Source organism: Mangifera indica, chromosome 15 (genome assembly GCF_011075055.1).
Source record: "Mangifera indica cultivar Alphonso chromosome 15, CATAS_Mindica_2.1, whole genome shotgun sequence".
NCBI classification, from domain to species: domain Eukaryota; kingdom Viridiplantae; phylum Streptophyta; class Magnoliopsida; order Sapindales; family Anacardiaceae; genus Mangifera; species Mangifera indica.
The window spans coordinates 12,856,705-12,978,600 of NC_058151.1; the positions used below are offsets into that span (position 1 = coordinate 12,856,705).

At 33.6% G+C, this 121,896-nt stretch overlaps 15 protein-coding genes and 2 pseudogenes across 16 annotated transcripts; 7 read left to right on the forward strand and 10 right to left on the reverse strand.

The window, feature by feature from the left end:
* Positions 1-5,870: 5,870 nt before the first annotated feature.
* LOC123197698 lies at positions 5,871-8,926 on the reverse strand (annotated as a pseudogene).
* Positions 8,927-13,857: 4,931 nt separating this feature from the next.
* Positions 13,858-16,327, reverse strand: LOC123198276 (UDP-glycosyltransferase 83A1-like). The gene is made up of 2 exons (XM_044612951.1): positions 15,831-16,327; positions 13,858-15,022 (listed from the first exon to the last, which is right to left on the reverse strand). The coding sequence occupies exons 1-2, from the start codon at positions 16,306-16,308 to the stop codon at positions 14,139-14,141; spliced, it is 1,362 nt and encodes a 453-aa protein (XP_044468886.1). The 5' UTR covers positions 16,309-16,327; the 3' UTR covers positions 13,858-14,138.
* A 9,180-nt stretch (positions 16,328-25,507) lies between these two features.
* On the reverse strand, positions 25,508-27,758 carry LOC123198327 (UDP-glycosyltransferase 83A1-like). The gene is made up of 2 exons (XM_044613012.1): positions 27,281-27,758; positions 25,508-26,472 (listed from the first exon to the last, which is right to left on the reverse strand). The coding sequence occupies exons 1-2, from the start codon at positions 27,756-27,758 to the stop codon at positions 25,589-25,591; spliced, it is 1,362 nt and encodes a 453-aa protein (XP_044468947.1). The 3' UTR covers positions 25,508-25,588.
* Positions 27,759-37,107: 9,349 nt separating this feature from the next.
* Positions 37,108-39,296, reverse strand: LOC123198294 (UDP-glycosyltransferase 83A1-like). Its single transcript, XM_044612982.1, has 2 exons — positions 38,819-39,296; positions 37,108-38,003 (listed from the first exon to the last, which is right to left on the reverse strand). Exons 1-2 carry the CDS (start codon positions 39,294-39,296, stop codon positions 37,120-37,122), a joined length of 1,362 nt encoding a protein of 453 aa, XP_044468917.1. The 3' UTR covers positions 37,108-37,119.
* A 5,688-nt stretch (positions 39,297-44,984) lies between these two features.
* On the reverse strand, positions 44,985-46,772 carry LOC123198295 (UDP-glycosyltransferase 83A1-like). The gene is made up of 2 exons (XM_044612983.1): positions 46,289-46,772; positions 44,985-45,868 (listed from the first exon to the last, which is right to left on the reverse strand). Exons 1-2 carry the CDS (start codon positions 46,764-46,766, stop codon positions 44,985-44,987), a joined length of 1,362 nt encoding a protein of 453 aa, XP_044468918.1. The 5' UTR covers positions 46,767-46,772.
* Positions 46,773-58,957: 12,185 nt separating this feature from the next.
* On the reverse strand, positions 58,958-61,205 carry LOC123197516 (annotated as a pseudogene).
* Positions 61,206-62,590: 1,385 nt separating this feature from the next.
* On the reverse strand, positions 62,591-64,681 carry LOC123197567 (UDP-glycosyltransferase 83A1-like). Its single transcript, XM_044611886.1, has 2 exons — positions 64,174-64,681; positions 62,591-63,693 (listed from the first exon to the last, which is right to left on the reverse strand). Exon 2 carries the CDS (start codon positions 63,668-63,670, stop codon positions 63,008-63,010), a length of 663 nt encoding a protein of 220 aa, XP_044467821.1. The 5' UTR covers positions 63,671-63,693; positions 64,174-64,681; the 3' UTR covers positions 62,591-63,007.
* Positions 64,682-68,063: 3,382 nt separating this feature from the next.
* On the reverse strand, positions 68,064-75,865 carry LOC123197214 (UDP-glycosyltransferase 83A1-like). Of its 2 annotated transcripts, XM_044611398.1 has the most exons (3): positions 75,354-75,865; positions 74,664-75,026; positions 68,064-68,879 (listed from the first exon to the last, which is right to left on the reverse strand). In XM_044611398.1, exons 1-3 carry the CDS (start codon positions 75,844-75,846, stop codon positions 68,344-68,346), a joined length of 1,392 nt encoding a protein of 463 aa, XP_044467333.1. In that variant the 5' UTR covers positions 75,847-75,865; the 3' UTR covers positions 68,064-68,343. The 2 variants fall into 2 exon arrangements, with proteins under 2 accessions (XP_044467333.1, XP_044467332.1); XM_044611397.1 differs by lacking the exons at positions 74,664-75,026; positions 75,354-75,865 and adding an exon at positions 69,631-70,211 and having other exon boundaries at positions 68,064-69,242.
* A 3,173-nt stretch (positions 75,866-79,038) lies between these two features.
* On the reverse strand, positions 79,039-80,557 carry LOC123197145 (UDP-glycosyltransferase 83A1-like). Its single transcript, XM_044611304.1, has 2 exons — positions 80,077-80,557; positions 79,039-79,969 (listed from the first exon to the last, which is right to left on the reverse strand). The coding sequence occupies exons 1-2, from the start codon at positions 80,555-80,557 to the stop codon at positions 79,086-79,088; spliced, it is 1,365 nt and encodes a 454-aa protein (XP_044467239.1). The 3' UTR covers positions 79,039-79,085.
* Positions 80,558-80,903: 346 nt separating this feature from the next.
* On the reverse strand, positions 80,904-81,964 carry LOC123197517 (UDP-glycosyltransferase 83A1-like). Its single transcript, XM_044611835.1, has 3 exons — positions 81,844-81,964; positions 81,647-81,752; positions 80,904-81,300 (listed from the first exon to the last, which is right to left on the reverse strand). Exons 1-3 carry the CDS (start codon positions 81,962-81,964, stop codon positions 80,904-80,906), a joined length of 624 nt encoding a protein of 207 aa, XP_044467770.1.
* A 7,293-nt stretch (positions 81,965-89,257) lies between these two features.
* Positions 89,258-90,697, forward strand: LOC123197518 (phenolic glucoside malonyltransferase 1-like). Its single transcript, XM_044611836.1, has 2 exons — positions 89,258-89,339; positions 89,688-90,697. Exons 1-2 carry the CDS (start codon positions 89,258-89,260, stop codon positions 90,695-90,697), a joined length of 1,092 nt encoding a protein of 363 aa, XP_044467771.1.
* Positions 90,698-94,157: 3,460 nt separating this feature from the next.
* On the forward strand, positions 94,158-95,563 carry LOC123197519 (phenolic glucoside malonyltransferase 1-like). Its single transcript, XM_044611837.1, has one exon. It carries the CDS (start codon positions 94,158-94,160, stop codon positions 95,553-95,555), a length of 1,398 nt encoding a protein of 465 aa, XP_044467772.1. The 3' UTR covers positions 95,556-95,563.
* A 2,364-nt stretch (positions 95,564-97,927) lies between these two features.
* Positions 97,928-99,445, forward strand: LOC123197520 (phenolic glucoside malonyltransferase 1-like). Its single transcript, XM_044611838.1, has one exon. The coding sequence runs from the start codon at positions 98,014-98,016 to the stop codon at positions 99,394-99,396; it is 1,383 nt and encodes a 460-aa protein (XP_044467773.1). The 5' UTR covers positions 97,928-98,013; the 3' UTR covers positions 99,397-99,445.
* A 182-nt stretch (positions 99,446-99,627) lies between these two features.
* Positions 99,628-103,721, forward strand: LOC123197521 (probable isoprenylcysteine alpha-carbonyl methylesterase ICMEL2). Its single transcript, XM_044611839.1, has 7 exons — positions 99,628-99,760; positions 101,155-101,224; positions 101,665-101,745; positions 102,512-102,586; positions 102,857-102,958; positions 103,045-103,182; positions 103,637-103,721. Exons 1-7 carry the CDS (start codon positions 99,700-99,702, stop codon positions 103,719-103,721), a joined length of 612 nt encoding a protein of 203 aa, XP_044467774.1. The 5' UTR covers positions 99,628-99,699.
* A 792-nt stretch (positions 103,722-104,513) lies between these two features.
* On the forward strand, positions 104,514-106,395 carry LOC123197522 (protein GAMETE EXPRESSED 3-like). Its single transcript, XM_044611840.1, has 5 exons — positions 104,514-104,696; positions 104,952-105,281; positions 105,435-105,681; positions 105,899-106,183; positions 106,286-106,395. Exons 1-5 carry the CDS (start codon positions 104,514-104,516, stop codon positions 106,393-106,395), a joined length of 1,155 nt encoding a protein of 384 aa, XP_044467775.1.
* A 3,213-nt stretch (positions 106,396-109,608) lies between these two features.
* LOC123197524 (phenolic glucoside malonyltransferase 1-like) lies at positions 109,609-111,000 on the forward strand. Its single transcript, XM_044611841.1, has one exon. The coding sequence runs from the start codon at positions 109,609-109,611 to the stop codon at positions 110,998-111,000; it is 1,392 nt and encodes a 463-aa protein (XP_044467776.1).
* Positions 111,001-118,967: 7,967 nt separating this feature from the next.
* Positions 118,968-120,592, forward strand: LOC123197797 (phenolic glucoside malonyltransferase 1-like). The gene has a single exon (XM_044612202.1). It carries the CDS (start codon positions 119,121-119,123, stop codon positions 120,510-120,512), a length of 1,392 nt encoding a protein of 463 aa, XP_044468137.1. The 5' UTR covers positions 118,968-119,120; the 3' UTR covers positions 120,513-120,592.
* Positions 120,593-121,896: the final 1,304 nt, after the last annotated feature.

Genomic DNA, 121,896 nt, shown 5'->3' on the forward strand with positions numbered 1-121,896 from the left:
ATTGTTCAATCATTGTTTCAATGAAACCATTAGGCTAATCTTTCTTTGTTAAGGTCCCAACATGTGTGCTTAATTGGAGGTTTATACATGTTTTAGAAACTTAATTATCTCTCTTTATGCGCTAAACTCTGTAATTTATACGGGGGACCATGAATGCTGCCATTTTGTAAAGTGGCATGGCATGCTTTATCGACAACTACAAAAGGGTTTGCAGCTGAAACTTTCACATGGGGTTGATGAATGCACGCCTAGTACAAAGATATTTTCATGTGATCAATATACAAAAGCATTCGTTAAATAATATATGATTGTGTATTCAAATGATATGTCATTATATGATTGAATAATTTTAAATCAAAATAAAATAACACATAATCACATGAAAATATATTATTTAAATATCTAATTAGATATTCAAAATTATATGTATATAATACTTCTTTTTGTTAAACGTGTAACACATACAAAATGCCACAAATTAAGACTAATGAGACAACGTGAAGAATTTGACTTAAAAGAGTTTGGAATAAAACATCCTGCCAAACACATTAAATAATGGAAGTGGCGTAACTATCTAGATATCAATTGTGATATGATATAGAAGGGTGTCTAAATACAAACCATATAGAGGAGAAGCTAAACTGATCCATCAGCAGCTAAATGATCTTCACATGGAGGAGAAGATTTGAAAGGCAGTACAATAAAGAAATTATCAATTTGGGATAAGTTCCCTTCATGCGGTTGAAAAATTGTGGCCTAGACTCCAAGAGCACTGTCATGTTGACGTGTCTTTAATAGCAACAGAAAACACTGAGAAGTTGCCTTATAGTTGAGGGACCAAAACACGTAATTTTCTTTAAAACATCCACCCAGTTTTACTATTAAAAGAGGACCACACAGCTTTTCCTTCAGAGAGATATGCATGGAGCAAGTTGTAGTGTTGAAGGTAAAGGATGACAACTGCAATGGAATATTTATTGGTTCTTTTGTAACATTTGGAAAGTGAATAGAGACGTATGAGAGTTTAATTCTTCATATAATATATATTTTTTTGAAAGGGTCTAGAAAATCCAACATGGATTTCACTTCTTTCAATCATAGGGATCTTACTCATGTGGATCCCAGTTTCAAAACCCTACAAAGCTTACCTCTGAAATTTGGTTTTATGACATAGCTATCTTATTAAAGAAGCACATAATCCAACCACTAATGGTAGGATAACAAGTAGAATGAAGCTAAAAATAGTTGATCTTAAGTCTATGATGGTGGAAATTAATTGATTTCAGCCAAATTGAGTAAAATTTGAAAATGAGTTCTTTGTTTTATTTTAATTTAGAATTTATAAACTTTTTCTTTTAACAAAGAAACTTTACTTGAGTCATATCTTTACTTTAGAAATGAATCGATAACATCAAATAGATAAACTATATTAGATAAATCAAGAATTTAATTTTAGGTAGATTTTAAACGTATTTTGTCATACTTGCACATCCTTCTTCTTTACTACTCAAACTTTCAGATCGAGGCAGAATTTATGAGCTTTACTTTGCCAGATCAAAACAATGCAATATTCCTTACCCTTGAAACCAACAAAAGTAAATGGTATTCTCATCGATCCATTTTGTATAATTAAATATAATTTCTATATTGAAAATTAGCTCGCCCGATCTCCTGTAGTAACAAGAGCACAAAGAAAGATTTTATTTTTGGATGTTTTGGGGTACCAAAATCCAAGCTATCAGAAAATGATATATGCCTAAAATATAATATAGAAAATACAACATACAGCCAACTGATGAGAGGATACACGACACATATAACAAAATAGAAAATGATTTTTCAAAGACTGGTTAATATTCGAAAGGATAATTGGGCTATCTGCAGAAGAAAAAATATTATTTCTCTCCGTATATTTTTTTCTCAGAGAATTTCTTGCTTTTTCTCTGCAGAAGCATACAAAGTCATCATATTAATTTCTTGAAATCATTTTCATCTTGAGAAAAGGTAAATTAACACTAGAAAGCCTAACTGTAGTTAGCAGTGTACGTAGCACAAGTTGTTTCTGAAAGGAAGAGGGATTATTAATCATAAAAGTATACTGGAAGCTGGCCTTCTTGTGTTTTAACTTTTAACTGATGCTTCTTCAAAAGCTTCTTAGTCCCTACTTATGTCACAGAGAGAGAGAGAGAGAGAGAGAGAGAGAGAGAGAGAGAGAGAGAGAGAGAGAGAGAAGCACCGTCCTGGTTGTTTTGCTGGGAGAAAGAGATGGGAGAGAAGCTTTTAGGGTTTTGCAGACTCTCTTTTTCTTCTTTCTAAAGTCTAAATTAACAAATAGTAGCAGTGATGGTGGGCATCTCAAGAGTGAGCAGTAGAAAAGTTTCACACACCATTCAGATCGCTGATCCAAAGCAAGGACTCCATTATTGCCAACTAAATGGTCCCCAGATTCCAGACACAAGTCTTCTTCATTCATCTAAAGTTATGAAATGTGTTTTATCATCGATATTGAAACAAAAGCATTCAAATGTTGATTATAATAAGGAAATTGAAACAAAAAAAGCATTAAAATGTTTTGCATATCTCTGTAAGAGATCGGTCCAACCCTTCGAACTGAATCATCTAATCTAGTTTCAGCCTGAAATTCACGACTCCATTGCCCATGACAGACTTGTGCAGTTCAAGATAATATTGACCAAAGGGTGAGACTTGTGCCATATCAACAGAGCTTGAAGCCACAGTCCTATTAATTGCTCTTACTTTCAAGGTCTTGATATGCTGAAAACAGAAGGAAAATTGATTACTAAGAACTAATAAATGGAGTGGAATGTTCCCAATTCTTCATCGAATTAAATATATTTATATTCAAATTGACATAGGCTTACTATCACTGGTCTTCCCCATGATTGGATCGAGAAAAAAAATGAATTTACAAAAGCTTCTAACAAATTTCAAAATGAAGGAGTTTCAAAATTAAGTTTAACTTAAATAATGTAAAAGTTATATAATTTGGTTCATAATACTCCGAGCTATAGTAATACAGGCCGATCTTTACAAATTTACTGCATGCCTAACGAGAAAACACTGTTTCTTACTACAAATGCTATATTGTGGAACCAATTTTCACTGTTTCAATTTGAAACCTTTGCTTGAGTTATCTTCTCTCTGAGTCTCCCGAGGTATTGGAAGAGTTCACAGATAAGAAATTATTTAAAAGTTCATAGCAGAGAAAGCTACTCAATATTCGTGAAGGAAGATGTAAAGGAAAAGACAGAGAGTACAACAAAACTAGCTGTATTTATGTTTATTGGTTGATGTATATATGAATATGGTTTGATTCTTTCATGGCAGAGAGGATATGCAGCTTTCCTATCTCTTCCATCTTTCCATTATTCACTGTAAAACATTAATTAATTGGTTTAATTAGCTCTGATCCTGACTTGCTAGATTTTTTACCATTTCATGTTTCTAGGGTTCTTTCTATCCTTTTTCAAAGGCTAATAAAAGACACAACAGCAATAACAGAAGCAATATCAATCCGTAGAAGTAAAGAGAAATCAATAAAATTAATATTAAAAATAAAGCTGTGCCTCTCATAACGTATCAGACAAAAAGAAATTAAAGATCATAACTCTATCATTATAATAAGTAAACGAAAATCAACATGAGAAATGGGTTTCCTCTCTTCTACTCATCAATCATCACCAGCATAGAAGAGAGCTCCTTCTTCTGTCTCCCTCTGCCATAAATTAGAGATAATGACGATGACAATGACTATAATAAGGATGATAGCGATGGTAAGCTGCAAAATTTTAGCCTGTTCATTGATACTACATGCAATTAGAGATAATAATTTTGATCTGAATTAGGATCTCCAATCTTTTTCGACTCTAACGGAGAGAGGATTCCTTAAAAGAAATAGAGACGGGGACAAAAAATATCCCCACAATTAGGGATAAGCCAGAGATAATGATACATGTGTACCCTCCCCACTCTCATTCCCGTCCCTATCCTCATCCATTTATACTAATATATTTATTTAAAATACTAACATATCTTTATAATTTTAGATTATTTATGTTTTTAAATTTATTTATATTTTTGTTGTGTATATTAATGTGATTAATATATAATATTTGTGATATTTGAAATAGTGGATTGATTTTAATTTTAGTCAATTTTATTATTTAATATATTTATGTTGTGTTTAGAGGATACAAAGAGAAGATTTTTCTTCGTGAAGACGGAGATAGGGACAAAGAAAAGATAAGGAGAGGGTTTTTCTTTGCAAGAAGGGAACGAGGAATATTTGTCATTCCCATAACGGAGATGAAGATTGATATCCCTTGCGGGAACAGAGATGAGGATTGAGATCCCTTCCTTGCCCTTCCCCGTTGCCTTTCCTATATGCAATTAATTTTGTCAAGAATTACCACAAAAAAATTTGTTTCAGGAATCCCAATATTAGAGACTGTTCTAACTTCTAACCTTCTTCATGCAATAAACTGAGAACTTCAAAATAATTAAGAGCCATATGCATGGAAACTAGATATAAAATATTGTATATATGATTAAAAGCAACCCATCGTTCTTCTCTTTCCTTTTGGGAAAAAATTAAAGCATGCCATGATTTCTCGTATATATAATTGCACAGAGAATAAAGTAAATCACATGCATTTTCTTGCTACTTTTCTGTAAGATCAAGTCGTTCTCTGAGCTGAGAATACAGTAAACTAACACAGGAAGGGGCAGACATAAGAAAGTGCATTTGCACGCTTTAGTGCCTAAACTGTGCGGAATTTGGAAAAGTTGTTGAGTTTTTTCGATGGGTTGAATTTATTTATCAATGTAACTCACTGCTCGATTAATTTCATATGCCTTTTATTTTTACTGTTCCAATTCATCCTGGATTGTTAATTGCGCACTGTACTTTATCAAGTGATCAACAATTATTGATTGCCAAGTTCAATTGGCAGGTCTATAAACAAAAAAGGAAAATAAAATGTGATGTTATATAAGCTATTGAAATAATTTACATTGTTCTTGCTTAGGAGAATATTGAATCCCCAATGTCACCAGCTTTGGGATATGCCCTCTGACCTTCGCATAATCTTTTATTTATAAGATTAGAAGTAATATCACTATTTTATATGTTACATTTAAATTTAATTTCAAATTTAAATTATTTTTCATTTCATATAGAAGTGAGATAATAACAGGATAAGTTATTGATTGCCTATAAACACAGAATAAGAGAGTATTGCAATCCGTTATGTTGCTGCCTTTAGGGGGGGAACTTTTACCTGCAGGCCAGGTTGATTTAAGTGTAAGAGATATGTTTGATTGTTGTCTTTGTAGCTTGTCCTTTCAGAGTGGCTTATTGCCATTTGGATGTGGTTACACGAGTATTGCTAAAAGAAACTTTTATTGTATGAGAAATGTTATATATATGTATTTTTGATATATAATTTAGACATACATATGATGTGTTATTATATGATTGAGTGTTATCATATTTTTAATTTAAAATTATTTAATTATATGATAACACATCATTTGTGTATTTAACTAACGTATTAAAAATATGTATATATAACTTTATTTTTATAGTGTACTGAGTTAATTTGAATCTGATTCTATGTATAACAATGTTTATGCCCATCTATTTTATAAATATTCAGATGGTCTCACTATTAATTCATTCTTAAAAGTAAGGTGGGCTTAGGTGGTAGTTAAGTCTTATGCTCAGGGAGGAGTTAGTAGGAGATCATGCAAGTTGGTTCTTGAGTTAGTATGTACGTTAAATTTTATAGATTTTACATATGTGACTCTTGAAGCCATGCTTGACCAAGCATACTAAGAACTCAGGTAAATAATTCACATGGCCCCTGTGGAAGCAAAGGTACTGGAAGAAAATGATACGATGTTCATAGTGCCTCGCAATGCAAAAGATTACTACAATTGGAAAAAAAAAAACAAAATAAGGACTTCTAATATATGATAAAAGAGAAATACAGGATGAAACTAAAACCCTGATTGTAATGGTAGAAGTCGGCAATGTGTTTTACTTTCCTTCAAAAAGATCCATTATGATCAGCTGTGTCTTGTGGCAAGTTCCTATGCCTTGATCCATTCAATGAAATTGTTGAAACACTTGTTCGATTGACCTCCTTCTTTAACAGTTTCTATGGCAGTTTCCTTGAGTGCCAAAGCTCTTGCTTTAAATTTTCCATCACCAGTTACTTGATCTATCTTACTTTTAATTTCTTCTCGTGTTATGATACCACTTTCGTCTCTTTTAAACCTCAATCCCACCTTCCAAATATCACAAACGTAGCTCTCATTAATGAACTGGTCACAAAAGTATGGCCAGCACAAGAAAGGAAGCCCATTGCTTACTCCTTCCATGGTGGAATTCCAACCACAATGGCTCATGAAACAGGCAAGGGAAGGTTGACTTAGAACCTTCTGTTGAGGTGCCCAACCAACCATTTTTCCACGATTGGCTACCCTTTTTGTAAAGCCTTCTGGGTAGGTTTCATTTGCATCGTCAGTAATGTCTGGCCTCACAACCCATAAGAATGGCTTGTTTGCAAGTTCAAGCCCCAACGCTAGCTCTTGGAATTGGATCTTGTCTAAAACGGTGAAGCTGCCAAATGCAACATAAATGACTGAGTTAGGCTGCTGCTGATCAAGCCATTTCAGGCAAGCTAAGTCTTCTTTCCAGAAGTATCCTGTTGAATTCCCTTGTCTGTTGCTTGCCAAAAGAGGTCCAATTGGAAGCATATTTGGAACCAAGTTGAATGCTACAGGTTCAAAATCATAGGTTGAGTTGCCGATTACGGTATCTGCTACTTTCATAGCTTCTGTGTTCTTGCATATGTAGTCAAAAATTGTCTTTTGGGCTAGGTCGCCTCTAACATTGTACCAAATAAAATTTGTGCTGTCGATTTCAGGTATATCGTGTGCCATTTGAATAATTTGTTCCTTGATTGGTGTTCCTAGAAACAATTTGTACACAATAATTAAAGACATGGATCACAAATGAAACAAACACTTGAGTTAGGGGTGCATGTTAGGATTTCTTAATTTTAGGGATTAGAATCCTACTTTAATTTACCGTAATTATAGCATGAGTATTATATTTTCTATTGTTATTTACCAAGTAATACAAATCCTAGTTGACAAAGTATTAGAAACTACATATGTGCAATACCTTTTGACTATTTTTCTCAAGCAATAGAACATAATTCTAAACCTTGGGCCGATTTGGAGGTAATCTCCTCGAAGTGATCGCACCTCTATCTTGCTTCTTAGGGGTTTTATCATTTGGTATCAGAACCACCATCACATCTTTTAGTTGTAATTGTGTGACGCATGTGGTGACAGTGATATTACAGTGTTTGCCTAGGCGAGCAAGGAACTAGTACAGAACTAGCTTGCATGAGTGCCAGAGCTATAAAGTATGGTGTTATATTAGAATTTCAAGTGTAAGGTGTGAGACTTGGATTCTACATTAAAAAGTATGAACTTTTGATATAAGGTTTATATAGTTTTGGCCTTTGGGCACTTCAATCCTAATAACTAGCTTTTGAGGTATATAAATCTTGTGAGAATTACATCTAAAAAACTATCAAGATTAGAGAGTTTAAAACTATATAAACCCTATATTGGAAACTCATACTTTTTAAGGTGAGATCCAGTACTTATACTTTTTAATATGAAATCCAAATCTCATATTATGCACTTGAGATCTTAACAGTTGGTTTGAATCGATCTCACTCCAAGTAAATACTAGCTTGAGTTTGGTTTAAAACTAACATGGTTAGCTCTAGATGAGTTCAACTCAGGTGATCAACAATGAGTTTGTCGAATAAACTTTTGGAAAGTTATTCCAAAAGAAGAAGATCGGTCATTGGAGAAGAAAAAGATGGGCCGTCGGAGATAAATAAGAAGAATAATCATTGAAGAATATAAAAAGTCACCAAACAAGATAAATCTATCAACAGTTTTTGATGACTTCATCTAGTCGAGCTAGATTGACTCAATTTTGAGCTGAGGCTACCCTTGCTCAAACTCAGATTATGCAATTTAAATATGAACCAGCTCAAATTATACCTAACCCTTAATTTAGCAGTATAAGGAAACATTTCATCATACGCTTGACTCAACAAACAGTAATATTAATTATAATGATATAAAAGAATAGAACAATACTATACATACTTATTTTGAGTATATATGAGTATACACTTATTTGTATTATCATGTGATTGAAAGTTACTTTATTTTTAATTCAAAATTATTCAATCATATGAACATACATATAAAATGTATACTTATTTATATATTCAAAGTAGGTGCGTATAACTTTATTAAAAAGAAGAATCTTGCTGAGGGAGAGACAAAAGAGTCCAAATGAGTGAGAGTGTGTTACCATCAGTGTCCATGATTCCATCCTCAATCAACTTCGGAATACTGTAAAAAGAGGCAAGAGTAGCGGCTGATGCAGGCCAAAAGGCAGCCCACTTAATTTTCATCTTCTCCGCAACTTCGAGAGCAAATCCAATAAACCCATCAGCAATCACACAAACAAGCTTTTCTTCTTCTATTCTGTTTATATCTTCTATGAGCTCTTCCAGCTTACCAGACATCACCTTAGGCATCACTATGCATAACTTCCCTAAATCATTTCTATCATCACCAGGTTCCATTCCACAGGAACCGACACCAGATGGATTCCATTCCCTAAAAATTTTCCTGTAAAGCGTTGATGACCCGGTTGTGAGTCTGTTCTGTGTTGACAAATGTAACTCTGAAGCCACGGTTAACTAAGCATAGTGAAAGCTCCAGCAAAGGAATTACATGGCCTTGTGCTGGACAAGGAATTGCCAGAATATGTGGAGGACTCATTTTAGTTTTCTGTTTTGTATGTTCCTGTGAACAAACTTTGTCTTTTTTTATAGGCCAAAGGACTTTTTCCTACCCAAAATATCCTATAATATTAAGATTTCACCTTCTAACTATGAAAATCTCAAATACCCACCTATAGGAGATTAAGTCTGTTAGTTTCAAAAGTAAAATCGTTATTTTATCTATAATATTAAAAATAAATTAAAATTTAATCTTTCCACCCCCTCCCCCCCAACCAAGATTCTAAAAACTAAAAGTTTGCCCTTTAGACCAAGTTTTAAAAGATGACATTTCTCCTTAGGATTTAGTTTTCAATCCCCGGCGTTAAATTTGATGTCATCTCCCCAACAAAGCTCCCCCGACTTATCACCATGCTTTGAAGGTTTCTCTCCCCTCCTCTGGAACGTTAATTGATGCAAATCTGGTATAGAAAGACAAAGAACTTCATCTTCCCAGATGAAGACGAGGTCTTCATCTTCGTCTGGAAAGATAAAGAGCTTTGTCTCTTTCTAGACCAGAGTTATGTCGGTTGATATTTTAGATGAGGGGAGAGAGATCGTTAGAGCATGGTGATGCGTCAAGGAAGCTTTGTCACCGGTGATGACGCCTATTGGATGCCGAGGATTGAAAACTAAACCCTAGGGTGGGGAAATGCTATTTTTTAAAACTTGACATATGGGGGAAATGATTAGTTTTTAGGGTTTAAAGGGGAAAAAGAGATGAAAGATGTGATGGAGGTTAAAGTTTTGTTAATTTTAACTAGTTATAAATGGATAAATGAGATTTTTAAAATTATGGGATAAAAACTTGTCATTAAAGGATATTTTGGGTGGAAAATAGTCCTTTGGCCTTTTTTATAATGATAGGTGAGGTGTTCCAATGACTTTTTTGTTTTTGTTTAAAGTAATGTATATATAGATAACAAACAATAGAATGTACAAGTGAGGTTTGGGGAACAAGCTAAACTCACCATATGTAACGGCAAGATAGCAGCAGCAAGCAGGAACTAACACTTTGGTCCCTGGTTCAAGTCCAAGAAGATTAATACACCGAAGGTTTAGATGAAATGACAAATTACAATTTCCCAGGACTCAATTTTCCACGGCCTCCAGTTCAGTATTTGCTTGTCTCTTGGACTTCATAAACTAAACTAAACACTATTATTAGAGATAGAGATGCCGATTTGCGGGGCATGCAGTCACCTGGAACATCTCCATCAATCTGGAGGTGATTCCTAATCCCTATAGTTTAATATGATCGTCAATTAAATCTCCTTACATTTTATATATAAAATTATCTTTATTGTGACAATCCAAGCAGAAACCAACAAGAAATAACAACTAAATACTGTTAAAGAGGGATTAAAAGGGAGAAGTCTCCAATGATGTTCAGCTACTATAAACTTTCAAGGGTAGATTATAAATTTATAATATCTTGTGTTGATATTGACACGAAGGTTTGAATCTTGGTTCACAATTAATGCTTCTTGTCACGATTAATGCTTCTAGTTAAGAGTCACAATTAATTCTGCCGGCATGAAGAGGATGTGTGAAGAGAATTCTGTTTGTCTTTGATCCGATATTTCAATATGTGGCTACAGACTGTTTTGCATTATGATTAGGTTTAGATATTTTTTATAAATAAAAAATCTTGAATCGTCATGCGGAGTGATATCCCTCTGCAAATTTTATATCGGTAAAATAAAATAGAGATATTGACTTTATCTATGTTTTTTATATTGATTATAAATGTTAAAGATTAAAATAATTAAATAATATATGAGTTTTTTAAGTTGTTAAACTATATTTTTAATTATAAAATTTAAAAATAAAATTATAATAACCTGTATGTTTAAACTGAATAATATCCTGATAATAGTAATATTATATAGATATACTTTTGAGTATATAAATGATGTTTGAATATATGATGATGTGTCATCATATAATTGAGTGATATTTTATTTTTATTTAAAAATAATCTAATTAGATAATGATATATTATCACATTAAATGTGTAACACATAACATTGATTGTTGAATAAAATATAATATATTAGTAATTACAGATCAAATATATAATCTATTTTCAAATTCACAAAATGTAGAAGACAACAAAAACTAAATACTTAATTGTATATTCAAAATAGGCCAAAACACTTATTTCCAGCCAAAGTTTATTCTTTCCCAGTTTTCACCTTTTATTTTGCAAAATCTCGTACATCCAACCATGAGCGATTAAATTTGTCAGTTTTAAAGATAAAATCATCATTTAACTAATAATAAAAAACTAAAATTTTATATTATTTTCTCCCCTAAACCCTAAAATGATATTATTTTATGTAAAATAACATTATCTTGTATTTTATAAAACGACGTTATTTTATTATTTATCAAAGAAAAAATTAAAAATATGATAATGTAAAATGCAAATGTTTAATAAGTGTTTAATCTAACAAGTATATAAAATACGCGTTTTATATGTTTTAAGTTTAAAAACACGACTTAACATGTTTAAAAAAGCAAAATATAGAAAATGTATATAATACATGTATAATACACAAATTTACTAATCAGGGCAATGACTAATAGCGTTACGGGTCAAAATGTTAATGAGTTTTGAATTGGTTGAATTTATGTAGATTGAGGCATTTGGGGATTTGTAAATATTTTCACGACAACATGACATTTTCTTAAACATTTGTATCATAAGACACTAAAGTAATAGCTAGAGATGAGGTGTGACCTTTCACCATTGTTTTGAAACTTGGATTGGCTGATTTGGTCGGGACTCGGTGTCATGCCAATCCTGGTAGAGTTTTAGTAGTAAAGTCATTTAATTGTTTTAAACTAGGTGAACCATGTCGCGGTTCATCTACGAGTCCAATCCCCGATCCAATGGATCAATATGGCATTTGAAAACCTTTTTAGAATTGTTGGGACATGTTTGAATTAAATAATTACATAGATAAAAGTTTGCTCCATCTTTTATTTAAAAAATTCATCAGTCTGATAACTAAATCAACTAATCAAATTAGGTTTCACTTAAACTACTTTTAGGTTTGGTCAATACCTACTCTGTGTTTCAAAAGATTGTCTTTAACCTTAGTTAATAAATTCAAGTTTTATTAGTGTGTTATACACGTTTGTCATATTTTATTATTTTAAACAGATTTGATAAAACATATAAAACACATATTTATATGTTTGCTTTATTAAACTTGTATTAAATGTCCATAATATACGTTGTCATATTTTTTAATTTTTCTTTGAAAAAAGATAAAACAACATTGTTTTATAAGATATAAAATGATGTTGTTTTACATAAAGTATATGAAATTCAACCCAAATAGTGACAAGTTGCGATCATTTTCTTTCAAAATGGAAAATCCCTTACAATCTCTTTTTTTCTCTCACAATCAACTCATCATTTTACCATTCAATTTATTGATACTTGAAAATAATAGTTCACATCACTACCCAATCAAGGTAAGAAACTTCTTACCTTATCAAAGTTATATCATAATAGTTTGGCATGGTAGATTGTAGTAAAGAAAATTTGAACTTATTAGATTGATAGTGTTATAATAAATCTTTTTTTTAATCTCTATTATTTGATACTAAAGCCCAATCTTAATTCATATATGGAAAATTATAGGCCTAAATAATCAAAGTTTTATAGCATAATCACTAAGACTTGAACTTCTTTTCAGTTAGAGCAAATGATGTTGGACAAAAAAAAGATTTTAGAGATATAATGTAATTTCTTTAGAAAATTTTTATTTAGTGTTTATGTTTTTTTCATTAAATTATATTTACTTATGAAGTGTGTTTTACTTATTTAAATTTTTGAGCATGATATCTACATGATTTAAATTTGACTTGGCTGTAAATGGTAAATGGGAGACATAAATCATATATTATTGTTAAATCTCTTCTATGTAAAGTAAGAAAATTAACTATTATGATTTATTAATTAACTATGTTATGTGTTTGAGAGACTATAATTGAATATTAACTATGTATTATGTTTATGAGTATTTAGACTATAATTTGAATATCTAGTGATCACAATTGATAAGACAACGTGAAGAATTTGACTTAAAAGAGTTTGGAATGAAACATTCTGCCAAACACATTAAATAATGGAAGGATGTGATATGATATAGAAGGATGTCTAAATACAAACCATATAAAGGAGAAGCTAAACTGATCCATCAGCAGCTAAATGATCTTCCCATGGAGGAGAAGATTTGAAAGGCAGTACAATAAAGAAATTATCAATTTGGGATAAGTTCCCTTCATGCGGTTGAAAAATTGTGGCCTAGACTCCAAGAGCACTGTCATGTTGATGTGTGTTTGATAGCAACAGAAAACACTGAGAAGTTGTCAAAGATATATCTTTATCATTTGTTAAATATATAAATTAAAAAATACAATAACATATAATACAAACATTTAATAGGGGGTTAATACAACAAACATATAATATATGTATTTTATACGTTTTAGATTTTAAATTAGTACTATACAATAAACGTGTATAATACACTAATAAAAAGGGAATTTACTAATTAGGGTTATGAGTTTAAGTGGTAAGACTGTACCCGGTATATATATGAGCTGATTGCCCATGACGGCAGTACTGAAAACAACTCAATTTATTTAATTTTAATATTATTTTTCCACTTAAATGGTTAATTATTTATTTAAGAATGATTTATACCAGCTTCTGCATGGTAAATCGATCAGTTATGATCACAGAAAATAATTCGTTTAGGCTGCCTAAATTACAATCTAAACTGTAACTTCTTTTTCATCTCTTCAACTTGCAAAATCCAGATTTTAGTTTGGAGGCTTAAATTCTCAACAATCTGGTGGGGTGGTGGTTGGCTGGCTAGATGGCTGAGGGCTGGTGGCTGTGAAGTGCGTTTGGTCCTTCAGGTAGACTGTTAATGGGATTGAAATATAGACAAAGTAATGATATACATTAAATCATATAGATTTTACAAATGTGACTCTTGTAGCCATGCTTGACCAAGCATACTAAGAACTCAAGTAAATAAATCACATGGCCCTGTGGAGGCAATGGCACAGCAAGAAAATGAGGAGGGCTTATTTTTTTCTGTTCAGTTTGTTGCAGTGATGCAGCCAGCTCTAGCTGTAGTTATTATAGTTTTATTTTCCTTAAAAATGATTCATTATGATCACTTTTCTTGTGGCAAGTTCCTATGCCTTGATCCATTCAATGAAATTGTTGAAACATTTGTTCGATTGACCTCCTTCTTTAACAGTTTCTATGGCACTTTCCTTGAGTGCCGAAGCTCTTGCTTTAAAATTTTCATCACCAACCACTTGATAAATCTTACTTTTAATTTCTTCTCGTGTTATGATACCATTTTCATCTCTTTTAAACCTCAATCCCACCTTCCAAATATCACAAATGTAGCTCTCATTAATGAACTGGTCAGCAAAGTATGGCCAGCACAAGAAAGGAAGCCCATTGCTTAAACCTTCCATGGTGGAATTCCAACCACAATGGCTAAAGAAGCAGGCAATGGAAGGGTGACTCAGAACCTTCTGTTGCGGTGCCCAACCCACCATTTTCCCTTGGTTAGCTACCCTTTCTTGAAACCCTTCTGGGAAGGCTTCATTGGCGTCATCAGTAATGTCTGGCCTCACAACCCATAAGAACGGCTTGTTTGCGAGTTCAAGCCCCAACGCCAGCTCTTGGAATTGGATCTTGTCTAAAACGGTGAAGCTGCCAAATGCAACATAAATGACTGAGCTAGGCTGCTGTTGATCAAGCCAATTCAAGCAAGCCAAGTCTTCTTGCCAGAAGTATCCTGTTGAATTCCCTTGTCGGCTACTCGCCAAAAGAGGTCCTATTGGAAGCATATTTGGAACCAAGCTGAATGCTTCAGGTTCAAAATCATAGGTTGAATTGCCGATAAGGGTATCTGCTACTTTCACAGCTTCTGTGTTCTTGCATATGAAGTCAAAAAGTGTTTTCTGGGCTAAGCCGCCCCCGACATTGTACCAAATAAAGTTTGTGCTGTCGATTTCAGGTATATTGTGTGCAAGTTGAATCATTTGTTTCTTGACTGGTGTTCCTAGAAGCAATCAAACATATCAGTTAGGGGTGTGGATGTTATGATTTCTTAATTTTAGAGATTTGAATCCTAATTAGATTTATTCAAGTGATCAAATCTCTTCCTTCTTAGTTCTCTTTTCAATTTTCCCAATTTTTGCCCAAAGGCTAGCAAAGGAGTTATTGGACAATCATCTCACTACACCTCAAAAGTTATTGAGATTAGAAAACTCAAAACTATATAAACTCTACATTAGATATACATACTTTTCAAAGTAGGATATATAACACATACTTCTCAATGTGGGTTCAAATACTACATAATGCACTTAGGATGCAAACAATAGATTTGAATTGATCCTAGTCCAAACAAGGACTAGTTTAGGCTTGATTTAAATCTAAAATGGTCAGCTCTAAATGAGTTTGACCTACTTGATCAATGATGAGTTTGTCGAATAAACTTTTGAAAAATTGTGGGAGAAGAAGAAGGGTCATTAGTGATAAAAAAGGAAAAATAAATCATTAAAGAATATCAAAAGTTGTTTAACAAGATAAATCTATTAACATTTTTTTTGATAATTCGATCAGGTTGAACTAGCTTAACTTAATCTTGAGCCAGAGCTATCCCTGCTTAGATCCGTATTATTCAGTTAGAACTAAACCGGCTTAGATTGCGCCCAACCCTTATTTGGACGGTAAGAGAAAACATTTCATCACAGGTTTAGGCTCAACAAACACTAACATATAGTAATAGTAATAGTAATGATACGAAAGAATAATCTTTCTGAAAGAGATAGACAAAATAATCCAAACGAGTGAGAGTGTGTTACCATCAGTGTCCATGATTCCATCCTCAATCAACTTCGGAATACTGTAAAAGGAGGCAAGAGCAGCGGCTGATGCGGGCCAAAAGGCAGCCTTCTTAATTTTCATCTTCTCCGCAACTTCGAGAGCAAATCCAGTACTCCCATCAGCAATCACGCAAACAAGCTTTTCTTCTTCTATTCTGTTTATATCTTCTATGAGCTCTTCCAGCTTACCAGGCATCACCTGAGGCATTACTGCACATAACTTCCCTAAATCATTTCTATCATCATCAGGTTCCATTCCATCAGGAACCGACACCAGATGGATTCCATCCCCCGAAGAATTTTCCTGTAAAGCGTTGATGACCCGGTTGTGAGTATGATCTGTGTTGACGAATGTGACACTGAAGCCATGATTAACTAAGCATAGGGAAAGCTCCAGCAAGGGAATTACATGGCCTTGTGCCGGAAAAGGAATCGCCAGAATATGTGGAGGACTCATTTTAGTTTTCTGTTTTGTATGTTCCTGTGAACAAACTTTGTCTTTTTTTATAGGCCAAAGGACTTATGCCTACCAAAATATCCTCTACTATTAAGATTTCACCTTTTAACTATGAAAATTTTAAACACCCACCTATGAGAGGTTAAGTTTATTAGTTTTAAAGGTAAAATCGTTATATTATCTACAATATTAAAAATAAATTAAAATTTAATCTCTCCCCCACCCCCCCCCCCCCCCAACCAAGATTCTAAAAACTAAAAGTTTACCCTCTAGGCTAAATTTTAAAAAATGATATTTTCCCTTAGAATTTAGTTTTCAATCCCCTACGTCAAATTTGATGCCATCTCCCACAACAAAGCTTCCTCGACTTATCACCATGCTTCAACGGTCTCTCTCTCCTCCTTTGGAACGTCAATTGATGTAAATCTGGTCTAGAAAGACAAAGAGTTTCATTTTCCCAAATGAAGACGAGGTCTTCATCTTCGTCTGGAAAGATAAAGAGTTTTTTCTCTTTCTAGACCATATTTGTGTCGGTTGACATTCCAAAGGAGGGGAGAGAGATCGTCGGAGCATGGTGATACGTCAGGGAAGCTTTGTCACTGGTGATGGCGCCGATTGGATGCTGATGATTGAAAACTAAACCCTAGGGTGGGGGAATGCTATTTTTTAAAACTTGATATATGGGAAAAATGATTAGTTTTTAGGGTTTAGAAGGGGAAAAGAGATAAAAGATGTGATGGAGGTTAAAATTTTGTTAATTTTAACTATTTATAAATGGATAAATGAAAATTTTAAAATTATGGGATAAAAACTTGTGATTAAAAGATATTCTGCGTGGAACATAGTCCTTTGGCCTTTTTTATAATGATAGGTGAGGTGTTCCCATGGCTTTTTTGTTTTTTTTTTTAAAGTAATGTATATATTAGATAACAAACAATAATGTACAAGTGAGGCTTCGGGGAACAAGCTAAACTCACCCTATGTAACGGCAGAATAGCAGTAGCAAGCAAGAACTAACACTTTGGGCCCGGGTTCAAGTCCAAGAAGATTAATGCACCGAAGGTTTAGATGAAATGACAAATTACAATTTCCCAGGACTCATTTTTCCATGGCCTCCAGTTCAGTATTTGCTTGTCTCTTGGACTTCATAAACTTAACTAAACAGTATTATTAGAGATAGAGATGCCGATTTGCAGGGCATGCAGTCGCCTGGAACATCTCCATCAGTCTGGAGGTGATTCCTAATCCCTATAGTTTAATATGATCGTCAATTAAATCTTCTCACATTTTATATATAGAATTTGTTGCAGATGGTGGATTTTTCCACCCCATATTGTTGACTTTGCCTAAAAGGCAATGGGAATGTATTAATGGCTTTAGAAACTTAGCTTGGAAGAAACTATTTTTACTGGTTGGAGGGGCGGCAATTCTCCTATAAATACCCCCCCTTCTCTTCATGTAACATATATACAATTCTTTCTTTCTTTCTGCTTCTTCTTGTTTTTTTATTCCTTCTGCCGTGCTTTGGCTTAATAATTTTATTTGGCAAGTTAATTACTTTATTATTTTTATAACACGTTATCAGCACGATCAGCTCAGGTATATTATATCTTTATATTATGTCGTTATGCTGCTTAAATATTATAAATACGGATATCCCAGTTGTGATGTCTCAGTTGAATTTTAATTTATGTTATATTTCTGCTTAATTTTTCTTTACAATTATACAATATTTGCAACCTGAAGTTTGTAAAATTATAAATCTAGACCTGAAGTCCTGCATATTATTTGTAACATGAAGTTTACAAAATTATGAATTTAGACCTGAAGTCTAAAATATCATAAATCTGGACCCGAAGTTCTGAATCCTATTTGTAACTTGAAGTTTACAAAATTATGAATCTGGACCTACAGTCCTGAATATCATGAATCTGGATCTGAAATCTTGAATATCATTCGTAACCCGAAGTTTATGAAATTATAAATTTGTGACCTGAAGTCATAAATATTATTTGTAACCTGAAGCTTACAAAACCAAAAATCTGGACCAGAAGTCCTGATATTATTTAAATATTTATTTTTATTGTATTCCATTTATTTGAATATTTATTTATTCGCATATTTATTTATTTGAATCTTTATTTTTATCCAATTTACAACTTGAAGTTTGTAAAATCGTGAGAAAATCATATGTATGGGCCCGAAGTCCCGAATTTTACAATTTACAACTTGAAGTTTGTAAAATCAAGAGAATACATATATATGGGCCAGAAGTCCCAAGTTTCATCAAAGTCTTTATTTTAGAATAATAATATCACCTTTGCAACCTGAAGTTTGCATAAAGTGTGAAAAATATGGACTTGAAGTTCAAAACATAATCAGAATACGTATTATAATATTCTGAATACTAATTACAAAACCAGAAGTTTTATAGATATGGGATAATATATGGACCTGAAGCTTCCAAAATTAATTCCAATATTTCTCTTACAAGATCAACTATTTTGTATATATGAGATAATATTTGAACCTGAAGTTTCAAATATTAACTCATATATATTGTCTACAAAACCAGAAGTTTTGTAAATATGATAATAATTGAACCCGAAGTTCTTAAAATTAGATGGGTAATATTAAATGGGCTTTTTGCATGAGTCTCCACCTAGAATTTGTAATTCTTGAAAAACTAACTAAATAAAATATCCCAAAAGGACAAATACAAGACTATTATCTTTTGGCATCATATCCCTGAAGGATTGCAAGTCGAAATATGAATACAATGACTCTATATTTAGCATAAATTTGTAATATTCAGAATCTTTTCCTGAATGTGGAAGATAAAATATTTCCCACATTTTATTTTTGCTCCTGTAGTAACAATATCAGAAAAGAAATTCTGAATTAATATTTTTTCGTTATACATCGTTCCCTGAAGTGAATGCAACTACCAAAAATAGTTATTATGAGTATGAAATGCCCAAAAATTTTATAATTAAATCCATCATATATATTTATTTTGGAATCATGCATATTATTTTATATTTTATTGTTATGTTCTCTTCCTTTCAATATTTTGTGTACGTTATAACTAACGTAATTTAAATGAAAGGAAATAGACTCCAAAATTGAAGCGTTGACTTCAAAAGCTGATGTGGGAGACATGTGTTTGGTGGACAGTGCAACAACGCACACAATTCTCAAGGAAAAGAAATTTTTCTTATCTTTAGCATTAATTGAAGCTAAAGTAACTACCATATCAAGATCAATTGATTTGATAGAAGGCTCCGAAAGAGCCACAAATATGTTAAACAATGAGACCAAATTAAGCATCAATGATGCATTATATTCAAGTAGATCAAGAAGAAATCTACTAAGTTTTAAAGATATAAGAAAAAATGGTTATCATCTTGAAACTATGAGTGAAAATGGTGCAGAATTCATCTGTATAACTAGTAATGTCTCCGAAAGAAGGCTTATACTAGAAAAGTTGTTTGCTTTATCATCTGGATTGTATTATACACTCATAAAGGCAATTGAAACCTATGCAGTATCGAACCAGAAGTTCGTTGATCCAAAAGCATTTATACTTTGGCATGATCGTTTAGGCCACCCAGGATCTGCAATGATGCGTAGGATTATTGAAAATTCACATGGACATACATTACATAATCATAAAATTTTATTGTCCAGTGAACAATTCTGCACCGCCTGTTCTCAAGTAAATTAGTAATAAGACAATTCCTCTTCAAAATTAGAGGTGAATCCCCATCGTTCTTGTAAAGGATTCAAGGGGATATATGTGGACTCATTCACCCACCAAGTGGGTCATTTCGTTATTTTATGGTCTTAATTGATGCATCTGGACGATGGTCTCATGTTTGTTTATTGCTTACTCGAAATGTTGCATTTGCTAAATTGTTAGCACAAATTATTAAATTAAAGGCACATTTCGCAGATTATTCGATCAAGTCAATACGGCTAGATAATGCTGGTGAATTTACATTCAAAATATTTGATGATTATTGCATGTCTATGGGGATTGAGGTTGAACATCCAGTCCCACATGTCCACACACAGAATGAATTAGCCGAGTCTCTTATCAAACAACTCCAGGTAATTGCACGTACTTTATTATTAAAAAGTCAATTACCTACTTCTATATGGAGACATGTTATATTACATGCTGCAGCGTTAATTCGCTTGCGACCTTCTTTTTATCATCAATATTCTCCTCTACAATTGGTTTTTGGTTACCAACCTAATGTATCTCATTTGAGAATATTTGGTTGTGTTGTATATGTCCCTATTGCGTCCCCTCAACACACAAAAATGAGACTCCAATGTCGTTTGGGAATATATGTTGGATATAATTCACCATCAATTATTAGGTATCTGGAACCATTAACAGGTGATCTTTTTACTGCATGATTTACAGATTGTTACTTTGATGAGACAACTTTTCCGTCTTTAGGGGAAAAGAAAATGCCTCCTGAAGTTAAGCATGAACTTACTTGGTATGTATCTACCATGTCTCATTTGGATCCTCGTACATCCCAAAGTGAAACTGAAGTGTAAATGATAGTGCGATTACAAATTATTGCCAACCAAATGCCTGATGCATTTGCTGATACGGCAAAAGTGACAAGATCACATGTTCCAGTTGCTAATGCACCAGCAAGAATCAATGTGACTACTGAATAGTCCATTCGAGCCGTGACTGATCCATCTACCTCACGCCAGAAGCATGGTAGACCTGTTGGATCAAAGGACACTGTTCCTCGAAAAAGAAAGGCAAATAATCAAACAAACATTCCTCTAGAAGAGGTTATGGTCCCTGAAGAGACACAAGTCCCTGAAGTGACACAAACCCCTAAAGTGGTATAAAATCCTGAAGAACAGGAAAATGAGAATATTGAAATATCTTTAAATTATGTTTATACACAAGAAATGTGGAATCGTGAAACAATTATAATTGATGATATATTCTCATTGCAGTAGCTACTGAAATTCTGAATGATGATGATTTTGAACCATGTACTGTGGCTGAGTGCAAACAAAGACTTGATTGGCCTAAATGGGAAGAAGCAATTCAAGCAGAATTAGCTTCTCTAGTAAAACATCAAGTGTTTGGGCCTGTAGTTCCAACACCTCAAGACGTACAACCCGTTAGATATAAATGGGTATTTGTGAGAAAAAGAAATGAGAAAAATGAAATGAGAAAAATGAAATTGCTAGATATAAAGCCAGGCTTGTAGCCTAAGGCTTTTCCCAAAGACCCGGTATAGACTTTGATGAAACATATGCACCTGTAATGGATATAATCACATTCAGATATTTAATCAGTTTAACAGTCTCTGAAAGACTGGATATGCGTCTAATGGACGTAGTTACTGCTTATTTATATGAAAATTTGGACACTGAAATTTACATGAAACTCCTTTAAGGATACAAATTGCTTGAAGCAAAAAGAGTCAATTCAAGAGGCATGTAGTCAATTACATTACAACGATCATTATATGGATTAAAACAATCTGGACGTATGTGGTACAATCGCCTCAGTGAATATTTGAAAAAATAGGGCTATGTGAATGACCCTATATGCCTATGTGTCTTTATCAAAAGGTCAGAATCGGGATTTGCTATTGTAGCAGTTTATGTTGATGACATGAATTTAATTGAGACTCCTGAAAAGCTCTCAAAAACTACTGAATATCTGAAAAAAGAATTTGAAATGAAGGATTTAGGGAAAACAAAATATTGTCTCGGCCTGCAGATTGAGCACAATTTAAATGGAATACTTATCCATCAATTAGCGTATATTGAAAAATTATTAAAACGCTTTAATATGGATAAGGCTTATCCTTTGAGCACCCCAATAGTTGTTTGGTCTCTTGATCCAAAAAAGGACCCATTTCATCCTAAAGAAGAAGATGAAAAGATACTTGGTCCTAAAGTACCATATCTTAATGTCATTGGAGCCTTATTATATTTGGCCTAATGCACAAGACCGGATATATCCTTTGCAGTTAATTTATTGGCCTGATTTAGCTCTACACCAACCCGTCGTCACTAGAACGAAATCAAACATATACTTCGTTACCTTTGTGGAACTAGAGATTTGAGATTATTATATTCTGTCAAATCCCCTAAAAATCCTAGTTTGGTTGGATATGCAGATGCTGGTTATCTTTCTGACCCCCATAAGATCCGTTCACAAACGTGATATGTTTTCACTTATAATGGCACAACTATATCATGACGCTCCACCAAGCAGACCTTGGTTGCAACTTCTTCAAATCATTCAGAAATTTTAGCTCTCCATGAAGCCAACTGAGAATGTATATGGTTACGGTCTGTCATCCATCATATTCAGAATGCATGTAGTCTTCCTTCTACAACAGACACTCCTTCCATAATATATGAAGACAATGCAACATGTATAACCCAAATTAGAGGTGGGTACATCAAATGAGACAGAACCAAACATATCTCACCAAAGTTCTTTTACACTCATGAGCTCCAACAGAGTAAAAAGATTGATGTCAAGCAAATTAGATCCAGTGAGAATCTTGCAGATTTGTTCACTAAGACACTACCGACATCAACATTTGAGAAGTTAGTGTATAACATCGGTATGTGGTAGCTCAACAAGCAACCAAGTTAATCCTACTACAAAGAGGGGGAGCGTTCATCAGGGGGAGTATTCATCAAACAAAATTTTGAAGTTTATCAAATATTGGACAAAATGTGCACTGTACTCTTTTTTCCTTCATTAGGTTTTGTCCCACTGAATTTTCCTAGTAAGGTTTTTAATGAGGCAGTTTAAGCACGTCCAACACCAACTTACAGAACATTTAATAATCATGTTCCTTTGCTTTGGTTTTTATCCTACTGAGTTTTTTCTTAACAAAGTTAATATAATTATCTGTAAGTGGTGGAAATCCAAAAAGGAGTGTTGCAGATGGTAGATTTTTTCACCCCATATTGTTGACTTTGGCTAAAAGGCAATGGGAATGCATTAATGGCTTTAAAAACTTAGCTTGAAAGAAACTATTTTTATTGGTTGGAGGGGCGGCAATTCTCCTATAAATAACATATATACAATTCTTTCTTTCTTTCTTTCTTTCTGCTTCTTCTTGTTTCTTTATTCCTTCTGCCGTGCTTTGGCTTAATAATTTTATTTGGCAAGTCAATTACTTTATTATTTTTATAACAAAATTATCTTTATTGTGACAATCCAGGCAGAAACCAACAAGAAATGACAATTAAATACTGTTAAAGAGGGATAAAAGAGAGAAGTCTCCAATGATGTTCAGGTACTGTAAACTTTCAAGGGTAGATTATAAATTTATAATATCCTGTGTTGACATTGACACGAAGATTTGAATCTTGGTTCACAATTAATGCTTCTTGTCACAATTGGTGTGAAGAGGATGTGTGAAGAGAATTATGTTTGTCTTCGATACGATATTTCAATATGTGGCTACAGACTGTTTTGCATTAATGATTAGGTTTAGATATTTTTTCTAAAAGAAAAAAATCTTGAATCGCCATGTGGAGTGACATTTCTCTGCAAATTTTATATCGGTAAAATAAGACTGAGATATTGACTTTATATGTGAATTTTATATTGATTATAAATGTTGAAGATTAAAATAATTAAATAATATATAAGAGTTTTTTAAGTTGTTAAACTATGTTTTTAATTGTAAAATTTAAAAAAAAAATATAATAAATTATATGTTTAAAGTGAATAATATTCTGACAATAACAATATTATATAGATATATTTTTGAATATATAAATAATATTTGAATATATAAAAAATGTGTTATCATATGATTGAGTGATATTTTATTTTTATTTAAGAATGATCTAATTAGACAGTGACATATTATCACATTAAATGTGTAACATATAACATTGACTCTTGAATAAAATATAATATATTAGTAATTACAGATAAAATATATACTTTATTTTCAAATTCACAAAATGTAGAAGATAACAAAAACTAAATACTCAATTGTATATTCAAAATAGGCTAAAACACTTATTCCCACCTAAAGTTTATTCTTTCCAAGTTTTTATTTTGCAAAATCTCATATACCTGATCATGAACGGTTAAATTTGTTAGTTTTAAAGATAAAATCATTATTTAACTAATAATAAAAAAACTAAAATTTTATATCATTTTTTTCTCTATACCCTAAAATGATGTTATTTTATATAAAATGACGTTATCTTGTATTTTATAATATGATGTTATTTTATTATTTATCAAAGAAAAAATACGGTAATATAAAACGCAAATGTTTACTAATCAGGGCAATGACTGAGGTTTTATTTTATTTGAAAAAAAAAACATGGCAATTTAAATAATACTATATTTCTAATGCTAGATATTGAATATAATTATTATTTTCATAGTTATACATTTTTGGGACAAATGAAGCAAGTCCAGGGTAAAGGTTATCATTTCTATGCTAGGCCCAATATAATTAAAATTAATATATTCAAACCCAAATATATTATGTAGTATCATTAATGGTGTTACCGGGTCAAAATGTTAATGAGTTTTGAATTGGCTGAATTTATGTAGATTGAGGCATTTGGGGATTTGTAAATATTTTCACGACAACATGACATTTTCTTAAACATTTGTATCATAAGACACTAAAGTAATAGCTAGAGATGAGGTGTGACCTTTCACCATGGTTTTGAAACTTGGATTGGCTGATTTGGTCGGGACTCGGTGCCATGCCAATCGTGGTAGAGTTTTAGAAGTAGTAAAGTCATTTAATTGTTTTAAACTAGGTGAACCATGTCGCGGTTCATTTAATCATAAAATAGCACATCATTATATCAATTGTGTACTTAAAAATATGTATATATAGCATTGCTTGTTGAATAAATTATAATATATTAGTAATTACATATTAAATAATTAAATGCATACCTTATCTTCAAATTTACAAAATGTAGAAGATGACAAAAACTATGTACTTAATTGTATATTCAAAAGTGTGTAAATACAATATTGTTTGTTAAATAAAATAAAATATAATATAATAATAATTCCAGATTAAATAATTAAAAACATACCTTATTTTCAAATTCACAAAATGTTGAAAATGACAAGATATCAATTTAAAGTAATTCAATAAAGAAATAAAGTTGTAATGGCTAAGGTTTTATTTTATAATAAAACTATTTGGATATACTTTTAAGTATATAATTAGACATACAAATGATATAACCCTTGTCTTGTGGCAAGTTCCTATGCCTTGATCCATTCAATGAAATTGTTGAAACATTTGTTCGATTGACCTCCTTCTTTAACAGTTTCTATGGCAGTTTCCTTGAGTGCCAAAGCTCTTGCTTTAAATTTTTCATCGCCAACCACTTGATCTATCTTACTTTTAATTTCTTCTCGTGTTATGATACCACTTTCATCTCTTTTAAACCTCAGTCCCACCTTCCAAATATCACAAATGTAGCTCTCATTAATGAACTGGTCAGCAAAGTATGGCCAGCACAAGAAAGGAAGCCCATTACTTAAACCTTCCATGGTGGAATTCCAACCACAATGGCTAAAGAAGCAGGCAATGGAAGGGTGACTCAGAACCTTCTGTTGAGGTGCCCAACCCACCATTTTCCCTTGGTTATCTACCCTTTCTTGAAACCCTTCTGGGAAGGCTTCATTGGCGTCATCAGTAATGTCTGGCCTCACAACCCATAAGAACGGCTTGTTTGCGAGTTCAAGCCCCAACGCCAGCTCTTGGAATTGGATCTTGTCTAAAACGGTGAAGCTGCCAAATGCAACATAAATGACTGAGCTAGGCTGCTGTTGATCAAGCCAATTCAAGCAAGCCAAGTCTTCTTGCCAGAAGTATCCTGTTGAATTCCCTTGTCGGCTACTCGCCAAAAGAGGTCCTATTGGAAGCATATTTGGAACCAAGCTGAATGCTTCAGGTTCAAAATCATAGGTTGAATTGCCGATAAGGGTATCTGCTACTTTCACAGCTTCTGTGTTCTTGCATATGAAGTCAAAAAGTGTTTTCTGGGCTAAGCCGCCCCCGACATTGTACCAAATAAAGTTTGTGCTGTCGATTTCAGGTATATTGTGTGCAAGTTGAATCATTTGTTTCTTGACTGGTGTTCCTAGAAACAATCAAACATATCAGTTAGGGGTGTGGATGTTATGATTTCTTAATTTTAGAGATTTGAATCCTAATTAGATTTATTCAAGTGATCAAATCTCTTCCTTCTTAGTTCTCTTTTCAATTTTCCCAATTTTTGCCCAAAGGCTAGCAAAGGAGTTATTGGACAATCATCTCACTACACCTCAAAAGTTATTGAGATTAGAAAACTCAAAACTATATAAACTCTACATTAGATATACATACTTTTCAAGGTAGGATATATAACACATACTTCTCAATGTGGGTTCAAATACTACATAATGCACTTAGGATGCAAACAATAGATTTGAATTGATCCTAGTCCAAACAAGGACTAGTTTAGGCTTGATTTAAATCTAAAATGGTCAGCTCTAAATGAGTTTGACCTGCTTGATCAATGATGAGTTTGTCGAATAAACTTTTGAAAAATTGTGGGAGAAGAAAAAGGGTCGTTAGTGATAAAAAAGGAAAAAAAAATCATTAAAGAATATCAAAAGTTGTTTAACAAGATAAATCTATTAACATTTTTTTTGATAATTCGATCAGGTTGAACTAGCTTAACTTAATCTTGAGCCAGAGCTATCCCTGCTTAGATCCATATTATTCAGTTAGAACTAAACCGGCTTAGATTGCGCCCAACCCTTATTTGGACGGTAAGAGAAAACATTTCATCACAGATTTAGGCTCAACAAACACTAACATATAGTAATAGTAATAGTAATGATACGAAAGAATAATCTTTCTGAAAGAGATAGACAAAATAATCCAAACGAGTGAGAGTGTGTTACCATCAGTGTCCATGATTCCATCCTCAATCAACTTCGGAATACTGTAAAAGGAGGCAAGAGCAGCGGCTGATGCGGGCCAAAAGGCAGCCTTCTTAATTTTCATCTTCTCCGCAACTTCGAGAGCAAATCCAGTACTCCCATCAGCAATCACGCAAACAAGCTTTTCTTCTTCTATTCTGTTTATATCTTCTATGAGCTCTTCCAGCTTACCAGGCATCACCTGAGGCATTACTGCACATAACTTCCCTAAATCATTTCTATCATCATCAGGTTCCATTCCATCAGGAACCGACACCAGATGGATTCCATCCCCCAAAGAATTTTCCTGTAAAGCGTTGATGACCCGGTTGTGAGTATGATCTGTGTTGACGAATGTGACACTGAAGCCATGATTAACTAAGCATAGGGAAAGCTCCAGCAAGGGAATTACATGGCCTTGTGCCGGAAAAGGAATCGCCAGAATATGTGGACGACTCATTTTAGTTTTCTGTTTTGTATGTTCCTGTGAACAAACTTTGTCTTTTTTTATAGGCCAAAGGATTTATGCCTACCAAAATATCCTCTACTATTAAGATTTCACCTTTTAACTATGAAAATCTTAAACACCCATCTATGAGAGGTTAAGTCTATTAGTTTTAAAGGTAAAATCGTTATATTATCTACAATATTAAAAATAAATTAAAATTTAATCTCTCCCCCCCCCCCCCCCCCCCCCAACCAAGATTCTAAAAACTAAAAGTTTACCCTCTAGGCTAAATTTTAAAAAATGATATTTCCCCTTAGAATTTAGTTTTCAATCCCCTACGTCAAATTTGATGCCATCTCCCACAACAAAGCTTCCTCGACTTATCACCATGTTTCAACGGTCTCTCTCTCCTCCTTTGGAACGTCAATTGATGTAAATCTGGTCTAGAAAGACAAAGAGCTTCATTTTCCCAAATGAAGATGAGGTCTTCATCTTCGTCTGGAAAGATAAAGAGTTTTTTCTCTTTCTAGACCATATTTGTGTCGGTTGACATTCCAAAGGAGAGGAGAGAGATCGTCGGAGCATGGTGATACGTCAGGGAAGCTTTGTCACTAGTGATTGCGCCGATTGGATGCTGATGATTGAAAACTAAACCCTAGGGTGGGGGAATGCTATTTTTTAAAACTTGATATATGGGAAAAATGATTAGTTTTTAGGGTTTAGAAGGGGAAAAGAGATAAAAGATGTGATGGAGGTTAAAATTTTGTTAATTTTAACTATTTATAAATGGATAAATGAAAATTTTAAAATTATGGGATAAAAACTTGTGATTAAAAGATATTCTGGGTGGAACATAGTCCTTTGGCCTTTTTTATAATGATAGGTGAGGTGTTCCCATGGCTTTTTTGTTTTTTTTTTTAAAGTAATGTATATATTAGATAACAAACAATAATGTACAAGTGAGGTTTCGGGGAACAAGCTAAACTCACCCTATGTAACGGCAGAATAGCAGTAGCAAGCAAGAACTAACACTTTGGGCCCGGGTTCAAGTCCAAGAAGATTAATACACCGAAGGTTTAGATGAAATGACAAATTACAATTTCCCAGGACTCATTTTTCCATGGCCTCCAGTTCAGTATTTGCTTGTCTCTTGGACTTCATAAACTTAACTAAACAGTATTATTAGAGATAGAGATGCCGATTTGCAGGGCATGCAGTCGCCTGGAACATCTCCATCAATCTGGAGGTGATTCCTAATCCCTATAGTTTAATATGATCGTCAATTAAATCTTCTCACATTTTATATATAAAATTTGTTGCAGATGGTGGATGGATTTTTCCACCCCATATGGTTGACTTTGGCTAAAAGGCAATGGGAATGTATTAATGGCTTTAGAAACTTAGTTTGGAAGAAACTATTTTTACTGGTTGGAGGGGCGGCAATTCTCCTATAAATACCCCCCCTTCTCTTCATGTAACATATATACAATTCTTTCTTTCTTTCTGCTTCTTCTTGTTTCTTTATTCCTTCTGCCGTGCTTTGGCTTAACAATTTTATTTGGCAAATCAATTACTTTATTATTTTTATAACACGTTATCAGTATGATCAGCTCAGGTATATTATATCTTTATTTTATGTCGTTATGCTGCTTAAATATTATAAATACGGATATTCCAGTTGTGATGTCTCAGTTGAATTTTAATTTATGTTATATTTCTGCTTAATTTTTCTTTATAATTATACAATATTTGCAACCCGAAGTTTGCAAAATTATAAATCTAGACCTGAAGTCCTGCATATTATTTGTAACATGAAGTTTACAAAATTATGAATTTAAACCTGAAGTCTAAAATATCATAAATCTGGACCCGAAGTTCTGAATCCTATTTGTAACTTGAAGTTTACAAAATTATGAATCTGGACCTACAGTCCTGAATATCATGAATCTGGATCTGAAATCTTGAATATCATTCGTAACCCGAAGTTTACGAAATTATAAATTTGTGACCTGAAGTCATAAATATTATTTGTAACCTGAAGCTTACAAAACCAAGAATCTGGACCAGAAGTCCTGATATTATTTAAATATTTATTTTTATTGTATTCCATTTATTTGAATATTTATTTATTCGCATATTTATTTATTTGAATATTTATTTTTATCCAATTTACAACTTGAAGTTTGTAAAATCGTGAGAAAATCATATGTATGGGCCCGAAGTCCCGAATTTTACAATTTACAACTTGAAGTTTGTAAAATCGTGAGAAAATCATATGTATGGGCCCGAAGTCCCGAATTTTACAATTTACAACTTGAAGTTTGTAAAATCAAGAGAATACATATATATGGGCCAGAAGTCCCAAGTTTCATCAAAGTCTTTATTTTAGAATAATAATATCACCTTTGCAACCTGAAGTTTGCATAAAGTGTGAAAAATATGGACTTGAAGTTCAAAACATAATCAGAATACGTATTATAATATTCTGAATACTAATTACAAAACCAGAAGTTTTGTAGATATGGGATAATATATGGACCTGAAGCTTCCAAAATTAATTCCAATATTTCTCTTACAAGATCAACTATTTTGTATATATGAGATAATATTTGAATATGAAGTTTCAAATATTAACTCATATATATTGTCTATAAAACCAGAAGTTTTGTAAATATGATAATAATTGAACCCGAAGTTCTTAAAATTAGATGGATAATATTAAATGGGCTTTTTGCATGAGTCTCCACCTAGAATTTGTAAGTCTTGAAAAACTAACTAAATAAAATATCCCAAAAGGACAAATACAAGACTATTATCTTTTGGCATCATATCCCTGAAGGATTGCAAGTCGAAATATGAATACAATGACTCTATATTTAGCATAAATTTGTAATATTCAGAATCTTTTCCTGAATGTGGAAGATAAAATATTCCCCACATTTTATTTTTGCTCCTATAGTAACAATATCAGAAAAGAAATTCTGAATTAATATTTTTTCGTTATACATCGTTCCCTGAAGTGAACGCAACTACCAAAAACAGTTATTATGAGTATGAAATGCCCAAAAATTTTATAATTAAATCCATCATATATATTTATTTTGGAATCATGCATATTATTTTATATTTTATTGTCATGTTCTCTTCCTTTCAATATTTTGTGTACGTTATAACTAACGTAATTTAAATGAAAGGAAATGGACTCCAAAATTGAAGCGTTGACTTCAAAAGCTGATGTGGGAGACATGTGTTTGGTGGACAGTGCAACAACGCACACAATTCTCAAGGAAAAATTTTTTTTCTTATCTTTAGCATTAATTGAAGCTAAAGTAACTACCATATCAAAATCAATTGATTTGATAGAAGGCTCCGAAAGAGCCACAAATATGTTAAACAATGGGACCAAATTAAGCATCAATGATGCATTATATTCAAGTAGATCAAGAAGAAATCTACTAAGTTTTAAAGATATAAGAAAAAATGGTTATCATCTTGAAACTATGAGTGAAAATAGTGCAGAATTCATCTGTATAACTAGTAATGCCTCCGAAAGAAGGCTTATACTAGAAAAGTTGTTTGCTTTATCATCTGAATTATATTATACACTCATAAAGGCAATTGAAACCTATGCAGTATCGAACCAGAAGTTCGTTGATCCAAAAGCATTTATACTTTGGCATGATCGTTTAGGCCACCCAGGATCTGCAATGATGCGTAGGATTATTGAAAATTCACATGGACATACATTACATAATCATAAAATTTTATTGTCCAGTGAACAATTCTGCACCGCCTGTTCTCAAGTAAATTAGTAATAAGACCATTCCCCTCCAAAATTGGAGGTGAATCCCCATCGTTCTTGTAAAGGATTCAAAGGGATATATGTGGACCCATTCACCCACCAAGTGGGTCATTTCGTTATTTTATGGTCTTAATTGATGCATCTGGATGATGGTCTCATGTTTGTTTATTGCCTACTCGAAATGTTGCATTTGCTAAATTGTTAGCACAAATTATTAAATTAAAGGCACATTTCGTAGATTATTCGATCAAGTCAATATGGCTAGATAATGCTGGTGAATTTACATTCAAAATATTTGATGATTATTGCATGTCTATGGGGATTGAGGTTGAACATCCAGTCCCACATGTCCACACACAGAATGAATTAGCTGAGTCTCTTATCAAACAACTCCAGGTAATTGCACGTACTTTATTATTAAAAAGTCAATTACCTACTTCTATATGGAGACATGCTATATTACATGCTGCAGCATTAATTCGCTTGCGACCTTCTTTTTATCATCAATATTCTCCTCTACAATTGGTTTTTGGTTACCAACCTAATGTATCTCATTTGAGAATATTTGGTTGTGTTGTATATGTCCCTATTGCGTCCCCTCAACGCACAGAAATGAGACTTCAACGTCGTTTGAGAATATATGTTGGATATAATTCACCATCAATTATCAGGTATCTGGAACCATTAACAGGTGATCTTTTTACTGCACGATTTACAAATTGTCACTTTGATGAGACAACTTTCCCGTCTTTAGGGGAAAAGAAAATGCCTCCTGAAGTTAGGCATAAACTTACTTGGTATGTATCTACCATGTCTCATTTGGATCCTCGCACATCCCAAAGTGAAACTGAAGTGTAAAAGATAGTGCAATTACAAATTATTGCCAACCAAATGACTGATGCATTTGCTGATACGGCAAAAGTGACAAGATCACATGTTCCAGTTGCTAATGCACCAGCAAAAATCAATGTGACTGCTGAATAGTCCATTCGAGCAGTGACTGATCCATCTACCTCACGCCAGAAGCATGGTAGACCTGTTGGATCAAAGGACACTGTTCCTCGAAAAAGAAAGGCAAATAATCAAACAAACATTCCTCTAGAAGAGGTTATGGTCCCTGAAGAGACACAAGTCCCTGAAGTGACACAAACCCCTAAAGTGGTATAAAATCCTGAAGAACAGGAAAATGAGAATATTGAAATATCTTTAAATTATGTTTATACACAAGAAATGTGGAATCGTGAAACAATTATAATTGATGATATATTCTCATTGCAGTAGCTACTGAAATTCTGAATGATGATGATTTTGAACCACGTACTGTGGCTGAGTGCAAACAAAGACTTGATTGGCCTAAATGGGAAGAAGCAATTCAAGCAGAATTAGCTTCTCTAGCAAAACATCAAGTGTTTGGGCCTGTAGTTCCAACACCTCAAGACGTACAACCCGTTAGATATAAATGGGTATTTGTGAGAAAAAGAAATAAGAAAAATGAAATTGCTAGATATAAAGCTAGGCTTGTAGCCCAAGGCTTTTCCCAAAGACCCGGTATAGACTTTGATGAAACATATGCACTTATAATGGATATAATCACATTCAGATATTTAATCAGTTTAACAGTCTCTAAAAGACTGGATATGCGTCTAATGGACGTAGTTACTGCTTATTTATATGGAAATTTGGACACTGAAATTTACATGAAACTCCCTGAAGGATACAAATTGCTTGAAGCAAAAAGAGTCAATTCAAGAGGCATGTACTCAATTACATTACAACGATCATTATATGGATTAAAACAATCTGGACGTATATGGTACAATCGCCTCAGTGAATATTTGAAAAAATAGGGCTATGTGAATGACCCTATATGCCTATGTGTCTTTATCAAAAGGTCAGAATCGAGATTTGTTATTGTAGCAGTTTATGTTGATGACATGAATTTAATTGAGACTCCTGAAAAGCTCTCAAAAACTGCTGAATATCTGAAAAAAGAATTTGAAATGAAGGATTTAGGGAAAACAAAATATTGTCTCGGCCTGCAGATTGAGCACAATTTAAATGGAATACTTATCCATCAATCAGCGTATATTGAAAAATTATTAAAACGCTTTAATATGGATAATGCTTATCCTTTGAGCACCCCAATAGTTGTTTGGTCTCTTGATCCAAAAAAGGACCCATTTTATCCTAAAGAAGAAGATGAAAAGATACTTGGTCCTGAAGTACCATATCTTAATGTCATTGGAGCCTTATTATATTTGGCCCAATGCACAAGACCGGATATATCCTTTGCAGTTAATTTATTGGCCTGATTTAGCTCTACACCAACCCGTTGTCACTAGAACAAAATCAAACATATACTTCATTACCTTTGTGGAACTAGAGATTTGAGATTATTATATTCTGTCAAATCCCCTAAAAATCCTAGTTTGGTTGGATATGCAGATGCTGGTTATCTTTCTGACCCCCATAAGATCCGTTCATAAACGTGATATGTTTTCACTTATAATGGCACAACTATATCATGATGCTCCACCAAGCAGACCTTGGTTGCAACTTCTTCAAATTATTCAGAAATTTTAGCTCTCCATGAAGCCAACCGAGAATGTATATGGTTACGGTCTGTCATCCATCATATTCAGAATGCATGCAGTCTTCCTTCTACAACAGACACTCCTTCCATAATATATGAAGACAATGCAACATGTATAACCCAAATTAGAGGTGGGTACATCAAATGAGACAGAACCAAACATATCTCACCAAAGTTCTTTTACACTCATGAGCTCCAACAAAGTAAAAAGATTGATGTCAAGCTCCAACAGAGTAAAAAGATTGATGTCATGCAAATCAGATCCAGTGAGAATCTTGCAGATTTGTTCACTAAGACACTACCGACATCAACATTTGAAAAGTTAGTGTATAACATCGGTATGCAGTAGCTCAACAAGCAACCAAGTTAATCCTACTACAAAGAGGGGGAGCGTTCATCAGGGGGAGTATTCATCAAACAAAATTTTGAAGTTTATCAAATATTGGACAAAATGTGCACTGTACTCTTTTTTCCTTCATTAGGTTTTGTCCCACTGAGTTTTTCTAGTAAGGTTTTTAATGAGGCAGTTTAAGCACGTCCAACGCCAACTTACAGAACATTTAATAATCATGTTCCTTTGCTTTGGTTTTTATCCTACTGAGTTTTTTCTTAACAAAGTTAATATAATTATCTGTAAGTGGTGGAAATCCAAAAAGGAGTGTTGCAGATGGTGGATTTTTCCACCCCATATTGTTGACTTTGGCTAAAAGGCAATGGGAATGCATTAATGGCTTTAAAAACTTAGCTTGAAAGAAACTATTTTTATTGGTTGGAGGGGCGGCAATTCTCCTATAAATAACATATATACAATTCTTTCTTTCTTTCCGCTTCTTCTTGTTTCTTTATTCCTTCTGCCGTGCTTTGGCTTAATAATTTTATTTGGCAAGTCAATTACTTTATTATTTTTATAACAAAATTATCTTTATTGTGACAATCCAGGCAGAAACCAACAAGAAATGACAATTAAATACTGTTAAAGAGGGATAAAAGAGAGAAGTCTCCAATGATGTTCAGGTACTGTAAACTTTCAAGGGTAGATTATAAATTTATAATATCCTGTGTTGACATTGACACGAAGATTTGAATCTTGGTTCACAATTAATGCTTCTTGTCACAATTGGTGTGAAGAGGATGTGTGAAGAGAATTATGTTTGTCTTCGATACGATATTTCAATATGTGGCTACAGACTGTTTTGCATTAATGATTAGGTTTAGATATTTTTTCTAAAGCAAAAAATCTTGAATCGCCATGTGGAGTGACATTTCTCTGCAAATTTTATATCGGTAAAATAAGATTGAGATATTGACTTTATATGTGAATTTTATATTGATTATAAATGTTAAAGATTAAAATAATTAAATAATATATAAGAGTTTTTTAAGTTGTTAAACTATGTTTTTAATTGTAAAATTTAAAAAAAAATTATAATAAATTATATGTTTAAAGTGAATAATATTCTGATAATAACAATATTATATAGATATATTTTTGAATATATAAATAATATTTGAATATATAGATAATGTGTCATCATATGATTGAGTGATATTTTATTTTTATTTAAGAATGATCTAATTAGACAGTGACATATTATCACATTAAATGTGTAACATATAACATTGACTCTTGAATAAAATAAAATATATTAGTAATTACGGATCAAATATATACTTTATTTTCAAATTCACAAAATGTAGAAGATAACAAAAACTAAATACTCAATTGTATATTCAAAATAGGCTAAAACACTTATTCCCACCTAAAGTTTATTCTTTCCAAGTTTTTATTTTGCAAAATCTCATATACCTGATCATGAATGGTTAAATTTGTTAGTTTTAAAGATAAAATCATTATTTAACTAATAATAAAAAAACTAAAATTTTATATCATTTTTTTCTCTATACCCTAAAATGATGTTATTTTATATAAAATGACGTTATCTTGTATTTTATAATATGATGTTATTTTATTATTTATCAAAGAAAAAATACGGTAATAGAAAACGCAAATGTTTACTAATCAGGGCAATGACTGAGGTTTTATTTTATTTGAAAAAAAAAAACATGGCAATTTAAATAATACTATATTTCTAATGCTAGATATTGAATATAATTATTATTTTCATAGTTATATATTTTTGGGACAAATGAAGCAAGTCCAGGGTAAAGGTTATCATTTCTATGCTAGGCCCAATATAATTAAAATTAATATATTCAAACCCAAATATATTATGTAGTATCATTAATGGTGTTACCGGGTCAAAATGTTAATGAGTTTTGAATTGGCTGAATTTATGTAGATTGAGGCATTTGGGGATTTGTAAATATTTTCACGACAACATGACATTTTCTTAAACATTTGTATCATAAGACACTAAAGTAATAGCTAGAGATGAGGTGTGACCTTTCACCATGGTTTTGAAACTTGGATTGGCTGATTTGGTCGGGACTCGGTGCCATGCCAATCGTGGTAGAGTTTTAGAAGTAGTAAAGTCATTTAATTGTTTTAAACTAGGTGAACCATGTCGCGGTTCATCTAATCATAAAATAGCACATCATTATATCAATTGTGTACTTAAAAATATGTATATATAACATTGCTTGTTGAATAAATTATAATATATTAGTAATTACATATTAAATAATTAAATGCATACCTTATCTTCAAATTTACAAAATGTAGAAGATGACAAAAATTATGTACTTAATTGTATATTCAAAAGTGTGTAAATACAATATTGTTTGTTAAATAAAATAAAATAAAATATAATAATAATTCCAGATTAAATAATTAAAAACATACCTTATTTTCAAATTCACAAAATGTTGAAAATGACAAGATATCAATTTAAAGTAATTCAATAAAGAAATAAAGTTGTAATGGCTAAGGTTTTATTTTATAATAAAACTATTTGGATATACTTTTAAGTATATAATTAGACATTCAAATGATATAACCCTTGTCTTGTGGCAAGTTCCTATGCCTTGATCCATTCAATGAAATTGTTGAAACATTTGTTCGATTGACCTCCTTCTTTAACAGTTTCTATGGCAGTTTCCTTGAGTGCCAAAGCTCTTGCTTTAAATTTTTCATCGCCAACCACTTGATCTATCTTACTTTTAATTTCTTCTCGTGTTATGATACCACTTTCATCTCTTTTAAACCTCAGTCCCACCTTCCAAATATCACAAATGTAGCTCTCATTAATGAACTGGTCAGCAAAGTATGGCCAGCACAAGAAAGGAAGCCCATTACTTAAACCTTCCATGGTGGAATTCCAACCACAATGGCTAAAGAAGCAGGCAATGGAAGGGTGACTCAGAACCTTCTGTTGCGGTGCCCAACCCACCATTTTCCCTTGGTTAGCTACCCTTTCTTGAAACCCTTCTGGGAAGGCTTCATTGGCGTCATCAGTAATGTCTGGCCTCACAACCCATAAGAACGGCTTGTTTGCGAGTTCAAGCCCCAACGCCAGCTCTTGGAATTGGATCTTGTCTAAAACGGTGAAGCTGCCAAATGCAACATAAATGACTGAGCTAGGCTGCTGTTGATCAAGCCAATTCAAGCAAGCCAAGTCTTCTTGCCAGAAGTATCCTGTTGAATTCCCTTGTCGGCTACTCGCCAAAAGAGGTCCTATTGGAAGCATATTTGGAACCAAGCTTAATGCTTCAGGTTCAAAATCATAGGTTGAATTGCCGATAAGGGTATCTGCTACTTTCACAGCTTCTGTGTTCTTGCATATGAAGTCAAAAAGTGTTTTCTGGGCTAAGCCGCCCCCGACATTGTACCAAATAAAGTTTGTGCTGTCGATTTCAGGTATATTGTGTGCAAGTTGAATCATTTGTTTCTTGACTGGTGTTCCTAGAAACAATCAAACATATCAGTTAGGGGTGTGGATGTTATGATTTCTTAATTTTAGAGATTTGAATCCTAATTAGATTTATTTAAGTGATCAAATCTCTTTCTTCTTAGTTCTCTTTTCAATTTTCCCAATTTTTGCCCAAAGGCTAGCAAAGGAGTTATTGGACAATCATCTCACTACACCTCAAAAGTTATTGAGATTAGAAAACTCAAAACTATATAAACTCTACATCAAATATGCATACTTTTCAAGGTAGGATATATAACACATACTTCTCAATGTGGGTTCAAATCCTACATAATGCTCTTAGGATGCAAACAATAGATTTGAATTGATCCTAGTCCAAACAAGGACTAGCTTAGGCTTGATTTAAATTTAAAATGGTCAGCTCTAGATGAGTTTGACTTGCTTGATCAGTGATGAGTTTGTCAAATAAACTTTTGAAAAGTTGTGGGAGAAGAAAAAGGGTCGTTAGTGATAAAAAAGGAAAAAAAAATCATTAAAGAATATCAAAAGTTGTTTAACAAGATAAATCTACTAACATTTTTTTTGATAATTCGATCAGGTTGAACTAGCTTAACTTAATCTTGAGCCAGAGCTATCCTTGCTTAGATCCATATTATTCAGTTAGAACTAAACCGGCTTAGATTGCGCCCAACCCTTATTTGGACGGTAAGAGAAGACATTTCATCACAGGCTTAGGCTCAACAAACACCGACATATAGTAATAGTAATAGTAATAGTAATGATACGAAAGAATAATCTTTTCTGAAAGAGATAGACAAAATAATCCAAACGAGTGAGAGTGTGTTACCATCAGTGTCCATGATTCCATCCTCAATCAACTTCGGAATACTGTAAAAGGAGGCAAGAGTAGCGGCTGATGCGGGCCAAAAGGCAGCCTTCTTAATTTTCATCTTCTCCGCAACTTCGAGAGCAAATCCAGTACTCCCATCAGCAATCACGCAAACAAGCTTTTCTTCTTCTATTCTGTTTATATCTTCTATGAGCTCTTCCAGCTTACCAGGCATCACCTGAGGCATTACTGCACATAACCTCTCTAAATCATTTCTGTCATCATCAGGTTCCATTCCATCAGGAACCGACACCAGATGGATTCCATCCCCCAAAGAATTTTCCTGTAAAGCGTTGATGACCCGTTTGTGAGTATGATCTGTGTTGACGAATGTGACTCTGAAGCCATGATTAACTAAGCATAGGGAAAGCTCCAGCAAAGGAATTACATGGCCTTGTGCCGGAAAAGGAATCGCCAGAATATGTGGAGGACTCATTTAGTTTTGTATTTTGTATGTTCCTATGAACAAACTTTGCTTTTTTTTATAATGGTAAGGGAAGTGTTCCTGGGACTCATTTTCCCGTGGCCTCCAGTTCAGTATTTGCTTGTCGCTTATTGCCTGTCTTTTGGATTTGGCCAAATGACTATTTCCCACCCAAGGTTTGATGTTTTCTCAAAAGTACCCCCTTTAACTATGGAAACACTAAATACCCACCCATGGTCGGTTAGATTTAACCAAACCATAACGCCTAAAAATTTTATCTCTTTTTGCCCCCTTAAACTTTAAAAACTAAAATTTTTCTCTCAGCCTAAGTTTTAAAAAATGGCGGTTTCACCCTAGGGTTTGGTTTTGAAATCTCCAATGACCATTCCGGCTCCATTGCTGACGGCTTCTCCCTCCCGAAGCAGCCTCTCCTTCTGGCGAATGCTTTCCTCTCATTTGGAGGCTCGATCGGGGTTAGAAACGCCTTGGGAGACGAAGAACTTCGTCGGGGAAGACGAAGTTCTTCGTCTCCCCAGACGAAGACGAAGACGAAGCCGTCGTCTTCATCTGGGAAGACGATTGTCTTCCCGGAAGGAGAGACTACTTCGGGAGGGAGAGGCCGTCGGCAATGGAGCCGGAACGGTTGTTGGAGATTTCAAAACCAAACCCTAGGGTGAAACTGCTATTTTTTAAAACTTAGGCTGGGGAAAAATTTTAGTTTTTAAAGTTTAGGGGGACAAAATTAGATTCTATTTTAGTTTATTTTTAATATTATAGTAAAAATGATGATTTTACCCCTATCACCGTTAGAGTTTGATTAAATCTAACCGATCATAGATGGGTGTTTGGTGTTTCTATAGTTAAAGGGGAAACTTTTGAGAAAACATCAAACCTTGGGTGGGAAATAGTCGTTTGGCCTTTGGATTTCATAAACTCAACGTAACCTTCAATTAAATGACATTATTAGAGATAGAGATGCCGATTTTCGAGGCATGCAGTCACTTTAGTCACCTGGAACATCTCCATCAATCTCGAGGTTTTTTCTAATCGCTCTACTTTAATATAATCGTCAATTACATCTCCTCACATTTTATAAAATTACCACTGTGAACAATCCAAGTAGAAACTAACAGGAAATGACAATTAAATACCGCAAAAGAGGGAGGAAAATAGAGAAGTCTCCAATGATGTAGAGACAGCAGTCGGCTGTGCCGGGCCAACTTCGGTACAGTCTACTATGTTGTAAACTGCATTGAGTCAAGATTTGTACAGTCATAGGTTTTTCCGTGCCAGGTAGGATTACATAATTTTGAAGGCCTATGGCACGACCCTATATGTATAGGGTTGTGCCATGCCAAGCTCATAGACCCGATGTGGGCTAACCTACTATATAGATAAAACTAGGCCAAGGGACTATTTCCCACTCATGGTATATTGCATTCTTAAGTTTCTCTTATTTAATTTTGATAATCTCAAATATTCACCCATAAATAATTAAAATTAATGGAACCCTAATCCTTTGAAATTTTATCTCTTTTTGCCCCCATAAACTTTAAAAACTAAAAGTTTTCCCCCACCTAAGTTTTAAAAAATGACAGTTTCACTCTAAGGTTTCGTTTTAAAATCTTCGACATCATCTCCTACTCCATTGCTGATGATCTCTCTCTCCCAAAACATCTTCTCCCTCCGACGGTCTCTCTCCTCTCATTTGGACGCTCGATCGGTGTTAGAGGCCAGACGAAGACGGTTCATCTTGGAGGATGAAGAGCTTCGTCTTCCATCACTCCTCCGACGCCGATCGAGTGTCCAAATGGGAGGAGAAAGATCGCTGGAGGGAGAGGATGCTTCGGGAGGGAGAGGTCGTCGACAATGGAGTCGAAGATTTCAAAACGAAGCCCTAGGGTGAAATTACCACTTTTTAAAATTTAGGCTAGGGGAAACTTTTAGTTTTTAAAGTTTAGGGGGGTAAAAAGAGATCATATTTTAGTTTATTTTTAATATTATAGAAAAAATGACGATTTTACTCTTACTACCATTAATTTTAACTGCTCATGGATGAGTGTTTGAGATTATCAAAGTTAAAGGGGAGAAACTTGGGATCGCAGCATACCTTGGGTGGGAAATAGTCATTTGGCCATAAAAATATTTAATTTTTTTATTATATAAAAGTAAATGAAAGTCATTTTCCAATTATTAAAACCAGTGATAATACTTTAAATAATTTTTTGATAATCTTTTATTTATAACGAAAGAATATTATAATTATATGATGAAAAATATTTTAATATATTACAAATCAATTTATTTACATGATGTATAATTACAAATATAAGTATGTCTATATATCATCTATTCGTCTTCAACATCCAGATTCTTAAATTTTACAAATATATTTTTTGTGACCCGATTATGTAATTTGAAGTCAATTTTCACTTAATTTTTCATACAAATGATTCCCTAGACCATGTCTATAACCCAATATGAATCTACCTGTACTAAAAACATATTCCGATGTTATGGTAGGCACTAAAAATGGTTAGTAGATCTCGTGTCATGGCATAAATCACAAGAAAACTTTCTTGATTTACTTTCCACCATACTAAAACGTCTAATTTGTTATTGTTATCATATTGTTTTATAATTTTTGTAGGATGATCAATATCAATATAATTATAAGCCTCACTAAAATTTGAACTCTGACCCACAAAATATTATTTTTACGTAAGAGTGACCATATATATGATTTTCTTCTACCTGAACTTACCTTGGGTTTAGAAGTTTGCATCCTTCTTTCATATTTATTTTTTTTAAATAGTATACATTTCTAATAAATTTTTTTTAATATTGTCTATTCTATTACCGTTGGAAAGTCATAAATTTTCATTAATAATATATAAGCAATTTTTCACTCCTAATAATTTTATCCTAAGATCTAAAATAGTGACAATGATATAATGTAAAGGAACTTGATTCCAATATTTTTTAAATATCTATTCCATTTGTATAGACATATCTTGAAAGGTATTATGATACATATATTCTTTAAAAATATTACTAAATTCTAATTATTATATAAAATTGAACATCTAATTGGATAGTATACAGTTGAATATTGGTTTGTCTTTTATATGTTTTAAACATAAGGTATATTGAATTCAAACTAATTTTAACATATGTTTTTAACTTTTTTCATCTTAACCTCAATGACTTACAAAATTCATGATTTATTTGAATCTGTATGGGGATAATAAAATGTAAGTGATAACATGTTTAATTATTGATATATGATCTTTAGTTAAACTTAAACCATCTTCACTTATTAAATTAATAATATGACATATATATTTAATATGAAATAATTTTTCACTAAATAGAACAAATATCTTATTTAATATTAATTCAATTACTCAATCATTATTTTTTTGTGTTATTAAAAGTAATTGTAAAAATAAAGCTATTAATTTTATATTCATAAATGTAGATATTTTAATAACCTAAATGTAATTATCTTTTTGCACAATTGCTGACTAGAATCAATGTACTGAGTAATTGCACTTAAGTATCATATGTTTTGATTTGTTGTGGTTCATAAGTCAAAAGTAATTGAAATAACATCATTAAAATTACTAAGTTCTCTTGTAATTTTTAATTTTATTAATTCATAATTTCTAATGATGTCTACCCTAAGGGTAGTCTTAAGATTTCTTTTAAATGCGGGTTAAACATTGTTCTATATTATACATTCTAAAATTTCATCTTCATGTAAGAAAAAGGTTGGTAAGAAGTTATTACATACCTAACCATGTAGTCTTGCATTTTAGTTTGATCATAGTTGAAATTTGATATTTCTCTAACGCGTATGGAACCACTCGAACCTCCTACTATACTAACACAAGCAACAGATTGTGATATGGTAAATGCAATTTGTTGTTGTCTTCTCATCTTATGTAGAATTTTTTTTTTATAATATTTCTTAATATGCCAACAGAGTTGACTGGTGCCACTCAAACGGACACATGTCAAACATGAACTATAATCTTTGTACATTGTCCATCGAATGAATTATTCTTTGATTGTTTCCTCAATTTTATCGAAGTGATTGTACACTATATATTTTTGCTTCTTTTTTTTTTCACTGTCAAGCTTGTGGTTGCCCCACTTTCACGTGTTGGTGCTCTTATTCCACATGCATAGTCAATAATATAATCAATGTTATAGTATTCAAACTGATTAAATTCATTTGAGTCTAGATCCATTTGTAATATTTTGATGAATAAAAAATAATGATTGGTTGACAAAATTGTAACAAAAACAAGAACTAAATTTTATACATAGAGAAATATTGATTGCAAATTCAGAGAGTTTGATAATGAGAGATTGATGAGAGAATGTGGGATTGAGAAGAATGAGATATTACGAGAATTAGTGTATGAATTTTAGGAGGGGGAGGGGGTTTATATAGAACAAATTTGAAGAAAAAAAATAAAAAAATAAAGTTGACCAGGCCAACAACTATTGGCTTGGCCAAACATTGCAGAAGTCATTCTACACTCATAGAACTTTGTTAATACAATGTCGTGCCAGGTCGGCCTATGGATTTAAAGTCCAGGTTTGCACCATAACCCAGACAACCAATGGTCTTGACACAACCCACTACAATATCATGTCATACCAGCTCAGGTCAAGCCAAAAAAAGGGACTTAGGTCATGCTTCAGGGTTGCCCAACCCCTTTGCCATGCCTATAATGATGTTGGGTATACTTATAGTTTAATAATCAAAATCACATGAAAAATATTATATTTTAAAGTTATCATTCCAGGTTAAGGAAAAAATAATATTCTATAGAAGTGATGGATCCAAAGGGGCTCAAGATGGTCACTTGATCTAATGGGGTTTAAAAAAATTCATATATATATTGACATTTCTAAATAAATTTTACATCGGTAAAACACAAGAAAAATATTAGTACATCCTATATAAGTTGGAAATACTAAGATAAAACTAGTTAAATAACATGTGAGTACCTTAAATGGTTAAATTGTGTTTTGGATTGGAAAATCTAAAGGTAAAACTATGATAGATTATGTGTCTAAAGTGAATAATATTTTGACAGTATCTTGGCTATTCGATAATGGATATGCATGTCTTCTTAAACGATGGTAAGCAAACCTCAATGTTTGTCCTTGGTGATGACATTGAATAATGTTATGTGGACACACTTTTAAATACATAATTGAGTTATGTATTAAATTATTCTTATTTTATCATATGTTTAAGTAAATAGATGATGTGTTATCATGTGATTGAGTGTTACTTTATCCTTATTTCAAATCATCTAATCATAAAATGACACATCATTATATTAATTGTGTACTAAAAAATGTGTATATGTAGCATTGTTTGTTGAATAAATTATAATATATTAGTAATTACATATTAAATAATTAAATGCATACCTTATTTTCAAATTTACAAAATGCAGAAGATGACAAAAAATATGTATTTAATAGTATATTCAAAAGTGTGTAAATATAATATTGTTTGTTAAATAAAATAAAATATAATAACAATTCCAGATTAAATAATTAAATACATACCTTATTTTCAAGATGGCAAGATATCAATTTAAAGTAATTCAATGAATTTTGAGTATATAATTAGACATACAAATGATATATCACTTGTCTTGTGGCAAGTTCCTATGCCTTGATCCATTCAATGAAATTGTGGAAACATTTGTTCGATTGACCTCCTTCTTTAACAGTTTCTATGGCAGTTTCCTTGAGTGCCAAAGCTCTTGCTTTAAATTTTTCATCGCCAACCACTTGATCTATCTTACTTTTAATTTCTTCTCGTGTTATGATACCACTTTCATCTCTTTTAAACCTCAGTCCCACCTTCCAAATATCACAAATGTAGCTCTCATTAATGAACTGGTCAGCAAAGTATGGCCAGCACAAGAAAGGAAGCCCATTACTTAAACCTTCCATGGTGGAATTCCAACCACAATGGCTAAAGAAGCAGGCAATGGAAGGGTGACTCAGAACCTTCTGTTGAGGTGCCCAACCCACCATTTTCCCTTGGTTAGCTACCCTTTCTTGAAACCCTTCTGGGAAGGCTTCATTGGCGTCATCAGTAATGTCTGGCCTCACAACCCATAAGAACGGCTTGTTTGCGAGTTCAAGCCCCATCGCCAGCTCTTGGAATTGGATCTTGTCTAAAACTGTGAAGCTGCCAAATGCAACATAAATGACTGAGTTAGGTTGCTGTTGATCAAGCCATTTCAAGCAAGCTAAGTCTTCCTGCCAGAAGTATCCTGTTGAGTTCCCTTGTCGGTTGCTTGCCAAAAGAGGTCCTATTGGAAGCATATTTGGAACCAAGTTGAATGCTACAGGTTCAAAGTTATAGGTTGAGTTGCCGATAAGGGTATCTGCCGCTTTCACAACTTCTGTGTTCTTGCATATGTAGTCAAAAATTGTCTTCTGAGCTAAGACGCCTCCAATACTGTACCAAACAAAGTTTGTGCTGTCGATTTCTGGAACATTGTGTGCAAGTTGAATCATTTGTTTCTTGATTGGTGTTCCTGGAAACAATTTGCACACAATAATTAAAGAGATGGTTTATAAATGAAACAAACATCTCAACGGGCATGGATTTGAATCCATCTAAGCTTGAATAAAGGTAAATTCGAATTCTGACTTAAATCTAATATGGTTAGCTTGAGATTGAGTATCACTCACTTGATCAACAATGAATTCATTGGATAAGCTTTCAGAAAACCGTCAGGAACGAAGAAAAAGGGTCCAAGATAAAGAAGAAGAAGAAGAATTGAATAGAATACGAAAAGTTCAAAAAAGAAAGGAAAAATCTGTTAATGACTTTTCAGGAATTCACTCTAATCGAACTAACTCAATTCAATCTCAAACTGAGGGGATCCCTACTCACACTCGGATTGTATAAGCCAAGATAGACAAAAAAATAAGAACGAGTGAGAGTGTTTTACCATCAGTTTCAATGATTCCATCCTCAATCATCTTCGGAATACTGTAAACGGAGGCAAGAGTAGCGGCTGATGCAGGCCAAAAGGCAGCCTTCTTAACTTTCATCTTCTCTGCAACTTCGAGAACAAATCCAATATTCCCATCAGCAATCACACAAACAAGCTTTTCTTCTTCTATTCTATTTATATCATCTATAATCTCTTCCAGCTTACCAGGCATCACCTTAGGCATTACTTCACATAACTTCCCTATATCATTTCTATCATCATCAGGTTCCATTCCATCTGGAACCGAAACCAGATGGATTCCATTCCCTAAAGAATTTTCCTGTAAAGCGTTGATGAGCCGGTTGTGAGTATGATGTGTGTTGACAAATGTAACTCTGAAGCCATGATTAACTAAGCATAGTGAAAGCTCCAGCAAAGGAATTACATGGCCTTGTGCTGGAAATGGAATCGCCAGAATATGTGGAGGACTCATTTTAGTTTTCAGTTTTGTATGTTCCTATGAACAAACTTTGCTTTATTTTATAAGGATAGGGGAAGTGTTCGCAGGACTCATTTTCCCATGGCGTCCAGTCATCTGGAACATCTCCATCAATCTCGAGGTTTTCCTAATTGCTTTGCTTTAATACAATCGTCATCAAGTGCATCTTCTCACATTAGATAAAATTATCATCTATATATCACCTGTGACAATCCAAGTTTAAAATCAAGAAGAAATGACAATTAAATATTGTAAAAGAGGGGGTAAAAGAAAGAAGTCTCAACTGATGTTCAGGTATACTCGATCATGCTTGGAAATAGTCAGAAGCACATCACAAAATTATATTTTAATGCTACCAATGGGGTTAAGTTACGTAAAAGCCAGAGAAGAAAAGAGTATTATAAGTAAAAGGAGAATGGGCAGAATTATTTAATCGAAGTTGGAGCAGGCCGTATGGCAGAAATTGTACAATTGATTTGAAGCTTTGAAAATTGAAAGAAAGGGATGATATCGTCAGTAGGGTTGATTTGTGTCCGACTTTGTTTTGAGTTTGAAAATAAACTTAGGCTAAAATGCGTTTTGATTAGGCGAATTTTAGTTTACATTTAAGAGTTTAATATTGTTAAATTAGAATTCAAAGTTTAGTAAGTGTTTATCTTATCAAACCTATAATTTTAAACAGATTCAATTTAAATTAATCAAAATAATATTATTTTAATCAAATATATCTAAATAATATTATTTGGGTCTTTTTTTGCTCAATATTATAACTAAACTAAATATAATTTGAGTTTAACTTTTCTCAGATGGGTTAAACTCAAAAAACTTTGAGAGGAGTTTAACAAGTTCAAATTTGATATCTCTCAAATTTCATTGAGCTTAGATTGGTTCAGACTCAAATTTTGGTCAATTCAAATCTAACTTTATTTGTCATCCTTTGAGGTAGATTGTCAATTTATAATATCTTGCTTTGAGATTTACAAGAAAGATAGATCCTTGGTTAGTTCAAGAGTCGCAATGCTTCTAATTAAATAATAGTGAGGTATTGTCACAAATCCGTAGTCAATTCCTTTTTCAAAGTTTAAAATTTTTTTTATAGTATATAAAATTATAAATTTTCATAATTAAATTGTTATTTTCAACATTAGATAACATGATAAATAATTTAGTAATGTTATACTAAAATATTGTAAATGTCTGTCAAAGATATAGAATCAGTCATATTACTCAACTATATTTTATATTATGAATAATTATCAGATGACATCACTTAAATATAAAATTTAAAAACTTAATTAGTATTATTCAGCCTTTGATAATTCTGATTTTGTGTTCACAAATGTGCTTCAGATTTAGCTGATTTAAATTCTATATTCTGAATTTTCATCCAAGTAAGGAGGGGCAAAATACACACTATGGAGGAACCAATGCTTTTTTTTTTTTTTTTAATTTCCTGACTATTCAAATGACATAAGTTTGGACGAAGCACAAATAAATAATTTTATCTGTTTATGGCAACAGTGAAGCCATAAACAGATCTAAAGAGAAAAAAATATTGTTGCCAAAGCCCAGCCCAAAATTACATCCACCCATAGCAAGTTTACTGATTCTGAATTTTAAGTGAAGAATGTAGCATGAGTCAGTTTTTCTTGTGTGGTTCTCCAATTGATGAGCTTCCTGAAACTCTTGTTTAACTCAATACCTTCTTTTAACACCTTGGATAGTCTTGTCATATTATATAGTCCGTTTGTCAGAATAATGTTGAGGTTTTTAATGCTTTTAGATTGGTCATTATAAGTGTTTATAGGGATATCATGATCAAGTTGCATATTGATTTTTTCGTTACACTTTTAGCAACTTTAAGACATTTATCATACATATATAAATATATACATATTTAATTATAGATGAAGAATTATCAATTTTATTATTAGTAAAAGTCTGAATATTCAAAGCATAATCGATGAAGCAATCGCAATGGTATAATCGCTTATCTCAACATAAAAGTTAGCAAAGATCTCAAGCTTCGTACATGTGGCAAACCTCTTTTTGGAGTGGCTTTGTCTTGGCCATTCTACCCTTGGGACAAGGTCATGAACAGTTTTGACTTTGATTCAACCTTGCAAGCTCTAGAGAGATATTGAAGACAAAAAATAACATGTGACTGTAAAGTTACTTGCTACATCCATATTAGAAAAGCCATTACAACGTAAAGTGTTCTTATACACTGCATGAAGCTTATACTCTTATCCATCATAGTAATAAAGGGACATTTATTCTTTACCGACTGTCCTAAAAAAATAGTATAATGCTTGTCCACAAAATCACCTCCCTTCGAAGAGGAATCATACTCTAAACTTTCCTCTTTTGCATTGGCATATATATGCTATGCAAAGACAGTTCTTAATTGCATATGAAACAAGTTGAGTTTGCACACAACAAAAGAATCTTGGAGTTCAACAAGTCATTGTTTTATGAACCAATGTAGATAGTTCTTTGATTGATTGACAATAGTAGAGTCTTAAGAATGTCATGCCACTAAAGATTGATCAATGTATAAGATGTGAGAAAAATGGAACAAGTTGTTCTCCCTTTTATAGCCAAATCAAGGTAGAATGAAAATTGATCATATCATTCAAGTCAGCCATACGGCATGTGGTCGCCATCCTATAATGCAAATAAGACACATCTAATTAGATTTTGTGGTGAAATGGAGCAACATGATTAATTCACAATGTGAAGCATACAAAATATTTCTTGTGATCATTATTACAAGATATCATGAAGGATTCTAAATCTCCACATGGAACTTATCCTTATCATGAAAGGATTCACGAAATGTCAGTTGTAATAATTATTCAAAAGAGTCTCAGAAGTTTCATTTGCATTTTAGAAACTGATGGGAAATTGTTTGAAGTGATCTATACAAGATCAAGAATGTGAGATCTCATAATAGATGACTATGGCAAGATTGTGGTAGGGTAAAAAACATTAAAAATGAGTTGTTGGTTCTTCTTGTTTTTTGGTTTGATTATTGATTCAAACCCTAGAACTGCCCCAAAATCCTCACAAACATTACCTTAATTAACCACACACACAAATTTTGACTCTTGGGCACATCATTGTTATATATTAACTCCAACTCGCAAAGTAACTTCCAAAGAAATAATTAGCTAGAAAAGCAATAGTCTGCTCCTTGATGTGCTAGCAGTATCCTTTCATGGTACTCGTCTATCATAAAAAGCAGTAACTTCTTATCTTATCAAACATTGATTGTTATTTTATCTCTGATATGTAACAAATTAAAATGTTATTATTTGAATATAAATTTAAAATGTAACTGATAAAATAGTAACATCTTCTTTTTATCCTATAAACATAAAAAATCAATGAGGTAAAATCGGATGAAAAAAGAGAGAAAAAAAAAACCCAATAGTAAAGTTGGATAGATAGTTTTATACAACTTACATTGACAAGGAGCATCAATATAAATCTAGTAACTCTTTTTAGGATTCTTATCTAAAATTAAATTATTTTCAAAACATTAATCTTGTAATCTCTATTCAAAGTTTGTTAGAACACTTTTCCGTTGTCATTAATAATATAACTATACACATAAATTTTTTATTAGAGGGTCAAATCATTTTATTGCAAATTCTCTTCACAATTATTCTATTTGTCACGATGGAAGATATTAAAATTAATTAACTGTTCCTTATTATTACCATCATGATAGCTTATTGTGTGTATGACTCTGAATTATGTCCGACGAGAAATCTCTTCAATAGTCCCCTTAGAAGGCTCAACCACTACAACTTACAAAACTTTTACTAAAGAAGTTCATTCAAGTGAAGTGGGGCTAACTAACGAGGCGCCAATGTGTAATTTGTTCTCTTCTCGTGGCCAACTAATGAAATGAAACAATTATTGAGAAATTGCCTTGGCTGGCTCTTTCTTATTGCAACAAAAGCAGCTACCAGATCAGCTGAGACCTTATCAGTGCTTGCATGACGAGATGGAAAAGAATTAGTGAAACGAATAAGTATTATCTCGCCAATGACCAGAATCCCAGTTCCCACATCAAGAAAAGGAAAAGAGACACTGGGGGTGTTGGGTTGTGTGTGTGTGTGTGTTTGGTCAAGGGGTTCACGAACCCCCTTGACTTTTTAAAAAAATCCAAAAGTGTGACCAATATTTCCATTGTGTAATATTAGTTGCAATTGTATTAGTTTCAAATTTAGAAAAGTTACAATAGGGAAATTTTATAAAATGACCAAAATGCCCTCCCATTAAGCAAAAATAGCCAAAATCACTATTTTCAAGCCAAAATGCCCAAAATCACTGTTTCAAAAAAAAAAGCCTATGACTTTTTTTAATACCAAAACTACCCTTCCCCTCATATTTATATAACTCTCCCACTTATTATGGGGTTTTAATGTAATTTTAGATAAATATGAGAGGTTTTTGGATATTTTATATTATAAAGGCATTTTGATATTTATTTATTTATTTCAAACTTTTTCTAAAATGTCAAAATTACCCTTCCCTTCATTTATATAACTCCCCTCACTCATTATGGGGTTAAAATAATTTTAGATAAATATGATGGGTTTTTGGATATTTTACATTGTAAAGGCATTTTCATTTTTCAACTTTTAGAATTCGAATTTCAGTTCCGTTTTTTCAAATTTCACCGTTTTACGATATATCGATTCGTATTGTTCAGATTTTTGAAGGATTTTCCGTTTGTTGCCATTCTAGGGTTTTTCAACTTTTACAATTCGAATTTCAGTTCTGTTTTTTCAGATTTCACCGTTTTACGAGATATCGACTCGTATTTTTCAGATTTCTGAAGGATTTTTCGATTGTTGCCATTCTAGGGTTTTTCAACTTTTAGAATTCGAATTTTAATTCAGTTTTTTTCAAATTTCACCGTTTGACGAGATATCGACTCGTATTTTTCAGATTTCCGAAGGATTTTCTGTTTGTTGCCATTCCAGGGTTTTTCAACTTTTAGAATTTGAATTTTAGTTTCGTTTTTTCGGATTTCATCGTTTTACGAGATATCGACTTGTATTTTTCAGATTTCCGAAGGATTTTTCGTTTGTTGCCATTCTAGGGTTTTTCAACTTTTACAATTCGAATTTCAGTTTCGTTTTTTCGAATTTTACCGTTTTACGAGATATCGACTCGTATTTTTTAGATTTCTGAAGGATTTTTCGATTGTTGCCATTCTAGGGTTTTTCAACGTTTAGAATTCGAATTTTAGTTCAGTTTTTTCGAATTTCACCGTTTGACGAGATATCGACTCGTATTTTTCAGATTTCTGAAGGATTTTCTGTTTGTTGCCATTATAGGGTTTTTCAACTTTTAGAATTTGAAGTTCAGATCCGTTTTTTCAGATTTCACCGTTTTACGAGATATCGACTCGTATTTTTCAGATTTCTAAGGATTTTTCGATTGTTGCCATTCTAGGGTTTTTCAACTTTTAGAATTCAAATTTTAATTCAGTTTTTTCGAATTTCACCGTTTGACGAGATATCGACTCGATTTTTCAGATTTCCGAAGGATTTTCCGTTTGTTACCATTCTAGGGTTTTTCAACTTTTAGAATTTGAATTTTAGTTTCGTTTTTTCGGATTTTACCATTTTACGAGATATCGACCCGTATTTTTCAGATTTCTGAAGGATTTTTCGATTATTGCCATTCTAGGGTTTTTCAACTTTTAGAATTCGAATTTTAATTCAGTTTTTTCGAATTTCACCGTTTGACGAGATATCGACTCGTATTTTTCAGATTTCTGAAGGATTTTCCGTTTGTTGTCATTCTAGGGTTTTTCAACTTTTAGAATTTGAATTTCAGTTTCGTTTTTTCGGATTTCACCGTTTTATGAGATATCGACCCGTATTTTTTAGATTTCTGAAGGATTTTTCGATTGTTGCCATTCTAGGGTTTTTCAACTTTTAGAATTCGAATTTTAATTTAGTTTTTTTGAATTTCACCATTTGACGAGATATCGACTCGTATTTTTCAGATTTTCGAAAGATTTTCCGTTTGTTGCCATTCTAGGGTTTTTCAACTTTTAGAATTTGAATTTCAGTTTCGTTTTTTTGGATTTCACCGTTTTACGAAATATCGACCCATATTTTTCAGATTTCTGAAGAATTTTTCGATTGTTGCCATTCTAGGGTTTTTCAACTTTTATAATTCAAATTTAAGTTCAGTTTTTTCGAATTTCACCGTTTGACGAGATATTGACTCGTATTTTTCAGATTTCTGAAGGATTTTTCAATTGTTGCCATTCTAGGGTTTTTCAACTTTTAGAATTTGAATTTCAGTTCCGTTTTTTCGGATTTCATCGTTTTACGAGATATCGACTCGTATTTTTTATATTTCTGAAGGATTTTCTAATTGTTTCCGTTCTAGGGTATTTCAACTTTTAGAATTTGAATTTTAACTTTTAGAATTCGAATTTTAACTTTTAGATAAGGATTTTATTGTTTTTTCATGACAAGATTATTTAAAAAATGAACTCAAATACGATACACATTCATATATAACCACAAATAAAGTATATCATATACATATGAAAATACAATAAATATATACATCTAAACATAGAAATAATGATAAATATACATCCGTGAGCTACTCGATACAATGAAAATACAACTGTGTCGCTAATCGTCGATGCATAGAGGTAGACGACTCTCGGGGAAAAACGTAGCTCCGTGCCAACGCCAAACACTCAAAAAATCGCAACATAAAAACGCCACAATCACCGGAGCCAACCCCTGCTGAGGGACATCCGACGCTCGATGTAAAGTGAGGGGATCACGTCGTGGAGTCCTCCTGGAAGCTGTCCAAAAAGTCGTTGCCTCTAATAACGCGGGAATAAAGGTCATGTACGGTCACATGCGCTGCTCCAGAGTCCTTATATTCCCCGAATATGAAACATCTGAATCATACACCGTAATCGACCACTCACGGAAATCTATAACTCCGGCGACCCAATGTGCGTTCTCGAAGTTTATAGGGATGAAAACCTATAAACAATGAGACATTTTAGTTACAATTCGTTGTTGTTAACCAATGGAATATAATAGAAATATATATAAACTCTACCTGATCGACCATCCCCCATGGTTTATACAACAATCCCGGGGTATATGATGCATCAACCATCCTCGTGAAGAGCCCTGAAAACTCAAACTCTCCAATCGGTGTGGTCTGCCAACTCTTCCAGGCCATCTCAATATGGCCTCCGAAGAATGTGTGGGCAGTCGTCCAACGCTATGAGATAGTCGACTGGTGATCGTCCTGCAGCCGACGTAATAAAGTCAAAAAGGAATCCACATGCTAAAATGGTATAAACAAGTTCACGTGTTAGTTATTAATAAATATATCTAGCTTTTTATCAAATTATATAGTATAGACAACTCACATCGTCGGTCAACCATTCGCGCAACTCTACAACAAGCCTCCAGAAGCTGTCCTTTGACTTTGACCCAATGAAGTAGACATCATGTGAGTCGGAAGCCGCAGCGCTGGTGTACCATGTGAGGAAAGATTCCTCACGCTCAGAGGCAGAGGATGGAATGGTCGTAGGTTGCCGTTTCGCCCTCCCTTTGAGTGGATTCGTATACGGGGTGCGAACCAGCGGACCCTTCCGGACGATCCGGCCACGTGCTGTACGAATCATCTGCATGATCCCAAAAAAATAATTAATTCATCATCATTTTACGCAACAATTAGCATTAATCGATTTATCTTACCTTCTCCACGTATGCGGGAGGAGGTTTAGCTGGAGAATCTTGAAACACGGTCAATCCACCACGCGTGCTCCCTCGACAGACTAGAGAATACAAATTTTGAACATCTCAATGACCAGTATATACAACTATTTATATACTAAGTATAATTGATATACCTCAATAGGGATGACCTCAAAATCGTCCTCCTGGAAGTCCTCCTCATGTGAACCAATATCCACAATTTTTTTGGTCGAGCTCGGGATATCAGCAAGTAACCATAATCGCTCGTCCTGAAAAACAGTCAAAACATCATTAAATAAATAATATAATTGAAAAGACAGATCAATCAATGACAATTTAAAAATAAAGTTAACCTGAACTTCCGGGGAAGGTGTTCGGAGAGAACCCTCGATCGATGCAACAGAAGGACTAACCGGTGCGTCCTCCGGGCGACTACCCTAACATATTAGTAATAATAACTTAATTAGTGATATTTCATATATAACAATACTATAATATAATAATGACATTTAACAATAAATATAAATTTCAAACATCATACAGACCTCGTGTGGGTGACGGGATGGTATTACGGTATCAACGGGGGATGTCGGTGGGATATCCTCGTCCCTCTCCTGTGCGAATGTAATAATAGTTGTCAGAATTATAACACTGTAGACATAAAATTTGTTAGATATTCACAAAAATAAATATGTAAACAAATGTATTAGTGAAAAAAACATATAAAGATGAGAAATACCAAATAATTAAAAAGGAAATGACAAAACTTAACAAATAAGAACAGAAATTTGAGTTATATACGTTCAACATCTGTAGAATGTTAACAATCAAAAAAGTAGAATGTTACTCAGAAAATCATTCGGATATCGTAAAAATACGAATCGATATAACCTAAAATGGTGAAATCTGAAAAAACGGAACTGAAATTCGAATTTTATACGTTGAAATACCTTAAATTGACGATAATTAAAAAATCGTTCGGAGATCACGAAAATACGACTCGATATATCCTGAAATGGTGAAATTCGAAAAAACGGAGTTACAATTCGAATTCCATACGTTAAAATACCTTAAAGTGACGATACTCAGAAAATCATTCGAAAATCGTGAAAATACGAATCGATATATCCTAAAATAGTGAATTTCGAAAAAACGGAACTGAAATTCGAATTCTAAACGTTGAAATACCTTAAAGTGACGATAATTGAAAAATCGTTCAGAGATCATGAAAATACGATTCGATATATCCTGAAATGATGAAATTCGAAAAAACGGAGTTGTAATTCGAATTCGATACGTTGAAATACCTCAAAGTGACGATACTCAGAAATTCATTCGAAAATCGTGAAAATACGAATCGATATATCCTAAAATGGTTAAATTCGAAAAAACGGAAATGAAATTCGAATTCTATACGTTGAAATACCTTAAAGTGACAATACTCAGAAAATCATTCAGATATCGTGAAAATACGAATCGATATAATCTAAAATGGTGAAATCCGAAAAAACAGAACTAAAATTCGAATTCTATACGTTGAAATACCTTAAAGTGACGATAATTGAAAAATCGTTCGGAGATCATGAAAATACGATTCGATATATCCTGAAATTGTGAAATTCGAAAAAATGGAGTTGCAATTCGAATTCGATACGTTGAAATACCTTAAAGTGACGATACTCAGAAAATTATTCGGAAATCATGAAAATACGAATCGATATAACCTAAAATGGTGAAATCCGAAAAAACGGAACTGAAATTCGAATTCTATACGTTGAAATACTTTAAAGTGACGATACTCGAAAAATCATTCGGAAATCATGAAAATATGAATCGATATATCCTAAAATGGTGAATATCGAAAAAACAGAACTGAAATTCGAATTCTAAACGTTGAAATACCTTAAAGTGACGATAATTGAAAAATCGTTCAGAGATCATGAAAATACGATTCGATATATTCTGAAATGGTGAAATTCGAAAAAACGGAGTTACAATTCGAATTCGATACGTTGAAATACCTCAAAGTGACAATACTCGAAAATTCATTCGGAAATCGTGAAAATACGAATCGATATAACCTAAAATGGTGAAATCCGAAAAAACGGAACTGAAATTCGAATTCTATACGTTGAAATACTTTAAAGTGATGATACTTGGAAAATCATTCGGATATCGTGAAAATACGAATCGATATAACCTAAAATGGTGAAATCCAAAAAAACGAAACTGAAATTCGAATTCGGAAAAACGAAACTGAAATAACGTCGTTACATCGTAAGTTGTGTCAAAAAACACCAAAATTTGAAAACTCGAATTTGAAATTTGAAAAATACATATAGAAAAACCTAAAACAGAAAAAACGGATATAAAATTCGAAAACTACATGATCAGAAACCGTGGATGAGAAAAATCTCAATTTAACCCCTAATGAAAATTCTTTAATTAAAAAGGTCCAATGTTATATCAAAAATTTCCATAAAACCCCCTTTGTTGTAATGAATCTCATCCAGCTCTCTAAGATTTTAAAAAACCCAATTTACCCCCCAACTAAGTTTGAAAATGACGCTGCCGTGGGAAATTTCGTTCTGCCGTGGGAAACTCCGTTCCCACGGCAGACTGCCGATCCAAGTTTCAGCCAATTTCGGCCAATTTTTGGTCGTTTTGACCTCCGATTTTTGCATAATTCAAATCTACACATTGTATAACATAAAACCCCTCAATCAATTCAACAAAAACAACCAAAAATCCAAACATTTTAAGCAATATTCAAAGCGTAAACCCTAGAATTTCAAACCCAAAATTCTCAATCAAATCTCAATTATATCAGCAATAAATTGATCCAAACAAGATTACGGGAGATATACTAACCTTCTTTGCCATTTGCGGTTGCCGGGAAGCTTCAAAATCGACGGAAATGACCTTCACCGTGGGATTGACGTGGGAGGAGGAAATTTTGCGATTTTTCGTGGAAATGAACAGTGAAATCAGAACCTACCGTGGGAAATTTTGCTTTGTATATAAAGGGGGGCAGTTTCATAATTTCGCTTTTCCCACGACAACGTGCGAAATTTCACAAAACCCAACGTGGGATAAGGATTTCCCCGACACCCCAATGTTTTAAAAAAGCCAGTTTACCCCCCCACAACCCATTGTTCATTCAGCTGTCGTGGGAGAATTCGTCCTGCCGTGGGAAATTCCGTTCCCACGGCAGACTGCCGATCCATTTGGCAGCCAATTTCGGCCAATTTTTGGTCGTTTCGACCTCCGATTTTCATATAAATCAAATCTAGACATTGTATAACATAAAACCCCTCAATCAATTCAACAAAAACAACCAAAAATTGAAACATTTTAAGCATTATTCAAACCGTAAACCCTAAAATTTCAAACCCAAAATTCTCAATCAAATCGCAATAATATGAACAATAACTTGATCCAAACAAGATTACAGGAGATGTGATAACATTATTTTCCATTTTCGGTTGCCGAAAAGCAAGAAAATCGACGAAAATGACGTTCGTCGTGGGATTGCCGTGGGATGTGGAAAAAATTCGAATTTTCTTTGAATTGTACAGTGAAAATTTGCTGTGTTTATATATGGGGGCAGTTTCGTCATTTCACAAAACCTGGGCATTTTTGCTTAAACCTGAATTTTTTGGGCAATTTTGCTTAGACCCCTTTAATTTTGCCTGGCTTTTAAAATTTCCCTAAAATTTATCCCTAACATTAGTTTTAAGCTTAGAAAAGTTAAAATTTACTCTTTATATTAGTTTCAATTTTCAATTGTATAATATAACATGTCCTCCTTCTATTTTGGAAAAAAGTGCTCTACTCCCACTCCCTCGGTTCAAAATGAAAATGATAAAAATTTTAACATAGCTTTGTAAAAAATTCCAACAAAATAACTTTTACAATATACCATAAAAATGAAATCACATTGGGGTTATTTCTAAGGATATCTACGGTTGAGTTTGATAAAATTTAAAAGATTTTTCAAATCAAACTAAAAAAACAGTTTAAAAAATTTTCACATCAAACTGAAAAAATATATTTTAATTTATTTGGATTAAAATTTGAATATATTAAAATCATTTATTTCTGAATGAATTTGAACCAAACTGACTTTTGAGATTGAATTAAGTTTGATTTAAATCTAACTCTAATTACTTATATAGAAAATAATATATTAGATAGTATTGATAATGAAGTTATTTTATAATATTTTTAAAAAATAAATCATATTGATGACAATTATAAATAATTAATAAATTTTTATTAATACAAATATTTATATTTATTTTTATTTAAAAATAATTTATATTATTCTAGTTTGACCGTCTAAATTTTATTTTTGGGTCCGCTGTGGAGTATGGAGCATTGGAAAAGCAAAAGTCACAAGACACAGTTATAAAAAGACTTGAAATATTGACACTAACAAGCATGGTCCGGTTCCAGTGACCTTATCAATTCAGTGAACTTCCTGAAAGTCTTGTTCGAAAGGCCACCTTCTTTGGCACTTTTCGATGCAGTTTACTTCAGTTCCAAAGATCTTGCTTTAAAATCTTCATCACCAAAGAGTTGATCCACCTTAGTCTTAATTTCTTCTCGAGCTATGATACCACTTTTGTCTCTGTTAAACTTCAATCCCACCTTCCAAACACTGCAAATGTAGCTCTCATTCATGAATTGGTCAGCGAAGTATGGCCAGCACAGGAAGGGAACCCCATTGCTTATGCCTTCCATGGTTGAATTCCAGCCACAATGGCTGAAGAAGCAGGCAATGAAAGGGTGTCTTAGAACCATCTGTTGCGGCGCCCAACCCTTCATTTTCCCACGGTTGGCTACCCTTTCTTTAAACTCTTCTGGGAAGGCTCCATTGGCGTCATCAGTAATGTCTGGCCTCACAACCCACAAGAATGGCCTGTTGGTGAGTTCAAGTCCGAGCGCCACCTCTTGGAATTGGATTTTATCTAAGACTGTGAGGCTGCCAAATGCAACATAAATGACCGAGTTAGGCTGCTGTTGATCTAGCCATTTCAGGCAAGTTGAGTCTTCAGGCCAAAAGTTTCCTGTAGTATTTCCCTGTCGTTTGCTTGCCAAAAGAGGTCCTATTGGAAGAATATCTGGAGCCAAGTTGAAGGCTCCAGGTTCAAAATCTAATGTTGCGTTGCAAAGGATCCAGTCTGCCACTTTAATGGCTTCTGCGTTCTTACATATAAAGTCAAAGAATTTCTTTTGGGAACCTAAGCCGCTACCTATGGAAGCCCAAACAAAGTTTGTGCCGTCGATTTCAGGCATATTTTGTGCGAGCTGGAGTATTTCTTTCTTAAGTGGAGCTCCTGGAATTTCAGTACAAAACTCAGAAAGATCCTTGAACTTTGCAACAAATTAAAAAAGCAAAAACAGAATCAAGTGGCTTAGAGATGGCAAATTGGGCCCCCAAACCGGGTTTTCAGCCTGCTCCCTTCTGGAATGGGAAAGGGATTGTCTGAAGAGAACCAGAGATGAGGATTTAATCCTCGCAATTGGAGATAATGTGAGAATGAACATAAATATATTTTTGGCCCATACTTTACCCAGATTTTCACCTCTATAGTTCATCCCCTTCTTACATATTTTATAAATACCTTGACATTTAATAAATATTTCATCATTTCTTTAACTGGGTTGGGAGGGCAGGAAGAATTTTCCCAGCCGGGACGGGAGGGAAAGGGGTGACAAATTCTCCTTGAAAAGGAATGGGGATTCCTCATTATTCTCATGTTGAGGACAGGAAAATGTTTTACTTGTTGGGATGGTAATGGGGATTAGGGTATTCATCCCCTATCTGGCTCACTGTTATCTCTAAACTGGCTAGTGAACGTGCATTGCCATTATTGTCAATGATTTCTGCATCAATTATCTTCTGAATATTGTAAAACAAGGCAAGAGTTTCCGCTGCTGAAGGCCAAAATACAGCCTTCTTAATTTTCATCTTCTCTGCAACTTCAATGGCAAATCCAATATTCCCACCTGCAATCACATAAACGGTCTTTTCTTCATCCACTCCGTTGATCTCTTCTATGAGTTTCTCCAGCGCCCCAGGCATCACCTTCGGCATTGTTTCGCATAACCTCACTATATCATTTTTATCTTCCCATGGTTCCATTCCATCTGGAATTGACACCAGATTGATTTCATCCCCCATAGAATTTTCCTGTAAAGCTTTGATGACCCGGTTGTGATTATGATATGTGTTGACAAACGCAACTCTGAAGCCATGCTTAACTAAGCACTGTGAAAGCTCTAGTAAAGGAATTACATGGCCTTCGGCAGGATATGGCACAACCAGAATGTGAGGATGGCTTATTCTAATTTTCTGTTGTGTTCTTAATTACGGAGGAACTTTGGCTTCGAAACTTACATGTTTATCTACGCTACTGAATCATGAATCGTGTACGTAAGCTGGAGAAAGTTGGCAGATGATTGAGATAGATAGCTAAAGAGATAGCTCAATATCTTCAGTTCTCATGGTTCCTTTTACTATCTCGATTTTGTCTGTTGCTGTTTAGTTGTAATATCTTGCGTTGAGATTGACAGGAAGGATCACATCTTTGTTGGTGACACTGTCACGTTGCCTCAAATTGACACCTATTTTGGGTATCTCCTGTTTCATCGCTATCCCAATTTTCTTTATCTAAGCATTTGGTAAGCTACCTCACCGCTTACCAATTCCACCTGTACTAAAACTTTTAAGGTTATAAATATATTTTATAATATATTAGAAAATGTTTATTTGTCCTTAATAAATTTTGAAAAATAATATTTTAAATCTTATTTATATTTTATATTATGATATTTAAATATATAAATATATTTTAACTATTAAAGTTAATAACGATTAATTTTAAAAGGTGTGTTTTGTTTTTACTTTTCAAATAAAAATAGTTTTTTGTTTTGCCTGTTGGCTATATAATTGTTGATGTTCTTTAAAGGGTGTGCTTCAGAAATCGCCGTCAGGTTCCATCAACATAATGTTATTCAAACATTATCGGCTCATATTCAGAGATAGAAACCGACCATGAAAGGTTAATATTCCAATTTACAGGAATCGATGGGTTTCAATTTTCTATTTTTAAACAAGACATTTGAACCCTCTCACCTCTAACATTTTGACTTCTTTGACTAAAATAGATCCTGGACATGACCTTCCAACACACCTTGTCTTTTAATGACTTGCGTATCTGGTTTTGCCCTTTTTTTTTATCCTAAGATATTTGGATCTAAGCTTCCGAATCATGTATCATGCATGCATGAAGTTGGAGAAGGTGATGGCCAGTAATTGAGATGATGGATAGCAACATATGTCTTCAGTTCTTGTTGTCACAGTGCCACCATGCCTCTAATTAACACATGTTTTGGGCATCCCATGTTTCACCGCACAGACTTTAGTTTTGACCATCAAACAGTGTTTTTATCATTTTATACCTATCTAATATCACATACATCATTTGATAATATGAACAAATTATATTTTCATTTAACTATTTTATATTTTATATTTTTTCTCTTATAATTTTCTCATTTCATCGCCATTACATAATGAATTTGTTATCCATTCTCTCCCTCTACACAACCTTTTCCAAATTGAGTCAAAAATGTTTTTTTTAAATTCTCAAATTAAGTGATATGGATGCTACTCAATTTGAGAATCCAAAAAATATCTTGTTTACGCAAATTCATGGTCGAGGGTTTGTACAGAAGTGGAGAATATCAATTTAAAAATATTTAAAGGTCACCCAAATGTTAATTAATTAATTTTAAAATCATAAACATAATCGTGGTTAATGAATATATTTGATTAGCTAAGTTCAACATATCTAAAAGCAAAATCATATCTAACTAGAGTAGATGAAATAACCAATTTTTGTTTATTAAGATACAATATTAATTATAGTTAAAGTTGTGTATTGTTGTAACCCACAAAGGAAATTACATTATATAATAAAGTTTAATATTATAAAATAAGAAAGTATTTTAATTTGTTGTGCGAGAATTTGGTTGAATTGACATTTTTTGTTACTAAATTTCTTCCCTAAACTCACACAAAATAATTCTTTGTGAAAACAAATAATTGTTTTAGGTAACAAAGCGATGAAACAACAATACGAAGTCTATTTGTTCAAGTAGAAAATCTAGACTACTATAATAGATCTTTTCGTTGAGCGAATCTTCAAAGGAATGATCCATTAATCTAAAAGTGTCTTATTCTTCTTCCTGGGTCTTTATCCATTCAATGAATTCCTTGAAAGTCTTGTCAGATAAACCCCCTTCTTTGACACTTCTCAATGTCGTTTCCAGGAGCTCCGAGGCTCTAGCTTTGAAATTTTCTTGACTCAGCACTTGATCAACCTTGGTCTTAATTTTTTCTTGTGGGATGATCTTACCTTCTTTTCGGTTAAATTTTAAACCCACCTTTCAAATATCACAGATGTAGCTCTGATTAATGAATTGGTCACCAAAATACGGCCAGCACAAGAAAGGAAGCCCATTGCTTACACCTTCCATGGTGGAATTCCAACCACAGTGACTAACAAAGCAGTCAATGGAAGGGTGACTCAAAACCTTCTGGTGCGGCGCCCAACCCACCATTTTCCCGCGATTGGCTACCCTTTCTTGAAAGCCTTCTGGGTAGGCTTGATTTTCATCCTCAGTAATATCTTGCCTCACAACCCATAGAAATGGCCTGTTAGTAAGTTCAAGCCCTAATGCAAGCTCCTGAAATTGGATGATGTCAAAAACTGTTAAGCTGCCAAATGCAACATAAATAACTGAGCGAGGTTGTTGCTGATCAAGCCAAGTCAAGCAAGTTGAGTCTTCTGGCCAGAAGTATCCCGCTGAATTTCCTTGTCGGTTGCTTGCTAAAAGTGGTCCAATTGGAAGAATCTTCGGAACCAAGTTGAATGCTTCAGGCTCAAGGTCATACGTTGTGTTGCAAATCAGGTAGTCAGCTGCCATTTGTGTACTGTCTGTGCCCCTAACAATAAGCCGAAAAACATTCCTCTGGGTAATCAAGTCGCCAACGTTCCACACAAGTTCTGCATTCGTGATTGCAGGCATGTTTGCTCCCAACTCTATCATTCGTCCACTCTCCCTTGCAGTTCCTAACAAATTAAGGTGCTTAGGTAAATAAAACTGTATGGCTAAAAACTAACTATTGAAATTGAAAAGCTCAAAATCTTATCTAAACCCTGTTAAAAGCCCAAGTCTCATATGTAAAGTCATATAAACCCCTCAGCCACATACACCACATATTAGTGGCTCGCCCAAATCTTATACTTTTCACTTGAGATCTTAACAAAACTAACACTATGATAACGAAATCATCACCTGCATCACGTGATTCGGTTAGGAGATGTAATGATGACTTTCAAACCAATTGATGTGGAACTTAAGATAACAATACTTCAAAAACTAATTATTTAGATTAAAAAACTTAAAATTATATAAATCACACATCAGCAGCTCATACTATCCAGTGTGATCCAAGTCTCATTTCTTACATTGAATCCTAACAATGACCTAGCCGATTGACGAGGAGAAAATATTAAAAAATATATATACTTTTTTATTAAGTGTCTTACCATCTTTGTTAATGATTCCATCACCGATCAATTAGGGAAAACGGTGGTGCAAGGCAAGAGCCGCCACTGCTGTCGACAAAAGCGCAGCCCGCTTATTAATTTTGAGTTTCTCTGATACTGGAAACACCATTCCAATATGCACATCAGCAATAACACAAGTGATCTTTTCGTCTTCCTCTTTGTTGTTCATCTCTTGTGCGAGCTCTTCCAGCTTCCCTGGCAGCACCTTTACAAGTGACTCACTTAACTTGCCGAAATCATTTCGATCCTCCCAAGGTTCCAATCCGTCTGGAATCGATACCAGCTGGAGTTCTGGATCATCTCCGACGTGCTTCTTTCCCTGCAAGGCGTTGATGACCAGCTTCTGAGTATGATCCGTGTTCACAAAGGTCACCCTCAGGCCATGCTGCAGTAAGCATTGTGAAAGCTCAAGGAAAGGAATCACATGGCCTTGTGCTGGGCAAGGTATTACCAGAACATGTGGACGGCCCATTTTATGTTTTTGCTTTGTATGTTCTTGTCAAAAAATTGGGCTTCCTACATAACATGTTGATAACTAGTTTTAGATACAGACAAGATAAGATAATTTTGCCGACAAATGTACACCACCGAATTTTAAATATTTATCTTTTTTTCTCGGTACTAAATTAGGAAATTAAGATTGGATATACGAAGTTATTTTGTTTTGTCTTCCACAACTTCTCCATAAAGCTGTCATGAAAAAAGAAACAGAGTACTCTTGTGAGTTGTGACTTGCTCAAGAGAAAAAATTAATCAAGAAATGAACGTAAAATGTTATATAATAGAAAAATTGTACTCTCGTTATTTCAAAAGAGTAATTTTATGTATATATATTTTAAATATATAAATAGATACATATTTATATATATCATTACGTGATTGGATGTTATTTTATTTTTAATTCAAAATCATTCAATCACATAATAACATATATTGAACGGGGATATTAATTAAAATAATTATTTTTTTATACATATATAACCATATTTTTTCCATTATATAAATATAGTTACTTTTTAATTTGACTTTGCCTTTAAAAAGAGAAAATTATTGGATTTGGAGTTGACTGGATGGATTGGCTAGCCGACCAAGCACTTGACCAATCAATTTTTAAAAATAAATTGGTTGGTTGGGTGTTTGGTTGGCTGGCCAACCATCCGGCCAACCAATTTTTTAAAAATAAATCGGTTGACTAGATGTTACCTAGTTAACCTTTTCACTATCAAAGTCATCCAAAAATTTCAAATTTTCACCTTATCTGACCTTATATCTCAGTCTTAGTTGGGTGAGTGAGTCAGTTTTATATCTTGATTAAGATGAATTTATGCTTAGTTGGGTGAGTCTTGGTTGGATGAGTACAAAACCTAAGAGTATTTTAAATATTTTATGTTTTAGGTTATATATATATGGTAGAAAAAAAGTGACTATATATGTATATAAAGGGTTAAAATAGGCTATTTTAATTAATATTAAATGTGTACTTATTTATGCACTCAAAGTAAATACACATAATTTTATTGTTTTTAAAATTATAGTGTAACACCCCAATTTGAATAAATATTAGCCATCGCTTGATAAAATTTCCCACAATAATTTCTATTTTTTAAAAATAACATTTATAATAAAATATTCAACTCTAAATTCTTAGACTCATGCACAATCACATAACTCGGAAAAACATGAAATCTAGACATCATGCATGATTCTCAACTTTTATAATTTCTATTTTCTCAACTTTTACAAAATGATGATAAATTGCCAATTGGGTAAAATCATCATTTTACCAGTAATATTAAAAAAATTATAATTTTATATCATTTGTCTACCCAGATTTTGAAAACTAACAATTTCAACTCTACCTAAATATTTTAAGTTTTAAAAAGTGATTTATTCTCCCCCCCCCCCCCCCAACCCTTTAGGTTTTTTTCTTCTCCCCTCTCTAGCCATCACTCCATCATCGATGACTTCTTCCTCCTACCCTCATCGTCAGAATCCTTTGGCCAACCGCCTTGAAAGCCTATGTGATGAAGAGATGACATCTCTTCATCGATCTCTTTGTCTCGAAAGAGACGATGAAGAGAAGAGATTTTTCATCGTTTCTTCGTCTTAGAAGAAATCAACGAAGAAATGCATCTCTTTGTCGAGCAAAAAGAGGACGTTTCTTCGTTAGACGACCTCCCATGATGGTTGCCTGAACAATTCCAATGGTGATGGTGGGAAGTGGAAGGCACCGGTGATAGAGTGGTGGTCAAAGATGGGAGAAAAGAAAAATCTAGATGTGGGAAAGGGGGGAATAGTCACTTTTTAAAACTTGAAATATTTAGGTAGGGGTAAACTTGTTAATTTTCAAAACCTGGGGAGGGAAATGAAATAAAATTATAATATTTTTAATATTACTGATAAAATAATGGTTTTACCCTTAAGTCTAACAGAAAAGTTTAATAGATTTTAAGTGATAGATAGACGTTTGAGTTTTTTAAAGTTAACGAGTATGAGTTTGAAATTTTACTATACCTTGGATGGGAATAAGTCTTTGGGCCTATAAACAAATTATATTTTCATCTAACTATTTTATATTTTTCTTTTTGTTCTCCCATATTTTTCCCCTTTCACCATTATTACATAAATGACCTTGTTATCCCTTCTCTCCTCTCTCTACATAACCTTTTTGAAACTAAGTGAAGAGGGTTTTCTTTCGATTTTCAAATTGAGTGGCATCCCAATTTACATGGCAATGCCACTGAGTTTGAGAATCCAAAGAATACCCTCTTCACCCAAAATTGTGGTTGAGGGTTTGCACAAGAGTGAAGTATATCAATTTTAGAATATTTGAGGGTTACCCAATTGTTGATTAATTAATTCTAAAATCATGAACATAAATATGGTTAATAAATATACTTGATTAGCTAAGTTTAATATGTCTAAAAGTAACAAGCATGTCTAATTAAAGTATAAGAAATAACCAGTTTTTGTTTATTAACATAGAATATCAATTATAGTTATTGCGAATTGTTGTAACTCTCAAAGGAGAATTACAATATACATCAAAGTTTAACATTATAGAATAAGAGAGTATTTCAGTTCCTAGAGCGAGGGATTTGTTGAATGGATACATTTTGTTGTTGGGAGAAGTTATACAAAGACATAACCTAATTGTAAATTCACACAACCAATCAATATGCAACAACATAAAATTTCTCTCAATTTGTGTGAACCAAAAAAAATATGGAAGAAAACAAAAACAAGCAATATAAAACACAAGCAATTTTTAACATGGAAATCTTCAATGTGAGAGAGTTTAAACCACAGGACTGATTCCATCCAAAATTTAATACTATCAATAAGATTGGGTACAAATCTCTCTTATTAAAACTAGAGACATAAATCCATGATACCTCAAGAACAAATCTTCTTGGCAAATACGAGAAATTTTTACAACAAATATAGAAAAATCTCACAAAAAACAAAGGTACATTCAAAGACTGAAGGATGACTTTCTAGAACTCTAAATCTAATCTCCATCGTTCAAAATGACAATCAATGAGTCTTGCATATGCTCATAAAATTTCAACTCAATCAAACCATGGATTGACCTTAATCGAGACTGTTGATTAAACTTGAATGGATTACTCTTACCTAGAAAAATTTGCTCGGTAGATTGCTGGGGGAATACTCAATAGGAGACTGCTCTACAGGGTTTTGAGGGAACGAAAAAGCTTGAGAGCTTTCAAAGGGGAAGGGGTCTTACCTTTCTTCTCTGCTTGCTGCTGTAAAAACTAATTCTGCCACTGCTTTTTGTTTTCCCAAATTTTTGAGTTTTTAATCTCTTTAATCAGTCATCAAAATTACCAATTTAGTCTTCCTTCAAGTGAGAAAAAAAAAAAAACTTATTTAGACTTCACTTTAATAAGTGAACTTTGGGCCATCCCCCATGTGGAGGAGGGAAACCCAACCCAATATTTGTTACAAAATTTCTTCCCTAAAACTCACACATAATAAAGGTTTGTGAAAACAAATAATTGCTTCTGTAACAAAACGATGAAACAACAATAACAAGCTTATTTGTTCAAGTAGAAAATCTAGACTACTACAATGGATCTTTTACTTGAAAGAATCTTCACAGGAATGATCCATTAATCTTAAGGTTTCCTATTCTTCTTCATGTGTCTTTATCCATTCAATGAATTCCTTGAAAGTTTTGTCAGACAAACCCCCTTCTTTGACACTTCTCAATGTCATTTCTCGAAGGTCCGAAGCTCTGGCTCTGAAATTTTCATCGCTCAGCACTTGATCCACCTTGGTCTTAATTTCTTCTCGTGTGATGATCTTACCGTCTTTTCGGTTAAATTTTAAACCCACCTTCCAATTATCACAGATGTAGCTCTGATTAATGAATTGGTCACCAAAATACGGCCAGCACAAGAAAGGAAGCCCATTGCTTACACCTTCCATGGTGGAATTCCAACCACAATGACTAAAGAAGCAGGCAATTGAAGGGTGACTCAAAACCTTCTGTTGTGGCGCCCAACCCACCATTTTCCCACGGTTGGCTACCTTTTCTTGAAAGCCTTCTGGGTAGGCTTGATTTGCATCCTCAGTAATATCTTGCCTCACAACCCATAGAAATGGCCTGTTAGTAAGTTCAAGCCCTAATGCAAGCTCCTGAAATTGGATCTTGTCAAAAACTGTTAGGCTGCCAAATGCAACATAAATAACTGAGCGAGGTTGTTGCTGATCAAGCCAAGTCAAGCAAGTTGAGTCTTCTGGCCAGAAGTATCCCGCTGAATTTCCTTGTCGGTTGCTTGCTAAAAGTGGTCCAATTGGAAGAATCTTCGGAACCAAGTTGAATGCTTCAGGCTCAAGGTCATACGTTGTGTTGCAAATCAGGTAGTCAGCTGCCATTTGTGTACCGTCTGTGCCCTTAACAATAAGCTGAAAAACATTCCTCTGGGTAATCAAGTCGCCACAGTTCCACACAAGTTCTGCACTCGTGATTGTAGGCATGTTTGCTCCCAACTCTATCATTCGTCCACTCTCCGTTGCAGTTCCTACAAAATTAACAAGTATCATACCTATAGTCATATAAAACCCTTAGTCACATATAACATACATTAGAAGCCCGCTCAAGTCCTATATTTTGAACTTGAGATCCTAATTGGGCTAACACTATAATAATAATAGTGTCACTACTTGCATCGCTTGACTTGGTCTGAGACATATGATAATGACTTTCGTACCAAATAATATGAAACTTAAAATAATTACACCTAAAAAACTAATTATTTAAATTGAAAAACTTAAAATCATATAAATCCTCTATCAATAGTTCATACTATCCAATGTAAAATCTAAATCTCATATTTTACATTTAACCAGGCCTATTGACGAAGAGGGAATATTAAAAATATATATATGCGTTTTTATTAAGTGTCTTACCATCTTTGTTAATGATTCCAATATCGATCAATTCGGGTATACGGTGGTACAAGGCCAGAGCCGCCGCTGCTGTTGACAAAAACGCAGCCCGCTTATTAATTTTGAGTTTCTCTGCTACTGGAAACACCATTCCAACATGCACATCAGCAATAACACAAGTGATCTTTTCGTCTTCCTCTTTGTTGTTCATCTCTTGTATGAGCTCTTCCAGCTTCCCTGGCATCACCTTTACAAGTGATTCACATAACTTGCCCAAATCATTTCGATCCTCCCAAGGTTCCAATCCGTCTGGAATCGATACTAGCTGGAGTTCTGGATCATCTCCGACGTGCTTCTTTCCCTGCAAGGCGTTGATGATCAGCTTCTGAGTATGATCCGTGTTCACAAAGGTGACCCTCAGGCCATGCTGCAGTAAGCGTTGTGAAAGCTCAAGGAAAGGAATCACATGGCCTTGTGCTGGGGAAGGTATTACCAGAACATGTGGACGACCCATTTTATGTTTTTGCTTTGTGTGTTCTTGTCAAAAAATTAGGCTTCCTACATAACATGTTGATAACTGGTTTTAGATACAGAAAAGATAAGATAATTTTGCCGACAAATGTACACCACCGAATTTTAGATATTTATCTTCTTTTTTCGGTACTAAATTAGGCATTTAAGATTGGGTAGACATAGTTATTTTGTTTTGTCTTCCACAACTTCTCAATAAAGCTGTGATGAAAGAGGAAACAAAGTACTTTTGTGAGTTGTGACTTGCTCAAGTGAGGAAATTAATCAAGAAATTAACGTAAAATGTTATAATAGAAAAATTGTACTCCCTTTTTTTAAGATGAGTAATACTTTATATTTATTTTGAATACACAAATAGATATACACTTATTTATGTTATTACGTGATTAGGTGTTAATTTATTTTTAATTCAAAATTACCCAATGACATAATACCATATATTAAATGGGGATATTAATTAAAATAACTACTTTTTTTTTTTGTCTTTTATACGTATATATAATCACATTTTTTTTACTATATAAATATAGTCGCTTTTTAATTTGATTTTGTTTTTAAAAGGAAAAGATTCTAAGATTTGAGATTGGCTAAATAGGTTGGCCAATAGAGCACCTGGTCAACTAATTTTTAAAAATAAATTGGTTGTTTGGGTGCTTGGTCGACTGGCCAACCACCCCTTAACCAATTTTTTAAAAATAAATCGGTTGGTTAGATGTTTGGTCAACTGACCAACCACCTGATCAACCTTTCTACCATCAAAAGTCGTCAAAAATTTTCAAATTTTCACCTCATTTAACCTTATATCTCAGTTTTAATTGGGTAAGTGGATGAGTTTTATGTCTTGATTTGGTGAGTTTATGTTTAGTTGGATGAGTCTTGGCTGGATGAATACAAAGCTTAAGAATATTTTATATATTTTATGTTTTCAGCTATATATGTATATTAAGAAAAAAAGTCATTATATATGTGTATAAAGGGAAAAAATAGATTGTTTTAATTAATATCCTCATTAAATATGTACTTATTTATGCACTCAAAGTAAATATGCATAGTTTAATTATTTTTAAAATTATAATATAACACCTCAGTTTGAATAAATATTACCTGTCGCTTGATAAAATTTCCTACAATAATTTCAATCTTTTAAAAATAAAATTTATAATAAAATATTCAACTCCAAAATTCTTAGACTCATGCACAATCACATAACGCGGAGAAACATGAAATCTAGACATCATGCATGATTCTCAACTTCTATATTAGCTTCAATCTCACTTTATTTTATAACTTTTAGTTATACTTGAAGACTTTACAAAATGATGAAGAGTAAGATGTTAATTAGGTAAAACTGTTATTTTACTAGTAATATTAAAAAAATTATAATTTTATCTCATTTCTCTTCCCAGGTTTTGAAAACTAACAACAACAACTTTATCTCTACCTAAATATTTCAAGTTTTAAAAAGTGATTATTTCCCCCCCTACCCTTAGGTTTTCTTCTTCTCCCCTTTCTAGCCACCACTCCATCACCAACGACTTTTTCTTTCCACCTTCACCATCAGAATCCTTTGGCTGACTACTTTGGAAGCCTATGTGATGAAGAAATGATGTCTCTTCATCGATCTCTTTTCTCGAAAGAAACAATGAAGAGAAGAGATTCTTCGTCTGGGAAGAAATCAACGAAGAAACTTGTCTCTTTGTCAACAAAAAGAGATGATGTCTCTTCGTTGGACAACCTCCCACAATGGTTGTATGAACAATTCCAACAGTGAGGGTGGAAAAGGAAGGAGCTGGTGATAGAGTGGTGACTAGAGATGAGAGAAAAGAAAAACCTAAGTGGGGGGGGGGGGGGGGGGGGGAGAATAGTCACTTTTTAAAACTTAAAATGTTTAGGCATGGGTGAATTTGTTAGTTTTTAAAATCTAAGGGAAATGAGATGAAATTATAATATTTTTAATATTATTGATAAAATAACGATTTTATCTTGGACTTTAATAAAAAAATTTAACAGATTTTGAGTAATGAATGGGTATGAGTTTGAGATTACACTGTATCTTGGGTGGGAGTAAGTCTTTTGGCCTATAAACAAATTATATTTTCATCTAACTATTTTATATTTTTCCTTTTTTTCTCCCATATTTGTCTCCTTTCACCATTATTACATAAATGACCTTGTTATCCCTTCTAGCCTCCCTCTATATAGCCTTTTCCAAACTAAGTGAAGAGGGTTTTCTTTGGATTTTCAAATTGAGTGGCACCCCAATTTACATGACAACGCCACTGAATTTGAGAATCCAAAGAATACCCTCTTCACCCAAAATTGTGGTTGAGGGTTTGTACAAGAGTGAAATATATCAATTTTAGAACATTTGACAGTCACCCAAATGTTGATTAATTAACTCTAAAATCATGAACATAATTATGGTTAATAAATATACTTGATTAGCTTAAGTTTTATATGTCTAAAAGTAACAAACTTATTTAATTAAAGTATATGAAATAACCAATTTTTGTTTATTAACATAGAATATCAATTATAGTTAAAGTTGTGAATTGTTGTAACTCTCAAAGGAGAATTACAATATACATTAAGGTTTAACATTATAAAATAAGACACAATCTAATTATAAATTCATATAATCAATCAATATGCAACGAAATAATTTTTCTCCTAATTTGTGTGAATTGAAAAATATGAAAGCAAACAAAAAATGTAACAAAAAACATAAACAATTTTTAACATGAAAACTTCTTCAATATGAGACAGGTCAAATAACGAGACTATAATCCACCCAAAAATTTTACTATCAACAAGATTAGGTACAAATCTCTGTAGTTAAAATTAAAAACATAAATCCATGATTTATCAAGAACAAATCTTTTTGACAAATGTGATAAGTTTCCACAACAAATATAAAAAAACCTCACAAAAAACAGAGGCGTATTCAAGGACTGAAGGATAACTCTCTAGAACTCTAAATCCGATCTTCACCGTTCAAAATGACGATTAATGAGTCTTAAATATGCTCCTAAAGTTTCAACTCAATCAAACCGTGGATTGACCTTAGTCGAGTTATTGATTAAACTTGGACGAACTATTTTTACCTAAAAAAAAATTTCTCTTTTCTTCTCTATTTGCTACGATAAAAACCAATTCTGCCACTGCTTTGTTTCCCTGAACTTTTGGGTTTTTAATCTTTTTAATTGGACATCAAGATTACTGATTTAGTCTTCCTCCAAGTGAGGAAAAAAAAAATTATTTAGGCTTCACTTTAATAAGTGAACTTTGAGCCATCCTTCACGTGGAGGGAAACCCTAACCAACATTTGTTACTAAATTTCTTCCCTAAAGCTCACACATAATAATGGTTTGTGAAAACAAATAATTGCTTTCTGTAGCAAAATGATGAAACAACAATAAGAAGCTTATTCGCTCAAGCAGAAAATATAGACTATCACAACGGATCTTTTACTTGAAAGAATCTTCAAAGGAATGATCCATTAGTCTAAGGGGACGCTTAGTTTAGATAATATTTTATTATCAAAATAGAAAGATAACCTTGAAGATAGATTACTTAAAAAATTACTGGGTATAAATGATTACTATGTTTGATAAAATTTGATAAGTATAAATAATTATTGTGTTTGGTTAAAGATAATAAAATATTACTAGTAAATTACTTTACTTAAATGCTCTTGAATATAATTATTTTTAAATATTTTTTTATATTATTTGTCATATTAATTAAAAATATATTTATTTTTATCTAAAAAAATTAATAAATAATAATATAATTATAATAAAATCAAGATTACCTTGGTAATCTTTAAATACCTAAGGTGAAAATGGTAATCAAATTACCACCTATATTACCTGTCACGTCAACATTGATAATAAAATATTACTGTAATTTTTTATTACTGACAAATCAAACAAAGAAATAAAAAATAGATTATCAAAGTAATCTTCAATAACTTTAACCAAACGCCCCTAAAGGTATCCTATTCTTCTTCCTGTGTCTTTATCCATTCAATGAATTCCTTGAATGTCTTGTCAGATAGACCCCCTTCTTTGACACCTCTCAATGTCTTTTCCCGGAGGTCCGAAGCTCTAGCTCTGAAATTTTCATCGCTCAGCACTTGATCCACCTTGGTTTTAATTTCTTCTCGCGTGATGATCTTACCTTCTTCTCGGTTAAATTTTAAAGCCACCTTCCAAATATCACAGATGTAGCTTTGATTAATGAATTGATCAGCAAAATAAGGCCAGCACAAGAAAGAAAGCCCATTGCTTACACCTTCCATGGTGGAATTCCAACCACAATGACTAAAGAAGCAGGCAATGGAAGGGTGACTCAAAACCTTCTGTTGCGGCGCCCAACCCACCATTTTCCCACGGTTGGCTACCCTTTCTTGAAAGCCTTCTGGGTACACTTGATTTGCATCCTCGGTAATATCCTGCCTCACAACCCATAGAAATGGCCTGTTAGTAAGTTCAAGCCCTAATGCAAGCTCTTGTCAAAAACTGTAAAGCTGCCAAATGCAACATAAATAACTGAGCGAGGTTGTTGCTGATCAAGCCAAGTCAAGCAAGTTGAGTCTTCTGGCCAGAAGTATCCCGCTGAATTTCCTTGTCTGTTGCTTGCTAAAAGTGGTCCAATTGGAAGAATCTTCGGAACCAAGTTGAATGCTTCAGGCTCAAGGTCACACGTTGTGTTGCAAATCAGGTAGTCAGCTGCCATTTGTGTACCGTCTGTGCCCTCAACAATAAGCTGAAAAAAATTCCTCTGGGTAATCAAGTCGCCAAAGTTCCACACGACTTCTGCACTCGTGATTGTAGGCATGTTTGCTCCCAACTCTATCATTCGTCCACTCTCCGTTGCAGTTCCTAAAAAATTAACAAGTATGAAACTTGAGATCCTAACAGGGCTAACACTACAATAATAGTGTCACCACTTGCATCACATGATTTAGTATGAGAAATGTGATAATAACTTTCATACCAAATAATATGAAACTTAAGAGAATAACACCTGAAAACAAATTATTTAGATTGAAAAACTTAAAATCATATAAATCCCATATCAATAGCTCATACCATCCAATGTAAAATTTAAATCTCATACCTTAAACTTAATATCTTAACAATGACCAAGTCAATAGACGAAGAGAGAGTATTAAAAATATATATACGCTTTTTTATTAAGGGTCTTACCATCTTTGTTGATGATTCCATCATCGATCAATTTGGGAATACGGTGGTACAAGGCAAGAGCCGCCACTGCTGTCGACAAAAACGCAGCCCGCTTATTAATTTTGAGTTTCTCTGCTACTGGAAGTACCATTCCAACATGCACATCAGCAATAACACAAGTGATCTTCTCGTCTTCCTCTTTGTTGTTCATCTCTTGTACGAGCTCTTCCAGCTTCCCTGGCATCACCTTTACAAGTGATTCAAATAACTTGCCTAAATAATATCGATCCTCCAAAGATTCCAATCCGTCTGGAATCGATACCAGCTGGAGTTCTGGATCATCTCCGAGGTGCTTCTTTCCCTGCGAGGCGTTGATGATCAGCTTCTGAGTATGATCCGTGTTCACAAAGGTGACCCTCAGGCCATGCCGCAGTAAGCGTTGTGAAAGCTCAAGGAAAGGAATCACATGGCCTTGTGCTGGAAAAGGTATTACCAGAACATGTGGACGACCCATTTTATGTTTCTGCTTTGAATGTTCTTGTCAAACAATTAGGGTTCCTAGACAGAATGTTGATAACTAGTTTTCGATACAGACAAGATAAGATAATTTCGCCGACAAATGTACGCCACCGAATTTTAAATATTTTCTTCTTGTTTCGGTAATAAACAAAGAATTTAAGATTGGCTTTAAGGTATGTCAATCGGGCGGGGTTACAAAGTAGAAATTTAGAGCCTAATCTAATAAGATTTGATCTGATATTATAACATATCAAGTTTAGTCTATAAGCCTTTCAGATTGAGCTACAAATTTTAATATTAAACCCATGGACCAATTTGATCCAGCCTGTTGTTATTTAAAAAGATGAAAATTAACAAAAAAGAAAAAATTAGAGGACAACGGCTTTTATCTTTGTGATAGAATTTGGGTTCTATCACAAAGGCCAAAAGCCTTTAACTTTATTTATTTTTTAAAATTTATTTATTTATTTATTTTATATAAATCAATCCAACTCTTCTTTAATTTTAATTTTTGTCAATCTCAATTATTTCATTATATTTTTAATCTCATTTTATATCATCAACTCTCTATCGAAAACTATCTGAATTCGTAAATAATGATTTTTAGTGTTTATAATTTCATTTTTATTTCAATTTTATCATTACAAAATATTATAAATGGATCAATATCAAAAGAATTCAAAGATTTTGATGTTAAAAATGAGCAGATAAATAATATAGTATATATATTTTATTTATGTTTATAATTTATATAATGTGTAAATTAATTTATTTGTACTATATTATAAACTAATAATATTTTTCATTATATAACCATAACATTCCTCTCCCACAAGTGAGAGATTATAAATAAAATGTTCAAAGTATTGTTATCGGTTTTAATAATTGAAAAATAATTTGTATTTAAAAATTTTAATTAAAATTTTTTTAAAAAAATTGTTTAAATGAGCTGAGCAACCCAATTAAAGTCTGGCCCTACCCGACCCTATATATAAGATCAGGTCTTGGGTCTTCACATATTAATGGGTTGGCTCACCTAGGAGACCCATTACTATTTGGGCCTCAGGCCCAACCTAACCCATTAGCCTGATGGGCCAAGTCGGAGCTAGCCCATTGACACCTTTATACATAGTTATTCAATAAAGTTGTCATGAAAAAAGAAACTGAGTACTCTTGTGAGTTGTGACTTGCTCAAGAGAGGAAATTAATCAAGAAATTAATGGGAAATATTATATAATAGAAAATTTGTACTCTTATTTTTCATATGAACAATACTATATATATTCACTGTAAATATATAAATATATACATACTTATGTGTATTATTATATAATTGAATATTACTTTATTTTTAATTTAAAATCATCTAATCCAATAATAACATATATTAAATATATATATTTGTATACTTAAAATAAATAAGTATAATTTTATTATTTTTAACTGTATAATATAACACCCCAATTTGAATAAATATTACCTATTGCTTGATAAAATTTCCCACAATAATTTATAATAAAATATTCAATTCCAAATTTTTAGACTCATGCACAGTCATATAACTCGGAAAAACATCAAATCTAGACATCATGCATGAATCTCAACTTTTATAATAGCTTCAATCTCCCTTTTATTTAAGGGAAATTAAAATTTTTACTCTTATTTTAATCTATGTATATATATATATTACTCATTTCAAAATTTAAACAACTATACTACAACAGTAATCTACTTTTCCAAAATACCCTTCTTGAAATGACCCATACATAGATTCTTTCTTTTTCCTCTGCAACTTTTTCTCTTCTTTCTTAGCTTTCAAGGGAGGACCCATACAAAGAGATTTTCTCTCTTTTTCTCTGCAACTTTAGAATTGTACTGTGAAAAATAAAACAAGTGCTTCAGAATGGAGTCAGTGCTTAAAAAACAAAAGAAAAAAGGAAAAAACTGAAAAGTGAAACGGATTTCAGATTAAAAATTATTTGAAGTAAGGATATAAAACAAAAAGAGCAACCCACAAAAACTCGACCACATCCACTTCATACCTTATATTAGACCCCAGTTACTATGATGATAAAAAAAAATTATTTGATAAGGTTTAACTAAAAGAAATAAAAGGTTGATGTTTAACTAAAAAAAAACAGTTATTAAAAAATTAAAAAAAAAAGTTAAAAAGGGCTAACCCTTAACATTGACAACGTCAATGGTTGGCGTCAATGCCAACCCTTCATTTAAAAAGGTTGGCGTGACGCCAACCCTTACCTTGCTAAAAGGGTTGGCGTCTCAATACCAATCCTTTTTCATTTTAAAAGACACCAACCCTTTTTTTTTTCTGTTTTGAATAATTTTTTTAAAAATCTCAAGTGCTTTAAGATGGAATAATACACTGACATAATGTTGAATAATGCATTAAGATGGAATAATATACTATCATGTTTTTAGCAAGTACAATGAATATATATGAATAAGGAATGCATAAATATGGAACATTATAATGAATATATATGAATAATTCACTAATATGAATAATATATTTACTTTAATAATTCACTGACAACTAGAGGGGAATACATACCTCATGCTTTCCTTCTTACCTTTCACGTGGAATATCTGGTTCAGCGAGGGGGGTTTCACAATCACTGTCTGATGTGAGTGTATCTTGAACTCAAACCCTACCGAGACTGTATGCATATTCCACCCTATGTCAATCAAGCTACCTTGGGGTCTTTTATTTTTAATATTTCTTATGCGTTTTAAGTAATGTATAAGTCAACGATATCAGTGTCTGAAAGGCTAATTTGTTCTCCTCTGCATCTTTCTGGTGATTATTTAGAAACCCAAGTCGTGACACGAATGACCTTAAGAATTATCTTTCTTTTTAAAGAATTTCTCTGGTCAGTGATCAGTTATGCTATTGCTATGTATACTTGTGCGAAATGACCTGTTGGCCCTGTGGGTTTGGGCTTTTATTTTATCTTTGTTCTTCTGCAGTATGGTTTCAGTTTCATTGTCTGGAGATAGGTCCAAGTTGATGTGATTTATTTGCATGTAAATGAAATGTCAGAAAATTTTCAGACATTGCAGAGTGACATGGTTAAAAACTTGAAGGATTAATCCTTGATTGCGAATGAAATCTTATTCTTACTTACCAAAAAGGTTAAAAAAAAACACATTAGATTAATCTGCCCTGATATTAGCACAGAGTACTTTAGGAATAGCAGTAACTAATATAATGATCTATGATTTCAACCACTCAATGAAAGTATTGAAATTGTTGTAGGAGCTCCCACCTTCTTTGATGCTTCTCATGATCATTTCCTTGAAAGCTAAAGCACTTGCTTTATATTTTCCATTTCCCACCAGTTTCTCAACTTTATTTTTAATTTCTTCAGGTGTAATGATCACTCTTTCATCTTTGTTTAACCTTAATCCGACCTTCCACATATCGCAAATGTAGCTCTCATTGTGGAACTGATCAACAATGTAAGGCCAGCACAAGAGAGGTATCCCACAGCTTAAAGCTTCCATGGTGGAGTTCCAACCACAATGACTTATAAAGCAAGCAACTGAAGGATGATCCAGGATTTTCAGCTGAGGGGCCCAATCAACTATCTTGCCACGACCACTGACTCTGTGTCGAAATCCTTTTGGGTAGGCATCATCTACTGCATATGTTATCCCGGGGCGCACAACCCATATGAAAGGCTTGTTGCAGAGTTCAAGCCCGAATGCTAGTTCATGGAACTGGGTTTGGTCTAAAAAGGTGGAACTGCCAAATGCAACATATATGACTGATTGAGGTTGCTGCTGGTCAAGCCATTTCAAGCAAGTTAAGTCTTCTGGCCAGAAATTTCCTGCTGAGTCTCCTGGCGGGTTGCCAACAAAAAGGGGGCCTATTGGTAGTATCTCTGGCGCCATGGTAAATGCTGCAGGTTCAAGATCATAAGCTGAGTTGCAAAGCAGCCAGTTTGTCAGTTTCGTTGCTTTGGTGTTTCTCATAGTATTTTTGAAAATAATTTTCTGCAAGTTTATGCTTCCGGTACATGTCCACATGAAGTCTGCTGTGTTCATGGCAGGCATGTTTGGTGATAACTTAATCATCTGCCTTTTGGTGGGTGTTCCTAAAAAGGAAATGCAAAAGACAATAAATGGAAAGAAACTTGTTTCAATTTTTACTAACATTTTGCTAGTTCCTGAACACGCAAGAGTTAGTGGTTGAGGATCTCACCATCTTCATCTATTATTCCATCATCAATCAGCTTCTGAATGTTGAACACCAAGACCATCAGTGTGGCCGCATTAGGCCGGAAGGCAGCCCGCTTGATTCCCTTCTTCTCAGCAATTTCCAGGGCCCATCCAGCATTGTAATCTGCTAGGACACAAGAGATCTTGTCCTTGTTATATTCATTAACTTGATCAATGAGCTCCTCCACTTTCTCTGGCATAACCTGCATGATTGCTTCCATTACTTTCTCTGGCTGTTTTCTATCCTCCAAGGATTCCAGTCCATCTGAAACTGAAACAAAACAAATTTGATTCCCAGTACCATCCTTCATAGCCGACGCATTCATGAGCTGCCTGTGATTATATTCTGTATTCACGAAGGTAATCTTGCACCCTTGTTTCACCAAACATTGTGAAAGCTTCATCATAGGAATCACATGCCCTTGTGTTGGATAAGGTATAACTAGAACATGTGGAATTCCCATTTCAGTTCTTCTTTTGCTTCTGCAGAAACTTTCTGCACCTATCTTCTTTAAATTCTGGTCAATTTGATTGCTAATTAAGTAGGAACTAGGCAACACTCAAGAATCTCAAGACTTTGTCTTATGCTGTTAACATTTACTGACTTTGGTTCTTACTTTTTTGATTCACTAACTTCATTCTGCTACTTTCTACCTAATCAATTTTTTATATAGCAATACTGACACAAGAGTTCAGATGCCAATGCCTTATCTGTTGGTATATTTTCCCTTCTGAAAATAAACTATACACATACATATTATTTTTTGTTTATTTTTGAACAATTTGTGATAGACTTATTTATGCCTTCAATCATTTAACAAAATGTTTTAAATTGTTGTGGGAGCTGCCACCTTCTTTGATACAGTTCGTCACCCTTTCCTTGAGATCCAATACTTTTGCCTTATACTTTCCATTCTCCAGCAGTTCTTCCAGTTTAGTTTTAATTTCTTTCCCTGTAATGAGCGGTCTTTCATCTCGGTTGAACCCAATTCCAACCTTCCAAACATTGCAAATGTAGTTCTCATTATGCATCTGGTCACCAAAGAAGGGCCAGCACAAGAAAGGCACCCCATTGCAAATACCTTCCATAGTGGAGTTCCATCCACAGTGGCTCATGAAGCAAGCAACGGGAGGATGTGCCAGGACTCTGTTGAGGAGCCCAACTAACTGTATGCCCACGGGATGCCACAGTGCTTTGAAATCCTTCCTGGTAGGCATCATCCACTATTACTTATGTCCGGACGCACAACCCGGAGGAATGGCCTGTTGGAGAGTTCAAGTCCCTTGGCCAATTCCTGGAACTGGGTTCTGTCACAGACTGTTGAACTTCCGAATGCAATATACACGACTGACCGTAATGGCTATTGATCAAGCCATTTCAAGCAAGCTTTCTTGCCATGAGCTTCCTGCTGAGTCCCCAAATCTGTTGCTTGCCAAAAGTGGACCTATTGGTGTGATATCTTGATTAAAGTTAAATGCTTCAGGCTCAAGGTATTAAATTGAATTGCAAATTTAGGAGTGATCCACAATTTCAAATCACATAATGGAAGAACAGTTTCTGCAGTTTTATGTTGCCAAGGGAGGTCGAACCTAAGTGATCTGCGCTCATGGCAATCATTTTTGGTGACAAATGCAACATCTGTTTCTTTGTTGGAGTTCCTACAAGGAAAATCCCAATTAAAATTAAGGTAACATTATCTACTTTTATCATCTTTTCAAGATAAGGCCAGTTAGTGGTAAATGATCTTACCTTCATTATCAATAATTCCATCCTCAATCAACTTTTGAATGCAGGATCTTAGGGTGAACACCGTGGCTGAAGCAGTACGAAAGGCAACTCTCTTGATTCCCTTCCCAGGTGCAATCTTCATGGCCCATCCAAGAAGTTATCTCCTCGAACACAAGTGATCTTATCACCATCCACTGCATTGATATTGTCGATAAGCTCCTCAACTTTTCCTGGCAGAAACCTGAAGATTGCTTCAAGATGCTTCTCTGGTTCGACATTCTCTGGAGACTCCAGTCCCAAAGAAACTGAAACAAGATGAATTTGACTCCCTATAGCACCCTTGCTTGCCACTGCACTCATAAGCCGTCTGTGATTGCACTCAGTGTTCGCAAAAGTAATTTTGATGCCATGATTGGCTAACCATTGTGAGAGCTCCATTATAGGCATAACATGACCTTGTGCTGGATACGGTATAACTAAAGCATGAGGATTTCCCATTTGGTTCTTTCTTTTGCTATGCAATTTTGCTACTCTTACAGAGAGATAAGATTATGATTAAATTTGGAAGAAAAGGCTCCAAAGTTGTGCAGTATTTAAATGAACACTTCTCAATCACATTACATGATTTTTCTATATAATTTGGACAAAGACATTTGTTAGGTGCCACCATTTGTGGTAACTTACCACTTACTCAGTTGGCAACATGGATTGACTCAGTCTACTTTAGTTGTTTGCTAGTTCCGCATCATAAGCCATACTCAACTGCACTAGCTGGAAGAAGAATGTGGATAGTTGTTGTTTCCGTATAATAAGCCATGAAAGCCATAAAGTGTTAGTGGATAGCTTTGTTTTCCTAATTTTAGCATTATTTTATTGTCTACAGCAATTGTAAGACTATTATATATAGTCAACAAAATCTGCAATAAAGAATAGTTTTTAAAAGCCAATAACTTCCTCTCTTATTTTCTCCTATCTCCCTTATTAAAAATTCTCATATCAGTGGTATCAGAGCCCGGTTTCCACAGGTCTCAGGTTTCTACCATGGATACTCGTGGTAAAACAAATGCAGAATTTCGCAATGAGGTCAACGAAATATTGGCCGACATGAATCAAGCTTTGATCAAGTTAATACTACCCTGCAAACAGTGTTAACGGAGCTTCAAGCTTTACGAGCCTTGAGAAACTCACACACTAGCCATCCTGAAATCAACCCATTTTTCCAGGGAGAATCTTCACATTCCCCGAATGCTGCTCACACTAACACCAGTAATGGCCACCATCACCAAAACCTCAAATTATCCTTTCCAAAGTTTAATGGCGAGGACCCAACTGGATGGGTCTACAAGGCAGAACAATATTTTGATTTCCAAAATATTGTACCTAACCAACAAGTTCAGCTAGCATCTTTCCATCTTGAAGGCATTGCCCTACAATGGCACAGGTGGTTAACGAAATTTCGTGGGCCGCTTACATGGGACGAATTCACCAAGGCGATCATTCACCGTTTTGGTCCAACTGATTACGAAGACCCGTCAGAAGCTCTCACTAGACTTAAATAGACCTCAACTGTAGCAGCATACCAAGAAGTTTTTGAAAAACTTTCCCACCAAGTTGATGACCTTCCTGAAAATTTTCTTATCGGTTGCTTTATTGCGGGGCTTCGAGATGACATTCGTCTCGATGTAAAAATTAAACAGCCTCGCTCCTTGACAGATGCAATTGGAGTTGCTAGGTTGATTGAGGAACGCCATCAATTACAAAAGAAACCAAGCCAACCATTTCGCTCCCAACCAACTTTACTGACTCCAAAGGTCAATCCCAACTCAACAGCTGGCTTACTAGGCCCCCTACCAAATCAGCGTGTGAATTCAAATTCAAATAATCCTCCAACAACATTTCGTCGAATCACCAATCAAGAGGCACGAGAGCGACGAGAAAAAGGGTTATGTTACTATTGTGACGAGAAGTTCATTCCAGGCCATCGTTGCGAACGGTCGCAATTATTCATGATCGAAGACTCACTACCTCTTGGTTCCGAGGATAATAATACTGCTCGACAAGAGCCAGAGTGTCTAGATGCAATTCCTGAAATTTCCTTTCATGCGATTGCAGGAACCAGTCATCCACAAACAATACGCGTCTTAGGCAAGCTGAAAAACAAAAATATAACTGTGCTCATAGATGGCGGCAGTACCCATAATTTCATTGATCAAGCCTTAGTCAGCAAATATGGGTTACCTGTGATTCGAAACAAGAAATTCCAAGTTATGGTGGCTAATCGAGAGAAAATAGAATGTGTTGGGCAATGTCAAGCACTCAACATCACTATCCAAGGTCATTCCCTCACTGCTGACTATTATGTTCTTCCCGTTGCAGCATGTCAATTGGTCTTAGGCGTACAATGGCTTGAGACTCTTGGCCCTATCGAGACAGATTACAAGCAACTGACCATGACTTTCAAAGTTGGAGAGGTTCCCTGCACTTTCCAAGGATTGAAGCATGCCGACATGGAACCTTTAACTGATAAAGAACTCAATAGCCTAAAAGGTATTGGACTTTTCTTCCAAATCATTCCATCTGTTAATGGCCCCCAACATAACTCATACCTACCTGACCTGGATCGTCTTCTCACTGAGTTTCCCCAAGTATTTGAACCACCCACGAGCTTACCTCCAAAGCGACTGCATGACCATCACATTCCATTACAGCCAAATGCAGAACCTGTAAGTGTGCGACCATACCGATACCCTTATTACCAGAAGACTGCAATAGAAAAAATGGTGAAGGAGCTTTTGCAGTCTGGCTTGATAAGGCCCAGTAATAGCCCATTTTCATCACCGGTCTTATTAGTGAAAAAGGCGGATGGCGATTGGCGATTGGCAATTTTGCGTAGACTACCGGGCATTGAACAACATAACAATCAAAGATAAATATCCAATTCCTGTGATCGATGAGCTTTTAGACGAGCTTCATGGGGCTAAGTTCTTCTCTAAATTGGATTTACGAGCTGGCTATCATCAGATTCGAGTGCATGAGGATGACATTTTGAAAACAGCTTTTCGAACACACGAAGGACATTATGAGTTCATTGTCATGCCATTTGGTCTCACCAATGCACCCGCAACCTTCCAAAGTCTCATGAATGACCTCTTTCGTCCTTATCTTCGAAAATTTATTTTGGTTTTCTTTGATGACATTCTGGTGTACTCTAAATCCTGGGAAGATCATCTTTCACAATTGCGAACGGTTTTAACAATCTTATCAACTAACAAATTGTTTGCAAAGGAATCAAAATGCAGGTTTGGAGTTAAGCAGGTCGACTACTTAGGCCACATTATTTCAGAGCAAGGAGTGGCAGTTGATCCAACTAAAATACAAGCAGTCCTTGAATGGCCAACACCGACCACAGCAAAAGGAGTACGGGGATTCCTTGGCTTAGCAGGTTACTATCGAAAGTTTATCCGTAATTTTGGATCTATGGCTGCTCCTCTAACTCAACTCTTGACCAAGGATGGGTTTCAATGGAATACGGATGCTGAGATAGCCTTCAAACAATTGAAGCAGGCATTGACTTCACCACCAGTTTTGTGTCTTCCAGATTTTTCTCAAAAATTTGTGATTGAGAGTGATGCAAGTGGAATTGGAATCGGTGCAATACTTTCTCAGAACAATCAACCAATAGCTTATTTCAGCGAAGCTTTAAAAGGATCGGCCTTGGCACTCTCTACCTATGAGAAAGAAATGTTGGCTATTGTCAAATCAATTCGAAAATGGCGTCCGTATTTACTCGGAAAACCATTTACAGTCCATACCAATCAAAAAAGTCTGAAATACCTTCTCGAGCAACGAATCACTACCCCGACACAGACTCGATGGCTCCCAAAAATACTTGGTTATGATTATGAAATTGAATACAGAAAGGGATCTGAAAATCAAGGTGCAGATTCCTTATCACGTGTAGCTGAATTTCATTTTTTATCCATTTCAATGCCACGAGCAGATTGGTGGCAGATTCTCCAAAAAGAAGTTCAGCAAGATCCTTTCTATAAGGAATTGATTATAGCCAACAAACACCACCAACTAGTTTTCCAAGATGGAGTGTGGTTTAAAAATAACAAAGTCTACTTGAGCCCCACTTCAACTTTGATCCAAGAAATAATTTCAGACTGTCACTCATCACCTACTGGTGGGCATTTTGGGTTCCATAAGACTCTCTCTCGTATTAAACACAGCTTCCTCTGGTCTAATATGTGTTCGACGGTGAAGACATTTTTGCAACAATGTGATATATGTCAACGATACAAAAACGATTGTATGAAGCCTGCTGGATTGCTTCAACCATTGCCAATCCCTACTCGAATATGGACTGATGTTTCAATGGACTTTATTGAGGGGTTACCACCCTCTAATGGACATACTGTTATCATGGTCATCGTTGATCGACTCACAAAGTATGCCCACTTTGTTGCCTTGAAACACCCATTTACTGCCATCATCGTCACCAAGGCATTTGTTGCCAATGTTGTTCGTCTCCATGGCATCCCAACATCCATTGTTAGCGACCGAGACAAGGTGTTTATCAGCTCTTTTTGGTGAGCACTGTTCCAGTTGCAAGGAACCAAGCTTTGCATGAGTTCAAGTTACCACCCACAGTCCGATGGTCAAACTGAGGTTGTAAATCGCACCTTGGAGCAATATTTGAGATGTTTTGTCGGTGACCAACCACGAAAATGGCTGGAATGGATTCCCTGGGCTGAATTTAGTTATAACACATCAGTTCATTCTGCCACCAAGATAACACCCTTCGAAGCAGTTTATGGCATACCGCCTCCAAGTGTTTTGGCTTATGTTCCAGGTACTTCTCGTATCCAAGCTGTTGATGAGTACCTTCGTGATCATGACGTCATTTTACGAGAGTTACGCCATAATCTTTCACTGGCACGAGATCGAATGAAATGTCAAGCGGATCAAAATCGACGCGAGGTTTCTTTTGCTGTCGGAGACTATGTGTATTTGAAGCTTCAACCATATCGACAGACTTCCATTGCTTTTCGAGGTTCAATGAAGCTTGCCCCTCGTTTTTTTGGTCCATATCAAATCATTGAGAAGGTAGGTTTGGTGGCATATAAATTGGCCCTTCCTCCTAATTCTCAAATTCATAATGTGTTTCATGTTAGTTTGTTACGGAAGTATTTGGGATCAACCACTCCGACCTCTATTGAACTTCCACCAATCACAGAGGATTCTACCATTCTGCCCCAACCTGAAACTATCCTAGACCGTCGTGTCGTTCATAAAGGCAAATATCGTCCAAGGTCTGAGATCTTAGTCAAATGGAAAGGAGCACCGGTAGAAGATGCGACCTGGGAAAATGCATGGCGCTTTGCTAAATCCTATCCTGATTTTATCCTTGCGGACAAGGATCTTTAAAGGGGGGAGGAATGTTAGGTGCCACCATTTGTGGTAACTTACCACTTACTCAGTTGGCAACATGGATTGACTCAGTCTACTTTAGTTGTTTGCTAGTTCCGCATCATAAGTCATACTCAACTGCACTAGCTGGAAGAAGAATGTGGATAGTTGTTGTTTCCGTATAATAAGCCATGAAAGCCATAAAGTGTTAGTGGATAGCTTTGTTTTCCTAATTCTTAGCATTATTTTATTGTCTACAGCAATTGTAAGACTATTATATATAGTCAACAAAATCTACAATAAAGAATAGTTTTTAAAAGCCAATAACTTCCTCTCTTATTTTCTCCTATCTCCCTTATTAAAAATTCTCATATCAACATTCTTCTTCTCTAATAAAAAATTCGATTCGATACTAGCGTTTATGCATTCATAATTATTATTTAAGGTTATCATCATCCAGATAGTAACTTCTTTTTAACTTGCATTTATCTTAGATTGTTTCTTTAAGATTGAATCAATCACACCAATCTCAAGTTCAATGATTGATCTCATAATTATCATAGCAAATGAGTCAATAATTTAATTTTGATATATTATTGATGGGTTTTAAACCTATGTTCTTTTGCTTGGATACCCCATCTTTGGCACTTCAAACTAACCCTTGGCGTGATTTGTGATACTCATACATGTGATGGCCAGCACAAGCCAGCCTTTAATTGGCTCAAAGAAGAGAAAGCAGCAGCTGCATGAAGCCAGATGTTTTCCCAGTGAAGTAGTAAAATGTCACTCTCCAAAGTTTTGTAATTATAATCTTGCCTCATCCCAAATGCTGCTGGAAAAGTTAAGACAGTCACTTTGTCTTTCTGCCATTGGAGGCTATTCATGTTTGATTCCTTTAACGGCAAAAATATATAAAACAAACAAATTACAGAGGATTGTACATCTTGACACTGGTGCCAGAGAAGGTCACCTTCCACCAACAGCGGTAAGAATTAAAATATTTCTAATCCATTCATCATGACTAGGAGATTTTGAAGTAAAAACAATCACATCAGTCAATCGCATTGTTATGTCAATTTTTATGAGTTAGTAAGAGTTGAAACCTCTGGAAAACAGGGTTTGAAATCATTTTAAGGTCATCAGAATTTTATCTAATGTTGTCTGCATAATGTAATTAGACCTTGGATTAAGCCTTGGGATTAATTAATTTTTTCATAGCATATGTTATGTAAAATTTGTTAAACATCGTCAATAATTTTGATAAAAATGATTTGACCTATGTCCGATAGTATTAAGGTTAAGCTTAAATTTGAGCTTGTGGAATTAACAAGCTCTCTGTTAGAGTTAAAGATATAAATGATTAGCTCAAGTTTAGTTGAAAAAATTATATTTAAACTCTTTAAATTTCTAAAATTACACATAAATGTTATAACTTATATATTTTTCAATTATTTATTTTAAATTTAAAGTTTAAAAATAAGATTTTAAAAATACAAGTACAAGATTTAAAATTTTTAAAGATTTATTATATTTTATTCAATTCAATATATAACTTTGCAAACTCACTAAATAAAACAACGTAATAGGTCGTGCTAGGTCCCTTTTTATTGGATTTAAGTTTGAGTTCAACATAAGCTAAACTACAGGCTTGTTTTACACCCTTTATTAGACATATTAAAGGAGTCGAGTTGGCCCGTGACACGAATTAAACCCCTTTTTGGGGCACGGGTAACTAATGTAGTAGGTCGTGCTAGGTCCAAGGACCATGTTGGGGCCTTGGGATAAAGCCCGCGACTCACAAAAAAATATTAAAAATTAATTAAAATAAAACATTTTAAAAAATATATAATTTAGTGCCGATCCACAAGAGCACGTAAGACTTCAAAATATGTCAGGGCAGCTTGCCCTGCAAGACCTGCAATATAACAAGTCCTGCCCTAACACAGCCTGCCAACACAATGGGCCAACCAAGCCGATACCAGCCCAGCATGGCCTGTTGACATCTCTACCCCTAGTGGTTACCATGACCCCTGACCATGCGGATCATGGTGCACTACCTTTTTCTTGGGCGACTAGGCATGTCCACATGACAGCCCTTTTTGAAAGTGGGCTGTAATCTTAATTTACCATAGAGTGTGGACCTTTGGGCCATTTCTATTGTAACTAGCTAGGCTTGAGCCTTTTCTTCTGGGCGTATTCTTCATCCTCAGCCACAAATCCTTAATGCATGATTAATTGAGGATTTAATTGAATTATCCTGGGAATCTATGTTTCCAAATTAAACCGTTGGGAGTCATTGACTTGCTCCAATTTCACCTTGATTTTATCCATCTTCCTTGTAATAATTGGACAACACTCAAACCTTGGACCATAATGTTTGGGGTACCAACCCTTATTGGTTAGGTAACTTCCTCCATTTGAGCGCCTGCACTTTTATCGACTCACTGAACCAGCCCTTCTTCACTCCAATTCACATGTCCTTCCTCAACTCAAACATTCACTCTCTCTTGCTCTTCTTCACTATCTCCCCCTCGCCGGCAAACTCACATGGCCTCCACACGTTCACATACCTACAATCTCCTATGCACCTGACGACGCGGTTTCTCTCCTCTTCGCTGAGTCTAGTGCAGACTTTAATCGCCTCTCCGGCGATGATATTAGTGAGTCTTCCGAGTCAGGACATTTAATACCGGAGTTGTTGTCATATGACGATAGAGCATCATGTATGGCTTTGCAAATAACCTTGTTTCCAAATCAAGGGCTTTGTATTGGCGTCTCCAAGCGCCATGCTGTTTTGGAAGGCATTTCTGCAATCGCTTTCATGAAATCCTGGGCTTACCTATGCACTCAGCTAGACAAACAACAGTACCCTTCTTTGTTGCCTGAGCTCACCCCATTCTTCGATCGGACTGTTGTCAAAGACCCAGTTGGACTTGGCTCGTTGTACTTGAACAACTGGCTTGATTTCATGGGTAACCAGCGACACTTGAAGGTTTTGGAAGATTTCGGAGTGGATCGTAATTCAGTTCGAGCCACGTTTAAGCTAAATGTTGAAGATATAAAGAAACTCGGAGAGAAGATATCGTCCTCACAACCGCTTCATTTATCGACTTTCGTGGTGACATGTGCGTATGTTTTAGTCTGTCTCGTGAAAGCAAGAGAAGGAGAAAGTATCAGAAACGTCAACTTTCTCTTCCCTGTGGATTATAGAAACCGTCTGGATCCTCCACTCCCGGCAAATTATTTCGGCAACGGTCTTTCTTCCAGTAATGTGATTCTAAAACCAAGTGTTTTCATGGAGGAAAACGGGGTTGCAACTGTTGCGGTGAAAATCAGTAACATTATAAGAGAAATTAATGAGAAGCGACTGTTGGAAGGTGCAGAAGAGACTTTAGAAAAGCTGAAAAATTGGGAAGAAGGAGAGGAAAGAATCAGTATGGCTAGGTCGAACAAATTCACGTAAGTAGATTATGGGTGGGGAAGACCAAAGAAAGTAGAGATAATATCTATTGATAGAACTGGAGCATTTGCTCTGTCGCGTGGTGGAGATGGAAACAGCATTGAAATTGGAATGGTTTTGAGTAAGCATGAAATGGAGATTTTCAAGTCTCTATTTGTTTCTGGTTTGCAGGATCTTTGAAGCCTACAAGATTCAATATAACATATGGTATGCTATGTTCATGTCTTCAATTTGGCAAGAGTTTTCAATTTAAAAACACTATGTAAAAGCTTTTTATTTTATTTTATTAAGTTTAAGCATTGTCCATTAAAAGCTTTTTATTTCTTTGAAATCATTAAGTAGTTATGGTGGCTAGGAGTTTCTGTTGCATGTTGAAAAGTAAAATGAAATCAATAACAATAATATTATGTATACATATTTAATATGTGTTATTATATTTAATATTTAATTATATAATGTCACACATAAATATATACACACTCGTATATTTAAAGTAGATGTGTATGGTGTTATTTATAGTGAAATGACACATTTATATAAAATATATATATTTTTCAAAACCCAATTTAGTCCAAAAACTTATCAAGACTCTTGCAAGTCATCCTCCACCAATCTTCTCATGATTGAGCCCAGTACGACATTGAACTTGTAATGTTAATCATCCAACTTTTCCACTAATATATTAAACTATTTAATTATTTAACTCATATTTATGATATTCTCTTTGAATATAAGTAGAGATTATTGATTATAAATAATGTTGAACAAGTGATAGGGATCGTCTATTGATCACGATTATCGACTAATGACTATAATTAACAACTATCACCAAACGATTAAATATAGCAAACCTAGTTGAATTTCTTAAATTATTCTAAAAGATTTAATAAAATTAGAATATAAAGATCTATAACCTCAACTTGCAAGGGTTTGACTCTTGATTAAAAAAATCTCGTCTTTCATTATAATCAAAGATTGCAAACTATAGATCAAAAGTGCATCATCCATACGGGATTAAGATACATATGCTAAAATAGCAAAGTTGAGAAGTTCAAACTTTTTTATATTAGTTATTCGAAATCATAAACTTCACATGATTCTACCATAAAATATTTATTTTAGTAATTCGAGACTTATCATGCCCACAAAAACAAATAACATAACAAACTTACCAAAACAAAGTGCCCAAATCTCGTTTTATTGTTGTGAACATAATTTCATGCTACGAAAAATCTTATGTCTCCTATATATGATTAATTCAAATAAACGTGGATATTATCTATTCATAGTTACTCCAAAACCTTTATCATTGTTATAAAAAGATGTGAACAATCTTATGAGGCATTGCTAATGAAACAGTGGAAAACACACCTCACGTCTCATTTGTCACACCCATTTAAATTCATTGCAAAACCACATAACCTTATACATTCTTTAGGGGTGTTCAAAAATTTTTGATAAACGAATTGAATCAATATCCATATCAAAAAATAGGATACCCCTAAAACCGGTTTGGTTATCAGGTTAGAAAATTAAAAAAACCAAAAATTTGATTCAATTTTCAGTTTACTCAAATTGAAAAATCAGTTACCTAGTACCGATTCAGTTTTCAAATTTAAAAAATAATAAAAAAATTAATACTAAAAATTTAAACTTATCTTTTACTACTAATATAAAAGTCAAATGTTTACTTAAGAAAAACATGTTTTTTCATCTTTTGCTTTCTTGGACTTATCTTTTCCTTTTCTTGGATGTCTCCAATCGGCTAGTGTGTAGAATGTAACAATGCAGAGTTGTTGTAGACTTGTAACAAAGAGCAAGCAACCATGGCTCAACACATGATTTCTCATTTTCTTTTCTCTTGTTTTTCATTTTCTCTTCTCTATTCTTGCAACAATATTCACTGTAATGCAACAAGTTTTGTCTTCTATTTTTCTTTATTTTCATTTAAACACTCATCGACACACCTCAATAGCCAACTAGGCTCTTGCCATTTTTTGATGATATTTATCTCATTTTTTTCAAACGACATCAACAACAATTTCTTTCTCAAATCAAGTAATATTCTTTTCTCAAATTTTCAATGTAGTTTAATTAATTAGTGAATAAATTTTGCTGCTAACATACCTTCTACAAGTACAAAGAATAAATTAAAGGGTAAATTTTCTCAAATCAGTAGGATAGATTTTGTTAAATATAAATGCAAAATGCACTACATTCATCACATTTCTTTATAAAATAAAATAGATTAAATCAAAGGGTTATTAAACTTTTTTTTTTTCTGATCTTGTAAAGTACACTAATGGTTTCTTTTCTTTTTTATCACACTTTCTTTTTTTTGTTTTCGTAAAATACATTAAATTAAATGCTCTTTCTGTCTCCAACACTTAAATTCAGTATTTTCTATTCGATTACAAATCGATTAATGTATAAAACAGTTCGGTTTTAGTTTGTAATTTTTATAAAACTGAAAATTTGATTCAATTTGCAAAATTGGTTAATGGTTTTGTTCACCCCTAACGTTATTCACACTTGTTATTTTTGTTACGATATTGTGAAATTGGATCATAACACTTGGTCTAACCAAAATTTCTTAAAAATTAAAATTTTTATATCTACTTGTATGAAATTTCAATTGCTTTCATTTACACTATGAACTTAAGAGGAAATAGTGTATCTTGAATCTTCAAAGATATGTTTCCTAAAAATTAAAAAAAAAAAAGCATTTAAAGCTTTGTAGAAAACCAATTATTTTGTTAGAAATCTAACAAAATATGTCATAAATCTATATATATATATATATATATGTTTTCTTGCAAGGGCAAAACGTTGACGAAGACAAAGACAAAAATAAGGATTCGGGTATTTATCTCATTCCTAGTCTACCAAGGGCTGAGCTAAAATATTATAACATTGTGCCCTCGCATGTTTTTGACTTGGTGTTTAACTTTGAAAAGGAATGCCGTGTTCTGTCGCCAATGGTACCAACTTTCAAAAAGAATTACCAACGTCCCGCAAGAACTGCTACCTTTCCCTTTGAAAAGCTTCATGTTGACGATGAAATTAAATGCCCTTTGGGCGACGGAAAGACTCAAATTTAACATCAATGCTAAATCCCCTCTCTTATTATAATTAATCAAAATTCAAATTTATGTAATATAAATTAATAAAATTAATAAAGTAATAAAAATTTTTGAAAAGAAATATTAAACCTTAAAAGGCTTGGTACAAACCTTCTGTATTTGTCTGAAGAATCCGGACGGTTATATTAAAAAAGAAATTCAAATTTATAAATTTTATCCTGGGAGAAAGTTACATCAGAGATTGGAATATATATATTTTTTAATTTTTTGTCAAATTTGTGGTGGGCTCTGAGTGATGTAAATGCTGATAATCTTCTACATATCAAAATTATAAATTGATCCATTCAATTTCAGACTCTGATAGATAATTCTCTCTCGCCATGGCTTCACAGAACCCACTTAAGATTCTTGAGATTTCCCAAGTTGCTCCATTTTCAAACTCCTTCCACTTTGCTGCTGAATTTTCTTTTCCTCTTACTTTCTACGACACATTCTGGTTGAACTTTCCTCCGGTGGAGCGTCTGTTCTTTTACCAACTTACTGATTCGACAGTTGTTCACTTCAACTCAGTCATCCTCCCCAAACTCAAACATTCACTCTCTCTCACTCTTCTTCATTACATCCCTCTCGCGGGGAAACTCACATGGCCTCCACATGCCGCCAAGCCCATCGTCTCCTACTCAGCAGGAGACGCCGTTTCGCTCATCGTCGCCGAGTCCAGCGCAGACTTTAAACGTCTCTCCGGCGACGATACTCTTGAGTCTCCGGAGTTACGTCATTTAACTCCCCAATTGTTGACATCCGAAGACAGAGCATCAAGCATGGCTCTCCAAATTACCTTGTTTCCAAATCAAGGCTTCTGTGTTGGCATCACCACCCACCATGCAATTGTGGACGGCAGTACTGCGGTCAATTTCATGAAATCCTGGGCTTATCTATGCACACAACTTGACAAACCAGACGCTTCTTTACTGCCAGAACTTACGCCGTCCTTTGATCGGACAGTCATCAAAGATCCGACTGGACTTTACCGGGTCTACTTGAAAAACTGGTTAGATTACTCAGGGTCCGACATTTCGGAAGTCAACCAGCTAAGCTTAAAGGTCTATGAAGATCTAGGAGTCAACCGCAACACCATACGTGCCACATGTAAGCTGAGCCGTGAAGATATAAAGAAACTCAGAGAAAAGATATTGTCAAAAGCAGAAGGTCTAAAACCTGTAAATCAGCTTCATTTATCCACCTTTGTGGTTACATATTCGTATGTTATAATTTGTCTCGTGAAAGCAAGAGGAGCAGAAGGCAACAGAAACGTTAACATTACGTTTCCAGTGGATTACAGACATCGTTTGGATCCTCCCATCCCTGCAAATTATTTTGGCAACTGTGTTTATTTTCTCAAATCGAAAATCCAGGCAAATGCTTTGACGGAGGAAAACGGGATTGCAGTTATCGCTGAGAAAATCAGTAACATGATAAGAGAGATATATGAGAAGGGACTCTTTGAAGGCGCTGAACAGATACTAGAAGACGTGATGAAAATGGAAGCAGGAGACCAGACCATTGGCCTAGCTGGTTCCATCCGGTTCAATGTTTACGGGGTTGATTTTGGATGGGGAAGGCCGAAGAAAGTGGAGATAGCGTCTGTTGAGAAGACAGGAGCAGTCGCTTTGACGGAGGCTAGAGATGGAAATGGCGTTGAAATTGGAGTGGTTTTGAGCTGCCATGAAATGGAGATTTTCAAGTCTTTGTTTAGTTCTGGTTTACGAAATGTCTGAAAGTTGAAAAAATGATATTTATTTAATATTAAATGGTAACGTAGGAAATCATATGTTTATATATTTCCATTGTTTACCCGTATTTAATGTTATAGTCAAAGTTCTTGTATATTATTTTCTATATATGAAGACTCTGAATCTGTGACTTTAATGTTATAGTCAAAGTTCTTGTATATTTATATGGGGAAAGGACTATTTCCCACCCATTGTTTAGTCTCATCTCAAAAGCATACTCACACCAAATAAAAACCCCAAAACCCTATCCAAAGTTTAATCTGTTTGCATCCACCCACAACTGCTATTAAATTCTCCGTTAAATAGAGGGGTAAAATCATCATTTTACTGTTTACATTCCACTGATATAATTCTATCGCATTTTTCCTCCCCGATTTTAAAAGTTACACTTTACCCTCATCCCTAAACTTTAAAAAGTGACTTTCACCCACTCAAATCCCTAATTTTTTTTTTCATTTTCCCTCCAGCCACCGATAATGATGTGGCTAGAGGGAGAGTGACGAGGGCTCGTCCATTCTCTGGACGATGCTCGTCGTCCAGAATGGATGACAGTTCGTCGTCCAAAGATCTGGACGAAGCGTCGTCCAGTTCTGGACAACTCTCGTCATCCAGATCTAGACGATGATCATCTTCCAGAGGTGATCGACCTCTGGACGAAAACTTCTCTACCATCGCCGAAAAAAGTGGTTGTATTTCAAGGGGAAAAAGTGAATTTTTTAAAACTTAATTTAGGGAACAAATGTTAGTTTTTCAAATTAACGAGAGGAAAATGAGATAAAATTTAAATTATTTAATATTATTGATAAAATGACAAATTTACCCCTTCATCTAACAGAAAATATATGGGTAGAACAAACAGATTAAACTTTAGGTAGGTGTTTGAGTTTTTTATCTGGCATGGGTATGCTTTTGAAATTGGACTAAAAAATGGGTGGGAAATAGTCCTTCTCCCTATTTATATTTTCTTTGCTAGGGTTCTTAGGAAAAGCTTTAATCCATTGGTTTCTCTTAATCTAGTAGTCTAAGTCTTTGAGTCAATATATATAGTCATTGTGATGCTCCTATTCAGAGAGAGTTCACATTGGTAATGTTGTATTAGCTTCCAATTCTCTAAGTTATATTATATTTTTACTTATTAAAGAATTTTATTAGAGAATTTCTCTATCTTGGATACAAGATTCTAATCTTTGGATCTGAATCAAATATATTATTGTGTTAATTTATGTTTTGATATTATTATACTATTTTTTGTGCGATTCTTAGGTGATTAATAATCTGGATCTTGATTAATATTCGAATTCAATAATCATAAAACATTAACAAAGATTATGTTATTTTGTTGGGATGATGACTATGTTCTCCCAAGGTAGGATGAAAGAGCAATATTATGTGTATATTTTTTTTATATATTTTATTATACAGATGATGTGTCATCATGTGATTAAATGTTATTTTGTTTTAATTCAAAATTATTTAAACATTTAATATTGTATCATCTATGTGCTTAAAATATGTACTTAATATATATATATATATATATATATATATATATATATATATATATATATAGAGTTTTATTAAGGATAAACAATAAAATTAATTATTAATTTTAATAGTTAAAATATATTTAGCAAAGGTAAATAGATCTTTTTCCTACCTTATTTAGGAAACTATCATATTCACCCTATACGTTTTAAAAATATAATTATAGATTCAATCATTTATAATATGACAGATACACCCCTATTTTATTGTTTTTTGGAGTATAATTATAAATTTTAAAACTATTGAAAAATATATTAAAATTTTAAATATATTATAAACTTTTTTCAGATTAAGAAAGCCCTTTCACAATTTCATTAGCAACTATTGAGGGGCATATTAAAATTTTAAAAATCTCTAAATTTTTTTCAAATTTCAAAAACCTAATTTTAAAATTTTCATTAACATTTTAATATTTTTAAAAATGTTATATGATTATACATCATTAATATATTTATCTATTTTTGTAGTCATTTTTTTATTATTTTAATTAAAATTAATATAAAAGAGAATATAAATTTTATTTTAAAAAATTTAGAAATGAAAATATTATTTAGTTCTGCAATTTTTTATCTTTTCAATAATTTAATCAAAAAATTAACAGAATTTGTTAAAAAATTTAATTAAATTAAAAATGTAGAAATAGGTCATTTTATCACAGCTTGGGTGGGAAATAGTGATTTGACCTATTTAGTATGAAGATTATTTTTGTAATTTTCCTCTTCTTTTGGCCTTTGAGGATGGAAACCGTTAAGATTTTAACCCTTAATCTCAGGGATTAATATTAATCTGTTCTAATTATTTGCCGGGGAAAAGTTGGCAACTTACATTTCTCCCTTATTCAGAAGAATGATAAATTCAACAATGGAATTCCAAACTATTGTTTGAATTTTCTCTCACAATGCCTTCACATGGCCCTCTTAAGATACTTGAAACTTGCAGACTTTCTCCATATCCCACCTCCTCCACTGAACTATCTCTTCCTCTCACTTTCTTTGACACCTTCTGGTTGACATTTCCTCCAGTTGAGCGTCTCTTCTTTTACCAATTCTCAAATTCAACCCTTGACCATTTCAACTCTGTGATCCTTCCCAAGCTCAAACACTCACTCTCTCTTGCTCTTTTTCACTATCTCCCTCTCGCAGGCAAGCTGACATGGCCTCCAAATGTTTCCAAGCCTGTCATCTCCTACTCACCAGACGACGCCGTTTCTCTCGTCGTCACCGAGTCCAGCGCAGACTTTAAACGTCTCTCCAGCAATGATATCCGTGAGAGTTCGGAGTTACGTCATTTAATACCCCAGTTGTTAACATCTGATGAGAGAGCATCAAGCATGTCTCTGCAAATAACCTTGTTTCCAAATCAAGGCTTTTGTATTGGCACTGCCATGCACCACGCAGTCGTCGACGGCAATACGGCTATCACCTTCATGAAATCGTGGGCTTATCTATGCAAACAACTAGACAAACAAGACGCTTCGTTGCTGCCGGAGCTCACTCCATTCTTCGATCGGACGGTTGTCAAAGACCCAAATGAACTTTACATGGTTTACTTGAAGAACTATGCATATTGCATGGGTGTTTCAGAAATAAACCAACTAAGCTTGAAAGTAATGGAATATTTAGGAGGAAATCGGAATTCACTTCGAGCTACGTTTAAGTTGAGTCGTGAAGATATAAAAAATCTGAGAGAAAAGATCATTTCCAAAGCAGAAGAACTAAAACCTACAAAGGAGCTTCATCTATCCACATTTGTGGTAACATATGCATATATTCTAATTTGTCTTGTGAAAGCAAGAGGGGGCGAAGGTGACAGAAAGGTTAACTTTTTATTCCCAGCAGATTGCAGAAACCGTTTGGATCCTCCAGCGCCTGCAAATTATTTCGGCAACTGTGTTGTTCCGCGTCAGGCGATTATGAAAGCCTCCGATTTCATGGAGGCAAATGGGGCTGTTGTTATCACGGAGAAAATCAGTAATATGACAAGGGAACTTGACGAGAAGGGGGTTTATGAAGGTGCAGATAAGAATTTAGAAAAGTTGATGACTTTGGAAAGAGGAATACAATCGCTTAGTCTTGCCGGGTCGATCCGTTTCAATGTTTACGGCGTTGATTTCGGGTGGGGACGGCCGGAGAAAGTAGAGGTAGTATCTATTGATAGAACAGGAGCAATTGCTTTGGCGGAGAGTGGCAACGGAGATGGCATTGAAATTGGTGTGGTTTTGAGCCAGAATGAAATGGAGATTTTCAAGTCTCTGTTCGTTTCTGGTTTACAGAATCCATGAAATTGATATATTTTTCCATTCATGTTTTTGTTAAATTAAATCATTTCTATTTCTTTGGCCTACGCCATTTAGGTGACTTATATTTTTTTATTGGCAGACGGTAATTATATATCCCATAAGGTTGTTTCTTAATTGTTGTCACTTACTGATGCTAAATGGAATGGGGCTATCAAGTTGATGTTTATTCCTAGTCATTCAGTTTTAATGTCATTTTGCTTGTGATGGGTTGATGTAGAAATTCTGTTTGCCACCACATAATTTCTCTTTAATTATTTATTTTGATTCAGGATAGGTTACCGGTGGATGAATAGATTGTTTGCCCTTGCTTGTTATGCTATGCTACTTTTGCCCGGTTTTCTCCAAGGTATGATTTCTTTGAGCCTACTTCTTGTTGATTGTATAGTACACTGTTTCTTTATCTGTAGCTTATGTTGTTTTACCAGCCATAAGTGACATGCACATTTTGAAATTATGCTCACAGCGACTTTTCCCTACACCTATACTTTACTCATTTGCTTTCTTGATGCCTTTTGACATTAGTTTCTTTCATGCCGAAAGTCCTCTTCTGAGTATCTGTCTTTAGAATTTATTCTGCTTTTGGCACGATTGTGTGGAAATCTTAAACCTTTAAGAAAAATATGCATCTAAGCAAGCTTTTTGCCATTTGACTAGACCTGGCCACGGTTCATGAATCATCGGTTTCGGTTCGGAACCGCTGGTTCATGGTTCGAAAATATAAGGACCCTGAACCGAAACCGTAACAAGATGGTTCGTCCACGGTTCGGAACCGCCGGTTCCAGTTCATGGCCCTGATTCGGAACCGACGGTTTCGGTTCGAAACCGATATTGAACAGTCAATTCTAATACATGATCTTGATTTAATTTTTAAATTATTAATTACAATAATTGAAAATTAAAAGAAAGGCTTGGACTTAATTACAATAAATAAAATTAATTATATAAATAAATTATATGATTAATTATAAAAGATAATAAATAAATAATAAATAAAATTAATTATAGAAATAAATTCTATAATTAATTATAAATTGTATAAAAAAAATTAAAATTGAAATTGAAATTAATAAAAAATTAAGAAAGAATTTAATTAAATTTAAGAAAATTTGATTGAATTGAAAGATTGAGAGAGTATTAAGAGTTTAAAGAACGAGAATGAGAGTTTGAAGGATTGAGTGAGAGAGTAGAAAGATTGAAATTTGAGATAATGGAATTTGGAGGAATATATATAGGAAAAATTTTTTTTGAAAAAAATAAAAAATAGGGGGGTGAATTGAGATTCAGAGAAATTGCAGGGAAGCAAGTCCCCTGCATTTTCTCTGAAAATTGCAGGGGATTGGTCCCCTGCAATTTTTCCTTCAAAAGGCAACGGTACCTATGCAGGAACCGTTGCCTTTTTAAATAAAATTTAAAAAAAAATCAAAAAAATTTCAAATTTTTTTTGGTTCAGCACAGTAAACTGTCGGTTCATAAATCGGTGTGAACCGACGGTTCTACGGTTCCAATTTATATGAACCAGAACCGAACCGTAGAGCCACAGTTTTGGTTCTGATTTAGTTCGATTCCAGGTCTGTCGGTTCCGGTTCTAGGTTTATCCGGACCGATTTTGGTCCAATTCACGGGCCAAACCGGCCCGTGGCCAGGTCTACATTTGACATGCGGGATGGAATAATTATCTTTTAGGATTCCATTAGATGAGTTCACATTAATTGTGAAGCATCTGCCTTTAATCTTCTGCAGTGGGATATTATTATTTTTTTTCAAGTCAAGTCCGGCGGAGTATTGTTTATGGAGATCAACCAAGAAACAGGTAACTAATAATATTGTGCGTATCCACTTTTTAATGTACAAATAAATATACATATAATATATTATCATATAATTAAATATTATTTTATCTTTAATTTAAAATTATTTAATTATTTACATATCAAGTATGTACTTATTTATGTACACAAAGTAAGTATATATAGTTTTATTAATAGGTAACGCATATATTTTGCTTATGAGCAATATCATGTGTATCTATTTTAGATACATAATTATATACACACGTATATATATCATCATATAATTAAGTATTACTTTATCATCAATTTAAAATCACTCAATTATATGATGAGATATATAAGTATATATATATTTATATACTTAAAATGAGTACACAGTTTTATTTTGTTGCGTATAATGTGTGAAATTTCACTTGCCAATATCTCGCCTACTAATGCTACTTCTGCCATTAAAAACTAGACTGGACCTATTTTTACCAACAAATAACGCTGAACAAGTGCCAGTTGTGGTGTTTGTAACTGGAGGAGCATGGATCATTGGGTGAGAAATTTGGACTAGCTTCTCTTTTACTCAATTGTTCTTCATCAAATTGATGTATCAAACATTAATTCACATGTTTAAGCGGATCATGTACCCTGCCAAGGGCCAGCACTTAAATGCTGCAAACTCAGCCATTCCTATGTTCTGATTTGAAAATTGCTCGCCGGGCTTGCATTCTGAATTCGGTAGACACAATGTATCAAAGTCAATGCATCGCGATGATGGTAGCGAGGACATGATGCACTATGACTACTGTAACTTTTTGAATTACTTTTATGATTTTTGTTCCTTAAAATAACTGCAAGAGTTACATTTCAATAGGATCTGTTTCATGGTACCAATTGCAACTTATGGATGAGGACGGCCCGTGGACATTTGTTCAATGACAGGACAGATAAAAAGTTTTAATTAATTTGAGTCCTTTGATAATGAATTTACTATTAATGTCTGAACCAAGACATTTATGACATACTCATAACTCAGAAGAGGTGCAATTGAGTTATTCCTCCTTTATTTTCTGACAAGAATTGGGCATATTTAAAAAAAATGTTTTCTCTTTTATGTGCATCTGTGCATTTTTGAGATGCTTAAAGGCCACATTTATTTGTTTACATTATAATTGGTCTGCTATTTTAGCCTTTTGTCTTTAGCTGATTCGAAGCTTTTTTTGTGGCAATGTATTAATGTTGGTTCCATTTTCATTGTATATAGCTAGCTATGTATGTAGTCCTTTGACATTAAGTTTTCTAATTTCTTGCTGGTTTAGCTACAAAGCTTGGGGTTCGCTACTGGGAAGGCAGTTGGCTGAAAGAAATATCATAGTTGCATGCATTGATTACAGGTAGTTCGTTAAGTTCAAGCTGTACTCGGAGTACATTATCCAGATATGTTTATTTTCGAAAAAGATGACAAAACATTTCAAGAAATTGATTGGATTTGATAATGTTTGTGCAGATAATAATATTAATTTCCGAAGCTCTCTAAATTCTTGGTTCAGTCTTAACAGTTACTCTTCTTAATAAACAAACTGAAATTTTATAGGATAATTATTTACAAGAGATTCTGGCGTTCTACAATCCAAATAATTACTTCAATCTATATGTGCTTGCAGAAATTTTCCCCAGGGAACTATTAGTGACATGGTGAACGATGTTTCTGAGGGGATCTCATTTGTCTGCAACAACATTGCTGATTATGGAGGTGATCCTAAGAGGTTAAATGCTGACATCCCTTTTTCCAGCATTCACAGTCTGATCTTCAAATTATGGCACTAATTTCTTCATGCATATTTTTGAGTAGGATTTATCTAATGGGGCAATCAGCTGGTGCACATATATCTTCTTGGGCTCTTTTGGAACAAACAATCAAAGAATCTAGGGGAGAGAGCACCTCATGGAGTGTTTCCCAGTTAAAAGCTTATTTTGGTTTATCTGGAGGGTGACCTTTTTACCTTTTACCTTCTTGTTATTCTGTGAATCTTAAGGACTGCTGAACTTAAGGAAATCATTTTTTTTCTTCTGCGATATCAAAAAATCCTATGATAATTGTTAATAATCAGGAGAGTTGCTAATGTTTAACGAAATACTTCCCAGTTGAGACCCATCTAGTTAGCTGCTATTACTTACAATGACAGTGTTAGGCTCAAATTGAAAAAGTAATCTTTCAAATGTTAGTAGAAGGCCGACAGGCAAATTTCATCAATGGTGTCACCTGAAAGGGAGATTCACTTCTTACATGGGAAATTTCTTTTAAATGTGAAAAAATGAGAAACATGTTTTTAGGCTTGATGGCGTTTCGAAGGTGCAACCAAGTAATAGCTGTAATTTGCTTCTATATGTGTTGATTGTTGTGTTGAACCTTAATAAATTTCCCTTTCAAATTCTGCAAACAGGTACAATTTATTTAATTTAGTGGATCACTTCCACAATCGTGGCCTCTATCGTTCCTTCTTTTTAAGATATCCTCTGAATGAATAGAATTATTAATAGGTACAAATATATTGTTGGAAGGTCGTCAACAAATAAATAGTAATATGATAGAATGAATAGAATTATTAACGAAATAAATAGTGTTATTGACAAATGACAGGGTAATTAATATTATGGAAAGAGAATTCGAACTGAACTCAAACTAAAACTTTAATTTGAATTTATTTTAAATTAAATTGATTCGATTCGAATCTATCTCTATCATATTAACCGAGGTGACAAGTATTCCATAATCTTTGTTTCATTTAACAAAAAGAGAAGAATTTAAATAAAAATAAAAAGAAAAATAATAATAATACCTATGTAATTGCTAAAATTGCGTGCCTATTTTAATCTTCTATGTTCCCTCCAAATCCCAGCAGTTGAAAGCAACGGTTACTCTTTCAAAGATAACAGCCATGAACGAACCAAAAGCCTCCTCTTTCTCTGATTTTAGAAGTTCAGTCTGAGTAAAAACCTCTGCAATGCCGAAGATCCAATCTATTCTCCCCCTGCTTCTGATCCTTGCAACAGTTTCCGTGTTTTCTCAGCCGAATCAACCATGGAAGAAAATCACTTATCCACGCTTGTTTCCAGGTTTCTTTTATTTTTATCTGACCAAAAATTGAATCCTTTAAAGTTTGATGTAAAGGGTTCTCTTTTTTTGTTTTGTTGATGGCTCTGTTTGGTTCCCTAGAAAGTTTCAGTGTTATTTTCCCTTGATTGTTGAGAACTTATGAACATCTTAGCATCCAGAAGTTAGTTCTGACTTTGGTATAATGTTTTTGGGTTTCAGCTAAAATGGCTTCTGGAAGAAGTGCTTTTAGGCTCTCAAAACCTCTGATTGGAGAAGATGGGAAGATTTATGCTTGTTCAGAGAAGACTTTGTTTGCATTTGAAAGTAATGGCTCCATTGCTTGGTCCTTGGATTTAGATTTTAAATGCAACATTGGTATGGCTCCAGTTCATGGCGGAAAAGGAAAGGTAATTAATTCATTTATAATCAGGCAAATGGCAAACCTGCTTACAACTGTAATGCTTCTTGCTGTGTTTTGTGTTAGCACCATGAAGCTACAGGATTGTCTTGTTTATTGCATCTTGAAAGAACTTTTTCAAACTGGAGACATTTGGCACACAAAATCTAGTCTACTATCTATAGTCCTGATGATTTCCTAGACTTCTTTATGTAAAAATTTTTAGCAATCTTATATGATTATTGATTACAGAAGTTGTTGGCAGATATATTTGGTTGCAGAAGACAGGGTGATTAAGGTTAATTTTATGAAAATGGGAAATTCTGAATCTGCCACACAAGTTTTCTTTGGTGGAGAACCAGGAGAAGAGGTAGCAGGTGAAATTAGTGGGCTTGCTGTGAGCACATTTGGTTCAACTGTTTTTATCAATGTTAAAAATAGGGGACTTTATGCATTCATGACTAGTGGAGAAGTACTTTGGAGTGCTGGGCCAAAGCAGTTTCAGTCAGACTATCATCAAGGTTGTAGAAAAAGTGTTGCAGATTGTTATTTTTCTTCACATCCTGTTATTGATGAATGTGAAGCTAATGTATATGTAAGGCCATTTCATCCCTAATCTTCCATTTTTTCTGCAATTTCCTCTAAATATAAGATGTGTTAGAATTTATCATGATTTACTTCGCACATACGGAGCGTATTCGACATTGATTCTTTGCTGATGGCATGTATAGATTCTGTGCATTTGCAGATATCAAACACTCAAGGTGAACTTTATTCAATTTCATTTCGTAGTCCTCATTACAACTGGGTCCAGGATTTTAGTTCCTTCGGCAAAATGTTAACAATCACCTCAGGAAACAACGGTTGCTTGTATGTAACTATACCTGTTAAGGCTTTAGTATTCGCGCTTGATGCTTCTTCAGGAAATGTTTTGTGGCAGAGAAGTATTGGCCCCATTAGTTCTGCAGAATATGCACCAGTTGTTGACTCTAATGGTAAATTTGTGTTCCATGATGTCCTCAACTCAGTCTCCTCTTAATGCATCTTTTTATGACTAAATAAGCTTTCCACCACCTTGATTGATTCCTTTTATTATTCTAACTCTTCATCATAACGGCAATAAATGGTTCCTCAATGTACATGGATCAGTATTCAATGAACATAGTGAACTTATTCACCATCAACTCGACCTTAAACTCATCGATGTAACAGGATGGATATCTGTTGGTTCATTGGATGGCTTCCTGTACTCATTTTCTCCAACCGGAAGTCTTCACAAATTTTCAAAATCAGATACAATGGATTCAGTGATCCAGGTTAGCCCACTTCTTGATTGTTCAGGATATGCCGTATATATATCCCAGACAAAGATGAGTGGAAAATTTATCCACACAAATGGTGAATATACATATGTCTCCACTATGAAACCTGAAAGTGTAGTCTTCTCCTTGATGGCTCCAGCAACGGGGTCTGTTTACTGGTCTGAAATCTATCCAGGTAATTGCAGCTTTTGATTTTTGATGTTCAAAGTTTGGTTTTATATGGTTGATTTCATTTGCCTTCTATGCTATCATCATACTAGTAGTTTTTGCTTTACAGACCCCAAGTCTAAATTCTTTCAGCGTTTGATGATTGCAGGGGAATTCTCATCCTTGTTATCCAAGAGTGACCTGCAGCATTTTGATCCGGATGAGAGTCTTGACTTGTAGAGCTTGCTCCAAATAAGTTCGAGCTCGATTCGTTTTTAAAAAGGCTAAGCTTGAGTTTGGTTCGAGCTCAAGCTTTTAACTAACTCGCTATTAAAATAAAGTCGTTTTAATACATATTGATCAAAACAATGTCGTTTTGTATCAAAATTTTTAATATGCGAGCTTGATGAGTTAAACACTCCAAAGCTCGAGCTTGAGCTTGAGTTTTAAAATGTTAAAGTTTCAGGCTCGAGCTCATTTGAGCTTGGCTTGTTTTGGGCTCATTCGAGTCTAACTCAGTTCGAATCCAACCCTATCTCTTAAGTTTAGTTTTCAAACTCTGACTCTATCTTCAACGTCATTGTTGATGGTCTCTCCCTCCTAATATTTTCTCTCCCTCTGGCGATCTTTCACCTCTCACCTAGACATCTGATGGATGTCAAATGAAGCTGAGGAGACGAAGAAGAAGATTTAGTCTTCGTCTAGGAAAACAATCATCTTCCTAGAGAAAGATGAGCGTCTTTCTTGTCTTCGTCTCCCCAGCTTCATTTGATGCCAATCGGGTGTTCAGGTGAGAGAAGAGAGATCGTCAAAGGGAGAGGCCACTGGCAATGGCACCGGAGATGATACCGAAGTTTGAAAACTAAACCTTAGGGGGGAAATGTTATTTTTTAAAACGTGGTCTCTAGGAAAATGGTTAGTTTTTAGGGTTTAAGAGAAAAAGAAAATAAAATTTAAGTTTATTTTTAATATTATGTATGAAATAACTATTTTGCTTTTAAAACTAACAAAATCAACTATCTATAAGTGAATAAATGAGATTTTCAAAGTTAAGAGATAACTCTCACCTCTTACTTGGACATCTGATCAATGTCAAATGAAATTGAGGAGACAAAGAAGAAGATTTAGTCTTCGTCTAGGAAAACGATCATCTTCCTAGAGAAAGATGAGTGTCTTTCTTTCTTCATCTCCCCAACTTTATTCGATGCCAATTAGGTGTTCAGGTGAGAGAAGAGAGATCGTCAAAGGGAGAGACCGCTGGCAATGGCACCGGAGATGATACCAAAGTTTGAAAGCTAAACCCTAGAGGGAAAATGTTATTTTTTAAAACTTAGTCTATAGGAAAATGGTTAGTTTTTAGGGTTAAGAGGAAAAGAAAAGAAAATTTAAGTTTATTTTTAATATTATATATGAAATAACTATTTTTCTTTTAAAACTAACAAAATCAATTATTTATAGGTAGATAAATAAAATTTTTAAAGTTAAGAGATAAGAATTTTCGAAAAGATGATACTTTGGGTGGGAATAAGTCCTTTGGCCTTTTACCAATTATGAATTGTGAAAGGTTGATGCCACTTAGCCTTAGCTTACGAAACCAGCCTATGACGCACTTAAACTCATGTGACCACAATGTTTATCCAAGACATGCAACTTGTAACCTCAAACTTATATCCAAGACATACAACTTAAAATAACTTAAGTCATGTCGATAAGCAACGTATAGGCTTACACCGCAAATCAAGTGTATGTGGATCACAACCCACGCCACACGAATGCTCAATCACACTATGGGTGCACCAAGGTAACTTAAGTCATAAGTGAACTGAACATTCGATATCACCACAAGATGATTTGATTCGCAACGACTTCAAGGCGTTGTCGATCTCCCTTCTTGACAGGAATGGTGATCCCTGAGATCACCTTAATGCCTTCAATACTCTGATGGAGCTCCACTAGGTATCAGAGCATGTTAGCTATTGTTGTTTAATAGTTACATCACTTAGCAGAAGTGCTTGATTTAGGTGTCTAAATGACACCTGAGGATAGAAAGTTTTGTAGTAACTTCAAAGCTCGTTGGTTCAAAAGCATCAACCAACACCCCATTGAAGAGCAAGAGTAAATTGGAGGGTAAAAGAAAAGAAATAAAAGATAATCACAAAGTGTTCACAAAGCACTAGATTAAAAAATAACCTATTTGACATCAATAATTTTAACATGTTAAATCTACCGCTATTTTTAATTGGAGTTTTTTAATACAATAATCTTGTAAAACATGGACCTAACCATCAAAACCTGACACCAACCATGTAGAGAATTAAATTACCTAATTGCTTTCTGTTACACTGTCTTTCTTCTCCTCTGCCATTTTTTTCTTTTCTTCTTTTCCATCTTCGCCATGTCCTCTAAATTGACCCATGCCTCCACTCTCACCACCCCCCCCCCCCCCCCCCCCCCCCCCCAACCCAACTCTCATAATCACTTCACCCAATACCACACCTTACTTTAAAACCAACAATCTTGCAAATCAACGACACAAATATCCCAACCTCACACCAACAATCTTGTAGATCAATGACTACTCTTTTTCAAAATTAACAAAATTGGCAATAGTGATGTCCTTGGTGGCATTGAAAAAAGAAAGAGAGAGTATGTTAACAAAATTGGGTGGTGGGTGGATAGAGGGGATGGGGTAGTGATTTAAGTTTCTAAAATTTTGTGGTGATTTTGAATTGAGGGAGTGATGAAGGCAATAGTGATGTTCTTGGTGGCATTGAAAAAAGAAAGAGAGAGTATGTTATCCTTTGGACTTTTGTTTCATCAAGTTTCAAGTTTCACTGGATTTGTTGTAGATCAGAAGATGGGAAAACCAACAAGCCCCCTTTGCTTAAAAATCTATTACTCAAGGACCCGATGAACTGTGATAGTGAAAAGGTTGGAGATCTGGCCAAAGAAGGTGACAGCCTTGCAAAAAGTAGAGAGAAGTGGGAGGTGGAGTGTAACGATTTGGAAAATGGAGTCCCAATTGGATACGTTTGGTTAGGTTGGAGTTAAAATCGAACTTTGAATGAGACAACTGAGCTGCAGGCTGGCCTATCACGTGTTCTCCATTTATGGCAAGAGATACGTTACTCCTTTTGAGTCTTATCACTTCACCGGTATCTTTGTGATGTGGCCATGACATAACATTATGCCTTACGATTTGTATCACTTCACTGTCTACACCCACATTTTTGTGATGACCACAACTTTCAAAGAAAGTTTGAAAATTTAACTGAGTATTCACATGATATTAAAGTCTAACATTGTTCGCTCTTTCCATGTTAGCAAAGGCCAGAAAAAAGTCAAGACCAAAACAACCAATTGGAGAACGGACCGGCAATATCATGTAAACTGTCTAAAATGTTAAAACAGTCATATTAATTAACATCTCCTTCAGTCTGAATTCTGGCTTTCATGGCAACTTCCAACACCATTAAAATACAGGAGGTTTCTCAGGTTACTCCTTTCTCCGACTCAACCACTGAGTTTTCTCTTCCTCTAACAAAATTCGATACGCTTTGGATCAAGTTTCCTCCGGTTGAGCGCCTTTACTTCTACCAAATCACTGACTTAACCCCTCATTTCTTCCACTCTTTTATCCTCCCAGACCTAAAGCACTCTCTTTCCCTCGCTCTCCTTCAGTATCTTCCTCTTGCTGGTAATCTAATCTGGCCCCCAGATGCCCCAAAGCCTTTCATCTACTACTCCCCAGACGACGGGGTTTCTGTCACCGTTGCAGAATCTACCGCCGACCTCAATTCGATTTCTGATAATGGAATCCATGAAGCTTCTGAGCTTCATCCTTTAATCCCCCAGTTGGTGACATCTGATGACAAAGCAGCGATGATCGCTTTACAGATAACTTTGTTTCCAAATCAAGGATTTTGCATCGGAATAACAACCCACCATGCTATACTTGATGGGAGAAGCTCAACCATGTTTATCAAGTCTTGGGCTTATCTATGCAAACAATTAGGTGAAGATCTAGAAGAAGAACCTTCTTTGTCACCACAACTGATCCCGTCTTTTGACCGATCAGTCATCACAGATCCCACCGGAATCGACATGGAGTATGTCAACAACTGGGTTGCTTATACCAACACACGAAGCTTGAAGCTTCTGCCAAACATAGTACCGAATACCGATTGGGTTCGCGCCACATTCGAGTTGACCCGTGATGATATTCAGAAAATAAGGAATCAGGTGTTGCTTATATTTAACAAGGAGAGGGAAGAGAAACAAGAACAGTTTCATTTATCAACTTTTGTGCTGACATTGGCATATGCATTCGTCTGTTTGGTTAAAGCGAGAAGACAGGACGATGACAGAGAAATACTTTACGGATTCACAGCAGATTACAGGACCCGTTTAGATCCCCCAGTTCCATTGAATTATGTTGGCAACTGCGTTATGCCACATTATTTCTATGCAACGGCAAGAGATTTCACAGATGAAAACGGGGTTGCCTTTGCTGCAGAGAAGTTAAGCGATGTGATCAAAGCACTAGAAAGGGGAGAACTTGAAGGAAGAAAAGATACACTTTCAAGGCTGATGCCATTCCTAAAAGCTCTGTCCGAAGGAGTACAAGGTCTGTCGGTAGCCGGGTCGACTCAGTTTGACGTCTACGGATCCGATTTCAGGTGGGGGAGACCCAGAAAGGTAGAGATTGTGTCGATAGATAGGAGTGGAGCCCTTGCTTTGGCGAAAAGCAGAGATAAAACCGGCGTTGTCGAGATTGGTTTAGCTTTGAAGAAGCAAGAAATGGAAGTTTTTGCTTCTCTATTTGTTGATGGGCTCAAAGATTGACATGTATTCAGCACATTTGATTTTCTTTTACGTGTATTTGTTCAAATTTCCCTATTGTCTGTCAAGAAAATAATCAAGTCTAGAAGATGTTTGGAGTCTCGTTTTCCCAATTTTATGAATAATTATCTCAATTTCATGCTAAATTGCACTACTTTGAATATTTTCTCTCTCAATTTCTTCCTATTTGTCTTATGTAATATTTGCATCACCATGTCAACCTGAACAATTTATATTTAATACAACTTATCGGAAAACGAAACTTTAGATATAGACCATACATTCGAGAAGGAACAAGAGCCAGCAAATATTTGTAGGCAACAATACAACAACAAACTAATGGATAAACATGACAATAATAATACATACTTTCACATGGAGTAGTATGACTAGTACAATTATAACATTAAAGTTGGCTTGTCATATTGCTGTGAGAATAGTTTTAAGTCAACAAATGATTAGATTATTTAAAAAGATTACCAAACTAAGGTGACATATATATATAAGGTTTCTCTTGAGGGCAAGTGACATGTAAACTTAAATAAACATTGAAAATATACAAATATATAGTCATACTAACACTCAATCCTAAAGAATAGTCATAGCTTACATATCCAAAAAGTTCAATCAATTATATCAGACCTCCACGAGAAAGGCTGTTCAGGTTATATATCAGACCAACACCAAAGGAGAATGAGATAGAAAGGCTATATCAATTCCTCAAAGTACTTAATGAAACATACAATGCAGAGAGATCAAATTTTCTTTGTAACAAACCACTACCCTCTCTTCCTAATGTTTATTTTTTGAGGCGACAACCAATGCAGCTATCATTAGCCAAAGGAACAGGAAGAACCGAGCCAACTAGTGCAACTAAACAACCTGACTTAAAAATATACGCTTAATGGTCTTACTCAAAGATGACAAGCAAAGTAGCCCCAGCGTGTTGGTAAGATGTCTAAGGCTCTCTTTATACATGAAGGTTAATTGGATCTTGTATAGTGGGGCTTTAGACAATGGCAGGCTCTCGAGGTACCCTTGGCTTTAAAAATTGTCCATCTTAGTATATTTAAAATATCAATACATAACCTTTAAATGATTATATTCACCTCTTATATTCATTATTTTTTTATTGATCTTTTTATATTTTATTTTTATTTAACCTGACCCTTTTAAGTTTTATTTTTTAATTTGTCACTTGCCTTAGACCATATCATCTCATACCTTACGTTACCAAGATCCAAATCCAAACTCTCAAATGCAATACGGGTAAGCTTGCCAAATGGAGCACAAGTTCACATTGATCACATCCCATCTCACCAAGAGCTTGTCAATATCTTCACTAAGGCACTTGGGACTAAGGAATTTCATATATATTGACAAGTCATGATGTGCAATCACAATGCATCCTTTAAACAAATTAGAGAATATTTAAAATTAATAAAGTAAACAAACACATTCAAATAAATATAAATAATAAAGAGAAATAATACATGATTTATTTTAGTTTACCTAAAAACAAGGTCATATTTAATAGGGTTAACATTATTTCAATATTTTATCACTTTTTTTGTTATCTTTAATGTATTTATTAATAAATTGTTAACTCACTTATATAAAAAATAATATATTTATATACTCGAATTCTTATGAATTATCACTGAGATAAACTATACTAAAATTCTTATTCTTATGTTAACTTGGGGACGTTACTTCTCCCCAACTCACTCACTGAAGAGTGGGGCCTCTGCCCACTGACGGAATAGCAGAACTATGTGTGTGTGTCTATGAAGAAATCACCAATTCCAACATCTTCCACGCTGGCTTTTAAGAGAGTGAGACATTCCATGATTGGCAATATCATAAAATTGAAGAAAAGAATTCAAAAACTCATTTGAAACAGTTGTAGTTTCCTTCCTTCATATTATTCTATTATATTTAATGTGTGTTTTGATAATGCAAGGAGAGAGATGATTATTGGTCAAATCTATTTTGAGATTCTCCATTTTAAGCATAGAAAAGGGAGAGAGGAAATATGGTGAAGAATTTAAATTAGATGATGCACAACGAAAAAGAATTCATCGGTCCAATTTGTAATGACATGAGCACAAACGAAAAAGAGATAGAAAACAATATAGTTTGGTCCTTCTCTACAGTTCTTTAATTTTAGTTAAGGGTTTTTGACTAAAATACGAAGTACTCCTTTACTGTCGCCAACCTCCACAGCACTTGTGTTGCGGCTTTTCTTTTTGCCCAATCATCACTACTCCAACCCCATTAGCTCCACCTCTCCCCCAGCATTAAAGTCAATCACACTCCCAACCACCACCAAAGTTGCCGCCTTGGCCTTGAACACTTCATTCTTCACCAATATCTCTAATCTCGCTAACATCCTCTCCAGTTTTCTGGTGTTTGGATCTAGCGTTGCATTGATCATTGTCGCAAGACACAACGTTGCACCGAGATTATAACTGAGAAATGCATGATCCTGAAGTTGCAATTTGGGCATTGGAAAGCGTTTTAAAGACGAGGGAGAGTGGTGGTGAAGCTGATGAAACAGAGGCTAATGATGAAAACAATAAACGATAAAATTAGTAGAATATTAAAATTTAAAAACAAAAATTTGGGTTTGAGTTTTATAACATTTGTAAAACCATAACTTATCTAGTGTCGTGGATTTGATCATTATATTTCAGATTTGTTTAATCCGAAAAGAAGTCCCAATTATCAAAAAAATAATGATAATAATAACAGGCAAGATCTTGAGTGCCAGAGCATCATCAGTGTAGAAATAGAGCATATTAGAGCTCTCTCCTATGCCTCCTACAAAATCAGGGTCGCCTCCAAAGGAAATGGTGACATGCAGCAATGCATCCCGACATTTTTTCACCCAAGTAACATTTCATAATGGGCACACAGAGAAATAACATGTGAAACAATTCATAATGATAAGTAACATTTTACTACCTAAGGTTTGGGCAAAAAACATTTTTCCACCTAATTGACACAAAAAATATTTTCAACCTAAAACTAAACTTTGTTATAAAAACTAAAAGTAAAATAAGAATTTTGTCATCAATTAATATTAAAAAAATATTTTTTTATCATACCCAAATATTTCATATGTGACAATTTAATCATTAAAAATGTTTAAAAACTCACAAATTAATCTCTTAATTTTTTTAAATTCTTATATATTTTAAAACTACTATGTGATCTCAATAGTTATAATATGATATTAATTTTCATGATTTGTTACATTATATTTAATTTTTTAGGGTATAATTGTTACTTTTTAAACTATAGGGATAGATTTATATTTTAAAATTTTTAAAAGACCCTAAACTTTTTTTAAATTTTAATAACATCCTAAAATTTAAAAATAATTTAAAAGAAGGATCTCATATTTTTAAAATTATATTAAAAACACCTCTACCTATAAGAACAGAGGAAGAAAAGTGAGAATAGAAGCAAGAGACTTTAACGTTGTAAATTACTCTTATAAAAGTATCTCCAATTCATCAAGCTTTAATCATTAATCCCTGCAAGATAATCATCGACAGGATCTTTTTGAGAATCATTAAGATCAGAGCATTAACATCTTCCTTCATCTTAATCCTCCATGCATGGCGTCATTCAACAACGTTAAAATACAGGAGGTTTCTAAAGTGACTTCTCCCTTCGATTCCATTACTGAGTTTTCTCTCCCTCTGACCTTATACGACACTTATTGGTTCGATTTTCCGCCTGTTGAACGCCTTTACTTGTATCAAATCACTCACTTAACCCCTCACTTCTTCTACTCAGTTATCCTCCCAGACCTCAAGCACTCTCTCTCTCTCTCTCTCTCTCTCTCTCTCTCTCACTCTCCTCCATTATTTCCCTCTTGCTGGTAACCTTACTGGCCCCCGGATGCCTCAAAGCCATTCATCTACTACTCCCCGGACGTTGGTGTTTCAGTCACTGTTGGAGAGTCCACCGCCGACTTCAATTCGCTCTCTGATAATGGAGTTCATGAGGCCGCGGAACTTCATCCTTTAATCCCTCAATTGGTGGCTTCTGATGTGATAGCTGTACAAATAACTTTGTTACCAGGTTTTTGAAACGAGGTATATTATAAGTGGTATAAAATTAATAAGATATAATAAATATATTATATGGTATAATATGTATTTTATAATATAATATATATTATTGATATTAATCAATTTTTTTTTTAAGGAAATAATGAGATAGTATCATTATATATAAAAAATTTTAAAATAATAATATATTAATTAATTTTATATTATTTTATTAATATTTTATTATTTTATATTTTAAATTTTAATTCATATCGAAAAAATTGACCAATAACAGGAGAGTTGTCAAAGTTAGCCCAATACATCAAAGTTAGCCCAATACTTATAAACAAGGGAAATTGAAATTTTTAGCACTATTTTATTCCGTGTATACAAAATTGTCACCTATCCTAAAGCTTTCACAAATATACCACAACAGTACTCACCTTCCCCAAAATACCCCTCTTCAATCTTTCATGCACAAATTCTCTCTCTTCTTCTCTGTAACTTTTTTTTCTCTTTTTCCTCTTCTTCCAAAGTGATAAAGGAATCACTCTCTCTTCTTCCTCATCTTAAAAAACAAAAGCAACAAATTACTTTGAAGAATTCTTCAGATTTAAGAATTCTTCAAAGTAAGGATTTAAAAAAGAAAAGATCAACCCACAAAAAAACTCAGCTACATCAATTTTATATCCTGGAAGAAATGACCATAAAAAAAGATCATTTAGTAGGATTTAACTGGAAAAAAAAATTAACATTTAAGGATTAAAACTGAAAAAAAAATTTACGATTAACCGAAAAAAAACAAACGTAGGCGTGAAATTCTAGAAATTATTCATGTGTTGTACATATAAGGAATATATTATAATATTATATAATATAATATTATAATAATATATATTATATTATATTATTATATATAATAATATATATAATATATTATTTTATTATAATATTATAATAATATTAAAATATATTATATTATTAATAATTATATATTTTATATATATATAAAAGGGTTGGCGAAATCGCCAACCCTTGGCGCCAAGGGTTGGCGATTCCACCGACTATTTATACTAATATATATAATATATTATATATATTATTATATTAATATATTAATTTTTTATATTATTATATAATATATTATAATATTATTATATCATAATATATATAAAGGGTTGGTGACCCCAACCCTTTATATTAATATATATAATATATTATATTATAATATTATATATTATATAAATAATATATTATATATATTATATAATATAATAATATAATTTATATTAATATATAATATATTATATAATATTATATTATACATAATATATTATCATATAATTATAATATTCTAATTAAAAATATAATATAAATAATATATTAATATAATAATATATATAATATATTATAATATATAAAATATATTATATATAATATTATTATAATATATTATAATATTATACATATAATATTAATATATATAATATTAATATTAAAATTAATATTATAATATTAAAAATAAACAAAAGGTAGTACGCCAACCCTTGGCGCCAAAAGGGTTGGCCTCCTTTTTTAATTTATTTTAATAATATAATAATATAATATAATATTATAATATATATTATATTATAATATATAAAATATATTATATTATAATAATATATTATATATTATAATATAATAATATATATTATAATATTATATATTAATATTATAATATAATATATAATATTATAATATTAATATAATATAATATAATTATAATATTTTATATTATAATATTATATATAATATATATTACCAAGGGTTGGCGCCGCCAACCCTTCGCGTCCCCAACCCTTAGTTATTATATATATATATATTATATATATAATATTATATATTATATATTATAATATATATAATTAAAATATTAAAATTATATATTATAATATATTATATATAATATTATAATATATATGAATACATATTATAATATATTTATATATATATTATAATAATATAAAAAAATATATATGTATTCATATATTAATATTATATATATATATGTAAAAGGAGTTTGGGTTAGCGATAAAGGAAATTGGCCTGTAGCATTAATGTAGAGTGGGCTCACCCTTTATAAAGCAAAACAAGTGGTGTGGGAAAGGTTGGCGCAATAATTCCTAGAATTTCCAGTTTGCTTTTTTTTTTTTCCGTTAATATATTATATATATTTTATTATATAATTATATGTTATAATATTATATATTATGTAATATATTATATAATTATTTTATAATATAATTATAATTATATTATATATAATATATTATCTTTAATTATATTATATTTAATATATTATAATATATAATTATAATTATATATTATATTATATATAATATATTATATTATATTTTAAATTAGAATATTATAATTATATTATATTATTATATATTATAATATATAATATTATATAATATAATATATGTATATATTATTTGCCATTTTATATAATATATAATATGTTTTATTTTATTTCATAAAAGGGTGCGTATGTCAATGCTTACATTTTATCTTTTATAAAGAGATGAGACATATATAAATAAAAATGCTACAGTATTATATTATAATATAATATATATATATATATAATATATAAACCAAGGGTGTCATTTTATATATATAATATATAAACCAAGGGTTGGCGACATCGCCAACCCCCTTGGTAACAAAATTATATTTTATATATATATAAATATATATATATATAATATATATAATATATATATATATATATATATATATATATATATAAAATTATTTAATTATATTATATATTAATATAATATATTATATATAATATAATATATTATTTATATTATATTTTTAATTAGAATGTTATAATTATATTATAATATATTATGTATAATATAATATTATATAATATATTATATATTAATATAAATTCTAATTATATTATAATATTATATAATATATTATTTATATAATATATAATATTATAATATATTATATTATATATATTAATATAAAGGGTTGGCGGTCACCAACCCTTTATATATATTATAATATAATAATATTATAATATATTATTTAATAATATAAAAAATTAATATATTAATATTAATATATATAATATATTATATATATTAGTATAAATGGTTGGTGGAATCGCCAACCCTTTTATATATATATAAAATATATAATTATTAATAATATAATATATTTTAATATTATTATAAAATAATATATTATATATATTATTATATATAATAATATAATATAATATATATTATTATAATATTATATTATATAATATTATAATATATTCCTTATATGTACAGCACAGGAATAATTTTCAGAATTTCATGCCTACGTTTGTTTTTTTTTCGGTTAATCTCAAATTTTTTTTTTCAGTTTTAATCCTTAAATGTTATTTTTTTTTTCCAGTTAAATCCTACTAAATGATCTTTTTTTATGCTCATTTCTTCTAGGATATAAAATTGATGTAGCTGAGTTTTTTTGTGGGTTGATCTTTTCTTTTTTAAATCCTTACTTTGAAGAATTCTTAATCTGAAAAATTCTTCAAAGTAATTTGCTGCTTTTGTTTTTGAAAATGAGGAAGAAGAGAGTGATTCCTTTATCACTTTAGAAGAAGAGAAAGAAGAGAAAAAAAAGTTGCAAAGAAGAATAGAGAGAATTTGTGTACGAAAGATTAAAGAGAGGTATTTTGGGGAAGGTGAGTACTGTTGTGGTATATTTATAAAAGCTTTATGATAGATGACAATTTTATATACACGAAATAAAATAGTGCTAAAAATTTCAATTTTCCTATAAACAATAGCTTGAATTACTCTCACAACCTAAAACTTCATCTTTGAATGATTTAATATTCCGCCTTTGCCTTCCACTCAATAATAGTCAACTCTTCTACACCTCAACACCCGATGCTTCAGTCTTTTCACTAACTGTGCACCACTCTTCTGTGAATATATTTTTCTTATAAGGTAAAAGGAATCATATTAATTAACATCTCCTTAAATCTTAATTCTGGCTTCCATGGCATCTTCCAACACCATTAAAATACAGGAGGTTTCTCAGGTTACGCCTTTCTCCGACTCAACCACTGAGTTTTCTCTTCCTCTGACAAAATACGATACGGTTTGGTTCAATTTTCCTCCAGTTGAGCGCCTGTACTTCTATCAAATCACTGACTTAACCCCTCATTTCTTCCACTCTTTCATCATCCCTGACCTAAAGCACTCTCTTTCCCTCGCTCTCCTTCAGTATCTTCCTCTCGCTGGTAATCTAATCTGGCCCCAAGATGCCCCAAAGCCTTTCATCTACTACTCCCCAGACGACGGGGTTTCTGTCACCGTTGCAGAATCTACCGCCGACTTCAATTCGATTTCTGATAATGGAATCCATGAAGCTGCTGAGCTTCATCCTTTAATCCCCCGGTTGGTGACATCTGATGACAAAGCAGCGATGATCGCTTTACAGATAACTTTGTTTCCAAATCAAGGATTTTGCATCGGAATAACAACTCACCATGCTATACTTGATGGGAGAAGCTCAACCATGTTTATCAAGTCTTGGGCTTATCTATGCAAACAATTAGGTGAAGATCTAGAAGAAGAACCTTCTTTGTCACCACAACCGATCCCGTCTTTTGACCGATCAGTCATCACAGATCCCACCGGAATCGACATGGAGTATGTCAACAACTGGGTTGCTTATACCAACACACGAAGCTTGAAGCTTCTGCCAAACATTGTACCGAATACCGATTGGGTTCGAGCCACATTCGAGTTGACCCGTGATGATATTCAGAAAATAAGGAATCAGGTGTTGCTTATATTTAATAAGGAGAAGGAAGAGGAACAAGAACAGTTTCATTTATCAACTTTTGTGCTGACATTGGCATATGCATTCGTCTGTTTCGTTAAAGCTAGAAGAGGGGACGATGACAGAGAAATAATTTACGGATTCACAGCAGATTACAGGACCCGCTTAGATCCCCCAGTTCCATTGAATTATGTTGGCAACTGCGTTATGCCACATTATTTCTATGCAACCGCAAGAGATTTCACAGATGAAAACGGGGTTGCCTTTGCTGCAGAGAAGTTAAGCGATGTGATCAAAGCACTAGAAAGGGGAGAACTTGAAGGAAGAAAAGATACACTTTCAAGGCTGATGCCATTGATAAAAGCTCTGTCCGAAGGAGTACAAGGTCTGTCGGTAGCCGGGTCCACTCAGTTTGACGTCTACGGATCCGATTTCAGGTGGGGGAGACCCAGGAAGGTAGAGATTGTGTCGATAGATAGGAGTGGAGCCCTTGCTTTGGCGAAAAGCAGAGATAAAACCGGCGTTGTCGAGATTGGTGTAGCTTTGAAGAAGAAAGAAATGGACGTTTTTGCTTCTCTATTTGTTGATGGGCTGAAAGATTGACATGTATTCAGGATATTTTATTTTCTTTCATGTGTATTTTCTGAATAAATTAATAAAATTTGTTAACACGGCTGAAAACATACTATGAACATACGAGAGACCAGCTTCACTTGTCTCGCCTAAACCTTGATTTTCTACACATACCTAACCAACGAAAAAAAAAAATGCTTAACGTTGACAATCATGAATTCATGATAGATGAGGTGCTTAAGCGACAAATTCACCTGGTTAGCTAGATTTCCTTTGTAACCTAACTTGGATTTGTTTTCACGCCATTTCAACATTTTTCCGCACAACGTTTTGGACTAAAAGCAGTTCTTCACCTACTCAATAAATAAATAATATTTTCTTGTTCAAAAGATTTAACACTTCAAATGAAATTGGGTTTTAACATAATTACTACATTACACTTAATTGATTAACTTTAGTTAACATGTTTACTCCCAGTAAAACCGACAAAATCTTATAGGGAAATCTCTCATTGAACCATCTTTACTGTCGCCAACCTCCACAACACTTGTGTTGCGGCCTTTCTTGTAGCAAACAACTTGCCAACCCCATTAGCTCCATCTCTCCCCCAGCAGCATTAAAGTCGATCACACTCCCAGCCACCACCAAAGTTGCCGCCTTGGCCTTGAACACTTCATTCTTCACCAATATCTCTAATCTCGCTAACATCGTCTCCTGTTTTCCTGAGTTTGGATCTAGCGTCGCTAACATTGTCGTAAGACACAATGTTGCGCCGAGATTATAACTGAGAAATGCATATCCTCAAGTTGCAATTTGGGCATAGTAAAGCTTTTTGAAGAAGTGGGGAGGGCGGTGATGAAGCTAATGAAACAAAGGCTCATGATGAGAATAATAACCAACAAAACTAGTGGAGCACTATAAATTTCAAGAAAATATGGGTTTAAGTTTTGCCATTTTTATGAAATTCTAACTTATCCAATATAATGATTATTGATCTTATGTCTATATCTTGGATTTATCTGTTCAACCAATATAGATGGGATCTCAATTATCAAAATAATAATAATAAGCAAGATCTTAAGTGTCATAGCATGATCAGTGTAAAAATAGAGCATATTAGAGCTCTCTCCCATGCCTCCTACAAAATCAGTGTCACCTCCAAAGGAAATGGTGACATGACAACATTGCATCCCAGACACAATGGTGGACTAAAGTGAAGTCAAGGCCGATTAGTTAACCCTGCGTTTGAAAAACCATTAGCTTAAAAATATAAAAAAATATCAATATAACTCCTGCAATTTTATTATGAACCGTTTATATTTTATTATTTTTTAATTAACTCTTTATATTTTACTTTATTTAACCTTGACCCTCTAAGTTTTATCTCAAAGTCCATCATTGTCCCAAAATAACA

What these genes read in the sequence shown, in the direction of transcription:
- LOC123197524 (XM_044611841.1), top strand. Translation starts at nt 109,609, where the DNA reads ATGGCAACTTCCAACACCATTAAAATACAGGAGGTTTCTCAGGTTACT.
- LOC123198294 (XM_044612982.1), bottom strand. Translation starts at nt 39,296, where the DNA reads ATGAGTCCTCCACATATTCTGGCGATTCCTTTTCCGGCACAAGGCCAT. An exon ending in TGGAATCATGGACACTGATG is followed by an intron (nt 38,004 to 38,818) that starts GTAACACACTCT and finishes GATTGTTTCTAG; the next exon opens with GAACACCAGTCAAGAAACAA.
- LOC123197145 (XM_044611304.1), bottom strand. Translation starts at nt 80,557, where the DNA reads ATGGGAATTCCACATGTTCTAGTTATACCTTATCCAACACAAGGGCAT. An exon ending in TGGAATAATAGATGAAGATG is followed by an intron (nt 79,970 to 80,076) that starts GTGAGATCCTCA and finishes TTTCCTTTTTAG; the next exon opens with GAACACCCACCAAAAGGCAG.
- LOC123197567 (XM_044611886.1), bottom strand. Translation starts at nt 63,670, where the DNA reads ATGATAGAGTTGGGAGCAAACATGCCTGCAATCACGAATGCAGAACTT.
- LOC123197520 (XM_044611838.1), top strand. Translation starts at nt 98,014, where the DNA reads ATGCCTTCACATGGCCCTCTTAAGATACTTGAAACTTGCAGACTTTCT.
- LOC123197522 (XM_044611840.1), top strand. Translation starts at nt 104,514, where the DNA reads ATGGCTTCTGGAAGAAGTGCTTTTAGGCTCTCAAAACCTCTGATTGGA. An exon ending in ACCAGTTGTTGACTCTAATG is followed by an intron (nt 105,682 to 105,898) that starts GTAAATTTGTGT and finishes TCGATGTAACAG; the next exon opens with GATGGATATCTGTTGGTTCA. An exon ending in CTGGTCTGAAATCTATCCAG is followed by an intron (nt 106,184 to 106,285) that starts GTAATTGCAGCT and finishes TTTGCTTTACAG; the next exon opens with ACCCCAAGTCTAAATTCTTT.
- LOC123197518 (XM_044611836.1), top strand. Translation starts at nt 89,258, where the DNA reads ATGACCCCTGACCATGCGGATCATGGTGCACTACCTTTTTCTTGGGCG. An exon ending in CATGACAGCCCTTTTTGAAA is followed by an intron (nt 89,340 to 89,687) that starts GTGGGCTGTAAT and finishes TCACTGAACCAG; the next exon opens with CCCTTCTTCACTCCAATTCA.
- LOC123197797 (XM_044612202.1), top strand. Translation starts at nt 119,121, where the DNA reads ATGGCATCTTCCAACACCATTAAAATACAGGAGGTTTCTCAGGTTACG.
- LOC123197521 (XM_044611839.1), top strand. Translation starts at nt 99,700, where the DNA reads ATGAATAGATTGTTTGCCCTTGCTTGTTATGCTATGCTACTTTTGCCC. An exon ending in GGAGGAGCATGGATCATTGG is followed by an intron (nt 101,746 to 102,511) that starts GTGAGAAATTTG and finishes TTGCTGGTTTAG; the next exon opens with CTACAAAGCTTGGGGTTCGC. An exon ending in TATTTTGGTTTATCTGGAGG is followed by an intron (nt 103,183 to 103,636) that starts GTGACCTTTTTA and finishes TTCTGCAAACAG; the next exon opens with GTACAATTTATTTAATTTAG.
- LOC123198327 (XM_044613012.1), bottom strand. Translation starts at nt 27,758, where the DNA reads ATGAGTCGTCCACATATTCTGGCGATTCCTTTTCCGGCACAAGGCCAT. An exon ending in TGGAATCATGGACACTGATG is followed by an intron (nt 26,473 to 27,280) that starts GTAACACACTCT and finishes GATTGTTTCTAG; the next exon opens with GAACACCAGTCAAGAAACAA.
- LOC123198295 (XM_044612983.1), bottom strand. Translation starts at nt 46,766, where the DNA reads ATGAGTCCTCCACATATTCTGGCGATTCCATTTCCAGCACAAGGCCAT. An exon ending in TGGAATCATTGAAACTGATG is followed by an intron (nt 45,869 to 46,288) that starts GTAAAACACTCT and finishes AATTGTTTCCAG; the next exon opens with GAACACCAATCAAGAAACAA.
- LOC123198276 (XM_044612951.1), bottom strand. Translation starts at nt 16,308, where the DNA reads ATGAGTCCTCCACATATTCTGGCGATTCCTTTTCCGGCACAAGGCCAT. An exon ending in TGGAATCATGGACACTGATG is followed by an intron (nt 15,023 to 15,830) that starts GTAACACACTCT and finishes GATTGCTTCTAG; the next exon opens with GAACACCAGTCAAGAAACAA.
- LOC123197517 (XM_044611835.1), bottom strand. Translation starts at nt 81,964, where the DNA reads ATGAAGATTGCACCTGGGAAGGGAATCAAGAGAGTTGCCTTTCGTACT. An exon ending in TGGAATTATTGATAATGAAG is followed by an intron (nt 81,753 to 81,843) that starts GTAAGATCATTT and finishes TTTTCCTTGTAG; the next exon opens with GAACTCCAACAAAGAAACAG. An exon ending in AACATAAAACTGCAGAAACT is followed by an intron (nt 81,301 to 81,646) that starts GTTCTTCCATTA and finishes GATGCCTACCAG; the next exon opens with GAAGGATTTCAAAGCACTGT.
- LOC123197214 (XM_044611398.1), bottom strand. Translation starts at nt 75,846, where the DNA reads ATGGGTCGTCCACATGTTCTGGTAATACCTTTTCCAGCACAAGGCCAT. An exon ending in TGGAATCATCAACAAAGATG is followed by an intron (nt 75,027 to 75,353) that starts GTAAGACCCTTA and finishes TTAATTTTTTAG; the next exon opens with GAACTGCAACGGAGAGTGGA. An exon ending in TGCATTTGGCAGCTTTACAG is followed by an intron (nt 68,880 to 74,663) that starts TTTTTGACAAGA and finishes GCAGCCTAACAG; the next exon opens with TTTTTGACAAGATCCAATTT.
- LOC123197519 (XM_044611837.1), top strand. Translation starts at nt 94,158, where the DNA reads ATGGCTTCACAGAACCCACTTAAGATTCTTGAGATTTCCCAAGTTGCT.